The sequence below is a fragment of the Opisthocomus hoazin genome, chromosome 1 (assembly GCF_030867145.1).
Source record: "Opisthocomus hoazin isolate bOpiHoa1 chromosome 1, bOpiHoa1.hap1, whole genome shotgun sequence".
In the NCBI taxonomy this organism is placed as follows: Eukaryota; Metazoa; Chordata; class Aves; order Opisthocomiformes; family Opisthocomidae; genus Opisthocomus; species Opisthocomus hoazin.
The window spans coordinates 135,798,464-135,921,109 of NC_134414.1; the positions used below are offsets into that span (position 1 = coordinate 135,798,464).

The 122,646-nt window shown below is 49.1% G+C and overlaps 4 protein-coding genes across 7 annotated transcripts; 3 read left to right on the forward strand and 1 right to left on the reverse strand.

Moving 5' to 3' along the window:
- Positions 1-915: 915 nt before the first annotated feature.
- On the forward strand, positions 916-22,099 carry TMEM39A (transmembrane protein 39A). Its single transcript, XM_075437023.1, has 9 exons — positions 916-1,084; positions 13,191-13,384; positions 14,953-15,175; positions 16,592-16,675; positions 18,118-18,260; positions 18,725-19,073; positions 19,888-20,075; positions 20,621-20,741; positions 21,276-22,099. Exons 2-9 carry the CDS (start codon positions 13,272-13,274, stop codon positions 21,507-21,509), a joined length of 1,455 nt encoding a protein of 484 aa, XP_075293138.1. The 5' UTR covers positions 916-1,084; positions 13,191-13,271; the 3' UTR covers positions 21,510-22,099.
- Positions 22,100-24,174: 2,075 nt separating this feature from the next.
- LOC104328254 (uncharacterized) lies at positions 24,175-39,984 on the reverse strand. The gene is made up of 20 exons (XM_075437010.1): positions 39,793-39,984; positions 39,659-39,715; positions 38,103-38,140; positions 36,722-36,862; positions 35,067-35,129; positions 33,770-33,890; positions 33,250-33,342; positions 32,032-32,192; positions 30,806-30,891; positions 30,512-30,595; positions 29,237-29,299; positions 29,018-29,095; positions 28,837-28,925; positions 28,060-28,096; positions 26,686-26,834; positions 26,408-26,470; positions 26,012-26,087; positions 25,151-25,235; positions 24,888-24,975; positions 24,175-24,341 (listed from the first exon to the last, which is right to left on the reverse strand). Exons 1-20 carry the CDS (start codon positions 39,946-39,948, stop codon positions 24,231-24,233), a joined length of 1,839 nt encoding a protein of 612 aa, XP_075293125.1. The 5' UTR covers positions 39,949-39,984; the 3' UTR covers positions 24,175-24,230.
- A 73-nt stretch (positions 39,985-40,057) lies between these two features.
- On the forward strand, positions 40,058-78,334 carry CHD1L (chromodomain helicase DNA binding protein 1 like). Of its 3 annotated transcripts, XR_012765662.1 has the most exons (24): positions 40,058-40,212; positions 41,349-41,461; positions 42,242-42,348; positions 43,526-43,640; positions 44,526-44,557; positions 46,704-46,785; positions 48,021-48,183; positions 48,478-48,633; positions 49,797-49,889; positions 50,341-50,437; positions 51,878-51,951; positions 52,997-53,107; positions 54,720-54,834; positions 55,268-55,421; positions 56,504-56,669; positions 58,025-58,170; positions 58,526-58,689; positions 59,421-59,626; positions 60,701-60,799; positions 61,552-61,622; positions 61,888-62,002; positions 62,252-62,360; positions 63,041-64,360; positions 78,256-78,334. XR_012765662.1 is itself a non-coding variant. In XM_075437075.1 (23 exons), exons 1-23 carry the CDS (start codon positions 40,116-40,118, stop codon positions 63,081-63,083), a joined length of 2,628 nt encoding a protein of 875 aa, XP_075293190.1. In that variant the 5' UTR covers positions 40,058-40,115; the 3' UTR covers positions 63,084-66,147. The 3 variants fall into 3 exon arrangements, 2 of the variants coding, with proteins under 2 accessions (XP_075293190.1, XP_075293202.1); XM_075437075.1 differs by lacking the exon at positions 78,256-78,334 and having other exon boundaries at positions 63,041-66,147; XM_075437087.1 differs by lacking the exons at positions 52,997-53,107; positions 78,256-78,334 and having other exon boundaries at positions 63,041-66,147.
- A 132-nt stretch (positions 78,335-78,466) lies between these two features.
- VANGL1 (VANGL planar cell polarity protein 1) lies at positions 78,467-116,087 on the forward strand. 2 transcript variants are annotated; one of them, XM_075437110.1, is made up of 8 exons: positions 78,467-78,552; positions 80,340-80,466; positions 83,254-83,861; positions 102,765-102,898; positions 105,842-105,880; positions 106,183-106,315; positions 108,318-108,552; positions 109,794-116,087. In XM_075437110.1, the coding sequence occupies exons 1-8, from the start codon at positions 78,470-78,472 to the stop codon at positions 110,052-110,054; spliced, it is 1,620 nt and encodes a 539-aa protein (XP_075293225.1). In that variant the 5' UTR covers positions 78,467-78,469; the 3' UTR covers positions 110,055-116,087. The 2 variants fall into 2 exon arrangements, with proteins under 2 accessions (XP_075293225.1, XP_075293215.1); XM_075437100.1 differs by lacking the exon at positions 105,842-105,880.
- The last annotated feature ends 6,559 nt before the right edge of the window (positions 116,088-122,646 follow it).

A 122,646-nucleotide genomic window follows, 5' to 3' on the forward strand; every position in this document is an offset into this window, starting at 1 on the left:
AGAACGGGGGGAAGGGTTGTCCAGGCGAGCCCTACACCATTTATCTTCGGCTTGCTTGGCCCGAGTTACCAGGTTCTCAGGATGACATTCTCAAGTGGCACATCCCCAGATGGAACTGTCTGTTGCTCACACGGAAGGCTGTTTCTGTCCTCCAGTGTTTCCTCTCACTCCCTGGGAGAGCTTTCATAGAATCACAGAATGGTCGGGGTTGGAAGGGACCTCTGTGGGTCATCTGGTCCAACCCCCCTGCACAGGACCTTGTCCAGGCGGGTCTTGAATATCTCCAGAGAAGGAGACTCCACAGCCTCCCTGGACAGCCTGTTCCAGTGCTCCGTCACCCTCAGAGGGAAGAAGTTCTTCCTCATGTTCAGACATGTTCCTGTGCTGGCCGCGGAAGCTGTCCGTGCGGAGTCACCCCTCCCGCCCTGGTGCGGCTCCCCGGCCCGGCGCTCGCTGCCCCGCAGCAAGGCACGGAGCTGGCGCCGGCCCTCGGCTGCTCGCTGCCGCTCGGTGGCCGCGGCAGACACTGCAGGGCAGCGGCACCGGGGCTCGCTGCTCGGCCGCGGGATAACACCTTTGCCGGCCGTAATGAAGCAGTTAATTATGATCATAATTTTTTTTTTTTTTTTTTTCCTCTCAAGATGCAAACCGCGGAGCTTTCTGGATTTACCATCCCGGGAACGGCGCCGGGCGGCCCCGCTGCCACCACCAAGATGGCGGCGCGGCGCGGCCGCGCCCCGCCCCCGCGCGCCTTTCCCTCCCTGGGCCGGGCGCGGCCGCCGGCCGCCGCGGTGGCTGCTGCTGCCGCCCCGCCGCCGCCTGTCGCCCTGTGATGAGAGCATCAGCCCTCACTGCCACGTCTGCCGGGCAGCCGGCGGGGCGCAGGGCCCGCCCGCCGCCGCTTCCCTCCCTCGCCCTTCGCCCCCGCTCCTGCCCCGCCGCGGGGCGCCGGGCAGCGGCGAGGTGCGTCTGCCCGGAGGGAGCAGGGCACCCGCCGCCGCCTCGTCCCTCCCCGCCGGCGGTCCGAGAGGGGAGCCCGTTGCCGGCCGATGTCCGAGCCGCGCCGCCGCCCGCGCTTGGATGTGTGAGTACCGGCCCCGCCGCTGCCCCGAGGCGGCTCCGCGCCGGGAAGAGCCCGAGCGACCGGAGCGGGCGGCGGGCTCCCGCCGGGCCGGGCGGGACCGTGCCCCGGCGGTGCGGGGCCGGGCGGCGGGAGCTCGGTGTGTGCGTGCGTGAGGCGCGGAGGGCAGGGCAGCGAGGGCAGGGGAGGCTGCTGCGGGCTTTGTCTCGCCGCCCCGGTGAGTGGCGGCGCTCGGCCCCGGGCTCCCGGCGCTCGGCGTTGCCCGGGTTGCGGCGAGGGGTGCGGGAACGCCGCGGGGCGGTGGGCGCTGCCGCGGGGGAGGCGGTCTAGGGTCGCGGGCCGGTCTGCCCGGGGCTTGTAACACGCGGTGCCGGCGTCATCGGCCCCGCGGAGGAGCGGGGAGAGGGCTCCGTCCCGCGGGAGGCGAAGAGCGGCGGCCGTCCCCTGCGGGGACCTGACCCGCCGTGAGGGGCCGTCCCCAGCAGCGGTCTGGGTGCCCCCTCTGTGGCTTGGCTTTCTTGTGCCATAGAATGGCCTGGGTTGGAAGGGACCTTGAAGATCCTCTGGTTCCAGCCCCCTGCCGTGCGCAGGGACACCTTCCGCCAGACCGGGTTGCTCGGGGCCGCAGCCACCCTCCGTCACCCAGGGGAGCGGCTGGGCTGCCGTGAGGTCGCTCCTTCGCGGCTCCCGCGCCATCTGAGCGTGCAGCGGGAACAGAGGCGGCTTTGTCTGCGACGTGCGATCACGCTCCCGCCTGCTTTTTCTGTCGCGAACCACGGGCCCCTCATGCCACTGTGGAAAGGAGCGGGATGTCTGTATCCCAACGCGGTGAGTTGTAAAGTTCTTGGAGACGAGGCGTCCCTTCCGCAACCGCCTCGGGGGCCGTTGACTCGCTGTGATCAGAAGAGATTTCCCGGGAGAGTGATGCGGTCGTGCAGAGGTGGGGATGGGACTAGAACGGCTCGGCGCCGGGATGCCAAGAGCAGAGCAGGACCGCAGCCCATAAACCCGCAGTCTGCTCCTTTGCTTGCCTCCTGGCACCCCTGTTGTTGGCGTGGCTTTCTTTCTGACACTCGTTTCTCCTTCCAGCCGCTTCTCCGGAGCACCGGCTCCTCCAGCCGAGGCGCTTGGCGTGGTGCTGGGATGATGCTCTGCTGGTAAAACCTGGGCCCGCTGGCACCAAGGCAGTGGGCAGGCGATGCTGACCTCTCTGCGGGTTGTGCCGAAACTTCAGCTGCTCCTTGTTGTTCCTTACCAGGCTGGGAGTTTTCCAGGTGTAGATGCAGCTAGTTTTTGTTCCTGTTGTTGAGCGTCTTTGACTCGGGGTTTTGCGGTGCAAACCAGCACGTAGGGTGGCAATGCTGTCCAGGTCTGATTTATTTGGAAGGACAGAGGAGCTTGGGTGGTATGACTTACCCAATTAGCTGTGTCCAGTGTGACGTGTACTGTTAAACCCAAGACCACGGAGGTCTGCGTGCCTCCTGTACCACTCGTTCCTGGCCATCTCTTTGCGGACCTAGTGGCTTGCAGGCATTTGAGACGCAGTTCTCAGAAGGTCTGGGTATCCACACTCCTACTGATAGAGTTGTCTATATTGCCTCAACCTGAGCACTCAAAATCACTGATAAATTAGAAAAGGCGGGCCTCTTATTTTACCCTATTTTTTTACCTTCTATTTTTTACAGTCTTTCTGACTGTAAAACGGGGATAAAACATTTTGCTTCCTGCTTTTGCAGAGTATGTTTCTGTTCTGCTTGTAAGGAAACAAATTGTTTCCAAAACTTCCTGTGATGTACAGGTTAGCACCTTGCTGAAGCATTCTTTTTACAGAGACACTAATGGCATCCTGCGGTAGCTAGGAAAATAAAGCTGTTCTCATTTTATTGGCCTGCCTATATTGGCAATATTTGTGCTGATGTAACATCGCCAATATAGTTATTACTGTTACCTGTTACTCAAAAGCAGACAGGCTTAATCACTTTTCTGTCTACGCTTTCTGCAGACACTGCTTTTTGGTCTGAAATTTTAGAGAGAGAATCAATTAGGTATGTAGTATTCGAGGGGAAAACCCCCCACCTTCTGCTGTTTTTGGACTTGGGCAGCGCTGAACACGAATCTTCTTCTGAAAGTGTCTGTACTGCAAATTGGCTTGGGCAACTTAAGTCTGGATATCGTACAACTAACATTTTTTTTCTTCTGCAGGCACCAAGTCTGGATGTTTGACAGTAAAGCAAAAGCATTTATGCTAGAAATGTTTGTTCAGATGGCTTCCAGTTTCCATGAGCGTTCAGTTCAGAAGCCAGTCGGGAACCCAGTACAACTCTGTAGAGTTACAGCTCCTAAAGATGGATGTGGTGCAAAGCAACATGATAGTACTGATGCCGAGACTGTCCTGCTCCTCGGTCTCAGTGCTTTCTCTGTCCCTCAGCATCATGAAACCCTGTAAAAAAGTTTTCTCCTGGCAGTTACAAGCATGTGTTTCAGTTTTAGTTTCTGAACGTGAAACTCTTTAGTTGGAGGGGTTGGCTTCATACTCTGGCTCTAAAGAGGAGATATTTTATCAATACAAAGATGTGTGTGCTTTTTAGCACTGGTGGAAATCAACTAGAGATTTGGTTGACTTTGTTTACTATTAGAACATTTGATCTTAAAAGTGTTACCAATTTCCAACCACTCTTTTTTTTGTCTGTTGTGAAGTTTTATGTCCTGGCATGTTTATGGACTGAGAAATACAGAGGAGGGTTGAATTCGGCTTGCAGAATCTACTTAAATGCTTGGGATTTGATCTGTCATACTTAATTGTGCAGTATGATATTGTTACACATATTTTCCCTTTTGAGGTCCGATTTTTGTTCTCCTTATGCTGCCATTCAGTTGGAGAACGAATTCAGTTTGATGAATCTGCAGGGCTAGTTAGTGCACAAGAAACCGCAAGGAAGATACGAGGTTATGACAGTCGACCTTCCGCTTCTTTCGGTGATCCCTTCCCTCTGCCATCTCCTTAATCCACTCTCTGGGTGCAGAGTTTGGCCTGTCCTGGTAATGGATGTTGCCATGAAGTTAGCTCTCTCCTCTTCTTTGTTCACCGAACTACAGCAGGTCTCTTGTGCTAACGCAAACTTTAGTCCATTTATTTCTAACCATAGAATTATGGTTAGAATCCACCACAATTAGATAAGCTTTTAGCAGGTGGATTTTTAAAATCAGAGGTAGATCTCCAGTAGCTGTGTGACTTGGGCAAATAGCTCGTGAGCTATCGCAAACTCGCCTGAAAGATTTCCTGGCATTCTTCGTGGGGTGTAGTCATTTGAGAGTCATTTCCAACCTTTTTTGACTTTTTGGGCTGAACGTGTCGCAAGCGGAAAACGAGACTTCTGGTGGGAAGTGAGTATTATGCAAGCTGGTCAGAAAAGCTGCACTAGCTAACGTGGTGCAGCGGCATCCACGTATGCTGGGGGGTTTGAAAGGGTTGGTTTCAAGCAAAATTGTCAGTAGACATCTGTGGCCCAGCAATACTTACAAGGGAGCGTGTATGCAGATTCAGACAGCTGAATTAGTCTTGGCATAATTAATTATACCAGGGGTTAAAGTATCCTATTGCATTTTCCCAATCTGCTGGATTAGTTGCTCTGTAAATGGTCGTACGGAGTTCTGAGTGCCGCCCACCAGAGTAATGCAGGTTGAACTGAAGACCCTTACTGTTTTGTGGGAAACTTGTCTATTATCTGTACCTCTTATTTAAGAGGCAAGTAGATGTATTCTCATATGTGTGTTATATTTTCATGCAAATTTCTGATTTATGCAGATTACAATTTATTTAAATTCCCTGCAATAATTTTGCTTTTCCACGGTGTCAGGGATATGCAAATTGTTGTTGCACTGATACTTTCCGAGATGAATCCCTGTGCGATGACTCTGGGGTAAGGCTCAAGGAAGTGTTTTTTCCTTGTGTTCTACTCCAGGCCTTCGAACTCGTTGCTACAGATGGCAGATGCCTGCCTTATTTTTAGCTGTGAGGACAAAATAGAAAAATCCTAGTGACTGCTCATGATTTGTCATCATGGCTGATCTCCATTAAATTAAACACAGGGATTGGCAAAGGAGCAAAAATGGCAGGAAAGCTGCTTCTGTTTGTTTTTAAAAAAAGCTTGTCTAAAGCACTAAAATAATACTATAAAAAACATTCACTACTATGTACAGAGACCCCTGGGAGGAGAAATACTTGCTGAACAGTTTATCCTGTTTGGGGTAAGGAAATCAAGGTCTAAATCGGTAAACCAACTTCCCTGGAAGTCAGTTGAAGAGGAGAGACTAAAAAGCAAAAGAGTTCCTGGCTTGCAGTCGTGTACTCAGGCCATTAGACCATGTTCAAGGTTGGGAGGAGAATGCCTATTTTGGTGGCTTGCTTGGCTGAAAATTGTAAGATGGGCTCTTAAGGCAGGAGCATCTTTTCTTTCTTTTTTTCCTTCCCTTTTTTTTTTTTCCTCCCTCTAAGTACTGATCTGTTTTGCTGTGTGTTTGCCCTGATGAGTTGGAAGAGAAAATCTCAGTGGCCATAGCCAAAATTCCTCTCTTTTCCCAGTGGCTGTGCTTTGCGTGGTGTGATGGAGGACGATCGATCGGTGGCTGTGGTTTAGCAGTGCCGTGCCTGTGCACGGTGTTTACTGAAGACCTTTGGTGCAAGAGGTGCTTGGGAGTGCATGCTGATAAATTGTATTAAAGGCCAGCTCTGATAGCTTTGCCCATGTTGTGTCTGCTAATACATGGTCCTTGTGATTGAGCGTTGCTTCCCAGCCAGTGTCCTCCGCTGAACTTTTGTTTCTACCCACAACAGGCATGTGGAGTCGGAGCTTAAAACTTTTGTGTTGTTATATACTCAAATCCTGTTTTGGATCTGAAGCTGAGACTCTCCCGAGCTTTTAGATGGCAGCGCAGGTTGTCTTTGAGAACTGTATGTCTAGCTCAGTAATTCCCTCCAGATCATAGAATCATAGAATGGTTTGGGTTGGAAGGGACCTTAAAGATCATCTAGTTCCAACTCCCTGCCGTGAGCAGGGACATCTTCCACTAGACCAGGTTGCTCAGAGCTCCATCCAACCTGGCCTTGAACACTGCCAGGGAGGGGGCAGCCACAGCTTCTCTGGGCAAACTGTTCCAGTGCCTCACCACCCTCATGGTGAAGAATTTCTTCCTAATATCTAATCTAAATCTGCCCTCTTAGTTTAGAGCTGTTGACCCTTGTCCTATCACTACACACCCTTGTAAAAAGTCCCTCTCCATCCTTCTTGTAGGCCCCTTCAGGTACTGGAAGGCTGCTCTAAGGTCACCCCGGAGCCTTCTCTTCTCCAGGCTGAACAGCCTCAACTCTCTTAGCTTGTCCTCGTAGGAGAGGTACTCTCTATGATCTCTAAAGATCTCTAGGATCTTTAAAGATCTCTACCATCTCTAGGATCTCTAAAGATCTCTACGGAGATCTTTAGCTTGAGGGTCCTGCTCTGGGTGAGGCCAGGCTTGCTGTCCCTTTCCCCACATGGTTTAGAAGCATGGGAACTATAGGACCAAAATAGACCATGACCCAGCTGATCAGGCCTGCATTTCTCTCTGCCACTGGAAAAGCTCAGCTTTGCAGTTCTGCCTTGTTCTCACACAAGAACAAGCCAATGCTTTCTTTATTCCCAGATCCGGTGCTGGGCTGTGAGTGTTGCTGTAGACATCGGAAGAGGCCAAAAAAAATGTTAACGTCTTGCTAACGGTGCAATACTGCTGTTTTGGCGAGGAGTGTGTTATCAGGCACTTGTAGTTGCTGAGCCCTGAGGATCTTGTGTTGTGGGTTTTTTTAGTGTTTTTTTTTCCCACCTTTTTTAGAACATAATTCCTCTTGTCTTCATTCATAGAATTATTATAGTCATTCATTAAAGTCTTACTGAGCTGTTTGCTTTGACTTCCTGCAGCAGTTAGTTGCACAAGGTAATTACATGGTTATGAGGTATTATTTTATTACTCCAGGAATCGCGGCTTTGTTCTTGTACTCGCCAGAGGTTCATTAAGAGCGCTGAGTGTGTGTACCTTCTTTCCTCCAATTCACAAAGACTTGAATTCATCTGTATTCTGAAGAGGACCGTATCTCCTGCATACCTCTGGAAATCTCTTCCTCGCACCCCCTGAAGTAAGGTCTTTGAGGGGATTTTTAAGGAATGCGTAGGATTTGGGTTGGAAATACCTCTCTGTTCTTAAAAATTGCTTTTTTCAATCTCTTGGATAATTTTCTTGGTCTAGAGTATTAAGAACTTAAATCTGTGCCCCGTACTTAAAGAGCAAGTCTGCAAAATGAGCTGAACTGAAGTTACTGCACTTTAACCTGGAGAGGCTTTTCCTGGAAAACTTTTCTTTCCTGCTCCCATTTTTGTCGGTGGGTATTTGAAGTGCACTGGCAGCTACGAACGGCAAGCGCTGCCTTTACCTTGCCTTTAGCTAGAACTTGTATTTTCCCCACTTATCTGACTGCTCGGCTCTAGCCTTCCTCGCTGAAGATGCGTGAGATGAGTCACACGGTATATATGCTGTTCGTGAAATCTTGCCTTCTTGTTACTGCTTTCACCCTTCAGTTTAGGCACGTGTGTAGGGGACTGATAGATGAAGCCTTTTCGGCCAGAGTTGTGCCGTATCAGAAAAGCCTACGCTGACTTGGTCTTGCTGGGTTGGTTTTGTTATTACAGAGGAGGTTCTTGGTTCTTAGTCACTGAGCAAAAATTAGTCTTGCTGGTGCATCACCTGACGGCGGTGATTCACTGCCCAGCTCTCGTCCTCCTCGCCCAACCCTGGGCTGTGCTCCGAGGGGGTTTCTGCCTCTCTCCGCGCCAAATCTCGTCCTTAATCCATCGCTCCGTATGGCGTGAGGATGTGGGAAATGTGCTGACTTGGGAGACCTCCCTCCTAACCGGTTCTGCCTCCCAGGCCGGGGCCGGGCGGCGGGTGTGTGCCTCTGGAGCCCGCCCCGGTTGAAAGGTTGTGTTGACTTAGCGCCGGGGGAGCTGTGCGCAAGCTAAATATTTAGCTTTCCATCTGATAACCTGCCGTTTGTTTCCTACCTCGCAACAACCAAATGCTTTTTTTTTTTAATTCGAAGCCAAGCTGGGCCTTCCACAGAAGGTTTGCGGCTTCTCGGCGTGGCAGATGCGAGGGCGCTGACGAGCTGGCCTCCTGACCGAGGCACGGGTGCAGCCGTCGCTGTTCCTAGGCTCTCTTCTCAATTTTTTTTTTTTAGCATTGTGTTGGGCGAATCGCTTACTAGCTTTGTGTCTCAGTTTTTCCAGCTGTCAAAATGGTTTTATTTAAATAAATAAATAAAAGGCTCACACTAGAAGGAAGCAAAAATAAGCCATCGTAACTAGGGCTTAGAGCAGTTCAGAAGAAGACTTGACTATAAGGTGGATCCGCTGATAATTTGCAAAGACATCAGGACTGCCGGACAAATGCAAGTTTGGGATCAGGTCAACCAGCTACAGCAACTCAAAGTGAGGACGTTAGTAACCAAAAGACCTTCTACATTGCTTGTTTCAGTTTTGGAGACTGATGGGGGCGGGAGGGAGGAAGAGGAGAAAGAGCCGTTTGTCTGCCAGCTGTAAGTCACGACTGTTAGGGTATATATTTAATCCCAAAGGTTAGAGAATCCTGTCCTATTTTCCTCCACCCATCCTTCCAGAAACGGTTTCACCAGGGCCTAGCAACTGTCTTTTGCAGCCTCGCAAACAAGGCTTTGCAAATAAGCCACTACCTGGGAGGCAGTGAGTCGCTGTCAGCTGCGGGGCTGCGTATGGGCATTGCCCGTCGGCGTCCTCAGCAGCTGTGTGGGTGCTGGCTGTGCCGTCCCGTGGCAGCCCTGGGGACGGAGCCTTTCGCTCGGGCCAGGGTAAACCAGCACCTTGCCTTTGTGGTCTGGGAGCTCGCGCCTCGGAGCTTATCCAGACAGTCCGGTTCCAGGATACGTGTTCCTTTCCGAAGGAAAATGACCTAGAAGCCAGTGCTCCTGACGGCGGGGGACAGGCGGCGGCCGCAGCGGGGGGAGGAATTGCCAGATACCTGGATGCAGGAGTGCTCTGGCGGTGGGCGCTGCTGCCTGCCGTGGCACCGGTTCCTTCATCCTTCTGTCCCGCGCTTGGTGCTGGCTGTGGCTCAGGCTGTTGCCACGGGCACCCGGAGGGGCTGGAAGCGGCGGCGGCGTGTTGTCAGCGCGGGCAGTTCCCCGTGCTTCGTGTGAGCGCTCTGCAGGGGTGGCCTGCTGCGCTGCCCTGCGAGGGAGCACTGCGCCGGGGCAGGCGTCTTTCCGGGTGTTTCTGTGTTGCTGAGGAGGAGGAGGAGGAGGCAGGCAGAGCTTCCTCGCCAGCGGCCGCAGAGTTGCTTCACCCCTGGACATCATGTGCTTACTCAGCAGGAAGAAGGCTGCTTTGGTCAAGGTGGAGAGACCTGTGGTCTTCTCAAGCCACGTTGCTGCGAGTGAGGGTGGTCACATTTCTGTTTCTGCTCTTGAGAGCATCTGGTTATAGGACTTGTGGAGCCAAGGAGAGAGCCCCTTGAATGTTTTCCAAGCTCTGAGAGTTCTCACGCCTCGGTGCAGCGAGCATCCCCAGAGGACTGGAGGCTCGGAGTTCTCTCCAATTAAAAAACGTTAACGCCATCAGAATAACTGGCTAAGCATTGTAGCGTTTCCAGCAAAGAGATGGGGAACCAGGCAGACTTCTCATCCTGATGAGTCACTGACTCTCCCGATTCGCCTGTTTTAAGAGCTGTTGGGGCAGCTGCTGATGTGGGAACATGATTCTGAGAGGTGGTCCCCGGGGAGCAGGCCGGGGCTGCGCGCCACTTCGCCTCTGAACTGATGGATAGTTGGCCTGCCTAGCTCTGCTTCAGTAAAGCCTTGCTTACAGCTGTGGTTCTTGCCTGCCTTCATCCTGCCTCATCAGGATAGCTGGGGAGCTGATGGGGGGGTGTGGGGGGGGGGGCGTTGGTGCGGAGAAACAAAATGCCCAAGTGCTTTCTGTAGTCCTAAAAGCATGACTTGGAAGTCAGCAGGTCTGATGCCTTGCATGCCTGGATCTTCTGGTAACCATGTCGGAGCTGAAGGTTTTGTCTCTGTCCCGAGGCAAGAGCGTGGTCCGTCGCTAGGACCCAAGAGCTGTCCGTACCCGTTCCCTCGGCACAGACAGGACCGCTGTCGTCCACTGTTCAGTAGCTGGTCCACACTTCTTGTGTGTTTTTATGATGCCCATGTTTGCCTGAGAGAGGAGAGCTTGTAAACTAGGCAGTTTCTGTTCTAGGGATGCTGAGGACGAAGGAACTACAAATACGTGGCTTATTTTTGTGGGAAATTATAGGTGAAGTGGGAAGAACAATTCTGCATTAATGGACTAAAGAGTCTTGTCCGGAAAAGCTTTCATCTTCGATTACTCACTTTTTGCGCCTGTGACTCTATATAAAATAAGATTGCTGATGAGGTGGGGACTCTGCAAACAGAAAAGGGAGCCTGGTAGACTCCCAGCTCGCTCTGCAGGCTCTTTATTAATACTTCATGTGGTGTGGATGCACACAGGAATCTTATCTGTTGGAGTAAAGGGTCATGGACACTTTTTTTTTTCCCTTGTTGGCATATTTTTCACAGTAGAATCATGTCTTTGTTTATTAATGGAAGACTATAAAAAGGCTTTTTCCCATGTCTCCCTCCTCAGAAGGGAGGGCTGTTGACTGGTTCAAGGCCAAAAACAGCAGGCTTAGAGTCAGACTGATCTGTAATCTCACTGCTTTGTTTGACTTTATCTGGGGAGCTTCAGTTTTGTGTGGCTAGTTTTACAAAACAAAAGCAAACGAAAAAGGAATGGTTATTAGGCAGATTTTGCTCTAACAGATACCTACTTCATTTGATCAGGCTTCAGTGACATAAAGTGATTTAAAGCTTGGCTTGAGGAGCTGCCCAGTCTATATGCTCATGGATCACTGTGAAAGGGCTTATTCAAGTGTGGTTAAAATACGGTGCGCTGACATTAAGGAGGGCTCCTTTCCACATTCATTCTTTTTTACTGGTAGAAACCTGCATTTTACTGGTTTGCAAAACCAGAGTGTGGAAGTGCGATTACTCAGTGTCGAAGTGCCTACATTGGCGAGCATGTGAAGCATACTAATGGGATAATACTAGCAAAAGCTGTTAAATCATTTACATGAATTATTCAATGTGGCATAAAATACCTTCCACTCTTAATACCACTAATTAGACCACCAACGTATTGCATCCGTTATCATAAATATCCTGTAGGTTGAATCAGACCAATTGTTTTAGCTTCCGCAGTCTCTCTAATAGTTTAATTTGGCTTAAAGTGGCTTTCAAACTTGCTGCTTTTAGAGGTTTTTCTCATTTTTTTTCTTCACCTTAGCTGCTTCTGTGAAGTGTCTGGATGCCCTAAGTGAATTCTGCATTGTCTGTTGCTGCCCCTGCTCATCTTCTGCACGCAGAAGAATTTCGTTGTGTGTGTATTTATTTTCTGAAATAGAAATATTCCCAAATAAAAATCTAGAACATCCCAGAGAAAGTTCTCTGAAAGCTTTGAAGTCTTGACTAGAAAGGTAAAGAAGGCTTCAATTCTCTGTTATCACGTTGTCATTCAAATTATGAGAGTATTGAAGTATGCCCAAACCCATATTTCCCTCCAAACCCAAATTGTCCAATGCTTCCTCTCCCCTTTCAGCCAATTTCACAAATCCTTTTTTTTTTTTTTTTCCCTCTCCCTCCAGGATTTCTGGTTTACTTTGGTTTTTACTTTTTTTTTTTTTTTTTTTGCAAGGGACCTTCATGTGGGTGTGTGGAAAGCATTCATCTTTTGAAAAGTCTTGATCTTTGTTGAAATTTTAAGAATTGGTTATTGGAGTAGAGACAAAGGATGGGAAATTTTAATACAATGGACGATTCTTTGAGGGAGTTTTTTAGAATAGTTCTGCTGTACACTGTGTGCATGGTGACAGTGGTGTGACTCATTGAGCAAACTTTGTGGCATTTCTGCCAGCTGTGATTTCTCAGGATTTTAAAGGAGGTGATAACTGAATTATAAATAGATGATAGGTTCCATCTGTAAATTTCGAAGCTAGATCCAGAGTTTCCCAGAAGGTGAGAGTGCTTTTTTGGACCCTGGGTTGGTTCTGGCTATGATATTTCGCCAGAAGGGCAGCTGATTAGTCTCCAGACATGCAGGCATGTCAGAGCCCTCGTAGCAAGGTGCTCGCTCAGTGTCTTGATTTGGTACAGCTTGCGTGCTTGGAGTGACTTCCAGATTCGCACTTCAGTTCAACCCCTTGCTCTCTTGTGTCTGCTAGCTGTCAGAAACTTACCTGACTGCTGAAATCCTTGCAGTGTCATGTGGGAGACCAAATAAAAATAAATAAATATTGATAACCTTACTTTTACTTTTTTTTTTTTTTTCTTTTCTGAAGGCTGAGATATGCGATTGCCTAGCCATGCATCTGAAGGGCGTGGATACGTGTGTGTTTTGCTGCACTACTCTGCTAGCTAGAACCACTTTTAAATGGATGTCCTGCCATCGTGTCGGTCGGGCTCTCTTAGCACGGAAGGGAGCTGAACCATGCGGTGAACTTCATGGAGGCCGGTTCAGGCTGGCTGTTCGCAGCTCTGGCAGACGGGCTCCAGCATGAGAGCCTGTCAAGTGATGTGTTGGGTGGTTAAAAAGACCTGCGAAGCTCTAGTAGCTCCTTGCACCAGCACAGGGAGAGGGCTCTTTCCAGGCTTGCTTTTGAGAGGAGGCACGCAGCCGTGCGGTCTCCAGCACTGGAGATGCTCGGTGGTGCCTCCCAGCCAAGAGGAAGTGCTGCCAGTTGCTGATGGCTAATTTAAGCAGCCGCCTTTGAGAGACACGGTGGCGTCCGCTCTGTGTACGCAAGCAGGCGACAACCTGGCGCTGTTGAAATGGCGCAGTGTTTGAGGGTGGTCGTGGGTGTCACACAGGGCTCTGTGTATGTGAGAGTGGCTTCCTTTGGCATGAACTCGCTTGGCTGGGGTGTGAACTGGGTGACTGGGTTCGCAGTTTACGTGATGCTTCTGCCTCCTTCGTAGACCTGGGAAGGCTTCAGGATCGCTGTCGGGGTCTCGGGGCACAGCCTGCTGGAGGCACTGGAAGTGGATTTGTTCCTGGTCATGCCCGGTGGAAGGAGGGGACCCAGCCGGCAGCAGCTAAGCCGTTCAGCTTTGCCTTCTCTCCAGACGCTGGTTGGCGGGAGCTGCGGAAACGGTACCGGTTTGAGAAACAGGTGAGGGCAAAGGTGGGGTTGTTGAGACGCCTGCGGCTAGGCTGGCGCTGACAGCTCGGAGCCTCGGTCCCCTCCGAACTCTGCGTGGGAGCACAGCGTCGCGGTTACAGCGAAGAGCTTGGAACAGCCCTCTGCTGTGCCCTTAGGAGATGGGCCCTCCAAGAGGGAACGGGCCCTGCGTGACAAAACTCTTCCAGCTTCTCTTCCCGGCTCTGCTGTGGCACGTGCTTCCCTCTGCGCCCCTCTCTTGGCTTCATGCGTTAAAATCAGCCCCGTCGGGAGGACTGTGGAAGCAGTCTCTGCCACCCATCACTATGCACCGTGGTTGCAACGGCCGGGGTGGAAATCCCACAGTGCTCAGTTTGTCTTTCCCTGCAGCAGATCCCAGAGCAGTGAGTCGTAGCAGGTTGTAAGTCCTTGTCTCTCTTGCTCGCTTGCCTGCAGTACCACAGGGGGTTAGCGTGACGTGTCAGAGCTCAGCTGTGGGTCCCCCTGCTATGTGATAGAGAGGCAGGGCAGGAGGATGCCTATATTCTGTTTTAGCCCTGCTGGCTGCAAATGAAACCAATTCTCACAGTTGACAAAGCTCCTCTCCAATTTCTGGGGAAGTTGAGGCTGAAAAAGGAACACACGGTGACATTTAGATCTCTACATTTGGCACAAAGACTTAAAAGGGCCCAGTGTTACTTCTTCCACACTAAAGTTATCAGACTAGTGAAACTATTTGCTGCGTGTGGAGGCCCTGATCTGCTTGGTATAGGTTCATCCTTATGGAGTAGAGAGATCCAAGCCATTTAGCTTTGGCCTTTATAGACTTCTCTGGCTGGGACAGACAGATGGCAGAGTCTTAGATTCTTGAGGAAGAAGTGACTGTTGAGACCATGGAGTCAGTGCCCCAAGGTCCTGGCGGAGCGTCACTTCTCCTGGTGTCAGTCAGACACAGCATAGTTTATGTCCGAACTTCCTCCATCAGTCTAGACTGCTGGAGCTTTTAGTTGTCCTAGCCTCCTCTGAAGGCTAGGAGAGAACTAAGTGTGAGAACATTGAGATGTCAGCCTCTAGGAAGTGGCTGAACTCCTGCCTTGCATGTTCAGTTCCCTCTCTTCAAGAGAGGAACTGTGAGCAGAGAGACGATGGGCACTTTGCAATACTGGAGAAGGAGGCTGGGTGCTACTGTAATGTCCTAGTGATGGGTGCAAGGAGCCAACATTGAGTGCTCAGTCTGGCACAGAGTCCTCAATGATTTTTGCGTGGAGTCGCTTCCTCACTCTGTACCTCCGTTCCTCCATCTGCAAATTTTACTGAAACCCTGCCGGGCATGTCACGCAGACCAGTCTGGCAGACCAGTCTGTTGTCCAGAGAAAATGCTGGGTAGGGGTTTTGTCTGAAATAAGAAGAAGATGAAGCTTACTACCAGGCTTGCGCCAGAAATATGAATGCAAGACTGCTGCCGCCTCTCCTCTAGCAATGCCCAGTCCCAAATTCACAACCCCAAGGGCTCCCTGTCCTGGAAAATGGTAGAGATGATGTAGAATGTTTACCAAGTGAGTGATACCTGTCTGCTTTAGGAATGGTAGTGCCATCAGCCTCTCCGCGCCTCCGATCACAGCGCTGATTACTCCAGAGCCTGTACGTCACTGCCGGATCCCTGAACTGCCGTTGGATGGGAGCCTTCTCTTTGAATTCCTGTTCTTCATCTACCTGCTGGTAGCCCTCTTCATTCAGTACATCAACATCTACAAGACTGTCTGGTGGTACCCATACAATCACCCTGCTTCCTGCACCTCGCTGGTGAGTTCCCCAGCAAATCCCGTCACTCATGCGTTGTCATTACACAGCTTCTTTCCATGCTTATTCAGTCCAGGAATCACTGAGCACTTGACATTGAGGGGATGAAGGGGAGTTCACGTGCACCCCCATCTGCGAGGCCCATGTCATTCCCCATTTTGCAGGGGAGAAAATACACGGAAGGTGAGAGAGAGACACAGAGAGAGGTGTCAGCAGAGCCCCTTCAGTGGAAGTTTCTTCCAGATACTTGCATGGCCTAGCTAGCCCAGAGGGTTTGAAACGGAGTTGAGACTCCAGAAGCCTGCTGTGGGTGCCCCTTCCCAGTAGAAACAACGGAGCCTGAGAGAAGGGAGATGATGAAAGTTGTCATTAGGATCTCAGCAGGTGAGCCGCAGAGGAGTTGTGGGGGGCAGGTCAGATCCTCAGCTCATGTAAACCTGCTGGTCTCCTCGGTCTCAGTCTTCTTCCTGGCCCAGTAAGCCACGCATGGCAGTGACGTGTGCCTGAGTCAGCAAACCTCAGCAGAGTGAAGCTAGCATCTGAAGCGGTCCTTCAATTCGTGCTGTGTTATTGCTGCTTGGAAGCGTGAGGTGGTTCCTTGGTGAACTGTACCAACAGGTGGAGCTGGTGTTCCAGTGACGCAGACTTGGTTTGGGGTTCGGCTGTGTGGTGCTGGGTACAGCTTGCTTTGAGGAAAAAGCATTCTCGTTTAGGCTCCCTGCTCCAATGAATTTAACAGTCATATGTTTGTTCCCAACAGCAGTCAAGCATTCTCGTTTACACAAAATGTCACTGAAGTCCCAGAGAGCAGTAGTCAGAGTCTGCTAACTGTTTTAGCCTCAACACATTTGATGGCTTCACTGAAAAATCGTAAGGGATCCAAGAGCTTTATCTAGAGTAATGCAGCCAGAGCCAACATTAAATGTCTAATACAGATCTGTGGCCTGTGAAGATGATGTTTCTCAGATCAGCTTGATTGTCAGCGAGCACTGGTCACTACAGACCGTTTCTGAGACCAAGAGCTAAAGTGAGCTGGTGTGCTCGCTCTGGATTCCATTTCAGCTGCCCTTGCTCTGGTTGCTCAATGGCTTTTCCCGGGAGAACTTGCAAGATGTTCTTCATAGTAGGATCCCGGTCCTGGATGTCTCTTTGAACCCCAGAATACCTGCCTGAAGGGTAGGTTGTGGGTTTATTTTGTTTTTAGTGGAAATCTGTATGGGAAGGAACCTCCATGTGGGGAAGATCTTCTGGAGACATTCATATGTTATTCCCTTCTCCCTCATCCCTAATAGAGAGACATGAGGAATGCTTACACGAGGTAATAACGCTCTCTCAGCAGCCAGCTTTCCAGTCCCGCCCCAGCTGGGTGGTTTCAGAGCCCCTTTCCCTGGTGAAGACCTTTTCTTTTTCCTCCTTCAGAATTTTCACCTCATTGACTACCACCTGGCGGCGTTCATCACAGTGATGCTGGCGCGGAGGCTGGTGTGGGCCCTCATCTCTGAGGTAACATTCCCACTGTTCCCTCTCCTGCCTGTGGTACTGATTGCAGAGCATGACCATCCATGGCCTGAGAAATTCTGCAGGTTGGATAGCTGGAGGGTTTCTTCCCCCAGAACAAGTCTGAGTGTGAAGGACTAAGATTTTGGGGATGCCCTTCTGCCTTGGAGTTTTCTCCTTGAGCCCATTTGTGTCCTGCAATATGGGGTAGCTCTGTTGCCTCCGCAGCTAGAAGGAGATGAAATGGTCCCATGTGCTGCTTTATCCCTGCAGGCACAGTACTGTACCTCGCAAACTTGTGCCAGAGAAGTGGCTGAGAGAATTGCCAGTCAGGTAGCAGAAAGGCAAATAGAGAGGTTAGCCAAGACTGGAGGAATGAACAGGAGATTAGGGGGGAAAGATCAGGAGGAGGACGTCTGAGTACACTAAAGTGAAATAGGAATAGCTGGTAGAACTGCTTTTCCAGTCCTGATTACTCAGTAACTCTGAGACTCTGGTCATGTCACCTCAGATTTTGAGACCCTCTCTGTGTTTGTGAGAGCAGAACCAGGTCAAATACATGTTTGAGAAAGGTCATTTTGAGGAAAATTGAAGTTCTGTCCACTGAAACGGTTAATCCAGGCTAAGCAACAAGTTTAAGAATAAATAGGTAAAGGAACAGTTCTGTCCTGTTGAATAGGTGAGTGGAGAAGATGGGATCTCAGAAGTTCTTCATCTCCGATTCCTGCCATTTTCATTTACGTTCCCATCCTCTGTAAAAATTCCCATAGACTGAAATTTCTGCATTGAAACCTTCCATGCAAGTTCTTGCTACATCCCATCTATTGGCTCTAACCCCAAAGAATCTTTTCGTGGCTCAGTTGCCTTCTCCCCTCTGGAGACTGGAACAAGCTTTCTTGCTGCCCTTTTGAAGGTGGTGCCTCCCCACTAGACTGCAGTCTGTACATCCAGTGAGATGAGTGGTGGAAATCTAGTTTTGGGATTGCCGAGGTGCACTGTCTTCTCTTCCCTCAGCTGAGAAATGTGACGTTCCAGTTCTTTAGGAAAATGAATGCTAAGATCTGATCCTGCTAAAGGAAAGAGCAAGAGGAAATGTGTTTCAGGCTATGCTGGGCTATCATCAGAGCGACAGGGGACTTGAGCAAAAATACATTCTACTTTGTGGCTCTGATTTTTTTTTTTTTTTTTTTGAAGGCGCTATTTTAGTTGTGCCCTACAACTTGTACTCATTTGACTCTTTTGGATTCTTCCAATCATGAATAAAATCAAAGGCGTTCACCTTTGTAAAAGAGTCAGTCTCCTACTTCTGGGAGGAGGAGGACAGCCATCCCTCTCACAGTGCCTCCTGGCACCCCTATCCCCGCTTCTCCTCCACAGGCACCCCCCGTGCTCATGTTCCAGCACCAGTGTCGTTACAGGGCTGCTGAGCGTTTCTTCTCCATTTGCAGGCCTCTCAGGTGGGTGCGACATCAGTGGTTCACTACATGGTGCGCCTGGTGCTGCTCACCCTCTGTGGGTGGGTGCTCTGCTGGACTTTGGTCAACCTCTTCCGCAGCCACTCTGTTCTCAACCTGCTCTTCCTGGGCTATCCGTGAGTGACACCACCTTGTACCTTCGGGGCGGGGGTTAGCATAGCCGCTCGGTGGGTGGTGGCATGAGCCACCATGGGAAGTAGGACATGCAGCCAAAAGTCTCCTTGTCCTTTAATTAAAGGGGAAGTAGGAATGGCCAGGGGATGATGCGAGGTGGCGCTGAGCTGGTGATGCTAACTGCCTGCCATGTGCTGTTTGCGTGAGGGACCTTTGCTGTGACTGAAGACTGAGCCACTGGGATCACAAATGGGATTTAAAGAAAGTTCTCTGCACAGACATCTCACCAGAGTTGTCTCTTCTCCCCTAGCCTCGTAGTGGGGAGAAGAGTTGGCTACTAGCTTCCGGAGTGAGGGTTCCTATGTGGTGTCCCTCTCAGAAGGGTGAACTTCTGTTGAGAAGGTGCCCCTTGCTTCATGTTGGCATGGCTGTCATTTCAGCCCTTTTTTTCTTTCTTTCCCTGCAGGTTTGGTGTCTACGTTCCTCTGTGCTGCTTCCACCAGGACAGCAGAGCACAGCCCCTACCTACGGACTGTGGTTACTTGGTACAGGACCAGATGGTGGATGATGGGGCTTCAGCTGTCAGCAGCCTGGTCAAACCCAAAGATTTCCTCTCGCTTCTGTGGGAATCCCTGAGAGAACAGTTCAATAATCCTACATCTATCCCCACCCACAGCTGCCCCCTCTCCCCAGATCTCATCCGCAATGAGGTGGAGTGCCTAAAAGCCGATTTCAACCGCAGGATCAAGGAAGTTCTCTTCAACTCTCTCTTCAGTGCCTACTACGTGGCATTCCTGCCACTGTGTTTTGTGAAGGTAGCTCTTGTCTGGCGCTCTCTGTGCCCCTGCCCGCCGTTTCCTTCTGAATGTTGTGTGAATTGCTGCCAGGCCGGACTCCTGGTTAATTCCCCTTTTCTCTGTCTCCCCTTCGGCAGCCCGGATAGCGGAGCATGGCTGCATCCGGAGTGCACTAGTACTGCTCCTGGTTGGCGGATAGGTATTGCCATAAATGTGATGCACCTCTAGTCCCATCACCCCACTTACTAACTCCCCTTCTCCCAGCCCCTGTCCTAGGCAGGAGGATAGCTGTGCTTTTCCTAGGAAAGGGAACCTGTTGTTACCTGTCTCAGATCCAACGTCCTGGCGTTCGAGTGCTTGGATCAGAGGCTTTGGCGTTCAGGCTGTTAGAAAACAGAGCCAACTAGGAAGCTTGGCAGGCTAAATCCAAAAACCTCTTGTCAGTGTGGGGGCTGTATTTTTTAATCTGTCTTTTATCTAACTTGAACGAGCTCTAGTTGGTGTAGTTAAATGGGCAGGGCTCCATAATCTATGTCTTGGTGCAACTGGTGCTCCTGGGGCAGTTCTGTGGCAAGCAAACGCCCTTGTTACCTGCTGCTGGAGGAGGAGATGCAGCAGCTGCAGCATCATCCCCCTGCCCTTTCTCCTTCAGGTCAAGGAGAAGGGAGTCTTGAGTGTTTCCTAAGTTGTAACCCTCCGAAATCACCGGTCCAAAAGCGCATGCCTGTAATGTGTGGCGTGGGTCTGCTGGATGCACACGCAGTGTGTCCCTCGTCATGCCCTCCTCTGTTTTGTGACAGTGGTGCCAAGTTCTTGTCTGGTCTCTTTGCAGAGCACCCAGTACTACGACATGCGCTGGTCCTGTGAGCACCTCATCATGGTGTGGATTAATGCCTTTGTCATGCTCACCACTCAGCTGCTGCCTCCCAAGTACTGTGACCTGCTCCACAGATCAGCTGCCCACCTCGGCAAGTGGCAGAAACTAGAACATGGCTCCTACAGCAATGCTCCACAGCATATGTGAGTGTGGGGATGGGGAAGGGTTCGCATGCCCAGCAAGGGCCGAGAAGACAGTCGAGTAGATGAGCACTGCTGACTCTTGCTGCTCTGCTGGGGAAGCTTCCCCATTCATCACAGTGCCGGGGGTCACAGATGCAATGCTGTTGGTCTTTCTGTTCCCTATGAACAGAAGCACCTGCTCAGGAGAGCTGCCTGAGCTCCTCTGGTCACTGCTGGTTCGTTGCCAGAAACAAACCACCGAGATTCCTCTTGGCCACTGGAGATGGAGTTTGCACGGGGGCAGAGGGCGGCCTCCTCCGACGCAGTGGGCTGGGTTCTTGCACTGGGAGCCACTTGCTCACGTTACTCGGTGTCAGAGTCCTTCTGGTGAGCTTGTGATCACCTCTCTGTGCTTTTTCCAGTGGGAACTGGGACATGTCCTCGTGGCAGAGGCTGTGGTAGTTTTCAAGATGCATCTGTCCCGTGAACCCACATCCGTGGAGTTGGGAGCATCCTCCCGCTGGCGTTCCCTCAGATGCTAACGCTCTGGCATTCTTTCCCCGCAGCTGGTCAGAAAACACAATATGGCCACAAGGAGTTCTGGTGCGACGTAGCCGATGCCTGTATAAAGCAGTTGGGCCTTACAACGTAGCAGTGCCTTCAGATGTGTCCCATGCCCGCTTTTATGCAAGTATCTCTTCTCTTGCTTGATGTTCTGTGATGGTGGGAGGGAGGGGAGGCTCAAACCAAGCGGCAGCAGAGCAGACCGTGTGGAACAGAGCTCAGTGCTCTGTGGCACGCTGGTGCTGCTAAAGAAAATCCCTGTTTGCAGCAGAGGGGCTTTCCTGTTGCAGTACTACAGTGATGTCTGGGCGAGATGGAAGCCGCGGCTGCCTTGTCAGTCATGGTGACGTGGCACTCCCATCAGGCAGCGGCATATTCTTAGGAGGGTGCTAGTTAACAGGAAAGTACGTCAGCTGGCCAATAGGTTATTTCACCCATCCTCCTCTTCTCGAGCAAAATGACACTTCTGCATGCCTTGTTTCTCACGCTGCTGTCCTGAAGTGGCAGCTAGCGGTGGCCGGAGTACAAACACTTCTTCTGCCCAGCACAGTGGGCGCCAGCTCAGCGGTGCCTGACAGCGTTACGTACACACCCCTCCCCACTTCTAACACTGCAACAAATGACGGAAACCTGTCCTTTTTAACTGTCTCCCTGCAGTTCCTTTTCCACCGTCCGTTACGGCTGCTCAACCTGCTGATTCTCATCGAAGGCAGTGTGGTCTGCTACCAGCTCTACTCGCTGCTGCGCTCAGAGAAGTGGAACCACACCCTCTCCATGGCCCTCATCCTTTTCTGCAATTATTACGTCTTATTTAAGCTCCTCCGGGACCGGATAGTATTAGGCAGGGCATACTCGTATCCACTTAACAACTATGGACTCAAGGCACACTAGGCCGGCCAAACATGTACCCCTTCTCTTTCCTTTCCCACAGGGCAGGGAGGGAACCTCAGAAAAAAAAATATTTTCGTACAGTTCTATTTTTTTCTTGCGGCGTTTATAAATATTTAAAATATTTTATATTTTGTATACTATTGTTTTTGTGGGGTGGGAAGGGACCCAGTGGCAATTAAATGTCGCTTTATAAACAAGGTGTTATTTTATATATATAAAAAAAATCAATGTGTATATACCGTATATCTATACCCATACATATATCTATGTGAAGCAACAGGATTGTGTGTGTGGTCACTGTGTCTGCTTTGCTCACACAACTGCCTTGCTACTGTATACTGTGGGGATACGACTGCGGGTCATTAGCAACCAGTCTGCTGTAGAACTTGGATAAGCGAACAGCCAGGGGAAGAAAGGAAACACGGGGCCTTTCACCAGGATGAGTAAAGTTTATCTTTGTAACCTCAGTACCAGGGAAGTCTTGCACTGGAAGTGTGCACTGATGTGATACTGAGGAAGGGAGGAAGCAGTGTGTAGAAAGACAGACAAAGTTAGCCACTGGCTCTCAGTTCTTCTTCCCGCTATTAGCAGCATGCAAGTATTATTTTTAAAAAAATAACAAATTTTTACTTCAGCTTCTCTCTATCCTCCTAACAACCTGAGCTCCCTCACTCTGCCCAGAGAATGAAGCAAATATTGAAACTGTAATTTTAGGGTAGTATATCATTCAGGAGGGGATCTGAAAGAGCTAGCTTTAGCAGGATGGTAAGTGGATGTTTTAAACATCTATCTCTAATCCCTTGAGTAATAGCATTAAATTAGGGAATATACAGCCATTTCCTTCAAGCAGTAATGTTCCTGGCAGAAATTTATTCTTGTCAAATACTTATCCACTCCCTTATTGCTGTACAATGCACTCCAGCAGTGTTTCCCTCTAAGGTATGTTGGTAGTGTTTAATAACTTACCATTAATAATAGAGGAAATAATACTTTGCTTTTAAACTGTTCTTCATGAAGCTGAACTATACCAGAATCCAGTGAAAAAATAGTTGTGGCAGTCCCCACATAGAGGGACTGAAGATAAAAGACAGTATCAACCATATAATTAATTTAACTGTGGATGGTGGTGACAGCTGATGGTAGGAGTTGATGCTTTAACTCAGGGAACTGAGGAGGAGATGGCAATGCAATGTTCTTCCATTCAGATGCCACCTGACTTAACCATTAGTAAAGTGCTAGCTTTGTTTGAAGATGGGATATGTATGGGGAAAAAAACCCTGAAACTACTGAGTTTGGGAGAAACTGCAACTACTTTCTGCTCCTTCTTTCCTTCCATGCCAAGTAAGAATACCGTGATCTTCTCTGCTCCTCCAGCAGCCTGATCACAAGCCCAGGATCCCTGATGAGGTAGGTAGGCAACAGGAGATGCCTCTGACCATTAACCCTAAGCTACTCCAAAACAAACACAAATACTTAGTTACTCCTAGGCCTTTTCTTATCTTTCATGTGGCCCTAGTGCCTCTGGCGGGACACAGGTACTTTGGAGTTTACAGTCTGGGGCCTCTCGGTGAAACGCAGTACTGAGGCTTAGAGCCATGTCACGCTGTATGTAGTATAGCCTCATCTTTAATCCACGTCTTAATTCTACCTTGATTACTTCAGGAAGTACATTTCGGGTAAGAGCAGGTTGGCTTCTTATCTAGAGCAGGCTCTTTGCTGCACATGGCTTTGTGCAACACCTTTCTTGCACCCAGCTTCAGTTCTTGCAGTAGCTCAGTGGCATTTCCTACGAATTTCACCTGTTTTTAATAGCTGGCTCAGCACCCCTTAAACAGTATTTCACAGCATTACCAAGAAGTTTCTTCCATTTGGACACAAATGATAGCAGACTTATAAGAAACCAGTGGGAGAAAAGAGGCTCTCCAGGGCTTAGCCTGGGAAATAGAGATGTGCAACAGAAAGCCAGAACCCTGAACCAGGGCTTTGGGTCACAGAGCTGATGAGGGTTCATGCCCTGCTTTCTCCTCCCCTTGCACATAAGGCTGAAGAGAGGCAGGGCTGCTCAGGCAGTGAGCACACCCGTACTCTGTGCAACAGTTAGACTGACCTTACACTGTTTGCAGCAGACGGGACAGCAGCTCAGTGGCACCTCCATAGTTTTGCTCTGAGGCCCTATCTAAGTAAGGGGCCAAAACACAGGCTACCTAACTGCAGGTGTGGTACAATCCTCCTTGTTCCAAGGGAAGCCAGGCATTATTTGCAGCCTCTCCCCTCCAAAACAGTACTTTTGTTATATTCTGGAGCAGGAGGAGCTCTGTGAGAAGGTTTAAGGTCTAGAGATTGCACCTTTCTAAGCACAGTAGTATGAACTGCCTGCATGCAATCCTGTAGATGCAGTTGTCTTCCATCTTTACCTACGAGTCCTACATGGAAGGAAGTTGCAGAAGATAGTTGCAGCTTCCCCTGTTGGCAAAAACACAGCGAGGAACTAGCTAGCACAGTTGGTCTCCCCAGTATAAACTGGACTATCCAATAACAGAGGGAGCAGAAATGACGTCTGCTCAGCATCAGTGCCTGCTTAGATCGGTGTTCCTCCCCATTCCTCAAATGCACCTGCTACTAAGGCTTACTCAGATGAACATTGAAAACAAGTCCACTCTAATACTTGTTCAGGTCAGACTAGGGAAAAAAAGAGATTTATTCCCCATCCTCGTCACTCCTTCATGCAAGGATGTCGTAATAAATGTATGGTTTTTTGGTCTGGCAACGGAACTGCTCCAGTTTCAGGCCAATCCTCAGAAGAACAGCTTCATCCCACCATTTTGCCATGACCTGGGAGAAGATGAGAGAGGCAGAGAAGGGGGGCGGAAGTAGCATGATCGCATAGAGACACTCTTGAAAGCCCTGGAAAACATAATTTTTCCCCCCCCAACAGCACCTAAAGGACACATACTTTTCCCTTTTACTCCAATAAGCATGGCATCGCTGCATTTGGGATAAAGGCAGCTGTGGGACAATTACAAGACATGGACCTTTCATTTACACGAGACCCTTTTCAAGAGGGAAGGACTTAAAGAAGTTACAGAAATGAGAAATAAGAAAAAGAGAGGAAAGAGTAGTGACAAATATAGGGTACTGATGCACGTAGACAGGGAGACAGACAAATCTATCTCCCAGACACCTGAAGAGTCCCTCTGCCACTCAGGAGTGAGTTACTCTGAGGCAAATCTCCACCCACAAGTTAAAATCTGTATTACCAGTACCTGCCAACTCGCTCAGGTGTGCTGTGTGGAACAGCAAGAGCCCGGTTATAGTGTTACCTGGTTAAAGCCAGCTGGGGATTTTGTGCCCCAGCATTCACAAAGAGCGAGTACTCACCTGGAAGCTGATGGGAAGCCCAGCAGTAGAGTATCCAATGGGGACCACAAGGCCTGGAATCCCAGTGAAGTTACCCAGCTGCATGAACCTGGGGGAAAAGCTATCATCAGCCTTCCTGCCTTGGGACAGCAAAGTCATCCCTTCTGGGGAGAGGCAGCTAGGATCAATCTCTCCTGCTCTAGAGACTGAGCTCCTTCAGTTAGCGCAGCTGGTCTCCAGCTGTTCCCAAACTTTTGCTTCCATAGTGCAAGCAGCACTCTTACCTCATGGACCGGACTGCGAAGGACATATCGCTGCTCCCAGTCGAGAGGTCAGATTCATAGATTCTTGGGGCAGTGCAAGCAACAGCTGTGGAGGAATCACAAAATGACTGCCATTGAAAGGGACCTCAGGAGGTCATCTTGTCTAACGTTCTGTCTCAGGGACGGTCAGCTAGAGCAGGTTGCCCAGGACCATGTCCAAAAGGCACTTGAATATCCGCAGGGATGGAGATTCCACAGCCTCTCCAGGCAACCTGATCCAGTGCTTAAAGAGCAAAGGAAGAGTCAGGCAGTAGGTACCCTTCAAGGAACAGCTCACTTCATTAAAGCCACGTGTTTGATACACATTGGTGATGCAAACTCACGGCCCTGGAACTCAAGTCGCTGGGATTTATGAATTAAACAGTTTCTATTTAGAGCAAAAACATCTACGTAAGTTCAAGGCCAGGCTGGACAGCGCTCTGAGCATCCTGGTCTAGTGGAAGGTGTCCCTGCGCACGGCAGGGGCATTGGAACTAGATGATGTTTAAGGTCCCTTCCAACCCAAACCATTCTATGGTAAGTAGATGTCCAGTCCCCTCCATGTAAATGTGCTGGCTCTGCAGCTCCTGTTTCAAGTACCAGGAAAGAGCTTTTCACTGCCATGGGTATAGGCAGTAAGTCTAGAAGTACACAGCAAATCTAGAATTACACAGCAGTCTTTCTAACCAGGCTGCATTCTCTTCTAAAGGCTCAAGGCACAGCAAAGTATTTACACAGAAGTCATGGTCTTAGAATTAGGGAGGGAAAGTTAATGGAGTGACTGTTCTTGAAATGCACCACACAGCTATCAAGGACCGTATCTTTGGCCAAGACTGCCAATACCTGGTGTAAGGATACAGTTCACAGTGGTGAAGATCTCTCGCAAAAATCTCATGCTCCGAGTTCTCTGTCGATTTGCCTGCAAGCAGAGAGACTACTGTCTGACCAGGCCCTCTTGGTTCATGAGGCTCGTTTGATGTTCACAGGCTCTGCCCATCAGAGTCTGTGCCTTTGCAAAAGAAGACACCATTCCTGCAGTTTGGAACCCAGAGGCAGGACACCAGTGCAGGTGGCATGTCCTCTGTGGTGCCCCACCATTCAGCATGCTTTCACAGCAGAAGGCAGTACAGCCAGGTGGTATCTTTCCACGTGTACACGGAGGTTAAGAGAATCCTCTACCCCACCTTCAGAATATCACTAGGTGCCTCCCTTCAGCCTTCACCACAGTATGTGCCTTACCGTAATATAATCCAGAGCTGTGAACTGGGAAGCCAAGGCCAGGTTAGCCCGAGTATCCAAATTCTGAAAGAGGAAACATCAATCACGGCTCTGCTGGCAAAAAAATGAATGTGGCAGCCCAGGAGTTCTCTTCCAGGTCTGCTCTCCTGTATCAGTAGTCATCCAACAGATGGCTTGTCATAGAAAATCAGGAGAGCCTCAGGTTTCTCACTGACTTGACACTTGTTCTATGTCAGCCGGGACAACTACTGGCACTGATCCAAGCTGCTGCTACTTACCATTTCCTGGAAATGTTTATTGAAGTCAGGTTGCAGGAAGTCCCTCATCTCACTGAGAATGCAGATTACATGCGCTACTCGCACTTCCTCCATCTCTGGAAGAGACACTTCAACCACGCTGGCTCCCAAACTCTGCAGGTGCTCCACAGCTGCATATAGAACAGGTAAAGCACAGACAGCAGCCCTGAGTTCACCAAACTTCACAGAAGGGCTGCGAATCCCCCCCCCACTTGAGAAGTTAAGAGACCCCACAGGCCATCATAAGGCCAGCATCCTCAGTACATTCTGTGGCATGCAGACTGCTGCTTCTCGTAGGTAAAAGCCTTCAGCCTAACTAGATCTCAGTACTCCAAGAGGGCGGGGATAGGGGCTTGCAGGCAGGTTCCTAAATTACCTGCTACATTTCAGGCAAGTTCATCTCCTCCCTGTAGCCCCCCAGTTAACCCAAAGAGTAAAGGTGGACTGACAATGCTTCCATGAGCACTTGACATGACCACATGAAGTGATTATTCAGCATCATGACATTCCCATTCAAAGCCTCTTCTGAACCATAATGGTAGAGGAACCCGGGGGATACTCAAGAGACCACATCAACAGTACAGGTTTACTAAATCCTGATGCACTGTAGCAAGGCTGAACACTAAGACTTCGGGAAAAGTGAATCTCTGGCCATCTAAAAAAGTCCCCTTCTTTTTTGGACCTCAACTTCTTCATAAATACCCAAGCTTGTCTATTCCTCTGGCATATGGTGCATCTTTCTTAAGAAAACACTACACAAATAGAAGCCTGAGTGTCTACAGAAATATTGTGAACTATCTCAGCTCCAATGCACAGGAGGCCAACTACTATACCAGGCATTGTAGAGTCTTTCTTCCCCACCCCCAAGTATTCACCAGAGTCAATTCTGCTTAGTCTAAAATCTGTTGCATCTAAAAAGCCACCCTAAAGGCATCATTTGGCTGATTTCAAGCAAATACCAGAGGACTGGACATATCACAAAGACCTAGCCATGTCTTTCCTACTGAATATTATGTTGTGAAACAATTCCCTCCCTTAAAAGTCTTCTACTATTAAAGCCTGCAGAGTAAGTATTACTGAGCACAGATCTGTCTTTATACAAGACAGAGGCTTAGCACACTGGACTGCATTCTTCCATTGTAACCTGACAAGCCTGCAACTGCTGAGCTTTTTAACCCTCAACAGTCAGGAAGACTTCCCTAATACAAAACTACTGCTGTTTGTTCAGCCAGACTTCTTCAAGCATCTGCCTTTAAGGACTTTAGGTGAGATCTTTCTAATGCATACAGAAGAGCAGCACAAAGTCATACCAAGACATCAGGCAAAATAAGAGACTTACAAACTTTTCCTCTTTACCTTTCTCACAGACGGACAGAACTTCAGCATCACATGCCTAGAGAAAAAGAGGAAAGAACTAAGCAAACTTTAGTAACTGCCCTCCTCCTCTTGGTGAGCACACTCACCAGGACTTGGGTCCTCATGGAGCTTTTCTTGTTCCTGTCCCTAACTGCAGTGAAACACAGCCCTCCAGGACTGCCTTAGGCCACCTGCTTTAAGAGAACAGCTTGCAGGTCATACCCTTATGGAAAAGGAAAGGTCATCTTTTCCAGAGGAGAGGATATTCCTCCTCTGCACTGGGGCAGAGCCAGAAATGGTCCTTGTTTTTCACCAGGGAAGAAATCCTGAGTACATCTGTGGTGTTGCATTACAACTGCCAAGTGGTACTAGCTTGCAAGCCCAGTTTCTACACTGGAATGATGAAATACCACTCAGCAGCTACGGCATTGTCACCAAATGGATACACTAATTTTCCTCGTTTGATTTTAAACTGATTGCCTTTTGTAATGAGTTCAGAAGCATCGCTTCCAACGGAAACAGCAGTATGAGGAAGCATACTGCCATCAACTGTGCAGTCGTTACCTTTCCTCATGCCTCCAATAGACTTTTACTGAAAAGACTGCCTTAGGAAAAAAATCTATCCCTGTTGAGGTTTTCATCCAGGCTATATTCTCTTCTAATTATAGGACTAAATATGAGAAGCTGTAATGATGGCAGGCAAGAGAACAATGAATGCACTGAATTCCTTCAAAATCTCATTTTGCAAAGCAGCAGAAAGAGAGACAGAACAGGCACCTTAAAAAATGTCCAGTCCACTCCCAGTTTTAAGCCTTTCAGGTCAGGAGCACACATATCAGAGAGGGTTGCTTTGGGCTGTTTCAGTCCTGCAGGGAACAAACAAAGATTCCTCCTTTTGTCTAGGGTGCCTCTAGGAAGGCAGAGCACCTGGGCTCGGGGAGGGAGAGGGCTCACCTACCATACGGATAGAGCGGATCCGGCTCAGCAAGGATGCTGTAAACAATGGCTGCATCTGCCACCGAGGTACAGATAGGGCCTGTAAAAGAGAGCTCAGTTATAAAAATGTGACGAGGGGTAAACAGTACCTTCCTCCCAAGGTCTTCTGTAGGCACAGATTTCCGCCCCTGTGAGAACACCACACAGCAAGGTCCCTGAAGTGGAGCACAAGTCCTCTTACCTACGCTGACTGTGGAGTAGGAGAGTGGCAAGCTGCCGTGGCAACTGATGCGCCCAAACGTACCTAGAGAAAAAGAAAGGGGCAGTTAGCTGGATATCGGCAGTCGCTGGTACGATCTGACCTACCTGGCTCTGGTGCACCCAGTCAGTAAGCAACACACCCCTGCCTGTCACTTCTATGTCTGCTGTTTCAGAGCCCAGCCACTCCTCTTTCAATACCCTGTTCTGCTGACCACGACCTGTCTCATCAGTGAAACAGATATGTTCAACACATACGTTCAACAAATAGTGAAACTGTTTTCCCCCATAAGAAATTATTTAGTTGAGGGGAAATACGTGCATGGACATTTTGAAATACATGCATTTAAATATGCTCAGGAGCAGCATCTATGGTATGGAGGATGGAGAGGCAGTAGCAGGACTATCAACAGCAGGAGATACCACCCCCGGGAGATATCACCCACTTCACCAGTGACACTTCACGCCTAACACCAGCTGTCTTCTGCGAGTACTCACATCACCTTTCTGACCAGTTACATTTTTGTCATCGTCATCATTATCCTTCTCAGGTGAATCAAGATTAATCAAGCTGATCACATGTAAAGGATGGAAAAACAGAGTAACAGCTGAGTATCTGGTCCCAGATGAAGCTTCCGAGATCCTCTGAAATGATAAACCATTCCCAAAAGCCAGCACCTCTTCCAAGTGACAATCCTGCCTCACCACCTTCCATGCTGTAGACAGTCCTCTGCATTTCTTATGTCCTCTGCACATTCCCCTTGATTACATTAATTCTTACTGCAAAAACTACATTGCTACTTCTTGTAATACTGAGATAAGAGGGAATGGCTACATCCTGGTTTCATACATGCCTTTTACCAGGTTTAACTTAGCAGATACAAATTTGAGCAGCATCAGCCTCTCCATATAATTGGGGTGATGGGAAACCATTGTGGGTTGAGATGCTTTCCACCAGCTCACTACAGATACCCAGCTATGTTTTTTTTAAACATCTGTTCAATAGCCAGTACTGAGTTTTTTTAAACATCTAAACCCAGCTAAGTTTTTTTAAACATCTGTTCAATAGCCAGTACCAAGAATACTTCCACTCTGCCAGTCCAGCCCACATGACTCTCAGGGTGTCACACTCCAGAGTTTCTCTGGTCAAGTTTTGCTTGACAGGAATTAATGGACTGTGCCCGACTTGTTTGTGGCATTCTCTCTGATACAGCAAACAAGACACACAACCCCTTTAACAACAATTACAGGGCTCTACCTTTCAGCCCCACCACACCACAGAACGAAGCAGGAATCCTCACAGAGCCGCCTCCATCTGTGCCAATAGCCACCGGGCAGAGACCTAAAAAAACCCACACATTAGCCTGTGATCAGACAGAGTGTTGCCCTGTCCATTCTACCAGCAGCTGTAGCCAAGACAGCACACAGAGCTCTCTGTTCAGCTAGTAGTTCCCTCCAGCTTCTAAGCCCCCTCATAAAAACTAAATGCCTGAGGAACTTTGGCTCAGGACCTTCCTCCCACCCCCCCTGAACTCTCTCTTGCAACACCTACCTGCTGCTACAGCTGCTGCTGACCCACTGGAGCTCCCACCCGTGAAGTGGTTAGGCTTGTAGGGATTCCTAGGGATCTTGTGGTACCTGAAGCAGACAAATAGTGTTGAATCTTTTCCTAGGAAGGACCACATGCACTACAGGGCAGGTAAAGATCCAGAAACACAGCTCAGGGATTCTGATCTCTTAGTAAAAAGATACCATTTCATCCCAGATAATGCCACGTCCCTAGAAAACAAGATGCAAAAGAGACTTCTGCCTCAGAGTCCCATCTCGTTACCGTAAGCAGCCTGTCCAAAGGAGATAGACTCAAAGCAAGAGAAAGGATGCCGCTCCAGCTCTCCGGTCTGCTACTGCACTGTGCCATTCCTGCATGCCACAGTGTATTACGCAATTCCAAAAGGTGGTCCCAGAAGGTGGTCTCAAAAGGTGGAGCAGTTGGTGGCCAGCAATTCTTACATACAAGCAAGTCAGCATCCCCAGCTCTGCCCTTTATCCCAGAGCAGCAGCTCCCCAAGTCCCCAGTCTGACCACAGTCCTCAGACACCAAAGAGACCTGCCAGGCAGCAGGGTATCCAGCCGACCTCACACAGTGAGGAAATGCCCTGGCACGTCATCTGCCGTAGCTCAGTGGGAGCCCCAGTTCCATCCAGCTGCATGTGCACAAAGCGTGGCTCTGCACGTGGCTTATCGAGGTCGTGAGGACCATTGCTTTGGAACAGCAGTTCTCAGCTTGGCTACAGCTGGAGAATTCACAACAGTAAAGCAAACACCAGTGAACCTGTTTTAGCTAGGAAATAAAACCGCTACGTTCTCCTGAGATGACTGTACCTTTTCTCGCCGTTCTGGGCCTTGAGTCATTACTGTAACTGCGCATTAGCTTACTGCTTTATTTGTTTTCCGTAACTGCTTTTGTCTACCACTCATCCTGTAAACATTCACACCTCCAGGCTTGTAAGGTCTGGCAAACCAGGTTCCTTACTCAGCAGACATCACCACCTGGATCCTCTCCTTCGGTTTCAGGAGCCTTGAGGCTTCCAAGGCTACTCTGACCCTCAAACCTACAATGCTGGGTTTTCATACCCCCAGGGTTCTCCCTGCACAGGGTGCTTGCGTCAAGTTTTATTCTCACATGCTTGCCCTACTTTTGTACCCTTCCCTGTCAGTTCTGGACAGACTTTTAGGTCTTTCTAGACCGGAGGGGAGAGAGGGGAAAGGGATTTTTACCTATTAGGGTTGCATCCGGTTGTTCCAGTCCCTAGTTCATGCATGTTTGAGACCCCAATAATGATAGCTCCAGCCTCTCGCAGCTTCTTGGCCACAGTAGCATCTTCTGTTTCAGGCTCTGTCCCAAGATATACTGTTCCCACTCGGTGATGGTAAGGTACCTTAGTAAGAAGATACCTTATTATTCATCCTAAAACCCTGGCAAGGTAGGCAGGCACATGTGCATGTGTCACAGGCACAATTCAACTCCACAACAGATGCCAGACATGAGGACCCACAGAGGTAAGTCAGGGTTAGGAAGCTGCACTCCTGAACTTGTCCTGTGTTGGTTTCTGTCAGGAGGGACACTAAACCCTTCAATATTTGGTCCTTCTCCCATGCAGAGGAGTCCTTTCAATACCATGACACAGAAGAGGAGAAACATGTAGATGGTCAAAAAGTCCGCCTCCCTGCAGCAATACAACGGCTATGCCCAGAGGCTGCAGAGCAGTCACCCTGGCCCCACAGCACACAGGAGCTCTATTTTCCATTCTTCTATGGACAGAGCTGCAGCATTTCAGATCTGCAGTGCTCTGAAGCAAGGCACCAAGATTAGATGAATGCCAAAATACCAGGTGGACTCATTTTCAGGGCATGCCAAGTATTCTTCACTTCTAGGCAGCAATGGAAGAATCTGTACATAAACAGGACTCCCACCCTATGGGTAGGTCTCTGCGGAGCCTACGACAGCTTGATGGCACCGCCAAGAGTATTTAATGGTAACTGTTATTAGGCCACAGGCAAAACTCCTTGTGAGCGGGGATTTTCAAAGTAACTTGCATATTTCTGACACGTGTTCTTTAAGGTAAGGAGAGAGGGATGCTTTGCCAGCGGAGCAGAGTCAGTGCCTGAGAAGTACAGACAGTTACACCCACCGCTGCAGATGCTTTTTTTATACATTCTCATTTCATCATAAGAGGGACTTTTTCCCACCCCCACCCTCTACTCCCCACGGATTAAAGAGATCAGTACAAGATACAGAACACGTCTGCTGTACCCAAGATCTGTCCTGGCCTGGCAACACTTGTTAATCCTACTCATTACAAACCCACATACCATCCCTTTTTACAGATAAATTCTCAGGCTTCTGCTGAGGAGTTGGCCTTAAAACCTTGTCGCAGTGAGTTGTCCACGTTGACCACCTGCAGCATGAACTGAGAGCTAGACAAGGGAACTCACCACTTTGAATTCTTCTTTCAGACACACTGGGATGCCATCCAGATAAGAGAGGGTACACTTATTCCTGTAACGAGCAGTGGAGGCCTCAGCCATCTGCATAGAGAAAAAAAGAGTGTATGTTATATATATTTAGATGAGCTCAAGGTCATTACCAGTATCTCAACGGATAGCAAAAATGGTTTCTCAGGCTGCTACTAAGCCAAACTATAAAAGTTTCTTTGTTCTCCCACCATATGCCAATGGGAAACTACTAATTGGAAGCATCTATGCTAATGGATGCCACATAAGCACAGAAGTCCCATTTTAAATATAGCTGTCCAGCAGGAAACAGATTGCTTTAATGCTACCTCTCTTTGCAGGAAGGAAAGGAAACTTGTTTGTAGTCCTCTACACACGGAGGGAGGAAAAATGTACATATTTTTCTGTGCAATGTATCAGTAGAAGAGCCTCTGCCCCTTCTAATGGATGCTACTGCTCTTAGGGTGGCAGAGGCCTCTCTCCTACCAGAGGCAGACATTACCAGCATTATTTGCTCCTGGTCCCATTGCACTATCGCTCTGAGTGGGGGCGTGGATTTGTCGCAGTCCTCCAGCATGGCAATGATGTTCTTTGCTACCTGAGATGGCGTCAGCTTCCCACTCCTACAGGACAGGAGAAGTTGGGACCTTGTTACAAGACCCCACACCGCACCCACACACAGGGTTTGTCTCTCATGTAGCAAGATGGCAGCTGTCACAGCTGTCAGCCAAGAACTAGATAAGAATCTGTGTGTGGTGATGATTTCAACACAGTTGACACCATTAAGACAAGAGGCTCCTTTCCTTAAGAGGAAAATTTGCCTACACAGCATGCCCCCAACCCTTAGAACAGGGGCAGGAGCTAGGAGAGTTACCCAGATATTCCTGAACCACCAGATAAACAGGGAAGGACAGCTGACAGCTTTACAGAGAGTCCTCAAGCTCCTGCAAGCCTGAAGCTAGGAAACTCCCAGTATCATGAGCTAAGTCCAAGAGGCCACCCTCACTTTTATACAGGCCTCCCATTACAGAGAATGGGCTCCCAGCAGTGCTGTCATAGCCCACCTTCAACAAAGAGGCCTTCCCTCCCTCCTGGCAAAGGGCTGCGTTACACCACAAACACATCTACCTCTGGCCAACACGACAGCCTCACAGTCAGGATGCACCTGCAACACCAGACTGCAGTATCAGCCTTTTGCTCCAAGGCTGCAGCCTAGAGGTGGCCCTTGAGGAACATGTGCCGGGAGCGCAAGAGGATTTATCTGAGTGCTCCACACGTGGCACATGTCCCAGAGGCTACCAGGGGTTACGGGGCAGCCAATAGCTTGCAGAACCTCAGAGTCAGGGATGTGCTTCCAGCTGTTCCTGAGCTGGACACATTTACTTGGTGAAAGCAGTCGAGCTGCTCACGGGAGCACAAACAGCTGGGGAGCAAAGGGATGCTCCAGAGACCCACAGTATATGCAACCTGCATCACCCAGATGAACCTTCCTCTCCTTCTCACTCACATATGTGTTTGGGCAAACAAGGTATGTAGAAATCTCTCCCAGAGAAGACAGAATAAGCCATGGAAAACAGCATTTAAATATCTTTGCAGGGCTTGTAAAAGTTGTGCCCGCTCTTCTAGTTGGCCTTCCTTCGTTATTCTATTAGAGGGAAAGGACTGCAGGGGGTGATGCCAAACAGTAGTACCTCAAGGACAATCCTACCAAAGAGATGCCCCAGAGCTTGTGGAACAGTAGCAGCCCACAGCAGGGGAACATGTGGGACAGGTCGTTCCCAGACCACAACTTCACCTACCGGTAGCAGTCCAGGTAGTCTTTGATCCCTTTGAAGCTAAACCCATTGCTAGCAGAATCAGACCTGCAAAGAAACGGTTAAAGGGGCAAATGTGAACCATCAAAGCTACCTCTGAGCAAACCTGTAGACTTCAGTATCACAGTCTAACACAGGTTTGGGCATCACTCACCCACAGTAAATCTGCTGGTCACCATCTGGACCGCTAGCCTACGCATTTCAGCTCACACTCTGTCAGACTCCTTGCACACATGCAAGACACCAACTACACTGCAGGTGCCACAGAAATACGGGGTCAGTGTTGCTGACACCTTCTAGTTGCTTTGTATTTCTACTGCAATACAGCAGTCACTAAACTGGTCAAAATGTATTCCAGGTTTACATTTGCTACTCACCACTAGAGCACTACAGAACAACTAGAATATACCGGTGAACCTACTCCCAGGATCTCTGTCACAAGTTCGATCCTGAGGTAGCCAGCAGCACATACAGTGTGTGGTGCGGGAGGGGGAAGAGACATTATACAGCACACACAAGGATTCACATCAGCAAACTGCTTAAAAACTAAATTGATGGCTCTAGCACATAAGAAATAGACGATTTCTCACCACAACAGGACGAGCATAAGATCATCCAAAGAGCTAGCTACAATTACTACTCCTGTGATGTCTCCGCATCACCACTCAATCCAAAAGCCATATCCTGGAACAGGACAGCATACGGCACCGTAATGTGCTATGCAGGGAAGAGGCAAGGCTCCAGTAACCTGCCCTGTAATACTCAATATATCACTGGTGGAGCTGGGGACACAAGAACCATGAGGCTGCACTCACCCTGACCAATGCCTGCAGAAAATGCATCCCTTCCTCTAAAGTGAAGGAGCTGAAAAGCTTTTCCTTGCCCTACCTTAAGAACTCAAGCAGGGAGTAAGTTTAGTCTTGTTAAAAGCAGAGATATATACAGAGCACCCACTCTCCGAGACGCTGATGAAGTGCAGTTCATAGACATCTTCAGTAACTACTGGATAGGCCCACAACTAAGAACCAGACCAGATGGGGAGAGCATTCACAGCAGCCCAGCTGCTCCCAACTCAGCATCAGACCTCAGCAAGACACGCGGAGCCTGAGCAACGTTTCACCAGGAATCTGGTGGGATTTAATCAAGTACAGACTGCAGTCCAAGAAACTGAACAGCCTTTTCTCCAAGCACCCTAACTGGCAATGCCTAATTTCTTGTAGACTGTTATTTCTCTACACCCTGTGTTCCTTCAGTCCTCCCAGCAACCCGTGTTCTTTTTGAGATTCAAGAGGCAAGAAAGAGCATACCTCCAAACTCACTTTAAGGGATGTGTGCGCTGACCAGCCAACCACTAAATGTATCTGCCCTAATTGTGCAATCAGAGCCCTGGCAAGAGCAGAATTTGGTCCCTGCCCAATAAGCAGACTCCCTGAAGCTTGCAGAAACTTCACATTGCTTGTAACTACTCATGATTTATAAGTTACAAAAGGAAAGATGACTGACAGCACAGCTTGTTTTGTAAAGTAGCCGGGCGTGGAAAAAGATTTTAATCCAGATTACTGACAATGACAGCTTCCCACTGATATAACAGTGCCGCCATGTGCGTTCTGGCACTCCACTCTTACACATCACACACTGACCTTGCATCCAGCAGCTGCTCGATAATATCTGAAGTGCTTTTAGCCTCAGACTGGTCTTCCGTCACCTCCGCAGCAACCTCCGGGATAAACGTGGGATCTTCATGAATGTCAAGAGAACGCATGAGCGAGAAGTTGTTCAGCCTGAAAGAGAGAGTCACTGCTGGAGTTTGCAAGCTCTACCATGACTAATTTTTCAGAGTGTTGAGACCAAACCTCACCCAAGAACATTTTGTCTTGGCAGCCTGCTCTCACAGCAGGGAGTTGCAACAGTTACAAGATAATCTCTCACACCTCTCCTGAAGGCCGCAGAATAGATTTGATGCTTGCTTAACAAAACCTCCTACCCCTTGACATAAGGCCAGCCAGCCCCCATAAACCCAAGCTGGGAAAGAAATGGTGAAAGTTTTTGATTCACTTTAATTAGACACACCACCCACAGACCAGTAGAGACAGGAACGGGGAGGAAAAGAAAAGGAGAAAGTAGTGTGAGCCATACATTCAAGTACCAGTCCTCTCAAAACAAGCACCTCTTCAGACTTTTCCATGACATGCTTCTGCACAGCTCGTTTGCAACCAAATATGACAGGGACTGCAACACAAGTCCAGGGCTTGAAACACACGAAGCAAGGAACTCAAGACCCTGTCACAGGTGTCAAGGAATGAACCACTGTATAACACCAGAGACACTTGTCCGGGTTTGATTCACTGAAAAAGTCCATGCCCCAAGTAAAAATTCAGGGGTACCAATTGTGTGTAATACATTTCTCAGTGTCCTGGGATCCGCACAGATGATCCATCGAATGACGGGCAACCTACGTGAGCCAAGCACGAACCTGAGGTTCCTGACATCCCTCACCCAAGTGGCCCTTAGCGCAACGTACGCTTGAAAGCACAGTTCCTTGACGAAAATGTAAGTGAGAGAGGAGAAAAGGTTGACCTGAAACAGTGACTATCTTCATAAAGAACATACCAAAACCTCTGAACTTCGTGTCTGGCCTCATTTCCCCACTACCACTATTCTTTTACCACTACTGGTGATAAACACAGCAGATTTGCGCACCCACAAGCTTTGAAAGGAAGACTGCTCTTTAGCAAAAGAACAGAAAAGCAAAGAGGCAAGATGGCGAATCCGGTTCCTATGCACCTGCCTGAGTGTGAAAAAAGGTTAATTTCTTCTGATAGAAATGCACTCAAACCAGAGTTCTTAAAAAAAAAAATTAGTAAACAACATCTACGAAATAATCCTGCTCACTCTCCAATCAAGTTACGCAGCTTCGCTCCTGGAAAAGGTCATTTCAGATAACCTGTAAGTGGTGTGCAATGCAAGCACCTTTAAAAAAAAAAAAGAAACTCGGAAGGGGAGAAAACTCCCCACTCTTACCTTATTAAGAATGGCAGTAAGCAGATTTGTCCAAAAGCCTAAAAGAAAGTAAGCAGAAACACTGGTTTGCAGTAACTTTGACCTGAACACCTCCCTCACCAGACAAGGAATGCTCCATGTGCTCACAATTGCTGCAGTCTCAGAGCACCCTAGAGAGCATGCAACGCTATGCAATAAAAAAACAGCGCGATACTTGTATTTCAGGCCACAAAATTGGCCCAAAATGCTCTCCCCCCCATACTTATATAAACAGCGTATTCTTCTGGCTCTGTCCCGCCTTTGTCCTACCCTGACTCAGCCCGGGAAGCCTGCAGCTGCAGGCTGCAACACTGTTAAGAGGCATCTCTATAGTGCCCATTTGGTACTTTCTTCCCGTTTGGCAGGTTACGCAAACACTGGATAATAATAAGCTTCTGCTGTATCTTGTTTATCCCATTGTCAGGATCTTTCCTGTTGCTAAACTAGCTCCTGCAGTAAACCAAGTGAACTTGGAAACGCGTGACAAATTCAAAGTCTCCACGGTACCAGGCAGCTGACAACACTCTTGGATTGCCTTGGTTCCCAGTGTAGCAATACCAGTGGTCCCAAAGAGACCAGCCTTGTTCTAGCCTGTCTTCATAGCTCAACAACGGACTTCAAAAACCTGCTGAGGGATGCACAAATACAGTGCAAGTCTGAGGCAAGGCTCACGCTCCTAGATCCACGAAGTGATATGCTACCTCACACATTACATAAGAATTACTGTCTCTTTTCGAAAACGCATTGCTGCTCATCGACATCCAATCCAGGACAGCACAACCCCGTAAGAGATCGAGAATCTCAGGGGGACGTCAGGAAGGGAAACAAGCCCAGGGCCACGCACCAGAAGCGGCCGCAAAGCAAAGGACAGAAAGGCAGCCTGGTTACGATGCCCTGGCGGACAGCCCCTCGCAAGGTGTTCTCCCAAAGCACGGCACAGCCCGTCACCAGCCCGCGCTCCAGGCCCAGCAGCCGCCGAGCCCTGCGACAGCTCGCGCTGCCGAAACGAGACTTCTGTGCTTAACTTTGACCCCGGCTCAGAAGCGAAGGCCGAGCAGCAGCAGCCAAACCCCCCCGCTTCCGGGCGGGCGATGCCGCCGGGCTTCCACTGCCACGGGGGGCCGGGCTTTGCTCCCCCCAGCGCCCCGCCAGGCCCCTCCACACCGGCCTCGGCCGGAACCAGCCCCCAGGCTCCCAGGCACGCCGAAGCCCACCCGAGGAGAGAGCCGCGGGGGGACGGCTGCCCTCAGGGCCTCCCTGAAAACCCCACTCCGAGGGCAGACGGGCCCGGGTCCCCTCGGGTCCCAGGCAAGCTGGCGGCGGCCATGTTCAGCGTCCCGTGGCAGTCCCGTCGCCCTCGCCCAGCTCTCTCCCCCCGCGGCATCCCACCCGCGGGACGGGCTGAACCCGAAACCCCGCAGAGAGCCGCAGCTGCCCCCCCGTTTCCCTAAAACCGCGGGTTTCACCTTCCCTCCGAGACCCCCCTCCCCTCCCGCCACCGAACCCCCCGGCAGTCCCGCACCCCGGCCCCCGCTCACCGTGTTGGCCGCACGGACGAAGAGCCGCAGCGCGGAGCCGCTCAGCCGCGGGGCCCACTGCGGAGAGGAGGCGAGAGGTGAGCTCCGGGGCCCCGCTCCCCGCCGCCCCCCGCCCGCTCCCTCCCGGCGCTCACCGGGTCCCGCGGCGGGCGGCGGCCCCGCGCCTCGGCCCGGCCCGGCTCCCGGCGGCGCAGCACGGCCCCCGCGCTGCCCGTGTGCCGCCGGACGCAGCACAGGTAGGCGGCGGCGGCCGGCAGCAGCGAGAGGAGCAGCAGCAGCACCGGCGCCATCGCCCTCCTGCCGCCGAGCCCGGGCGCCGGCACCCCGGTCTCCCGTGCCGGGGCGGTGCTCGGGCCTCGCCCCGCCTGCGGGCCGGCCCCGGGGGAGGGGCGGCGAGCTCGGCGGGAGCAGCGCGGCGGCCGCCGGTACCTCCCCCCCCGCCATCCCGGCGCCCGCCATGTCCCGCTTCTACCGGGCGCTTCGCCGCCGCGGCAGCGCCCGGGCGGGCGGTCTGGTCGCGAAGGAGGAGGACGTTTACCGGTGGGGTCTGACAGGTCAGCGGGCCGCCAGCAGCCGGCCGGGCTGCCCGGGGGTGCTGGGGGAGCGGTAACGCGCGTCGGGGGCCCGGTTCCCGGGAGAGGACCGGCGGTGGAGCGGCCCTGCGGCTGCCGGGTGGGCTCTGCGTGAACAACCCTGAAATAAGCGCAGGCGTAGGGGAAGGCGGCGCCGGGCAGAGCGCGGCGTGGCCGCGGGTGGTCAGGCCGAGGCCCTGGCTCCCTGGGCCCGGCTCCCGCGACACAGCCTGGGGCAGCCTCGGGCCCGGACCCACCCGGCGGCGTCCGCCGGCCTCGGAGCGGGTCGGTGTTGGGCGTCGATGCTTCGAAGCGGTTCCCAGTCCCTGGAGGTCGTCAGGGGAGCGCCCGGGCCGGCCGTCCCGCTTCGCCGAGCGGAGGGCAGCGCCGGTGCCAGTCCCCGCGCCGGGTTTGGGGGTCTCTGGGGCCGGTTGGGGTGCTGCGCGCCCTCGGCGGGCGCCTTCCCCCGGGAGAAAAGCAGAAGCCTGGTGGGCGATGCGCAGCCCTCGGGTCCGGCGAGGGGCCCTGAGAGCTGCTGCGCGGCTTGGCTCCTGGCTGCTTGGGCGTGTTCTGCCCCATCGCCAGGATAACGGTGGGAGCAGTAGCTACAGCGACCTGCGCCTGAGCTCTGCCCTCGCTGGAGCGCGGGGAAGCTGGAAAGCATCTTGCTGAGGAGTGATTATTATACAGCAGAAGGATGTTACAAATGTTTCTGGTAGCCTAAAGCGTGTCCCTGGTTACTTACATATTTAAAAAAGTACTTACATATTTAAAAAAGTGGCTGGAGCTGAAAATCAAGCTGGCCATTAGGAATGCAAAGCAGCGGCTTAATTATCGGATTAGGTTCCTTGTACAGGCCCTCGTAGTGACCTGGGGCATTTTTGTGTGTGCAAGTTCCTGGATATGGTTGAGTTTAACGGATTTTCTGTAACACCGGTGTTTCCGCTCTCCAGTGGCATAAACCAGCTGCTGCTGGAAACTGGTGTGCTTTTCCCGAGAGGCAGATGTTTGGAAAGGCCTGTTCTGGGTGGGACCTGTTTCTGGTGGCTTCCAGGTGTAGCTGTGTATAGAGCGTATTGGATGGCTGTGCAAATGTAACAAATTGCTTTTATTCCCAGGCATTAAGCTTCGCCCATATCAAATAGAAGGTGTAAACTGGCTGGTGCAATGCTACGAAGCCCAGCATGGCTGTATCCTGGGTGATGAGATGGGTCTTGGGAAGACTTGTCAGGTGTGTCTTCTTGTTTTTCTTCTGGAAAATGGTCTTTGCCTTATCTTTTTTTTTTTAGCCCAATGTTTCTGCAGAATTAAGAAGTACCCTAATGGTTGGTTAGATAAGCAGCCCCATCCTGAAGTCCATGCTGAAAAGAGAGAGATTATTGTTTCTTTCATTTCTTAATCATTTAAACCAACTGTTAAGTCCTCAGTAACACTAAAAATGCTTTAAGGTTTTGTAAAACCCGAAGTGGTCATTTAATGCAGACACCTTAATGCAAAATTCAGAGTGCAGAGTTGAAGGCACAGTACACAGACAGTGCAGAGAGGATGATGTCGTTTGCACCTGCAGCAACATGATTTTTGAGTCTGTCAATACATGGATTAAAGGTTACAGGTGTAAATTTTTCAGAGCTTGTTGTTTTTTGGTAAATTTTTCAGTGAGTTTCAGTTTTGTTGGAAAACGACTGTGCTTTGGTTCAGCTGGTTGTATTCAGTGGGTCTTAAATAACAGACTGGTAGTTTTAGAAGGTGATGTATGGTAGATCATCTTATTTGTGACTGTAGGAGAAGGGTCTTTGGAAAGGGGTTCGGGATATTGAGATGATGTTTTGGGATCCAAGCTTTTTTGTCATTGATGGTGGATCTCATTTGATAGTCTATTAGCTCTGCTTTGTGCTAGAGAAGCTGCGGGAACTAGCTGCAAAGCTCAACAAGGACACAGTTTATGTAGGTTCAGGCTATTGGGTTGAACCCTTTCCTTGTTATAAAAAAAAATATTTTCCTTGCTTTCTAGACTATTTCTCTACTTCTTTATTTGACAAAAAAATTAACAAACAAACAGAGATTTCTGATACTCTGTCCTCTGTCCGTGCTGAGCAACTGGAAGGAGGAACTGGAGAGGTAAGTTTCAACAGTTGTCTGGCTTATCATGTTCTTGCACAGTGAGTTACAAAGATTCTCTTCAACTGTGCTCGGTCCAACAGTCTTCTTCCTTTTAAAAGAAAAAAAAAACCAGTAAAAAGGGAAGCTACTAAACCAACAAATCAATGCAAGCTATGCAGTTAATGCATAGTCTTTACAATGCTGTGGTATACGTGAATTCATCCGACTTACAGTATTGGCTGACTTTCAGTCCAAATGCCCCCACTAGCTCCTTGCTTTTTATTGATTTGTAACCCTTCATGCTCAGCCTCTCTTAGGCAAAATCTGCTGAAGACAGCCAGGATTCTGTATGATGAAAGGTAAGATCCAAGTTGAATAGTATCTTTCTTGGCATGCTCACGTGTGCATGCAAAATACATCTGTGCATGCCACCCGTCTTCACCGGCATGCAGTGACTGTGCTGATGGCACACCTGCTACGCCCAGAATTTATACATTTTTAAGCTGGAGCCCAAAGATTCCTTCTAAGAGGAAGGGCAGAAAGTTAAAGCTTAGAACAGAGGTCTGTCTGTGTGGCTGTCGGGCAATGCTGTCTCTCAGCATTTGAAGTCATCCCGGTTACATCCTGAAGTGAGCTGGCCTGATTTGGATAGGCTGCAGTTGGAATAATTGGAGGAAAGTGCATCCCTTCATAGATCAGCAGTAAACAGCTGTCTGGGAGGAACGTGAGGCAAATATCAGTGATGGGATTAAATGAGGAAGATTTCTATGATCCCAGCTCTTCATCCACTGGTTTTAGCTGCTTTTTGACTAAGAGGATAGATTTTTGAGGCCGTGACTTGGACTTGTTTGCTACAGACATTGTTTGCCTTTATTTTAACATGATTTAGGCCAGTTCTTTGGTCTGGGCAAACTGTGTCCATTCACCTGCTCCTCATGAGCTTTTTCAGTTCAGAAGAACAGATGAGCCATGAGAACCAGCAGCTGAGGTGCCAACCTGAGCTGCAAATTAATCAGAAAGGGGTTAGATTCAGAAGCTGAGGTCCAGCCACATCTCACAGGAGGGTAGGGTGTTTGGATAGTAGGTTCTCATTATCCGTGTAGTAGCTATGTTTGATAATGGGGTCCAGGGTCATAAACACCTGAGAGACTTAGCTTGGCTCACTGTTTTTTCTCTGTCTTTCTCTTGACAACAGGTTTGCTCCAGGTCTTTCCTTTTTGACATATGTAGGGAGCAAGGAGGAACGACCCAAACTGCAGCAGAACCTGAAAGAGCAACCTCACTTCCATGCGCTTTTGACGACATATGAGGTACATGGTGTCTCTGTCACTTGAAGGCAGGGCTCAATTTTTTCCTCGCCTTTTCCATTCCTCTGTACCACCCAGCTCATGCCTTGTCCTCTGTACTCACCTCTGACCTTCCTCTGTGATTTTCTACTCTGTAACCCACTTTACCAGCTGATCTAAGTTGCTGCACTTTTTATGTCCCTAAATTAATCTGTTTTAACCCCAGATTTACCACATAGCTGTATCACACCTTGAGTGATGAAAACAGACACATGTCCATCCTTAACTAACCTTAAATGGTATCTCCGTGGTCTTTGAATGGTGCCTTACAGACCTTTAACATTCAATAGAAGTGTACACGTGCGATGTTTATCAAGGTTCTATTAATCAGGCAATGCAAGAACACTTACAAAGAGGTTGCCTTTTCTGTGCTCTCTTCAGCATGCCCTCCTCAGACAAAACTTTCATTCCTGGACTGCAAAATGGTGAGGCTCCTGTTACAACTGGTAGGACTTTGGGCTGAATCTGATCAGACCTCCCCTACCGGCTGTAAGCTATGTTTGGTTAGAGTGAAAATGGTTGTGATGCTGAAGGTGCATGGTTTTTCTTACTGAGTGAGAAAGATACATAAAACTTTACAGAGGTTAAGAGCCTTTATGGTGTGTGTGTAAATTTCCATTAGTTCTCTGAAGTTCTACTGTTTGTGTGCTCTTAGACAAGAGTCAAAACTTCAGATCACAACAGCTTGTGCTTACAATAGCTGTCATATTACCTTCCTTAGGTGATAAGTGGCTTCATTCCACTCTCCTCCATTCCACCGTAGTTTGGAAACAGACAAAAAGGTGCTCTGTTTCTTGACTGATGTATTAACTGAAGTCATAAATCATGGTTCATTTCCTTTCATTGCAGATTTGTCTGAAAGATGCAGCATTTCTAAAATCGTGAGTCTGGTTTTAATTTTTTCAAATTTAGTTCTGCACATCTGTCAGCAATTTCTTAAATGTGTGTTTGCATGTGTGGGAGATCCCGTGCTTCTTTCACAAGAGCCAAGGATGTTCTTTGCTTTTGATTAGAGCTTTGCCTTTACCAGCTTTCAGGGAAGACTCTTTAATGTCAGTTAAGATGTATGTGGACAAGGACAGTTTTCAAGACAGTTAACTCAAAATAATATGACGCATACTGGCTTATAGTGGTACACTAAATATCAGTCCAGAAAAGTGATATATAGAACGGAGGAGATCTTTAAGAGCTTCAGATTAGAAAGGTATAAGATGCAAAATTTGCTGAAATTGACCTGCATTGTACTATGATGATCATGTGCTAATACCATACCCTGAAATGTAGTGCCTCTTGCCACCAGTCAGAACTGTGCAGGGTTTATGGAGCATTTACGCTTTCTAGCAAGACCAATTATACAGCTGAAGTTCAGCCTGTAGGAAGCATTGTCGTGGTCATGCAGGATTTTACAGAAGCCTAAACTTGAAATGGGGAGGAATTTTCCTATTTTTTTTAGTAATAGCACCAGTGCCTTGAGATAGTGATAAGTGGTGTGACAATGCTGGGGGCAGCCAGATATCAGGAATGGCTCAGGATCTTTGTAGGACCGGAAAGCCAGTGGGCCCCCACTGACACAATTTATGGTCTCCCATAACTAGCCAGGCACGCTATGGGTGCCCTGTTGTCTTTCTGCAAAGCACCTGCCTTTGGCCACTGCTGGAAAGAGCAGATTGTGATGAACACAGCATGTTTCGAAACCAGGCTGTATGAAACGTAGCCATGGCCATACTGTCCTTACAGTTTCATATCATGTCCTGTGCTGCTGTGTATGATTTTGCTTATTTTCCAGCTTAGCCCTGGTATGTAGTACCCAAGGAGAGCAAGTAACTAGCCCTAGTACCACGAAAACGTCAGCTCCAGTGCGATTTCCTACTTCTAAGGCTAGCGCATAATCTCAAAGCCATGTCAGTCAAGTTTGGGGTGTTTTTGCACTCTGGTATTCCTTCTGAAAAAAGTGGTTGCATTTATACCTTGTCCTGTGTAAGAGCACTTGGAGCACTTTGTAAAGGTGGTTCAAAGTTGTCAGATGTCCCATAACCACCACTACTTACAAGCGGTGTAACAGCACAAATGAGCTGAGCAAGAGCCCTGCTCTAATGTAACTCCTGAGAGATCAGACTCTGCTCTGTACATGAGCTTCTGCAATGCTTCCCACTGAAGTGTCCCCTCTGCAACTCAGTTGCTGTGCCTGTAGAATAAGAACAATGACATTTGACTGTTCTGGCGATGGACAACCACTCTTAAATGGGAAAGAGGGGAATTAAAGGAAGCAGAACAGCTGTGAGGAGAACATAAGTCACTGTGATTTCAGCCTTTGTGTTCCACTGGGAAGTGAGGCGTGTGAGTAAGAAGAGCTGGAGGGTTGTGCTATCCCTTCCCTGTCTACCTATCAACCGGACTTGACTGTGTGGAGATCATTCCGTGATGTGGGAGTTGAAACCCTAGTGATAAGCAGGCATAGGCACTGGGGACTGAAAAGATCAGGAGTTTGTATTAAGCCTAGTGCATCTACTAGGTCACCAGTGATTCTGCAGCCTATTTGACGAGACACTGCATACAGCTCTATCAAGCCTAGAATAAATTGAAGTTCCTGTCTCGGGTCACTTGCAAAAGGGTAATGGTTCTGCCACCCCTACTTCATAGTTGTTGGGTTTTTGCACAGGTGCTAGGGCCTAGCTTCGTGTCTTTTTTTTTTCCAAATCATAGACCTCCTTGAATGTTTGACTAACTTGTGCTTATGTCATTTCCTCATAGAAACAGGAGTGGAGAGAGAAGCAAGAAATTCAAGTAAATTTACTTAGTTTTGATTTCAGAAAAACTATCCAGGCTATAGTTATGAAGCTGTGCTGGCTCTTGAAAACGAGCACTTGTGAATTCCTCCCACCCCACTTGTGGTGTTTGCTTGTTATTCATGGGGTGGGACCATCTCAAGTTCAACCAAGCAGAGCCACCACTTTTTTTCAGTCTTTTTGTACTTACAAGAATGAGTTGTCAGCCCTGAACTGAATATGCTGTTTTGTGTTTGTTCAGCTTTATCTGGGCTGCCTTGGTTGTAGATGAAGCTCACAGACTGAAAAATCAAAGTTCTCTGCTTTACAAGACGCTTTCTGAGGTAAAATATCTCATCTGTCTTTTAGTGTCTAAAGACTTTTTCCTCTTCAATATAGTGTACAGATTCTCTGTTTGTTCTTCTGAGTATTAATCTCTGGGCCACAACCGATTTCCATTTGAGTTGGTGAACAGGCAGACAGAGAAAGGCCGATCTTGTTGGCTTTGCATGGAGGTGGGCAGTATTTGGAGCTTATCTCTCATTCTGACTCGTGTTTGGGCTTGGCACGTTGGAGCAATTTGAGACACTTAAAAGTGTAAAGTAGCCAGACATAGCGCTGAACCACAGCTGTGCTACTGAAGTGGTAGAAGTCTGGCTGACCTAAGACAAGATAAAGCAACAAGAGGCTATCTCCAGCTCTGGAAGGGTGAAGGAACCCTTGCCTAGTTCATGGGACTGTTGACTTCTATTGTCCCATTTAAAGGAGCCACCGTTGTATATTGAAATTAGTAGAATTGCTTGAGCTTCCAAAGCACCCTGCCAAAGTAAATTGAATGCCTGAGTGAAGGCTACTCGTCTTGGCAGTGAAACATGGGCATTAGGTCTGGGCTGGCATCAGCAACAATGAGCCACAGTACCTTTAAAAATATTTTTTTTATTAAATTCTCAGAAGTCTTGTATCTTCTGAACATACCGTCCATGATGTCTGTATTTTAGGAGCTTTGGCTGTAGTCACAAAGAAATAGGCATGATTCACCTTAGGTCTCCTCCTAATGCATCGTATTTTACCAAACTTGAGAGAAGACTTACATTTTTTCAAAGGTAGCCACGTTCCCCAGGTCTCTTTACAGGAATTACTGTAAGCAACATGGACCAGATAATGTTGCTGTGTTTGTCAGTTAGCCAGCAAATCGAAATGGAGCATAGTCTCTTGCAGTTTCATTTCACTGTCCTATTCCGACAGCGTTTTCCAGTCATGCCCATGCAATATTGGACTGTAGAGAGCACGGATCTGAGAACTTTAATGGTGTTGGTTTTGAACTTTGTTCTTATTTTGCTTGCAATGTCTTCCTTGTGTTGGTGCCATCCTAGTCAGTTTGATGCAGCTGTCTGACTGTCACACTATGCCTTATGTTGGATGGTTTTGGCAGACCTTTGCAGCATTCTGCAGGCAGTTCTGTGCCACCTGTCATCTTTAAGTTAAGCTTAAGAGTGGCGTGGGTGGAGCTGTATATTAAGCAAACTTTCATTCCAGATATTTTCTCCTAATTATTTTGTTTTGTTGCTGGTCCTTTCAGTTCTCAGTAGGCTTCAGCCTGCTACTCACAGGCACTCCAATCCAGAACAGCCTCCAGGAACTGTACTCCTTACTCAGCCTTATTGAGCCTGACATCTTTCCTAGGGAGCAAGTGCAGGAGTTTTTTGAGTATTACCAAGCAATTGAAAAGGAGAGTGAGCCAGGTCAGTAATAAGCAATGTTGTACTTCAATCAGAACAAGCTATTATCTTGACTAGGAAACAGGCATATTGTGTCCTTTTTATCTGCTTTTTTTTAATGCTGACTAGCCTTAAAACAAAGCCACTAAAAGTAATAATTATATCTTGATTTCTCTGTAAAATTTGGCTTGAATAATTTCACTTACAGATGTAAGGTTCCTTATACATTTATTTTGAAAGGATAATTGTGAAGGTACTGTAAAAATTGCTTACATTTAATGCAATAATCTCTTTTTTTTTTCCCCTGCCTCTGCATAGCCAAAGAATTGCACAATCTTCTGCAGCCGTTTTTGCTTCGAAGAGTCAAATCTGAGGTGGCTGCAGAGCTGCCAAAGAAGGTGGAAGTGGTTCTGTACCATGGAATGTCAGCTCTGCAGAAGAAGTACTACAAGGCCATTTTGATGAAAGATCTAGGTAACTGAGGGTTTTGAATCCTACCAGTTAATTTTAAAACCAAAATTAATTCCTTTTGTAAATCTGTGCTCTGTTGTTGTGAAGCAGAAGATGCTTTGGCCTGCAGAATACGCGTAGAATAACATGCCAAATTCAATGCTTTGGGCTGCTTAATTTGTTGTATTAGCTTGTGATAAAATAAGAGACTTACGGATCTAGAGCTGAGCTGTTGCAGAGCTAGGGAGGGTCAGCTTCAGGATTCTGCTTGGGGCCAGCCTGTAGTTAAAAACAGTCATCACGAGGTAAGCCTGCTCCTATTGCATGTTTTTGTGTTCTGACAAAAGGGTGGTACAAGAAATTTTGGATCTGTGGGTGTCTACAAATTTTCCAACAGTAGCACAGATGCCATGAAGCAAATCTAAACCTACTGGATGTGGATATGAGGTTCTTAGGAAACCACAGGGCCATATAGACAATGCAGCCATAGACTCTTACTGTAATAGCTTGATCCTTGTCACTCTGCATGTAAACTAACTGTAGCAAAGCATCCTGAGGTAGGAGAGAGAAAGTATGTGCTTCTCTCTGAATTCCTCCTCTGTAATCTATGCATACCACGTCATACGGCTTGCCAGTGCTTATGTGTTGTAGGAAAAGTAAAACTGGAGGGGGGGGAGACCCTTTGTTCTTCTAGCTCTAGCACTTTGTGTGAACATCACCAGGCAATCTGAACCTCCTTCTAAAGTCAGCATATGTGCACATATTTTGTTTTTTTCATCATGAAAATGCAACCCTTCTTAACTTCCTGGTTGCCTAGGAGACATTGACTGTTCTGCATTACTTTTTGTTGGAAAATTCAAATGAACTGCATCAAATTTCTTTCACTGTTTTTGATGATTTCTAGGTCTATAATTCGCTCTTAGAAAAATGACAATGACCCTTTCCAGGGAGTTGACAAGGCAGAGTAGTTTTCATCAGGGTCTTATTTCAAAAGGTTTGTCCAAAAAATGTGAGGGAAATTTTGTTTGGTCCATAAAAACAGATGTATTAGTCTTGACCTGGGAAATTCAAATGCAAATATGATACGCAGAGAGATACTCCAGTGCTGATGCAGACGTTCTCAGTCACACCCACTGATGGAGCATGGGCTTTCCTGCTCAGTTCCTTTTCTGTGCTGTTTGTTCCAGATGCATTTGAAAATGAAACAGGAAGGAAGGTTACACTTCAGAATGTCTTAATTCAACTTCGGAAGTGTGTTGCCCACCCGTACCTTTTCAATGGTAAGAAAGCACTGTTGTCTCTCTTGAAACAGAAAAAAATAAGTATCTTGATTTACACAGTGGTTTTCTATTATTGCTTGGCAGTGTAATGCTTAGAAGCAGCAAGTAATAAACAAGGTTTTACTTGAATCAGTAGCAGCTTTGAATTTGTGTCCCATTCCAACACCTGGCAGTTCATCAGCAATGAGGAATCAAGTAGGGGACTGTGAAGTCTGAGTTTGTTGCTGCAGCTCTCCACTTGTGCGTCTTCTCTCGCCTAAACAATGAAATCACAATGCTTTGTTGAACTACTGAATGTCTTCCTTAGAGACAGAGAAGGACCATCACTTCTCAAGCATGTATCATGGGGGTCTGCTTGGCAAGAGCTGGCAGTGCAGACTCACTGAGGTTGACCACAGAGTTGTTACTTGCAGAGTATTAGGTCTACTTCTGAACCTCTTTTCTGTTCCAGGTGTTGAGCCAGAACCCTTTGAGATTGGAGACCATATTGTTGAAGCCAGTGGCAAGCTGTGTTTGTTGGATAAACTCCTTTCGTTCTTGTATGCTGGGTATGTCATGTTGGGGTGAGGAAGACAGGGTGGAGTTGACATAGGGAGAAGAGGTAAACTGGGAAGGCAGACTGTCTTTTTTAGCCATAGACTGAGCAGATATTCATCACAACACAAGCACTGCCCTATTTATTGCACGTTACTGATGACCTTAAAGAAGTCATTTCAGTATAAGGAGCTGCATCAGAGATGGTAGAGGAACCTCAAAAATTTTTGTAGCTTCCTTTTAAATATTTCTCAAAACACTTGATGAATGCTCTCATATTTTCATATTTGAGAACGTGGGACAATAACTATCTGACATGGTATTCAGCATATCTGGTTTAACTGTGGGTTTCCTGAGAGTAGCTTCCAGTGCGTCAGTTGAGTTCCTTTGTACTACTATGCCTGTGTTAGCCTGGGAGGCAGAATGCATAGCAGATGTGAAAAATAATTTTGACTGGACCAAAAACCAAGAATAGGCTTTGGGAATGGCATTCAGAACTCCTTGTGTTGAGCTCTGGTGACTTCAGAACCTGGAACCCAAGGACCTTGGATATTTACCTCCAGCTCTCAGACAAGAGGCAAATCAAACTGCAGTTTGCCTTCTTGTGCAGTCTGTGAAGCAGTGCATCCTGCATGATATGGATTCTACCTTCTCTCTTAATTGGGCTACAATTTCCCTTTGACTACTTCCAAAGGACAGAGGTTCAACAGACCTTGGGAAGTTCTGATGTTGTGGAGGTCTTTGTCCTTCTGCTGTGTAGCACCTGTGAGTGGGTGCCTCTCCCTTGAATGTCTTTGCCACACAACCAGCCCTGTGCAAATTCTGAACTTGAAAACGCCTGTGTTCTCTACAGTAAAGTCTGATTTATACAGAGCACTGTCTGAGGCCTAGAGCTGCGAGGGAGGAGAGTTGATTTCTCACTTCTACATAACTGTTTGCAGAGTTTGGTCTTTCAGGGTCATTTGCTAGAGCAGGAAATGCTTTACTGTCACAGAGATGCTGATATTAAATTTTCCCAGCATTTAAACTGCTTTGTAGTGTGTGATTTGAGAGCAGTCTGGTGTGGCAGGTCATCTGCTGAGAAAGACCACAAGACGTTATGTTGAAGCTGAGGATCCTTTTAGACAAGGCTCCTTTGGATCCTCACCAGGCTGCATCCAGCCAGCAGCAGAGCTGTGCCAGAGCCTTGTTACCTCTCTCTGACTCTGCACTCTAGCCACAGCAACTGATGATGGCAAGTGAAGCTAACTGGTTGCATTTGGATGTGGGGCTGAAAATGTGGTGAGGGAATGGGCCATGACTCTGTGAGGCTTAGTGTACAGCGGTGATGAGGCCTTGCTATGTAACAGTGACTAATGGTGACTGGTTAAGCTATTGTGACCTCTCTCTACACTACTCTGTGAAATGCTGTCACAGTATGTTGAGGCTCATGGTGTCTCATGCTCTTCTTCCAGTGGCCACCGTGTCTTGCTCTTTTCTCAGATGACTCAGCTGCTTGATATCCTGCAAGACTACATGGACTATAGAGGTATGTTCTGCACACTTTCGCGGGATAGGGCTTATTCTAATGATCTCTGCCATATATTGTTCCTCTGATTTTGGTTGGTCTGCCTGTGATGAGGATTTATTGCTGCTTAGTAGATAGAAACCATATTCTTGCAGTGGCACTGTGAATTGGAGGGTCTTAAGTTCAGCTCTTTGCTGTGTTACCACCTTCATGAAATGAGCTGACATTTCAGTGTTGTTCTTCAAAGTAGTTACAGCTTTGGTTCCTCAATAAAATGGAGCTAACAGGTGGCAGGGGAGCAATGTTTCATCATATACCTATGCTCAGTTATGTACCTGAGTCGTGAAGTAATTGCACTGAAGGCTATTGCTCTAGATTCAGTTTGTCTAGCACAAAACACAAATTGGGCCACATTCATACCAGGAAATTAATTTTTGATTAAAACAGTTGTTGGCAGTGGGGCCCCAACTTGTCTGCAAGGGCTGGTTGGATCAGACCGTTTTTGGCAAGGTTAGCAAAGTGTTCTTGGGACATTTTCTTTTGTTTCAATCCACATGGCTCCATGCCTACTTAGGATTTCCCGTGAAAGAGGCTTTTGTTTGGTGTTTATGGTTTTGGGCAACTAATAATGCAGGATAAAGCCAAATGTAGGGCTATATCCCATACTGCTTGCTCACAGGAAAGCACACGTTCAGGGCCATGGGAGTTTGCATAAGGAGAATCCAATGGTTGTTGGCCTGTTTCAGCATAGTCTGAAATGGGACTGTGTGCTAATGTTTGACTCTGATTTTTCCTGTTGTGTTTCCAAGCAGTAAATTAAATGCTAAGAGTCTGCTTCAGACTCAGCTAAATTACCCTTTGCCGACAATCAACCTGGAAGTCACGGTCACTACTTCAGTTTATATGAGGTTTAACTGGGAAAGAATGAAGGAGTTGAAGGCAATAAAATGAGAATCAAGGCAGGAGAATTTGACATGAAAAGGTTCAGGACAGCAGTGAGACAGCAGAGAATGAGGTAAGAGCATAGACAGAATTTCAGAAACATACGTGTTACTTGTTTGAAAAGGCTACAGCTACGAGCGGCTGGACGGTTCTGTTAGGGGAGAAGAGAGACACCTTGCCATTAAGAACTTTGGTCAACAGCCTATCTTTATCTTCCTGCTGAGCACCCGAGCAGGTAAGTAAGGAAAAGAGAGACAAGCAACCCATCTTGCTTCTGCACTCTTCTTTCATTCTCTCTGGCAAGTTTTCAGGGAGTTCTGAATCCTGTAGAGACTGTTCATGTGGGGGATTTTTGAGGGAGACAAGACACATCCTGAACTTGGGTCTCTCAGCTAGGACATCTGGTTTCTGTGCTTTCCTTTCAGCAGCTGATGCCAAGATGCTTTCATATTGCAGCCACTTGAGTTACTTTTTTTGATTCCAAGTCCCATAATGCCTGTCCCCGTGCCAGGTTGAGCTTAAGGAATCTCACTAGCATTTTATTTCTGCGAGCACTAGACTTTAGGCAGGAACATGCTTTCTTTACTTAAGCTGGTGGAATTTCTTCTTGAGTTTGCTGAACACGGACACGCTCTCTAGCTGGCAGACAGACTCAAACGAGAGCCTTCTACCGTCCTGAGAATGCAAAGAACACCATGGGACCACCATCTGTGCTTCTTCCCCTCTTATCTCCTCAGGCATATCTGTCTCTTCTACACAGTTTCAAACCTCCCTGTCTCTCTATTCAAGCAAGCGCAGAGGCAGGCTTCTGCCTTTCTCCAGAAGAGGGATCCACACTGCTTGATCTCAAGGATCAAACTTGAACTAAGTCTTGCTTTGGGCTTCTGGTCAGACTTTCTGGATGAGCCTGGCTCCAATGATCCTGCAGTGTGTTGAGGGGAGTATGTAGAGAGACTGAAGAGAAGCATCTAACGTAGATGGCAGGAAGAAGTGTGTCTCGCACCACAGTGCTGAACCCTCCCTGCCCATGTCAGCCAGACTTGGAGTTGTTTTTTACTGCACATTGCTATGTCTGGCCGAAGCATCTTGTATTCAGCTGGGAATGCGTGTGCTAACAGTATTTTTCCATCCCTGTTATGTTATGGACAGAGATTTTCAGGCGTATGACTGTCTCCTCTTGCAGGAATGTTCTGATTATGGTGAAGAGGTGCTTGGCATGAGCTGGAAGAAAAGCTAAGGCAGCAGGCTCCCCCTTCTTTAACTACAGTATGTAGTCACAATAGTGGGTATTAAAAAAAATATAATTAGGTTTTTTTTCCTTTCATTCCATGAGAGCCTATACTCTAACATTCAGAAACTTTAAATTAAATAAATACCTACACTCTGGTTGTTGTATAGTTGGGCCTGGTTTTCCACTGTTTCAGCAGTGTATTTACCAGCTGCTTTTGTGCTGCAGCCAAGTCATGACTTGGGCAGTCCCTTGTAGCCTCAGTGAAGACAGTGCTTGCTGGGTTAATCTGCCTGCCAGCTGAGGAACATGTCTGTGCTCATCAGTCTTGACAACCAGTCCCCTTCGGATTGGTTCACTTGCACGCTGTGTTTTTTTACTACAGTGCTCAGTACAGCTTGTTTTTGGGCTGTTGCAGGAACCTGGAAGCACAGAGAAGTGCAGAAATGGGCAGCTTTCTCATCTTTTTAGGTCCTTGTGAGACTCAGATTTGGGATTGAGAGATGGCTCTAATTAGATATAGTTGATCAGACCTGACCGAACCTTGCATGGCATAAATTCCCCAGCTGCGCCTTTATTTTCTGCTGGTGACATATTTTGTGATCTTCTGTGTTCATAGGTGGAGTTGGCATGAACCTGACAGCAGCAGATACAGTTATTTTTACCGATAGCGATTTTAACCCACAAAATGACTTGCAAGCAATAGCACGAGCTCACCGGATTGGGCAGCACAAGTGAGAAATGTTACTGCTTCTGGTTTGGTTGCTGACTCTCTTGGTCTCTCAGTATTGCTTTCCCTGTCCACAGGCAATGGAGGGTTGAAGGACAATAGGCTGAAGATCAAAGAGGGAGAACAAAGAGGATTTCACAGCTGTTGCAGCCTCATGTGGTCTTGGCCTTGTCATGTGTCTAGGGTGGGAGATTTGTAGGTTTGGAGGAGGAGAGGGAATCTGGAGGTTTGCTTGCACTTTTGCAGCGAGCATTTCTCCTGTGTCAAGAAGCAATGTATCAGCATTACATTTCTGCTGATTATTTTTGTTGATTTTGTTCTTGCCGTTTTTTCCCCTACCAAAGGAGTGGGTGAGGGGATAGCGCTCCATGCAAGGAAATAGCATTAGTGCACCTCAAGAAAAGGAAAATAATAAGATTTTTCTTAAACTTTTCAAGGCCTGTGAAAATTATCCGCTTGATTGGGCGAGATACAATTGAAGAAATAATCTACCGAAGAGCTGCTTCTAAGCTCCGGCTGACAAATGCTATTGTAGAAGGGGGTCAGTTTGCTCTGGGAGCGCCCAAGCCTCAGGGAGCAGCAGAATTACAGGTAAAATACAGCTATATCCTCAATTTGACTCCAGTAACGTTTTTAGCAATGTCCCAGAGTGTTTCTGTATTTATGTCTGATACGAACCTAGCCAAACACTTATGTTGTGGGGTAGATGTGCCTTGACATGTCAGCTTCTGGATGTCTTAGGAACCAAAATGGCATCCCAGGTCCAGGCAAGATCTGACATTTGAAGACAGTTTTTACAATTTTGAGGCGCATCCATTGTTGATAAAGGGTGTGTTTTCTTGGAGAAGAGGGGAAGGCAGAACCTCTCCTTGGTTTGTTTATTTTTAATTGTAACATGTCTAAAGTGGAAGCTGACCCATTGCTTCTAGAACTTATCTGTCTCTGGTGCTTTTCTCTCACAAACAGAGCCGGTGATAAGCTTTTGATTGCTCGTCTGAAACTAAGTCAACCTTCTGTTGACCTCTTGGCAAATATAGTGCCTCAGGAGTTGGGACATGATTTATAATTCTGACCTGAAAGCTGAGGCTTGTGCTGGGAACTTGGGTTGAAAACCTCAAGCAAAGTGACATTTAGGGGAATGTATCCCGTGTGCAGCTAAACCTGGGAGAGGTTTGGAATTAGTGTATCTTTTCCCCTGCTGCCTCCCCTCCCCACGCTATCAGCATGTATCTCAGCAATTATAGTTTCCATGGGAGAAGTGGAACTGAGCCCATAGGAAATTCCATGCTGCTATTTTTCTCCCCATGGATTTTGTGGTATTTATGCTTTTGTTTTAAAGGAGTTGGGGGCAAAAACAAGCCTGGTCTTTCTGGCTATGAAGAAAGCTGCTTGAATGCAGTCAGTACAATGCTGTTTTGTCATTTAGCCCTGAAGAAAAATGACTGTTCAAGTCTGGATGAGTTATTTTTGAGGCAGATATGTTGTAGGGGTCTGTCCCATCAGGTGTTGGGAGAACTAAGCATGTTAAAGCCTAAGTGTTTTCACAGGTAACATTAAGGCTTAGATTTCTCCACTCTTACATCCTTTGCACTTAAGCCTGAGAAGCTCGAGACACTCGATTGGTATGGAATTAGGAGATGTTAATACTGAACTTCCCCTTCTCTTTATTAAAGCTGAGTGAAATCTTGAAATTTGGCTTGGATAAACTGCTCTCCTCTGAGGGGAGCACTGTACAGGATGTGGAGCTTGAAAACATCCTTGGAGAGACAAAAGGAGGGAAGTGGGTAATGGATGTTGTGCTGCCGCGCGAAGAAGAGAGTGAAGAGGAGGATCCAGAGAGTAAGTTAAAAATCTGAATACCTATGAAACACATGGCACTTGGGTGTCCTTAGAGAAAGCTTCCCAGCAGGGGTGGCATTTTTCAGGCAACAGTAAGAAAAGTGGACTTGTAATTGAGTGAGTGGCTTGGATTTTGTTTATGGCCTATCCACAAACTTTATTTCCAACCCTTTATTGGCCTTTTTCTTCTTTTTGTGTCCTTATTTTACAAATACTGTAAGAAAATAGTAACAATACTTTCCTAGTTTGTGGTTATGGCTGGGGGGCTGAATTCCTTCATGTGCTTCAAATATTTTGAGACCTCGGATGAAATGAATGAGAAAAGGGGAATTATTCAAATTGCAGATGGTATTTTACCCACAGAGAACCATTAAGATAGATCTACAGTTTTAGAGCTGTAACAGTAACTTCAGGAAAGACTATATAGCAGGTGTTTTGTACTTATCTCTAACAAAAGATTATTGGCCATGAAAATCACAAGTTAAAATCACCTTAAAAAATTCCGAAATGTGAGATAAGAAATGTGGAGTCATGAAGTCTAGACAACTAGAATAAACCTACTCTGTCTTCAGTGCTCTACCTGGCAGTCCAAATGACACACAATTGTGGTTAGTTTTTCATAGCCCCATACTCTAAGAGAATAAAAGGATGCTTTCCCTCTTGTGTTGTTCCTAGTGTGAAAGACTGAGTTTCTGTTTTGCGTACACAGTAGCACTTAAGTATAGATCTGTGACTGAAGCAGAAATATGTCCCTGCAGGTTAGATATTGTCCGTCCTGCAACAGTTGCCAGCAACAAGTAATTATTTGCTGAGAGTTAGCAGAGAGTGATATTTTCTTTCTGTTGGTAACTGAAAGAGGAGCAGTGATACCATGCTGTGTAATAGTTATGGGGAAAATAGCTCACCTGATGAGCAGTAACTCTGGGCTGCCGGAGTGCTGTGCTTTTATTTTGCTTAGGATCTCAAAAGCAAAAGTTTGCTGTCGCTTTACAAGTGTTGCCTGGAACTAGATAGCAAAGCTAAATGGATTTGCTACTGGCAGAGATGGAATGACCAAAGAGAACACCGATGGACCCACAACTTAGAATAGTTAATTGACCAAGATAGGAAGAAGGGTTCTTTGCCAGTATAAATGACTTAAATGAAAAGCTTTTGCCTGAGGAAGAAAATCTTAATTCTCTTGATTCTAGGTGATGCTGACACTGGTCATACAGAAAAATGATGCGAGTGAAAGTCTTTTTCTGCTGAGGGTAGAACAGTGTCACAGAGAAGCCAAATTTCATTTGATCTCACCGTACACTTTAGGTGTTAGTGGCTTTCAGTTCCTTTTTACACTTTTTAATTATGTTTTAAAGATCACATGTACGTGTACGAAGGCAAAGATTATTCAAAAGAACCCAGCAGAGAAGACAAAAAAGCATTTGATCAGCTTTTGGATCTTCAGAAAGCTTTGACTGAAGAGACCAGTAAGGAAGGGAGAGCTCTGCGGAACAAAGCAAACGTAAGACAAAAGACATGACAAGGCACAGGATGCTCTTTCTTTTGCTTGTGGAAAATGAAGTTGACAGTTTTCTGTCTCTACCTGCAGCTTGCAGAAGGCATGTTAAAAGATTTGGATGCTAATGTAGTAAAGTTGGCTCTTGAATCTGAGGGCTTGACAATTCAGCAGTTCTTATAACGGATCAGAGATATGATGTGCAGGGCACTCATAAACTTAGGTCACAAAACCACATACTATGTGACTGTTGGGATCTGATGATCAAGACCTGTGGACAAGTAGGCAGATGGGAAAGGAGTGTAGGTTAATGTGGGCACCAGACATGGCTTGTTTTCATGATATTTCTTTCTTTCTCCAGGCCCTTCTCACAGGCCTCAGGGAACAGTCAGTTAGGAGGAAGCACTTGTTAAGCGCAGAGGAGCTGGAGGCTAGGAGGAAGAAGCTCCAAGAAGCAGCAGCAAAGAGAGCAAGACTCATGGAAGAAAAGAAGAAGGCAAAAGTAGAGGCAGAACACAAGAAAAAGTATGGTTTGTACTGCATCTACTGCTTGTAAGCTGATGTCTGTTACACTGTGCCCTAGAAACGTGTGTCTGACAAAAACAAGTTGTGCTCTGTATCCACTCTGGCAGATGGAGCTGGGGATAAGGGGAGGAGAATATGACAAAATGGCTGCAGGCCACCCTCATGAAAGAGTTAACTTCATATATCAGGATGTTTCTGTGTGTGTGCTCAAACTGCGTAATGTAAGATGTGAAGGTGGAAAAGTAGTTTGAGCCCCAAGGAAGAGTGCTTTTCCCCTGAATACACTGCCTGACTTCACATCTAATTTAATTCTTAGAGAGTGGCCTGAATAAGAACCTCATATCTGAATGTACAGTGAGCTTTTGGGAGAAGCTTTCTGAAATGTCACAGTTGGCCCCTATGTATCGGTCTGACATCTGTGACTCTCTGGCATGTGTCTTAACTTTCTCCTTATTTGCTAGATGTTCTTCCTTTTCACCACTCTAAGTAGCTCCTTGCCCTTTGTCATGAGCTCACTTTTCCCATGCCTGCAACTGGCTCGTAACACTGGCATGTGACTCTTAATATCACAGATAACAACTGCGGTAAACTTTGTTCTCATCTAAAATGGGAGGGAAGCAGAGGGAATGCAGGTCTGAGTCTCCTGTGTTTCACTGCAATGATTTAAAACAAGATGCGTGACCCCCACCTTTGATTTTCATTGAATGTAATTTTGTCTTGTTTTGCTTCAGGATGGCCTGGTGGGAGGCAAATCATTACACATCTACCTGCCTTCCTTCAGAGGAAAGTGACTCTGAGGAGGAGTTTGAGGATGAGGCTGGACTGAATGTGGATTTAGATTATGAAGATGCAGACCTGAAGTATATCAAGTACGTCATGGGAGATGTCACCCACCCCAAAGCAGAAGAGGAGGATGCCATCATTGTCCACTGCCTAGGTGGGGACCTACAACAACAGGAATGTTGTTGGGTGAGGTGGACAAGGGGGCTGGATTGTCCCTACTAGCTCAATAGGTTCTAATTCCCATCCAGACTGAACTAATTTGGATTTGAGTCTGAGTTAATCTTCAGTGGTGCAGTGGCAATGCAGCCTCTACTCCACCGTGTATACCTACACAAGTACTAGCAAGGTGTACTTCGGTCTTTTCATGCCCTCTCTGGATTTATAGGTGAGCGTCTTGAAAGGTGCCTGTATGGCTTGAAATTTTATGTCTGTGGCCAAGTGGGGACAGTTCCTCCTGAGCCCAGGGCCTTTTGTTCTTCCCATGGAAGCTGCAGGGATTGAACTGAGATATTGAAAACCATCTCCCTTATGCAGTTAGCAGAGGGACACAGACGCTTTCAGAGGCTGAGGTCAGAGTTTGTCTATGTCAGTGCTTGTCTCTCAACACTGACAGTACAGGGGCTCTAGGCTAGTCTCCTGATTAAAGGACCTCTATTAAGACACTAAGCTGAGGGAGAGAAATTAACATTACAGAGTTCCTCCTGAATCAGTGTTGGAGCTACTCGCTGTCCAGGGCTATAGCAGAATATTATCATCTGCTTTGGCTTATGTTAAACTCAGCACGGAACCTCATGTTTAAAGTGGAAAAGCCAATTAAAAGTGAAAGCCTGCAAATAACAAACATCTAATTCTGGGAAGCCCAAGGCACCAATCTAGGGACATACTAATTGCATGCTCTATGCACCTATATGCATATATGTGAGGATACCAACTGATTTATACTCTCAATGCCATGGTTAGTGCTTGTTTGAGCATCCTCTGTGCACAGTAAGAAGGAATTCTTCCTGCAGAGTTTCTCCGGGAACTGTGACCAGTTTGTTTTTCTCAAGGGCTGAGATTTATCCTCTAGGATTGTCCCTTGAGTACTGGTTGACTTCAGTTTGCGTGTGGTTACCATATCTGGTTTTGATAATCATTCGTTGTGTTTGTACAGAGTAGGTCCCTTTCCTGCAGCGGTGGTCTTCAACCTGGCTTTCTGAAAGGAGTCTGACTTGTCATTTCATTCTAGATGACTCCGGCCGCTGGGGAAGGGGTGGTTTATTTACCGCTCTGGAGGCTCGTTCTGATCAGCCAAGGAAAATATATGAGATGGCGGGAAAGATGAAAGGTAAGAGATTAAAACATGACCTTGGACCAAGACACTTGAAAGAGCTTAAATCCCACTGATGTTCCAAGAGTCAGGTGCCTGGATACCTTGATAGTCATGTTTTTTCCTCTTTCTCTAGATACGTGCATCCCTAACTCAGAAAGTAGCAGTAGAGTGGGTGCTTTGACTTGACTTATTTGGAGTGTGAGAACTCTGCATAGACGTTGGTCATTCCAATCCATGCTGCAAGTCGTATAAAAAGAAAACCACCAAACTTTTTCATTATTCACAGTCTGTTTTTAACTATATAAGACAGAGCACTGCATCTTCTGTCAAAGGGCTTTTAAGAAGGATGAAAGGTAGTACTCAGGTAGTAGTCAGTTGAGCCTTTGGTTCCCTCCAAGCACTAATCTTCTCGTGAGCATGTATTAGCAGTTTTGAGCTACCTGCAGCTGGTGAGGAATGCACATCTTGCTGTAAGGTGGACCTGTTGTTTTTTCTAATTTGCTAGGAGATGCTTTCTTCTCGTTCCTGTGTCTCTCTTTCCATTTGTGGTCTTTAACTGGGATCTGATTGTGTCTCTAGGAGCACAACATCTGTCTTGCTTCCCTGGGCAAAGGGTCTGACCCTGCTGAAGCCATCCTGAGGAGATAAAGGAATCCAAGGAAAATAATAGAGAACGTGACAGTGAAATCAGTGCTGCATTGACTGCGCATTGACTGTTCGGGACTGATTTTTTTGTTGTTGTTGTTCTGTTCTTGCTTTCTGCACAGACCTGGAGTTAGGAGGAACCCTGTTATTCCCCATTGATGATAAAAACCCCAGGAAAAGAGGACAAGACTTGGTGAGAATGAGAAGCTCCTTTTTGTGTTGCTCTGTCCACAGGTTTTTGAAGCTGTGTGAAATGAACATTATGTCTTTTCCCCGATAATAATAGCACTGAATGCTGAACATTGCTAAGTTGCAGTTAAACATTAGAGAAGATGAGATCTTAGATTTCTCATTTATTAAAGCTAATAGTTAGCAATGCAGATTTCCAGCAGCTATCACTGTGTCTCTCAGTGCTGTATATAGACTCCATTTCATTTTTTTGTGTGTTTTCTCCTTAGCTGGCCTTGATTGTAGCTCAGCACCGGGATCGGTCCAACAACTTGTCTGGCATTAAGCTGTCTGCTTTGGAAAAAGGCCTGAAGAAGATTTATTTAGTAGCCAAGAAAAGGAATGGTAAGTGTCTGTGCAGTAGAACGGTGAATCTTCACGTGTGTCATTGCACCTAAAGATGATGACCAGTTTCCACCTCTCCCGTAGTATTTTTTCTGAAGTGAAGTAAGAGTGAGGTCTCCATGGCAGATATGTTGTGTTCCAAAACATTTCTTCTGTTCTTGTTGGGTAGCTTGTAGTCCTTGTCTAGATTGCTCTCTATGTGTGTATCTTGTCCTAAAGAGTGTGCACTCTTTGTTCCCTCCTCCTCAGCAACAGTGCATCTTCCACGTATCGGGTACGCGACAAAAGGTTTCAACTGGTATGGTACCGAGCGGCTCATCCGAAAATATTTGGCAGCACGGGGTATCCCCACTCTTATGTATCCTTTTGGAGTATGTCTTATTTTGTTCACAATCTAATACTGAAATGATCCCCTAAATATCTTGGTGAATGCAAAGCAAGCAAGCAAGGCAAGGCACAAGTGCCACAGTCCAGCTAAAAGCTTGTTTTCTCTGACTTTGCTGTCATCCAGGGTCTGATTCCACAGTGAGGACCTACCATTTTAGGTAATAATGACAGATCAGTGTGATTTAGTATGCCTGTCAGAATTTGTTAGAACTAGGTACTAGTCTTCTGTTGACAGCTATCAGCTTACCTGTATATGCCACGTCTGTGGGGGAGATGACTGGAATTTCAGGATAATGGAAGTGACTCAGAAAGTAGTGAAAGCGAGAACGTGAAAAAGACCACTACAATGTTCCAAGCAAGTGATAACCTGCCTCCTTGGCTGAACATGGTGGAGTTGGTGTGGGTTAGGACAGGCTCTCATAACAGAACAGCTCAATGCTTTCACCTTCCAGGAAAGGAAATGGAAGTTTACAAGGAGGCTTTGTTTTCTCACTTCTCTAGGAAGACAGGCATTTGCTATACTGCCACTGTCAGCAGTTCTGTGAAACTGAAAGCCTGAAACAGACAACAGTATTCAGAGCATTCTGCCTCCTTCCTTGGTGAATCTCGTAGTGGACATGTTGTCTGGCATTCCTTGACACTTTTTACTAGATACTACTTCCCTAGGAATAAAGGCTCTTCCTCTGCTTCATAACCATATTGACCTTCAATGACAGTCTCAAAGCCATGAAGATGCAGTACTTTTATTGAGAAACATGCACAAAAAGCCAAGGATCTTTTCAACGTCAGGCAGAAAGTCTGTAGGCATCTGCTTCAGAAACATGGCCAACACAGCTATTACTCGCCCCTGTATCTCTCTGCCTTTATTTGCTATAACATTTACATATTGTCAGTGGCTCTGGAGAGGAATGAGACTGGAGTTCAAAGAGTCTTTGGACAAGAATGCTGGCTCAATCCCAGATCTATTCTGGAGATGGAAAATTAAACTTTCACTGATACTCAGTTGTTATCCCTTACATTAAGTTATTGCTAGAGCAATACAGTATTGTTTGGCCATATTTCCACCCCTCCCTTCAAATATCATCCCTTGTCTCACTATACCTCTTTAATCAGCTTTTTAATGGTTACCTGTGACTCTGTGCACATGCCCACATAGACGTCTCAGTGGAAAGGAAGCTGTCTGCATTAATAACACCACATGACAACCACATAGTATAAACTGTTTATACTGTTCCAGTTCCACAGAAGTCCATTTGACTTGCATTTCTGCTAGTATAAAATTTATCCACATAATCACATGCTTACAATCTAGCAAAATCCTGACCAGTATTCTCGGCAAAGGCATGCAAGGCTGCCAAAATTTGAGACTGGCTTTATAAATTACACCTTCTCCCACAACTGCTTTTTCATGACACAGTTCTTTGTTGCAGCTGTTGGGCAAGACCAGTTCCTTGCTGCTGTCCAAAAAGCTGTGTGAAAGGTTCCATAACTCTTTGATTCACTGTAAGGAAATCTTAATGCAGGGTTTTTGATGTTGGCTTTACTGTATTGCAACAGAACTTTCCTGTTCTTTGCATTGTTGGCACTGTTGGCTTTAGCATATTTTTTAGTATGACCAGGCGATAGTAGCTCTCCTAATAAGTGTTTTGACCAGGGAGACTGTCAGGTGCCAAACTGAATTCAGTATAAAGTTCAGCTTCCAATAGGAAATCCCCCCACAAGCAGTGGAAAGTGTGTCTTTAAATATCTAACTGCCAACACACATCTCATTGGCTGCATTTACACTGCCTCTGTAGCACCATCTGGTTACTGAATAATTTGAGGCCTGATTCTGACACGGCTCATCACGCTGACTGGCGTGCTCCACACTAGAGAAGGCTTCCCGAGTCGGATACGCTGTCATTCACTCTTCGCTCTACCCAAAAAAGCCCCGAGTGATTCGTTCTTTCCTGCGACCCCGCTGAAGCTCAGGTAAGCCAGCGCTGCGTAGCACCTCTGTGGGTAAGACCTGTCTTGCAGCTGCTCACAGGAGCAGCCCCTACGTAGTTGGCAAAGAGCTTGCAGGATCAGAGTCTGACTGTGAAGATTTTCTGGGGTGAAAGGTGGTGAGTAGATGTGCATTTACCTTGTTTTCCCCGTCCTGTGAACTGGCACTCTTCCAGCGGGCCAGCTGATGGCACTGTTAATCAGCTGCAGCAGCACATGCTGCTCTGTGGCCTCATTTGAGAGAGCAGGGCAGTCATCTCCAGTCTGGAAAAACACTCCCTCTTTGCCAGAATTAACCACCAGTTATGCTTTTCTCTTTGCCGGCTTGACTGAACACGTAATTTCAGTCTGCAGACTCCAGGCTCTGTTCCTCTGCCTGTTCTTTCCCTGTATATTCATTGCCCTTCATGAAGAGGTTTCATTCCCAAGCGTTTCAGTGCGTGCAGTCTTGTTCCTCAGCTTCACACACACGTATGGCCAAATCCCAGCCCACCTACGGGTTCTCTGGCCACCAGGCAGTCACACATGGACAGGATTTGTCTTGTGGCTGAGTCCCCCAAAATAGGTTGAAGTACTGCGTCTGCCACAACTATGGCCAGGTATTCCTGCCTGAGGCCTCATGCTTTCCTTTGTTTCTACAGGGAAATGGGGCTCTGCTTCTGTCCTGTGTCCCTCACCCTGCTGTAACTCTAAAGTTACAAAGGAGAGGAAGGCATGACTACTTGCCTGTTAATGTCCCTTACCCTCTAAGACACGGTCCACAGGGGGCTGCAATGTTCCGGGCACGCACAGAGAAAAGGTCATGGTATGCAATGGATTCCAGCCCTCTAACTTAGGGGCGAGTCAGACAAAAGATGTCCTTTTTTCGCCCTCTAGTCCTCGTGGTCTATGCAGATGAAATCTACCTGATTTTTTTCCCTTTAAATTTACTTAGGAAATTATTCTGGAGTGTGGGCGTTTTGTTGTGGTTGTTTTTTTTTTCTTTTTTAACCAGAGAAAGGTTCTACCTCTATCTGCTTTGAAATGGAGGTGGAATTTCAGCTGAATCCTGAACTGGGTTTTGCAGAATCTCAGCCAAGTGAAGTTTTTCTAGTTGCTACCCACCACTATTTCTTTTTGTTTGGGCAGAAATTCTGTATTTTGGATAATTAATTCCATAAAGGGCTCAGTAGCTTTTATGCAAGTTGCTGGGCAAGATAAATGTGTCATGCTGTTTCTTCAGCTGTGCAGTACTACGCATTTTCCCTTTGTAAACAGCAACCACCCCAAAAGGGAAGGAAGGTGTTCTTTTGTAGTCGTGTCGCTCTGGCCTCGCTCTTCCTCTAAACAAGATTTTTCTGCAGCGTAAGAGCTGAAATGTGGCTCCTCGTGCATATCTGTCATCGCACATTTAATTAAACTTTAGATGTTTGCTGCTAGATTGAGGTCAGCGGCACAGAGCAAGATCATGCACAGTTCAGATTGGCTGTACAAGCAGTTTCATCAGATAGGACCTACGAAGCGGCATCCAGTCTCAGGGAAAAACTTTCCACCCCATGCTGGAGGCTCCAGCTGATGCCATGTAAGAGTGGGCAGTAATTCAGAACGATGTTTGTACTTGTGCTGGCTCAGCTCATGCTTATGTTTCTTACATGACATGGCACGGCCTCAGATTCTCAAAGCGTTGTGCAGACAGAATTTGTCTTTGGTGAGGAATCTCTGTGGCCTGTAACTTAAAAATGATCTTTTCATTCTACTTGGGAAACAGTAAAAAAATGGAGAAATCAATCAGTGTTTATGGACGTGTATAGATACGTGATTTTGTTACTGAAGTTTGTCACAGACAAAAATTATCTGGCTATGCCACTGTGTGTTTGGGAAGGTGGAGTCTGGATTTTGGGGAAAGAAAGAGGAAGAGTGGTTTCCAAGGTGATGGAGAAAATCTGCAGCAAATTCAACCTCAGTATCGCAACAAAAATATTGTATGTGTCTCCAAACAAGGCAGAATCTGGCCCACAAAAATAATCAGTAGAAAAATACAAGGATAAGTAGATGGATTTATTTAGAAATATGTGAGTCTCATAGTCCTGGAGGAAAAAAAGAAAGCAAACCTTTGAGCAAAGAGAATACTTAAAAGTGTAACCTACACGTCAAGTTATGTGAAAACTCCCACCGCTTTACAATAGGTCATGCTAGAGGAGAGAGCGTAGGCCTCTATTTAGCTAATTTGACTGGATAGCAGGTTGTTCATGCACTGTGATCAGCAAATCAAAGTGTAAGACAGAGTGCTTCAAAATGCTAAGGGATTTGTTGTAAGAAGGGATAATGTCCACATTCCGGAAAGGACCTCTTCTCGTACATCCAAGATCACTTGTGTTGCACACAACTGAGACCGAAAATCCATCTCTCCCTGATTTTCTGTCCAACTCATGCTTTTCAGAGTGAAAAACACAAGCCTGAGGAATGCTGTAGCAGGATTAGTAGAGTTACAGATGAGTGTTTCCTCTAAAAAAGCACATGTCTATAATTTTGAATTCCCTACATGAATGAGTCGGTGTGTGCTTTCCATGCTGGACTCTACCATCCGCCTATCTTGGCCTTGGTCAGATGGTATTGCAGCTGGGGGTCCGACACCTAGAACCTTCTGAAAATGTGATGAGCACAAAAATTGTCTGGATCCTCATGTTTCAAGCAGGAATAGAATGTTCCTGCTCGCATTCTTTAGCATTTTTCTGAGTATTTCTTCCAAGTTAAGTATAGAAACAGTCCCCTCAGGGAGCTGCATGAAATGAGAAAGTTAGTTGTGTTTCTGTTGGAAAAAAACAAGCCAAAGGAGAGCTAAGGGAAGCCTGAAGTTGCTTCTTGTAATATCTGAAAAAGTCTCAGTTTTTGCTGGCTTGAGAATTATTTTATTAACTTGTTGAAGTAAGTGCAGGGCATCTACTAGCTTTCCTCTGTTACTTCCAGTGAACTTGAGGTTGTAGCATTGGCATTCACATGACAAGGATTTTTTTTTTTTTTTTTTTTAATAGAAGAGAGACAAATTAGGACCAAATCAAAGGCAGTTATGGTCTCATGCAAGTCCACTGCAGAAAGGGATGAAGAATCTGAGATCACATCCCTTTTCTGTGTCCCACATCCTGAAACAGGCCAAGTGTGGGCCTGGCTTCATATGAGTGTCCTACCTCTTCATCTGTCTGTGTGTGCATCTAAGAGCGTGCCATAAAGCAGTGCTGGTGCACGTACTTGACCCCTTGCAGATCCTTCCTAAAACATCCCCTGGCCACTATGCCAGTAGGAGCGGGAAGAGATCAAAGCAGAAGGGAACTGAGCAATGAAGCTGTCTTGCATTACGTGCAGCGGTCGAGAGACCGTCTTTGTTTGACGTGGGCATGCTGGAGTGAGTCCAGCATAGGTCCACTAAAATGATTCAGGGACTGGAGCATCTGACGTACCAGGAAAGGCTGGGAGAGCTGGGATTCTTTTAGCCTTGAGACGTTTCAGAGGGGAGTCCGTGTATGTAAATGCGTATCGATGTGTATAAATACCCGATGGAAGGGAGTGAAAAAATGGAGGCAGACTCTTCCTAGTGGTCTCCAGTGAAAGGAGAAGAGGGAACAGGCGCAAACTGAAGTACATGGAAATTTCATTTTAATGTGAGAAAAAACATTTTTATTGTGAGGATGTTCAAACACTATGACAGGTTGTGGAGGGAGGTTGTGAACTCTCCGTCCTTTGAGATGCTAAAAACCCAGCTTGGCACAGCCCTGAGCGACCTGCTCTGGTTGACCCTGTTCGGAGTGGGGAGAGTGGACTAGGTGATCTCCAGAAGTCCATTCCAACTAAAGCGATGCTCCTGTGAATCTGAGATCTGTTCTGGATAATCGAAAAAACCCTCTACCCTTACCTGTTCAGTAGTGTACAGGAGCATAGCACTTTACAAATTTATGAACTATGACCCTACCACACAAGCAGCTGGACTCAGGCGAAACTTTTCCTCGTGTCTGAGTGGTTTAGACAGATGATGAAGGGTAAGCATCTAGCAGTGTCTCAGGACCTGCCCCTGAGCCCCTCTTCAGCTTGTTCCTCCTTTGCTGATATTCTACGTAACGGCTTGACCTAGCTGGGTGCAAGGGGACCTCCCTGCTGGGTCCAACAGGTATCTGTGCCATCTGGGCCTGGACGGGGCGTAGGGGCTGGTCCTCTCTGAGGTTTGTGCACATCCCCAGCTTAGATCTCTTGGCAGTCTCCTTTCCGTGGGGCACTGCAACAAGTCCTGCTGCTCTAGATGATGAAGCTAGTGTTTAGAAGTTCTCTGAATCTTCCTGGGCAGCTGCTGGGGCAGCATAGTAGTAGAAGACATACAGACTTAGCAGAGGAGTTTCTTGGTTGCTTTCAAAGATGTCCAGTTAAAGACCTTTGAAGAAGTCCCCTTTCCCTTGTTGAAGTTTCCCCCTGAGTTTCCGTAGCCTTTCAGGCAGGGCAGCGTCTCCCCTTGTCCTCTTCCCGCTCGGCACAGGTAAAACCTTGCTCCTTGCACCGAGCCTCTCCCCTGTGCCAGATGCACGGCCTGCGTAAGCCCCGGCCTGCTGCCCTTTGTCGCGTTTCCCCCACCTCCGAGCGGGGAGGAACCAAACCCCGTTGTGGTCGTCGAGCCATGGGGAGCCATTGGCAGCCAGGGGGGCTGCGTTGGCCGGCTTTCAGCAGGGTGTCGAACGCTTTCCAGGGCAGGGCCATTGCCTGGAACGCAGCAGAGGACTCGGGTCCAGGGCAGGGCCATTGCCTGGAACGCAGCAGAGGACTCGGGCCTTGGGCAGGTTTAGGCACATGTTGATGCATACTACAAGATGGAGCCGATCACTTGATATCGGCGTCTTCCAGTCTGCCACGGGCTTGGGTAAGCATGTACACCACGCAGAGCAGGAGGTGATGTAACCACCAAACCGGAGTGGTATGGAAACGTTTCTTCTAACTCCCGGATGACTGTTCCGTTGTGGAGTCATCCCGGGTTGTACGGGTGTTGAGTAGGCGGCAAGTGCTACAAATAAACCCGTGGCTTTATTTTGGAAAAAGGGACTGAGGGCAATACGAGGGGAGACATAAAAGATGCAATCTAGAGAAGCCGCAATAACCCAGCGCAGAAACTGATAGGAAGAACTTTGGTGTCTTCTGCGTTTGTCCCCTTTGGGGACTGGGTTGTTCCTGAGTAGTTGAGAGCGCAGGGCTGGAACCTGGGAGGTGTGGATTTCTTCATGCGTTCCCAGCTGCAGGTTTGTTGTACGCCGTGAAAACAACGATTTTTAAAGAGTAAGACAACCCAGAAATGAAAAAGGAGCAACACTGGAACAGAGGAGAGGTGACCTGCACGGCATGCAGAACTCTGCCCGTCCCTCCCCAGCTGCCCAGAGCAAGCGGTGTGAGGAGCCTGGAGCCCACGGCAGACCTCGGGCAGCCCGGTCTGCCCGTCAGAGGCATGGGGCGAGCCAGGCCCTTCTCCCTGCGGGGCAGGAGGTCCTACCTCTCCGCAGACCTCTGGTGACCAGGGGCCAAGCGTGCGGGTGGAGGAGCGGACCGAGCAGCCCGAAGGCTGAGCGTTACAGCCCCCAGCGATGCGTTTGGCCTTGGAGAGGACCCAGGCGCCTGGCTGCCAGGCATGGGCGAGCTCGGAGGGACTGGGCAGAGTCTGCCGGAGGAGAGGGGCGAGGCCGGGTGGGCGAGAGCCGAAGCGCCGAGCCTCGGAGGGGCTGCGGGGCTCCGGAGCGGGGCAGGGAGAGGTGCGAAGGGGGACACCGCGCCGCGGAGGGGTGAGGGGTGAGCCCCCACCGGGCACGGCTGCAGCCAAGGCGCCGGCGGTGAGGTGCCGGGGCGGGCAGCACCGTGCTGCGGCGGGGCTGGGGTCGGCGGCCCCGGCGGGGCAGGCGAGGGCGGCCGCTCCCCGGGAGGGGAGGGGCCTGCCCGGGGCGGGGCGGGGCCGGGCACAGGAAGCGGAAAGCGGCGGCAGCAGCGACGGCGGCCGCCGCCGGGGGAAGGTGGCGGGGCACGGAGCGGCGGGTCGGTGCCGGGAGCGGCTATGGGGTGGCCGCGGGAGGGAGGTGAGTCCGTCCGTCCGGAGTCGGGTGCGGGTGCGGTGCGGGGGGCGGTGGCGGGGCCGCCCTCCCCCACGCCCTCCCGCCGCCGGGACCCCGCCGCCGCCGCTCTGCCCCGGGGCTCCCCGGGCCGGGGCGGCGGGAGCAGCGCTGGGGCAGCCCCCGCGGCTCCGCGCCCGGCGGCGGGCTCCGTGTGTCCCTTCCACCCGGCCGGGGCTGCGGAGAGCCCGGCTGCGCTCTGGTGGTGCCGGCTGCGGGGAGCCCGGGGCGGCTGGGCGCCGGTTCCCGCGGCGAGGCCGCCGGGCCTCCCTCCGTCCCTCCCTCCCGCCGGCCGGGGCTCTGCCGGGCAGCCTCGGCGCTGCCCTCGCCCGCGGCGAGCCCGCTGGGGCGGGCTCGTCCCCGGCCGCTCTGGGCATAGCAGCCGGGAGCCGCCCGCCCCAAGGCCGACCGGGGAGGGGGGTCCCCGCTGCGCCTCGGGAGTGCGGGGCTGAGGGGTCCCCCCCTGTTTCTCGGCTCCGGTGACGGCACGCTGGGGAACAGCACTGCTTTCGTGTCGTGGGGGCTGTCGGGGCTGTGGAGGAGCTCCCTTGTGCCGAGGGCTGAGCTCCTTGGCTGCGGGGTCTGTGGAGCAGAGCGGGCTGGCGGCGGGGTGCTTGCTCGGGGGAGGCAGGCTCGGCCGTTCTGTCGCGCTCGGAAGCCGTGCGGGTTGTCTGGCCCTGGGTTTGCCAATAGCGACCTGCCCACGGGAGCTTTGCAGCTACAAAGAGTTAAGAAATGAAACCACGCTGCCTGGAAGAGCAAGTTAAGATGTTGCAGCAGTATATTCCGTGGTATCGTTGCCTTTGAGCCCGTCACCGGGGCGTCCTGACTTCGAGGAGAGGAGCTGTGGAGAAGGGAGCTTCAGCAGTGCTCTGCCGTCTTTGAAGAGCTTTGTTCTGACCATGCTTGGCTCCTCTCCTCTGCTGGGGTTTGGCTGTATAGCTGGCTGCAAGTATGGGACCAGTGTTGGCTCTGTGATCCTCTCGCTTGTTTAATTTTGAAATATAAATGGTGAGTAGAGCCTTGCAGAAAGCATCCCGTAAGAATGCTCCCTGTCAGCTGAAATTTTGGGAGGATTCCAGCCCGTGTTGGAACCACCCAGGCAAGTGTCGAACTGTCCACTGTCATCAGCCTGCAGCAGCTCCCTGTGGTTTTGGTTAGTGGTGGCAGTGTCTTCGTGGCCCTTGTCTTGTGGATATGTGCACCTGGGGAGGGCTGACTGTCGCTGGGAGACCAGGATATCGTGCTAGGAAAATGCCATCAAGATGCCTGCAGTTGTCCTAGCAGAACTGCGTGTTGTGCTGTTGTGGTAGCCTGCCCTCCATCCACCCCCACCTCTGACAGCCGAAGCAAAGAACCATGTCAGAAATGTGGCTTTGCTGCGGTGGGGCGCGTTCTGCTGCGTAGGGGCTGGAGAGGCCGGCGCGAGTGGAGAACTGGTGATGTCCAGTTCTGCTGGTGGGAAACGACAATTGTAATGGGCACAAGCAGTGTCGTGCTCCTCCGTATCTGGTACTGTCACTGGGGAATTTGGGGGAAGGAGAAAATGAACCCTTCTGAAAGCTATCTTACGACTTCTTTTAATTTCTCGTTAGCCTTTACTTCGGAACTATCTGATTTGGGTCAAATTAAAAAGCAGCAGTTATTTCCTCAGAGGTCAACACCCTTGCCCTTTCCCCTTGCAAGGTCAGAATGGCGTTGTACAGGGTTAAGCAGGAGGAGGGAGGCTTTATAATGTGGAGTCCCACTGTATTGTGTACTGGGGATTTGATCAGGGTTTGTAGACTTTTTGCCCTTTAAATTCAGATAGAAAATGCAGGAAGACATGCAGTATCCTAAAGGAGGGGGTGCACTTTCAGTAGAGAACCTTTTTACAGTTTATAGCCTGTGACGCTATCGCAGTATCTAAGTGTTATGGCTAGAAGTAAACTTTGAAAAGGAGGTACGAGTGCTCTCTGCTTGGATAGGTAGAGTCTGAAGAGTCTTGCAAAAGTATTTCCCCCTGTCCGTTTCAGTAAGGCTGTAGGGCTTCATAGGTCTGTGTGGAAAAACTGTGTTCCTGTGCACAATCCCAGGTGCTCTGATATCACGAGGATGAGGCCACAACACCTTTGACCATGTTGTGTGCCTCTGGGGTTGAGAGGTGCTCTTGAAGGTCTGGTGACACAGGAGAGACAGCAAGGAGCACAAGCTTTCACCGGTCTGAGGTGTAATTTGCATGGCAGACTTGAATGCTGGTGGTGCTCCAGAGACTTGGACAGTGCAGGTTCTTGAGGTGGGCAAAGGACATCCTCCAGGGAGGTACTTGACCGATGGGTCGCACGCAGAGAATTTCCCAGCTTCCAGCTGCGTGACAGGGAGGCAAGAGGCTGGGGCTTACTGCTTGGGAACGCTGCTTGCTTGGGTGGTGGCTTTGGCTGGGCATTTCTGCTGTCCGTTGAGACAGCCCTGCTGTGTCTTCAGACCTGTGTTGTTGCATGTTCTGATTAAACATGTAGGTGGATTGCTTCGATAAACCAGGTGACTTTTCTTTTTGACATATCCGTGTCGTGGACTAATGTTTTTCAGCCTAGGGGCTGAAAATTCCTGGGGGCCTATGAAATCTTTCTAAGAAGCCTCTGAGAAGCAAAAGATATGAGAACCTATTGCTAGAGGGCTTGAGTTTGCTGACTACTAAAAATTTTTTTAGGATGAGGGGCTTGCAAATCAAGAGCCGTCGCCACAGAGTAAAATCCCTGGTTTATATATACATTGAAAGCCAATATTAACCTTATTAAATGACATGCAAAAATAAGTAGAAAGCTTTTGGAAAAACCTTGTTTCCCAAAGCTCGTTGGCTGTTAAAACTGAAAGCCTTGGCTCCGCGAGTAGATTAGCATGAGTGGACTTCTGTGCTTACAGATCACATTGCTGGATTGGGGCCTGCTCAGGAAATTCAAAAGCAAAGGGTTCCTGTGGCATTGCTCATAGGTCTTACTATATATGCAGTTCAACGTAGCAAGTTACGTAACTTGTCTCGTTTTTCTGAGGTGAATAATAGGAATACGTTGCAGCCGTAGCGTGCAGCCGAGTTGGAAGGCTTCCTCGCTGCTTGGCCACCTTTTAATTATTTTTGCCCTCGAACCCTAAGACTATCCCCTTGCTTAGCTCTTGGGGTTCTGTGTGTTTAATTTGTAAAGCTCTTCGTTTCACTAAACGAAGAGAAAAAGATTTCTCGGCGCGATAGCTCGTGGGCATCCGTTACCCTATAGACAGCTGGTGCAGTTTAACAAGCGAGGCCGACAACGCACAGAGCCGAGTGCGCGCGCGTCCTCGCGGACGCTTGTGGCTGCTTGTGCTCCAGATGGCACTTCCAAATATATGTAACTTCATGAACCGACTGGTAAATCAACTCTAATTGATTGCAAGCTTTAAATGGGGTAAGACTGAAACCGTACAGACAAGGATTTCAAAGCTGAGCAGCCTGGGAGTTATTTGCCTCGACTTCACAGGGGAAAATTCTTCGGGAAAGCATGGGATGTAAAAGAGCGCTCTTGTTTGCGTTTTCCCTCTTTGATTTAAAGATGTAACTTGCTCTTTTAAATTCCCCTTGGGCTGGGAGCCAAATTGTGCTCCCTTGAAGACGATCACAAAGCGAACTTCATTGGAAACGGGATTGGGCTTCCAGCATGGAAAATAGCGATTCAAAAGAGCTCTTTTTGGAGATTTATGTTTGTATGAAAAGAGGGAGTTACAACGAGTTGTGTAGCTGCGTAGAAACTGTAATTACAGTGATCTCTGCGGTATTCTGGGGTTAACTGCGTTTCTCTGCTGTCATGCAGGACGCAGACATCCTGCTTGCTGGAATATGGTCCCAAAATTTCCTTCGGGGCGTCCTTAGCATTGTTTTCCATCTGGTACTTGGCATCCTTCTGTGTTGGTGAGCACAGGAAAGGCGAAGTGGGAGTGCCAGCCCCGCCGGGAGCGAAGTGCTGGGCGTGCGGCTCCGCAGCGTGTCGGTGTCAGCGGGGGAGGCCATCCCGTCTCCCCTCTCGCTGGTCGCTCGTGCTGCTGTTCACACTGGTCTTGGTTTTGCTCCTTGGGGCTGTGCCGTGAACTAGGTCACGGAAAGGATCCAAGACAAAAGCGTGGCGAGAGGGGGGGAAAAGGGATTTTTCTGTTGCTTTGTTTTCCCGACGGTGCTGTTTGCTCGCCGAGACGTGTGTTGACACAACCGAGAGTGGTGAACCGTGGTGGGGAGGTGGAAGCTACTTACACCAGCTTTCTTGTCAGTGCTGAAATACAGTGCAACTCTACCCTCAGGCCGAAGGAGCTTGCTTTCACACAGGGCCAGAAGCTCTGCAAACAGACCGTGCCTTCAGCAGCGTCCTGCGAGATGTAATGATCTTTTGTGAAGCCGTTTCAGTTGGCTAAATTTGGCTCTCAATTCCCACTTGTTTGTGGAGGGATGAGGCTTCAGATGATGGGACTGCTTCTTCAGGCAGCGCAGTTGTCCTTGCCCAGAGGGGTGGGGTAAGAATCATCATTAATAGTGGTTTAGTAGTGGAGGTCTTTAAAGGCTGTGCTTATTAGTCTGGGTATGGCTGTGCTATGTAGGATACACTTACAGCTTCTCTTCTCTAACTTTGCTCAGGCTCTAGTGGTGGGCACTGTTGGGGTGGTGGCTGATCCGTGGTTGACTTCTGCCTATGCCACTGAAAGAGCTGCAACCCGGAGACGTAGTTTAGCATGTTATTTGTCTTTTGGTTCCCTCTCTGCCTCCTCCCCAGTAGCTCCAGAAGCTTTTCTGGGTTAAGGCTGGTCTCCTTCCTGCTGTAAAATAGACTGGGGGGTAGGTAACCTGCTTGGCTTGGCTATGAGGAGTGTGTGTGTGGACTGTGCTCCTCCTTCCTCAGTTTCTCCATCTCTGCTCGGACTGGGAGTGGTGTCTAGCTAGCAGCCCAGGCTATCCTTTGCTGGCCAAATCAAGGAAGCCTTGCTGAAGATCAGCCTCAGTTGGGCTGGTGGTCTTGTGCATTTTCCAGTTGGAGTTGGGCAGAAATAATTTGTTCCCAGAAGCCCTGTAGCCACCTTGGTGGGAAGGTCAGTTTAGCCACCAGTGTATCCTGCAGCTAGGGCCAGGAGGTGGTGCAGGGTCCCAGGTTCATCGTGTTGCTTTTGACAACAATCCAGGAAGCTTAACGTTTTTTGGGGCCCTTCATGTTGACTTTTCACAGAGCTGTGTCAAAACTGTTGGTCGTGTTTACACAGAAAATGAAAGTTGGCATGATCCAGCCTGCCTAATGTTCTTGTGTTGGTCTTCCCATGAGTCTGCTTTCTGTGCCTGGTGCCCAGCGCTGCCTGGCCTCGCCCACCATCAGATGGGCACTGCTTGTTTGCGGTTCCTGCATTTCCACAGCAGCCTCTACCTGCTGAAATGTTCTCCGACATCTCCAAGGAAGTGTGACCATGCTACTGGGAGTGAGAGAGGTCAGAACAGGAGCTCTGTTCCCAGTCCCTGTCTTGGCTCTCATTCTTCTGTCTGGGAGTTGGGGGGAAATTCTGTTATGTGGTTAGAGGAAAAGGCTGGGAGTTGATACTTTCCTAAAAGCCTAGGAAAAATGTGTAACTCTTTCTTACTGAGGTATGCCGACAGCTCTCCTTCCTTTCACTATTCCTGTAATGGGGTGGTATGTGTTTCTGAAGTTAGTAGTTTTTCTCCAGGGGACTCCAGTAACATCACAAACAGTCAGTGGTTTAAGTCTATAATATTTGTTACCACCTTTTGTACAGCTGAGGGTGTTCCTGGTTTGTAAGGTCCTGGGTAGCCATCTCTTATATTGGTATCAGTGCTTTTTGAAGGCAAGGGGGGTGGTGGCCTCACCTCCATTTATTGGAGAAGGACAGACACAGAATAGGGATTTTTCCAAGGCTGCCTGGCAGGACAGAGGTAAAAATCGGGTTTAATGAGTCCCAGCCTGTTGCTGGAGCCATAAGCGCAGGCTGCGTGCAAGTCTAGGGAGTTAACGAGTGTTAACATCATGTGTCCCAGGCTGGGGGATTTTTATTCCTGCTACAGTAATGATGCCATTTTCCAAACTGTGCCGTGCCTTGGCTTTGTGTCTTGCTGTGTTTAAATTCATCCTCATTCCTCCCCTCCCCAAACCAGGCCTTTCATTCCCAGTTGTTTGTCCTCCATAGATTCTGGGCTGCCTTTAAGGAGCTTTCTCAGGGCACAATGTGCCCTTAGTGCTTGGGAATTCCAGTACACAAAAGGTCGCCCCCGTCCCGCCTTCTCCTTTCCAAGAGTCCTGGCAAGCCCAAGCGTTGTGCAAATACCTGCAGCTCCTGATGCACTAGCGGGAACGCTGCTTTACGTCCTCCGCGGAGATTGCGCCGCCAGCCAAGGAACCCTGTGGAGAGAAGACTTGGTTCTCTGGCACTGCTTGCGTGTGGTAGAGCTCTCTGCTCGCTTGCAGGCTTTTCTGGAGGTGTTAGTGGAGGAATCTGATGGCTGGCAAGAAAAGCTGGCCAAGTGTAAAGCCCGACTTCTGTTGTTGTCCCTCTGTGTTTGGGGAGGGAGAGGGTGGAAAGCAGTGGTTTATTGCCAACAGCTTTGAAAACTGCTGTGAGCAGGAAATAATGGAGGGATCTAATTTAATTTCAGAGCGGTCTTTTGCCCACTTTGAAAGTGCAGCGTGGCTGCAGCCCTCCGTTGCACCAGTGCTGGCTGGAGGCAGCGATCGGCTGGGCAGGAGGCACGTGAGCAGTCTCTGCGTGCCGGACGCTGGGCTGTGCCCGGGTGCCTCCGCCTGCACCGCGTCGCCGTTCGCACGCGTTCCTCAAACGGGTGACCGACTCCCCGCCTTTCCGTCTGTCCGCTCGCCTCGCGCGGGGTGTGGGTTTGGAAAGCGGCTTGGCTTCTGCCTTTCTTCCCCGCAAGGTTCAGAGTTTTTGAGGTGTCGCTGTCAGGAATTGCTCTGATGTCACCCTGCTCCTGTCCCAAAAAACATGGCCCTCTTCTGCCCGTTGTGGATGGGCCTTCAGCTGCTGTTCCAAATGGAAGTACGCTGCAAGAAGTGTTGGCCTGTGTAAGCTAGACGTGATCTCTCATCAGCTCTCCCCAGTGTTGTTAGTATGTGTATATATAGATACAATTTTTAATAAAATTTAATTCTTCAAGGCCCAAATTAGCTTCTGGAGGCAAAGGTTACGAAGAGACGCAGGTGCTTTTAGTGCGATTGGTTGTGCAGCAACTAGTGCTTGTAAAATGGGCACACCTTGCACTTGTGGAAACAAAGCAGCTTCAGACGTGGTGGTCTGATCCTCTCCTGCATTTCTCCTGAGCAAGTCGCCCTCACCCCCCACCCCTTCCCCCTATATATGCTGTAATGCTGCCGATTTGGATGCGGAGGGGTGTGGGCTGTGCGTCACACAGGTGAAGAGGTGGGGGTGTGGAAGTGGAGTCCGGTGCTGTTTCTGGGGGCGAATTTCTGTGTCTACACTGTGGAGCCTTCTCCAAGTCACTGTCTTTTCCAGGTCACACCATTTCGTCTGGATTTTGAGATGAATTGGGCTAGACTTTGCAAAACAGAGATATATTATCAGCTTATTTAAAGCTCTACAAGTGCACGTATTTCTCTAGACTGGAAAGTGAGATATTGGCCAGGACAAGCTTGCAAATCGGGCACAACGTGAGGAGTGGTGACGTGTGGCCAGGATGAGGGAATCGCCGCAGTAGGAATGCTGTTTTGCTTTGCTTAGAGTGCACTTGCATGCCCATTTCTCTTTCCATAGGTCGAGTATGAGGAGCTGAGCACAGTTCCTTCCCTCCCCTCTGACGGGATTCCTTGTAAATGAAGCTCACTCGCTCCCTGTGGACCAGACCTCACGGATGACTGAGAGGCAAAGAAAAGAGAACCCAGAAAAGCACTTTCACCACGGACTCCACCTCAGGAGCACCAGGAACTCATCTTCTAAGTAAAATCTTCGCCCCTTCCGTGTAGATCCGATGTCTGCTGCAATGGATACGGAATCAACATATTCGGGGTACTCCCACTACTCAGGTCACTCCAAAAAAGCCCACAGACAAGGGTAAGGAAATGTGTATTTTTAGTTACTTGCTTCTCTAAGCTAGGACGTGTCCTGTAGAAAAAAAAAATAAAATTTGTAAGCTAGGATGAAATCAGTGGGGCCACAGCTCTGGAGGAAATAGATGTGGAGAGTTCTCGTAAGGAACTCTGTGAGGAGACTGGAAGCAATAATGCTGCTAATTTAATGATACTCAAGCTGCTGGATGAGCGCTGGGGTCATGTGTGGCCAGAAAGATTGGGAGAGCGCCGGCAGAAGGAAAAGATTGCTTAACTCTGCTGTTAAAGTAGGAGGGTTGAATAGAGTCTCTGGGGAGAAGATGTGTCAGACTTCCTAAACTGAAATTTGCCGATTGTTTTCTCTTCTAATGCCATTTCTTTACTGTATAACAATAACACTTCCTATCTCTCCCCACCTCCTCCTGGCTACCCTGGTGTCCTGGGTTTTTTAATAGAATTTGAGTGGTACTTGAGTCCACAACAAGTCCTTTATCAGCATTGATTGGATTAGAAGCCAGACTTTTCTGAACTTGAATAGCAAGTCCTCTCTGTTGTGGTAGTTCAGCAGCTTCAAAAACCATCTTGCTCTAAAACTTCTGATTACTTGGCAACATTATCCTTTTTTCCCTTCCATCATCATTGTTTTACATGCAAAATGTGTGCCACTTACAGTCTTTGCAACTTAGAACTGAGCTTGTCCCAAATAACTTTGCATTTCAGAAGCCATTATCCTGTGTGGCTGGAAACATAATTCTTCCATGAAATTTAAGTCTTTTTGCTCACAGTCCAGTTACTGAGTTACAAACATCTCTTGTTTGCCTTTTCTCCTTTTCTTTTTTAACACCCCTGCCCCCAATATGGATTGCCCTTTGAAGCTTATAACGCTGTGTGGAAAGATGCATTCGAAGTTCCCAAAACAACATACAAAATCCTAGAGCCTCTTACTGTGAATGGGAAAAAGTCTCATCCCATGAAACCTTTAGGCTTTGGTAATTCCAAGAGACATGCAACGGAGAGAGCAGAGCTGGGACAGGGGAAGCTCCCGAGCTTTAGGCTGGTCCCTGAGCGCAGTGAGGGTCTCTGGTGCAAAGGTTGCTTGCCTGTCCTGGTAGGAAGGGGGAGGGAAATATTGGTGAGCAGATTAGTGGGGCTTAACTCATCTTGAGACATTCCCAGGTGAGAAGCTGTGAGGTCTACAAGGGTACTCTGGAAGTAAGCACTACCCTGATACCCTTGATGTTCTTGCTGCGTTTGTAAGAGGTTAACTGGGGGTTATTAATCAGTGGAAATAAACTTCACCAATTGTCCTACAACATTAAGGTCCTAGTTGACAAGACTCTACTTTGCAGGAACTAAAGCAGTCTTGATCAATTTTAACTGAACATCTTCCTGTGAGACGCTTTATTGCAGGTGGAAGGCTGCGTAGACCGATTAATCCCAGATGGAGTTACCAGTTGTTGGGAGACCGCAAGCTTCCCTTTCAAGTGCAGCACTGGCAGAAGCTGTTTTAAGAGCAGATGAGGTGGTGGGGATGTACGCCTGTCTCCTTTGCTCCCCTCTTCAGTTACTGAGAGGGTAGGCTGTCCCAGCCACCAGGCTGTAGGCTGCTCTGGGCAAGGTTGCTTGCTACCTCTTTCAAAGCTTGTTTTGTCACAGACTGAGTCAGCGTCGATCGAGAGGTGGGCAAGCATGGCTATGACCTAATGCTTGGAGTGGAAATGTAGCAGGTTCCAGGCCCTGCTCCAGAAACTAGCTGGTAACGCTATTCTCCTCTTGCTCTGTTTGGAAAAGGAGTCGGGACAGGCACAAATCGCCGCGCAGCAAAGATGGCAGTCGGTCTGAGAAGTCGGTCACCATCCAGACGCCTCCTGCAGAGCCGCTGCTTGGGAACGATGCCTCTCGGGCAGAGGAGGGCCAGGTAAGGAGGGAGCGAAAGCAAACGTGGAGTGTGGTTTCTGGAGCAGAGCATATGACTTACCGGCACACGGGTAGGAAATAAGTGTTGCTCACATGCCGTTAGTGCAGAGTTATTACTTACAGGCACCCTTTATTCATGCACAAAGCCAAGGTCTCGATCAGTTCCGTCATCTTCTGAGAGCGTTATTTTTGACAGAACCAGTGACTACTCCTGGGGCACTAATTTGCCTCTGTCTCCAGAGCGTCATCTGCCAAGCTCTATAGAAACATCTGATGTCATCATCTCACTGTGTATTATTCAGGTCAACCCTTACACCTGTATGTGCACTTCTGTTTTTAAGCAGGATTTGCTTTAGATAATTGCGTAGAGCACATTAGGATCAGTATCCCAGTAGGGAAGGGAGGCAAGAAATCTAAAACTAGTGCAAAATAACTGGGAAAGAGGGTGAACTCAGTGAAAGCTGGTGTATTAACATTGGGTTAAATAAATAATGAAATAACGCTGGGTGTAGGTTGCACCTAGGATGGATCCAGCACTCTCCCTGCTCTAGCAGTTGATGTGAAGGTGCATATTCATTTTGAAAGAACGGCTGATGCTGCAAGACATAGAGTGCAGGGTGTTTCAGTGCCTCCTGGGCTGGATTTGGGGTGTATTAATCCTCGGATGTGGGGCTCTACTTCTGCCCTTTGAGAAAGAAATCAGTGCCCAGTTTCCACCCAAACTGTGTGTGGTAGTACTTCGTATTCTTGTAGCTACAGGTGGGCCCACTTCATGTACTGCCATTTGGTATTTTGTATTCAGGTGCTTGTTTTCTTGAGTCGCAGCTATTACTTCAAATAGATCTAAAGGTATTGGTGAATTTTTAAGCCCTTTTTTTTTTATGCAGACCTCCTCAATGTGAACTAAAGCCAAAGCAACATAAGTTGATGCACGAGCAAGACTTTTCCCCTAGGGAGCAGGGTGCTGTGGGTTGTGTCCAGCAACTTTGTACCTCTAGAGATTTAGACTTGTATTTGCATATAACTGCACATTTTTTTTTTGTTTGTTTCTGCCACTTCAAGTGGGAAGAACTGTTACAAGGGGTAGACTGAGACTAGGGTTGCCTGTTGTCTTCAGGGCTGTAGCCTTAAGCTGCTGTGCTGTTTCTGTCCCTTCTCTCTTCTGCACAGTTTCTCAGCTCATCAAATGGAAGAAGCTATGCAGAGCTATTTCATGCATAAACATCAAATAGTTGAAATGCTTAGATTGCTTTACTGGAAACACTGGCAAAGAGAGAAATGTGATAGGACTATTCTGCCTTTTAGGATATACTACAATGCAGATATCTCTTCTGGGGCCTCTGTTTTGGTGAGAAGTGACTCAAAAAACCCTCATTAATTCAAGATGCTGACTGTGGTTGGTCTGTCTCAAAACCCTACTGCTCTAGGCATGGGAGGTATCCATGTCTTGGAGTGCAGTAGAAGTTAAATCACTGTTCAAAGCAGTCGTGCTGCCCCTGTCTACTCCCTTCACAAAGATTCTGGAAGACTCTTTCCTCTAACTCTTTTAAAGAAGTGAATAAAGGTTTAAAATTATGCCTGTTTCTTTAAAACAAAATGCTTTGATCAGCATGTGTAGCTGCAGAAGTCTGGAGAAAGGCATAAATCCTAGTAGTGACACAGGCTGCAGGAAGATACACTCGGGAGGGTAGGAGGAAGAGCAAAAGGCTCGCTTCTGAATGAGTGTTACAGCTACAAAGGTGCTAGGTGCCAAGCAACAAAGCTCGTGCATCGCTGCTGTTTGGTGTGTCTTTGTGGGAAGCATCAGGAGTCTTCATGTGCATGAGTCACGCCAGCAGCAGCTGTGAGTCAAATCCATACATGTCAGCGTAAGTCTTTGGCTGTGCCAGCACCAGGAACCAGCAATTGGAGGCATCGTGGGGTGGGAAAACTAGCTTGCAGAAGTCCTCTGATATTAGCTAGGGAAGAAATGAGACTTTCAGAAACATAATGTAATCTGAACCTTGACTATATGGCATCTATATTTCAGGTAAGCTTCTTTGTGGCTCTGACAATGTCCTGGATTCTAATACCAGAGCTGCTTGGTAGTCCAGCTTCCTTTAAACTTAAAGTCCCATACCTGAAAATATCCTCTGTGCCTACCTGTGATTTGTTGGGTTAACTAAACTTTTATTAGAATGTCAGCTATTGAGGGCAGCTCTGCTGTAGAGGAGAAGAAAAGAAAACACAGTGGAGGAACTTGCTGGAAGTGCGGTTGCTTCTGTTACAGCTGGGAAAATAATGTGTGAACATGTTTTTGATTGTGTAACAACAACAACTGGCTTGAAACACTGAAAGGAAAGTTCCCCTTCCAGGTGATTCTGTGGTGCGCTTGCACTGCGGAGTTTGTGGGCTGGAGGAGTGCTAGCCCTTGCCCTGCACATGGGAACTGACGATTACTGCAGTTTCCAAGAGTTATGTGATATTACTCGTTAAGTGTGCTGGAAGAGGAACCTCTGGGGTACAATGAGCAGCGTAGCAAGTTGAGCCACATGCTCTACGGTTACAGGTTTTTAACACCTCATGTTTATAGTCACTGGTTTGGGCAAGTTGCTGTTGTTTCCAAACCTTTGCTTGTTTTCAGGGTTGATTATTAAATATATTGACAGCGTTGATTTTGCTATTTTGTTTTTTTTTCTGGGACTGAAGTCAGTCGTAGCAATCTCTTTTCAGGCAAGATAAGTAGAAGACCTGGAAGGAATAACCTGATTGTTTCAGTATTATTTTTGTTTATCTCTTCCTCCCTCAGGACGACAACTGGGGTGAGACCACAACAGCAATCACAGGCACCTCTGAGCACAGCATTTCCCAGGAGGACATTGCCCGGATCAGTAAGGATCTGGAGGACAGCGTTGGGTTGGACTGCAAACGTTACCTGGGCTTAACAGTGGCAGCTGTTCTTGGACTCCTTGTCTTCCTTACCCCCATCGCCTTCATTCTGCTACCCCAGATCCTGTGGCGGGATGATCTGGAGCCTTGTGGTACTGTCTGTGAGGGACTGTTCATCTCTGTGGCGTTTAAACTCCTCATTCTTCTGATTGGGACCTGGGCTCTGTTTTTCCGCCAGCCCAAGGCAGATGTACCGAGGGTGTTTGTGTTTCGGGCCCTTCTGTTGGTCCTCATATTCCTGTTTGTGTTTTCCTACTGGCTCTTTTATGGCGTTCGCATCTTGGACTCGAAGGACACGAACTACCAAGGAATAGTGCAGTACGCGGTGTCTCTGGTGGATGCCCTGCTCTTCATTCACTACCTGGCCATCGTGCTGCTGGAGCTGCGGCAGCTGCAGCCCATGTTCACTGTCAAGGTAGTTCGGTCAACGGATGGAGAGTCGCGGTACTACAGCTTGGGGCACCTGAGGTAGGTACAAGCCCTTGAAGTCCAGTGGTGTTGAGAAATGGGGCTGCGCTGTAGTGCAGAGCGTCAGCTGGTTTTGTACGTGTGGTTTCACTGGTTTCTGAATCCTTCATCAGAGGAGTCCTGTGGTCTCTCCAAAGCTACCAAACCGAACCTCCCTTCCCCTCTGTGAGCGTGTGAGGGGTCATCCGTGCTTCAGAGGAGTCCTGTACGTTCCTGTAAAAGAAAAGAGCTGATGGCACAACTTCAGGCTGGTTGTCGGGCTAAGCCTGACAAGATCTGTGTTTGAGATCCTGGGCTTCTTGCTCTGTCTCCTTACAGAGAGCAATGAAGGAGGAAAGGGGAGAGGCCTCCTTCCGTGGCTGGGGCTCGCTGGTGCTCTTCGGCTGCGTGGGCTGGGCACCCCGATGAGAGCAGCCCTTTAGGGCGGTCTGCATGGCAGCGGCTGGAGGAAGAAGTTGGTGGCCCCATGTGAGAAAACATTCAGCAACCTAACGTGCTGGTGAAAAAATGCATTCGTCCTCATTGCCCTGTGCAGCCAAGAGTTGTGCAGGTAACCTGGCTAAACGTCCCTGGGGTCGGATCGAGCACTGTCCGTTGGGTCCTGGGTGCGCCTGTTGCCGCCGGTTGAAATGCTTGTGCTCTGAAGCCTGCTGCTGTGGCAGGCTGGGGCTGCCTGGAAGGACTTGGCCAGATAGCTGCACCGTGGCATCTGAAGGCAGCTTCTAGTGACTGGGGGCTCCTTCCTTCTCTCTAAGATCAGCAGTTTTCCGTAGTTTTGTGCTGGCTTGAGGGAAATAGCGTTTAGTCCTGCTGAAGCAGTTGCCTTGATGCAGCCAAAGTCTCCCAGCAGTTCAGGCATTTGTGAATAATATTTTTAACGAGTACTGGGGCACGTGTAGGTGCTTTTTTGGCAGTTGCAGCATGATGTTTTTGGTTGTGCAGCATGATGCTTTTTTTGTCATAGGTATGGATCAGTTTGATGGGACAGATGTGTCTGGGAGTGTTTGGGAGCTGTGCAATATCTATAGACATGATGCATGCATGCCTGCTTGCTCCTTCCTTCTGGGTTTAATGCTTCCCTCAGCAAAGGTACAAGAAAGGACGAGTGTCTCAGTCTCCTTGGTTCCCATGTCCTGTGAAGCTCTTCAGCAATCTCTTAGTTCCTGTACCCTGTGAAGCAGCAGCTGAGCTCTGAAGATGATTCTTGTATGTGCACTTAAACATCTGTTCTGCTTATCCTGTCCAGACCCCTGTGGCATGCCTATCTATTGCAGATAGAGAGATTAGTGTCTGCTGGTTTAAGTGGGTGTAGGAACAGTCTCCTGCAGCTATTAGCTTAGCAATGGAATTGCTTTGAAGTAGATTTAGTGGTTGAAGCTCAAGTCTGGATGTTGTTCTGGCTTAATGGAAGAATTCAAGGCCTTTTAGGTGAGCTAGGTCTGGACTCTATTATCTTCCTTCTCTGTAAAATGTGAAGGAGAGCCCCTCTTCTGTAATGGAAGTGCTCCCATTGACTTAGTGAAAGGTCACATTCAGGGTTTAAAATAATGAACTAATCTCTGCTGGTTTGCTTGTGAAACCAGTATCTATGTATTTTTTTAACTTAAAAATTCCTCTGTGATACATGATGGATCCAGCGTAGCCTTTAAGACTAGGGAGATGAAGACATGACTACCAAAGAGTTCCCCTGTGCCACAGCTTTGTGCCTTGGTGTGCTGGGGCAGTTGTCTCTGAAGTGAATTCTGCACAGACAATTCAGTACATGTATGTATATGCCTGTATACACACGCAGAGTGTGCAGGTTTGGTTTGAGAGCGTTTGCCGGTTGCTTGGTGGTAGATTGTGGGTTTGTGTTCAGAGAAGTTAAGATCATACGCCTGCCAAAGTCTGCATGCCTGGCTTTAACCATATAGGTAACCTTGCCATTGGAGGCAAAGAATTTGGTCAAGAATCAAGGCCTAAATATTTAATAACACACGTGTTAGAAATGGTGTTCTTTCCAATTTTCTCTTTGCAGCAAGGTTTTGAAATGCCTTGGGTGATGCGAGGGCAGCAAAGAGTTGTAAAACCTAGGGTAAAATCTGAGTGTATGAAAAATTAACAACTTCTCATTTGTTGGCAAGCTGATTGCAATTTTCTGTGGCATATTGAATCCAAACCATGTCGCATGTAGATGCTTCAGTCACTTGTGTTAAAGGAGAGTCTTGTCAAGTGTGTCTAATAATGGTAAACTAGTGTGGCTTTTTTCTTAGTTTCTGACAGGTGAGTATAACGTGTATTGGCGCATGTTCTGAAGCCTGTGTGTCTTTCCATCTTTACCAATGTAAAGGTAGAACTGTGTAGGTGTGATCAGTGGCCACGTGCCTCCCAACTAGCAGAGGGTTCATTCTCTCTCTACAAGCAACAGGGAGATTTACTTGTGTGTAAATGGTAAGAGCTGCTGGTCTTGATACAGAGTGGCCCCAATAAGAAGTGAGTGCTGCTGGCATCTCCTTCAACTTTGAAAGGCTTAGGATTGCGAGATGTTTATGCAAAACATGAGAAATCTGGGAACTCTTTCACACTTTTTGCAGCATAATTTTGCAAAGTTGCACCGACAAGCATGTCAAGACCTTTACGGAAATGTCGGTCAGGGTCACAGGGGGCTGCCTTCTGCCTCTGGAGGGCTCTCTGGCTGAGGCAAAGGGCTGGAATGGGAGGTCTGTTGATGGGAGAATGTGGAGACATGCAAGGACAGTCAAAATCTTGCTACCTCGGTCCAGCCTTTTGTCTTCTTCATGCTCCCAAATATCTTAAAAGTTTTGCTCCCAAGCTGTCCATGGAGTCTGTCTTCCTCAACAGTCCAGTGTGCTCCTGAGGAGCTGGTGGCGAGAAGGCTCTTGAGACATCTTAGCTTGTTCAGTGTTGCTTCTTGGAGTAGCTCTGAATTTTCCGCAGGAAAGTTGTTATCAACCTTTTTAATCCAAGGTGGAAGCTTTCAAATTCTAGGTCTTGTCTGATGTGTCAGAGGGAGCTGCTATGTAAGTGTGAGGAAAACGGGCTTTCTGGGGGGGAAGGGAAGAAAACAATAGTTCAGCCACCCTTCTGGAAAACCGTGTTTTTGCCAGGCAGGGTACAGACAGGATTTTCCACCCTCCCTGGCTCCAAACATAGTAAAGCAGCTGAAAGTGCTGAGTTAGGTATTCCACTCCACCCCTGAGGGCCCTAGGTCCAGGAGGGTAAGCATATTTGGGAGTAGTTCCCCAAATTCATATTATAATCAACCTATTAATAGGCTGGCTTGGCCCCGCCCCCAGCACTTTGGCTGTAACTTTTCTTCTGGGAGACTTGACTGCCAGAAGGAGCGTTCCCTTTGGCATCGATTCAGGGGCTTGGGAGGGAGGTAGAAACTGAATTGGAGTACCAAGGAATGTGGTGCCAAGTCTCAGCTCACTGACTGCTCTGCTGCTCCTGGTAGTAAGGGTTGCCACGTAGGGGGAATGCTTTGTGGTGGCACGTATGGGTAAAGAGCAGGGAATGGTGCAGATGCAGGAAAGGTCAAGCCTGGGAAAATGTGAGAGAGGTTGGGTGGGGATGCTGGTGAGACTTGAAAGCAACAACAAAAGGAAGCAAAGGTGGGGGAGAGTGACAGTAGGTAACTTGTCTGTTGAAAGGCTGATAGTTTTGTGAGCTGAGGCTTGGATTTGCAGCTGAGTCTTTGGTTTGTCCTTACTGATAGGGATACCGATGGCACTTGTCATCCACAGTTCAGTTACTTCTGGATGGCTCAGAAAGTATGTAGGAAGGGTGCTGCTGGAGAAAACCCTCCTTTCCTGTAGCTAGGGTGCTAAACATATTCCCTTCCTCTCCAGTGAATACTTTTTCCCACCCTAGAGCTTTGCTAGTCTAGACAGCTCAAGAAAATGAATGGCTTCAAACACGATGTGGTAATTACTCATGTTGCACATCGACTGAATGTTGGGCTCCAGTGTAGTGTTGGTTTTCTGAGGTTAGAAATGTCTGAGAGTGGGTCTTGCTCATCCCTGCAGGAGGGATATGAGGAGCAGGGCCGTGATGGTTCATCATGTGTCAGGCTGTATGAAGTACTGAGAGCTTCAGTCTGCTTTTCTGTCCTTCCTGGCATGGGCTTGCCTGTGTGAACCAGCTGGCTGGGAAGCTAGTGGGGAGGCCTTTGGAGTCGAGGTACAGCTTTTGCAGATGGCTGTGAGCTGGTGGTTGTTCTCTGTCTATCTAATCAAGAGAAGTTTAATACTCGGGAATAGCGACTTGGTATGGAGAAAGTCTGTTAGAGCATTGCCTGTACCCGTGTTACCCACCTGCGTTTGGATGGATGTTTGCTGAACTGTGGCTGAAAAATCTGGGAAGGGAGCTGCTGCTTTCTCGAAACAGGTACCTGCCTCTGAAGAGCCTGTCCTTCCCTGCAGGAGCTATCAATATCTGACTGAGAAATCTCATGGTTTGCAGCTGCTCACAAAACCAAGTGGATGCATGCATGCTTTGTGGGAGGGGGAAGCATTCAGCCTGTCTCCCAGCTGAGCTGCAGGCAGTGGGGTAGCTGTTTCTTGGGTGGTGTGTGAGCCCTTACCTGAATACAAACCAGAGCTGAAACAGAATTGTGGTGGAAGCTGATGCTGCTTTTGACCCAGCTGCTTTGGATTGGCAGTCTTCTATCTGTTGAACCTACTGCTTATAAAACTGATCTCTAGGCTGTCAGTATTTACTGGTCTGATCTGATGAGCACTCTCTTGTCTGTGTCCCTTGGCGCCATTGGGGCAGTGAGGGAGTGCATAGAGGGCTAAGGAGTGGGAATAAGCTTCTTCATGTTCCAGTCTGCATTTGTAAGCCTTGCATATCTGATCTTGCAACAAGATGTTGCTCAAAATATGCCTCCCCTTATCAAGGGTGAAATTTTTCTAATGGAGATCAGCTGGTCAGCAATTGAACTGTAGAGTGCTATTGCCTGGAGGTGTGCCAACACTTCTCTCTAGGTTATGCTGTCCTAAAATCTCCCTACCTCCAGAAGGAAAGCTTCCGTGGCATATAGACCCCTTTCTTCCTGTTTCTAGCGTGGTGAAGTATATTGGCTTAACCGTGGGTTTAGGAAGCTGGATCTCTTGCCTGAGGCAAGAGCTGCTGAAAGCTCCGTGGTTTCTGGTGAAGGAGCTTCATAATGTGTGTCTAATTGCATTGGTCATTTGTAGTGTGACTGATCGCCGTACACTTGAGGGCTATTTCTGTTTCCAGTCGAGTGATCAGAAGCGGGACTGCAGAACAAGCGCTGATGCGATGCTGTGCCTGCTCCGTGAAGCCCTGCTGGAGGAGGCACTCAGCTTGGGCGCTCTTCCTTCTACCCGGTACGCGGTTTCTTTGGTCTGCGTTCCGGGGGACTGGAGGGATTACACTCCTTTCTCCTCGGCGTTTCTTCAGCCCTCACCAGCTTCCATAGTGACAAACACTGTGATGAGATTGTGCTGAAGAGTTTTTAGCTTGTTCTGTAGCAAAAGATCTTGTGAACTCTCCTGCTGCCTTGATTAGGGGAGCTTCCTGGAACAGCACGTTCCACGGACTGGCAACTTTGCAGAGCAGCTCTGTCGCCAGACCCTCGAGCCTGTGTGAAGGTAGCCTCATTCCTGAACACATTTTTTCTGTCCTGAAACCTTAGAATCATAGGTTGGAAAAGACCTCTGAGATCAAGTCCAACCATCCACCCAACACTACCATTCCTACTGAACCATGTCCTGAAGTGCCATATCTACTCGTTTTTTGAACACCCCCAGGGATGAGGACTCAATCACCTCCCTGGGCAGCCTGTTCCAATGCCTGACCATTCAGTAAAGAAATTTTTCCTAATATCTGATCTAAACCTCCCCGATGCAACTTGAGGCCATTTCCTCTCGTCCTATCGCTAGTTACTTTGGAGAAGAGACCAACACCCACCTCACTGCAGCCTCCTTTCAGGCAGTTGTAGAGAGTGATAAGTGCTCCCCTCAGCCTCCTCTTCTCCAGACTAAACAGCCCCAGTTCCTTCAGTGCTCCTCCTAAGACTTGTATGTGTACAAGGCACCCTGATGTGCATTTGTGTGACTGCCTACCCTCCCCCCCCCCCCCAACTGCTCATCACCAAACCTGAAGAGCAGCAGCATTAAATAGTCTCCCTCCTGGGAGGTTCTACGGTAGCTGGCTAAATGGGTGCTAATTGCATCTGCAAGTGTGAAGCTCCTGAAGAAGCTGAGCTGTCTGCTCCAAAGCAGCTGCTTTAGCACTAACTGAGAGGTGTCAGACTTGTGACCTCCAAGGCAGTGTCTTCCCAGGAGCACTGCACATAACTAGGTGTTTACAACCACATTTTTGCAACTTACCATCTCCACAGCTGGGTTGCTGCCCCATACTCCCATTCCTGAGCTTGCCAGGACTGTGTTCACAGTTGTGTGGCATGGGCAGTTGGGCAGGAACACCCTTCAAACACCCCGTACTGTGGAGTAGCCATGGAGCAAGGAAGGAAGCCCTGACTTGGGGCTGAACTTGTAATGACTTAATGGGAAAAGATTTCCAACTGCATTCTTAGTCACAAGCCATAGCTTTGCCCCTCCTGCCTGTGTCTGCTGCCTCGGCTCCAGGAGGATGGTGCCTCATAGAGGGGTTCACCTGATTGCTCTTGCCATGAGGGTGCCCTTGGAATTGGAGAAGGGAATTGTCCAGTAGCCTCTGAAAAAATGCGTGCCATTGTCTGCTGAGCAGGGAGCGGTCTCCTTCGATGCTCCAGATGAGCTATGGGAACGATGCCTTGTTCTGTTTTACGAGGGTCTGTCTGATGGTGCTGGGGGTGTGTTTGTCAGCAAAGACCAGATAGGACATCTTACTTGGGTCAGAGCAACACCTCGCTAAGAGGGTGGTTGGTTGTGACAGCAGTGAACAGCAGGCTCCAGGAGTGCCAGATGCTTCTCATTAGAGGGGAAGGGAAAATCTGGGATGGACCGTCCAGTCCGGTATCTGACTGCATGCACAACTCATCTGGGAGTTTCTGATGTGGTAAAGCCTGTCTCCAAAGCCTGGGAGGGCTCTGCTTTTCTGAAAGGAGCGCGTTTTCCCAGCCTCTTTCCTTTCTGCTTATGCTTTCCTCATCTTTGATCAGCCCCGCTGCCCCTTGTGCAGACCCCACCTCTCCCCTTCACCAGGAGGAGTGTGGAGCTGAGCGTGTTCAGACCGCAGCCCAGGTGCCCGTCCTGCTGCGCTCCTGCAGATGCACCGGGCAGCAGCGGTGAGTGGGGCAGGGTGATTGTTACACCCTGGAGCGGTCTCACATTTTTCAAATACTTAATACTTTAAAAATTTACAAGCCTACTTGTAAGTGAAGGGCTGGCTGTCAATTATTAATCCCGCTGGCTAGTATGGTATGACTTGCTCCCCAACGGGGAGCTGCTAGGCTTCGTCCTTCTGAAAAAGATGGTGTGGAGGAAATGCCATTGGTTTCATCTTCAGGGATTTCCCTTCTTGTTGGTTTGTCTTTCAGGATCAACCCTGCCCAGAAGCACAAGAACAGCATGCACTCCAGCCTACCCTGTACTTAAGGGGTTTGTCGTGTAATTTCTTTTCCCCTGCTGTCAGTGCCCTCCAAATCGCCTGTGTGTACCACCCACAGAGACAGATGGTCTCCCTAAGCTGCTGAACAAATTTCGTGGCTGTGAAGATACTTTTATCTTCAAATGCTGCGAGAAAAATCCACGCCCTCAACCTTTGACATCCATTTCTCGTGGTGAATAATGAAATACAAATGTCCTGAAAAGGAGTGAGCTGTGTGCCCTTTAGGGGAAAGGAGGAGGCTCACTTGTTGTTAAAAGTGAAAGAAATTGTGAATTTACAGTTCTCATATAGCACAATCAAGTAATATGTCCAAGAAAACTGGAAGCTAATTCTTGACCCTACCCTGAAGGAATAAGGAGGAGTTAACAGGGAGCTGGGTGGTAGTGATTTTTTCTTTTCCCCCACAAAACCAAGGGCAATGTTTTCACTTATCGCTTGATTCCGCTTCCAGCACTCGCTCCTGTTAAGTGAACGTCTGTGCTTAAATTCCCCTTGTGCAGTGTAGGTCAAGGGGGGACCTCAGCTGACAGTTTGGGGAGAGCAATTTCCCAGCTGACAGCAAAGCAGGCTCCCAGCACAGCAGCAAGGACCTTAGCTGCGCTCTGGGGGCTGACGACTCTGGTGCAGGGTCGCCTGCATCCTTGTTGGGGCTGGATTTCTGATGCTCGGCTCGGAACTGCGAGCCATGTCCCTGCGGCCCCAGTGTTGCTTGTAGGGTGGCTGGGTGCTGGCTTTAAAAGGAGGTGGCTCTTGCTTGTGTAAAGCCTGCTGGGGGATGCCATGGGGTGGAGGGATGCTGTGTGGGGAGGGCTGGGCTGTAGTTTGAGAGCTGATATTCCTCTGTGTGCAAGGGTCTGCTGGCTGGTAGCATCGATGCTGCCTCTTCAGGCCTTTCCACGTAGGCTTGCAGGGAAATAACGCTCCAGGGTGCTGTGCGAGAAATCCTAGAAAAAGTTGAAGCTGTGGTATGGACTCAAATGGCAAACTTCGCTCAAAGTCTGGCCGTGTTAATCCCGTCCCCTGATGGGGGTCAAGTAGGAGGTGGTCCTCTTTCCCGAGAGAGCACCCTGCCAGGCTGCGGATGGAACAAGAGCTGAACACTGATGTTTCATGGCAGCCATAGCTAAGTGTAAAGTCCTATTACAGCACTGAAGTTTTGCTGTCAGCAGCTTTGAACGCTTGCTTTCTCTTGTTTCCTTGGAATTAAAGTTGCATTTCTTAGCTTTCACTTCAAAAAAAAACAACCAACACCCTTTTGCCTCCCCCTTCCCAAAAAAGAAACAAAAAAAGCCCCACCCCACCCTGAGTTACTTCATAACTATTAATGTAACTTGAAGAATTCCTTGTCTGAAGACTCTGGCCTTATTAGATGCATGATCAGGCTTTAAATTATCTTTTGAAAATGCAGACTTACAAATTTCTTGCCATACCTGCCAGTTCCTGCATATTTTTTTTTCTTTGAGGCTCAGACTAATCAGAGGCATAGCATATACGTGTGTTGGGAAGAGGAAATGCATTGCTGTCGTGGATTATGCTACTCCCAGGGACTGGAAGGGGTGGTGCAGGGTACCGCGTGTTGTCGGCTGCTGCAGGGTTCCGAGGCGCTTGAGCGGAGCTGGAGGCTGATGGGTGCTCGGGGGAGCCTGGCGTTCCATCCCTTACGCGTCTGCACCAAGTGCCTGTCTCTTGCATGAAGGGCAGGCTCTTGGGCTTGCTCCCAGCTCCTGTGTTCAGAAGGTGAAGCACACCTTGGTGTCGTCCTGTCCCCCCGACTTGTTTGAAACTCCGTAAATCTGAAGTGTAACCTCAAGTGTGTAGAAACTTTTGAAAGAGGTTAGGCCTCCCTTGTGAATACTCTGTACACCCCTCAATTACATAAAGGTTTGATCATAGCTTCACATCACTTCTTAAACTAATGCTGCTGCAAAAAAATATCCTGTCAACTGTCTGATCCTTCCTCACCCCTCCCAAAGAAGTCCTGTCTGCTTGCAAGGGATCTGAATGGTGAAGCTGGTAATTTATAGCTAGCTTTATAGTCTCTGCGTGTGTCTGTCTTCCCGGATTATTTAGCCCAGGTCAATTTCTGCAGTCTTTTTAACTGCCCGTCTGTTCTTAAGGCTGTCCTTCTTTAACTGCCCTTCTGTTCAAAGGCTTCTGGTGGCAGAAGAAAGGTGTGATAGGGCAGAGGGAAAGAGGCAGGACAGCATCCTCTCATGGCGGTGGTGGTTTCACTGGACGCAGTCCTGCTGCCTGCCTGAGGAGGTGGGTTGTGCATATGCATTGGGACCATCTGCCTGCAGAGCAGGAGCAGTCCTTGGTGGTACGTGGCTATGACTGAAAAGGTGTGCTCCTCTGCTGAGCTTGGGGAAAGGAAACCATCAAGTCCTTGCTTCTCTTCCCCTGCCCAGCAGGCCTACAGAGACCAGCTGTGGCCCAAACGTGCGGGACAGGTCTCATGTCCCAGGCCACATCCCTGAAGGTGCAGAGCCAGACACTATGTACCCCATGGCAGCTTGTTGTTGTGGGCTGGCTGTAGAGTCAGATTGCCAGCTGTGAGATGGGACTCTAAATTATTGCCTTGAGTAGTGCAGGTCTCCTTCCACGGGGCCCACTGGCCTCAATGGTCTGCTCAGCTATGGAGATGTTAGCTGTAAGATCGGCTTCGGCAGTGTCCCCAGTGCTCTCAGATTGGCCATGGGTCTGTGTGGAGTTGGGTGTGGACAAGTGGAGCCTGCTTGGGCTGCTGGCAGCGGGGCGCAACACCCGCAGGTGAAGCCGGCTTGCCCCTGCGCCTGTCTGCTGTGCCTGTATCTGCCGTGCTGTGCAGGTTGGTGGGGACAGCTCGGCAGCAGCTTTCTCCCATCATCTTTTCACTGAAGTTGTCCCCGTTGTGCTCTTCTCTCACTGCCGTCCTCCCCAACCAGCCAATTTGCTCAATAGATAAAGGAAGCCTTTCACAGCTTTGGTTTTGCTGCAGTGCAAGCAGACGGTTAGTTGGGGTATTTTTTTATTCCTCCTAAATAAGCAAGTTAGTATTCTCACTAGCTCCCTTGAGGACACCCAACAACTTTGCAAAACCGTGGTGTAGAGGCAGACTGCTTGTTGTGCTGGCAGTGTGCTTGGAAACCCCCTTTCTGAGCTCTAGCACATGGATCCAGTAACTGCTGCTCTCCAGATCCAGTTCAACTCCTGCTGGCTCCTGAGGGTGCAGGGCTGAGCTTGTGGTGTGGAAGTCTGGCCAGGCGTTGGTTCAGTTCACTGTGGGTGTCTGGGACATGGTGAATACGTGGCCAGGCACGGGCAGTGCCTTTGCTCTCATCTTTTCTTTCTGTGTTGCAGCAGGCCCTGGGGCAATGAGGTGCTGGTAGCAAGAGCTCACGCTCTGCTTGATGAGAAAGTAGCACCTTCACCTGTTTGAATGTGTTTCTGGGTGATCAAAGGGAAGTGGATGTCCCTAGTCTGAGAGCTGTTGGGGTATCTGCATGTGGTTGTTGGTGTCTGAGGAACTGGTTGAAATCCAGCCCAAGCTGTTCGTGCCTGAAAGCTGCTGTTGTCCACTGGCTGATCGGTGAGCTATACCATTTTAGATTTAGTGGTTCTGTTAGGTATCTGCATGGTGAGTAAGTGCTTGAAAACAACCCCGCCGCACATGCTGCTCGTCTTGGAGAGAGGCGGTCCTGGCGTAGGAGGATGCGAGTGGTTTGCTGTGGAGCCTGCTCTTCTGCCAGCTGGCTACCCCAGCCTTCTGGGGGAGAGGTTTGTCGCGCCGCCTGCTCGGGCTTCCACAAGCTGCTCTTTCAGACGCAGCCCCTGAAGCTGCTCTTGTTGTACACTCACGCGCCCGTCCCGATGGATGGGCTGAGGTAATCGGTGCAGCGTACCTCTGCCGCACGCTAACAAGCTGCCCTTTGCTCTGCTGTGAGGGGGCTGGAAGACAGCCTTGCTGCTTACCTAGGCTGACCCCTTGCAATAAGACATCCTAGAATTCCGTATGGTGAACCGGGGAAGAAGCTTAGGCTCAGCGAGGGCTTGAGTCTTTCCTTTGTTGGGAAAAGTCCCCTGCCTCCCATAGGAAGCTCTTCGGGTGCTCCGGGACCTCTGTTGCTTCTAAAACTCCCATCAGGCTTTTGCGGCTTATTTCTTACTGCATTTTCTGTCTGTTGAATATGATGTCGGGGGTAACAAGTGGCCCTACGATCTTTGCCTCCTTTGGCACTGTATACCGTGAAAGATGATGTTCACTGTGTTGCTGAGGAAGAGAGGTGTGGTGCTGTGTCTAACCTCGACACAGTGACCATCTTTTCCTGGTAAATGGTATTACTGGATGTTTTGGACCACTCTGGGAGGATTGTGCTCTGCTCCTCCTCCTCACTGTATATGGCCACTAGTGACGTGAGGTTTTGTCCTAGCCGGTTATACTAGCTGCTACCTTCAGCTGTTAGAAGTGGAAGTGAGGGTAGCGTGGCTGTTGGGAAAGCATTCATTGAAGTTTGAAGTTCTACCAATAAAGGTGACTGGGGAAAAAACATTCAGCCTGTGTGCTGGTACCCTGAAGACCCGTTAAGTTCCTCAGCTGTCAGGCTGGAAAGTTTCTCAGAAAGAGGATTGCAATGGGAGCATGCCTAGGGGTTTGCTGGGGTTTTATAGCTGCCTGCTAAAACTCGGCACTCTGTACTTCTGTAGCTGCACCTTCTTAGTACTCTCCTGGGAATACTTTTATAGGGTTCTTCAGGGAGGCTTAAATAAGTAGCTTGTTTCGGTCCAATGACGTAAAGGAGTAGATTTTTTTTTTTTCCAAAGTTTGGTCATACCCTCCTGTAAAATCCTCTGTTTTAAAAGCTCTCGTTTCCACACTCGCAGTGTCTCTTCCAAATGAAAAGATCAGAACATAATAGCGATGTCAGGAGTAGACTTGCAGGGGTCCATCCCTTTTTTGTCCATACTGGAGGGTTTGGGCTAGGCTGCTATTGAGGAAGACAAACAAAAAAACCCCAACCTTAAAATTAATCCTACTCTCCCCTTCTCATTCAGAAAACCCATACATTGAAATCCCTTCTGCATCAGCAGTGAGTTACTGTATTGCTCAGCTGGTGTGTGGATTCTGGTTTTTGTCTCGTTTTTGCGAAACGTGAGACTTGGCATAGAGTCTGTGTGTTGGAGAGCTCTGTGTCTTGGACCCTGCAGGGCAGAACAGGGCAGATCTGCGGCTAGAAACCGGGCTGGTGCTCTCCTTAAACTTATGACATTCGTGTGACTGTTGTTCAGATGTCCAGTGTTTGGGGGGGTATGGACACATGCTTAAATTCATGGCTTTTTATTTTTATTATAAAAAGGCTGGGAGGGGAGAGAACAGATGGGGACTGGTTGCTGCAAAACTGGGACAAACCCTGTGAGTGTGCTTGGGTTCTATATAAATTGCACCATAAATGGATGGATGTTGGCTTCCCTGGGGACAGCAGCCGTGCTGCCATCACAGTGACAACCTGTTACTACGCTGAGGTTCCCTTTCCTACTCCGATAAAGGTTTGACCCTGCCAATGCTCTGCCCTGCCTGACCAAATGCCAGAAGTTGGGTATCTAAAACAAACTCGCTGTGTCTCTGTCGCCTGGTGCCGGTTCCAGGCAGGGAGAGGATTGCTCTTGCCTGCCTTAGCCGAGTGGAGACTTCAGTTGTGGCTGTCTGACAAGAAAAAGTGTCCTATTCCTCGGGGCTGCGGTCTTGTTCTCTTGACTCTACCAAATCGAAATGCCGTTGTAGTTACAACGATCAAAAGGCATTTTTCTGCTCTGCTGGTTTGGCCACAGCTGCAGAAGTTCCTTGTCTTGGCATCTCTGCCAAGATCCGACTCTGGCTCTGTTTACTGGAGAGGACAAACCGTAGCTAAGGCACTGGTGCTGCTGCCAGCGCTGCGAAGCATTGCTGCGTGACCTCGGCCCTCTCAGGAGCCTTGCTTCGAGGTGCTGCTTGGGAAGAACAGGGAGCACCGCGTCCTTGGTGCTCCTCAGGCTCTCAGGAGATGGGTCCTCGGATGGCAGCGCTGTCCGGGGAGCATCGCTCTGGACAGCTGTGCTGGCCTCTACCCCAGCTGGGGTAGGCAGAGCCAGGTAGCGAGTCTGTGTAGAGGGTGGTGGAGATACCTTCTGTAACCGCTTTCAGTAGGGATGTTGGTGTGGGAATCATTTTAATTTCACTTGTCTGTTTGCAGTTTTATTTCCAAGACTTCGGTCCTGGTGACTTTGCGTTGGAAGAGCAGTCAAGTGTGGTGAAGGACCAGGAGATCAAGCCCCAGCTCTGCGCCTAGCAAGAGTGTGTTGAAGGAAGGGGTTTGCTGGAAGGGAGATGTGATTGTAGGCTGCATCTGGGAAGGTGCAGAAGTTTACCAAGCCTGTTAGGTGTGAGCTGACAGCGCTGCTAGAAAGGAAGAAGTGCTGTGGATGAGAGGCTCACCACTCCAGGAGACCTCAGCATCTCCTGCAGTAGACAAGCTTGACGCAGTTGTAGGCTGGAGACAGCCAGTGAGGCAAAGCCGGCTCTGCATGGAAGGTTGCTTCGTGCAGTCCTTGCTCAGCTTCATTCTGAGGTGCCACAGCTTCCCAGCATATATTGTGGCATATATTTCGTGTGCCCAGAGACCTTGACTTGTTTTGATGCTGTGTCTGTTTTGGAGAATGTACAAAAAAAAAAAGTTGTTTGGAGGAGAGGAGTCTGTGTTGGGAACTGTTTGATTAAATAACCCTAGGCTTCGTCTGCCCTCAGCCCTCAATTAGCGCAGCAGTCATCAGGCCTCTCCGAGTGCCTCTGTGGATTGTAGGTGTGCGGCTCACCCTGAACTCTGCTACAGGGTCTGCATCCATAGCAAGGTAGGAAGTGGGTGCTCTGGGAGCAAGCAGCTCCTCCTGAGTGTGTGTTTATATCTGTATCTGTTGCAAAAGCAGGAGGCACTCCTCTGCCTTCGATGATTAGCAGTGTCAAGGTGATGGTTGGTACAGTACTGATGGGCTATGTTTCTAGCTGAGCAGGAAAGTGTGAAACTGCTGCAACCACGTGAATGATGGCTGCTGCAGCCTGCTGGGTTTGACCCTCATGTGCCCAATGGTGACTCTGAACATAGGGGTTTGGCTTCAGTCTTTTTTTTTTTTTTTCCTTTCCTAATTCTCTTCTTCGATAATGCTTTCCCACCACTTCAGGAAACTCAAAACCATTTTTCTATAAACCAGCAGGGCCCAAAGCCAGTATTTTGATTATTTAAACAGGGTTCTCTGCTTATTCTTTGCTTCAGTATAACACTGGCTTGTTTTCCTGGAAATCCTCTAAAAAAAAAAAAAAGCCAGTTTCAGTATTGGTGTAGCTATGTCGCAGATACAAAGCCAGAATGGTCTCCGAGCTACAGACCATGGCAAGATGTCCAATATCAAAATCCCAGCTAGAATTCAGGCAAAACTGTTGCTGACTTACCTTTGGAGAGGAAAAAGAAATTAGCAATATTTGCTGCCTTTGTGACATAGTCCCCTCCTCAGCTTCCTTGGCTGCCCTGTAAAAGTTAATTCATTACTGTTTGTAAAGGACTGCATTTCTCTGCTGCCAAATGCCACGGAGGTACCCTCTGCTTCTGTTGGATTTGCTTGTTTGCTTTCCTGGTTGGCAGCGTGCTGTGACATGGCCTTCCTCAGGGTAGTAATAATAATAATTAGGAAAAAAGAAAAAACAAACAAAGCAACCCTCCAACCACATAAAATGCAAAGCAACAAAGTGTAGAGCCTTACCGATGTTGCCTACAAGGAAAACTGGGTTTCTGTGAGGTCACTGGCCTGTGCAAGAGTTGGCTTGGGTTTTTTTTTCCCCCTTATGTCATAGGTTTTTGGAGTCTGAACTGATGCATGAAAATGCTTGTCATGTCCTTATCCGCTTTTCTGCGTTCTGGTAGTTTGTTACAATGCCTGAAATACATTTGGCTGCCAGATCTACTGCGTAGGACATGAGGAGGATCCTGCTCTGACCCTCTCCCAGCAGGCAGTGAAGTATGGAAACTCTGTTCGTTTTATTCCTGCCCCTCCCCATTCTTTTAAAACGGTGAAGGCGAGGACAGCCCCAGTTCGCTGGAGCGCGGGGTGAGCGAATGCGGTGACCGGCGTGGTGCTGAGCTCCTCCAAGGCACCGCCGCAAGGCAGCGGGCTCCCAGCGAATGCGGGCTCCGGGAAGACCGCCAGTTTCCATTCCCGTCGGAGCCGGCGTGTGGGTGGAGAGGCGGCTTGCTGCGGCCCCTTCGGCTTCCTCGCAAGGCAGCAGAGGGTCTGCCCTGCAGCGGAAAGTCCCGGAAAAATGATTTTCTGCTGGGAGGCTACAGGCTTCCTTAGCCTTTTGCTTTGCTCCTGCTCGCCCCTCAGGGCTGCCCTGGGTGCTTGTTTGCTTGCAGTTACCTGCCTCCCTGCCCGCGGTGCTGCACAAGTGCGTTGGATCCCTTTCTGCTGGGCTTGAGGTGGCTGTGCCTGGTCGGGGGGGTCCTTGTTGCTTTGCAGCTCCGGCGCGGGGCAGGGCCGGCTGCCCTGCGCTGTGCAGGGTGAGGCTTCCCCTTGATGTGGGCGAAGAGGATGAGCAACACAGCCCAGAAGGCTCCGATTCAGCCTTGTCCTCCCTCTTGCTAATCATTGTGACCCTTCTCATTTTCTTGTCCGCAGCATCTTCTCTTTAATCCTGGTTTGTTGGGTTTTTTTTCTTTAAAAAAGAATTTGAAGAGTTGCATTCCAGCTGTCTTCCTAACCTGCTGTGCTTAGGATGGACTGCATGGGAGACACAAATGGGCTGGTAGAATTTAGGAAACCGATATTTGATTGCAATTCTCTGCTGAAAGAGCAGACCCTCTGTGTGGTTGGGGTATCTCATATGCAGAACTGAGCCTGTACTGGATTTGCATCAGCAAAAAATAGCTGGACTTCAAGTTTCAGAGCAGCGATGGTTGCTTATTGCAGCGTAAAAGCTTTATTGTGTTTGGAGTTTGGGTGCGTGTGCCGATGAATTGGTGGGGTCGGTTGTTTAGTGAGGGGGTGGAAGGGGTAGTGGGTGGGGAAAGCTGGCATCCTGATGATAACATTCTCTGTGGGGTCCAGGGAAAATGTGTAGGTATTAAAATAAATTATTCTCTCCTGTGATGCATTGTGCTTTGTCCTAATAGAGCTAGCTGGTCAATGGAGCACCTCCCAAACACTTCCCACTGCTGGGTTCGAAGTCCCAGTGCTGCCTGAAATGAGCACAGTGTATTGGCAGAGTATAACTCTGTTCATTTTTATCCTCTTGTTTTCAGTTGATCCTAGTTTTCCAAATGTTGCATTTTGAGATGAAACTCTGTGGAGTTTTACCTTTCTGGGAAGCAGACATGGAAAAATTTGGTCATGTTTGAATGCAGTCAGAAAGGGGAATACGTGCTGCTGCTGGATGACTTCTGATTTCTACTGTGACTTTGCTGCAGCTTAAAAACAGAATTTCATAAAAGAAGTTTGGCAGGGAGAAATAAACTGGCTTTCACTTGTTCTGTCTCAGTGCCTACATGTGTGTGGCAGTGGGTCAGTCTGTACTACTTCATTAAAGGAAGATTATTTCCTTGATTAAATAGTGGCTTTTTATTCCGTATCAGTAGCCGAGTGCTGAAGTGGAGTTGCTTTTAACAGACCTGATATGAGGAAATATGAAGGACTGGCACTTGAAAAGTACGACCGGCACCTGAAAAGTACGGCTTCTGTAAGATACTCTGGCTGGGTGCAGAAGACCCCATCAAACAGTCCTAAAGATGGAATTTGCTTCAAAAGCTAAATTCATCATCTTAAAGATACACAGCTAATGAAATATATGGCGCTGTACCATAATACTGACTGGTGAAGATACACAGTGGACAAGTCTGGGTTTGTTCTTCTTTCTCAGAATCTCATGAATGGGCTGGCATCTATGCTTAATTCGCTGATCGGTGGGAGGGGGGCAGCTGGAGAATGAGGGTGGCAGAAGGTGTGTGCCGGTTTAAATTACTGGGCTGCGATGCAGAAGTTTAATATTAGCACAAGGCACAGGAAAATTTAAATTGTTCCTCTGGGAGCACACGTTGAGTTGGTGAGATTCAGTTGCTGAGAACTGAATTTAGGTCTTAATTTGTTCGTGTCTTATTTTCCCACGCTACCGTCCTCGTAATGTTTTCTTCCTATGTTGTAACATGTGTGAGAATGCTTGGTTGCTTTCCTCAGGAGAGGCTACGTTGGTAAGTGTGAACTTTGCAATTAACTGGCAACAAATGTGTTGGCAGTTCCTTCATAATTTTTGTGGGTTCAAAATGAAATTAAACGTGGGTTCCTGGCAAACTCCAGCTGGCTGAATCGGTGATCTTGGTGATTTGCAGAGAACGCTACTGCCAGCCAGACGCCGTGCTGGGGCGTGGAGCCAGAGCAGGGCGGAGAGAGCTGCATCCTAGATCCTGTGTGTGTGTTGGCTTTTTCTAAGCACCATACTTCTGGCTTGTTTTGAAATACTGTCCTGTTTGTTAGTAGCAGTGCCTACAGACATATCTCTCCGTTGTCGAAATGATTGCAGAGGAAGATACCTCTGGGTTGAGCCTTTCCTGCTGCTGGCGCTTGTGCTGTTTTGCTGTTTTGCTCCCGTGTGTCATCATTTTATGTAGAGGCATCCCTTCAAAGGGAGGGAGGGAGCATCGCTGCTCCTTACTCTGTCCCTTGCCTGGGATTTAACAAGCAGTACTTTGGTAATCCCTTCTCCGGCAGCCAGCCGTACTCCTCGGGCAGCGATCTTATCTTGCTGTGAAAGCTGAAGAGGTTGGGCTTCTGTCAGCGCTGGGATGGAGGAGATCTGAGGAGCTGCAAGGTGCGGCTGAAAATGACTCAAAGGGGAAAGCATCCATCCTGAGCTGGTCCCTGCATCTGGGCTGGCCAGTTGCAGCAAAACCAGCGCGGTGCTCTGATCTGCAGCCTGGGCCGGGTCTCTGCGCCGCAGCCGCCCCGCTGCTGAGGCCGGCTGAGCTCCTCTGCTGTGTTTTCCCACACTGCAGGCAGCTTAGTGCTTCGGTTGACGTGCTGCCCTTGTGCAGGGATTTCCTGTCATCCTCCTGTTGAGGTGAGGGCAGGGACTTCTATCTGGCATCTCAAATGAAATTTCAGGTCCGAGAGAGAGTAATTAATATTCTGTGCATTGCACAATTCAGTGGGCGTCACAACCCTGTTTCAAATGATGTGGCTATTTCTTCTGTTTTTTCTGTTATAAGGAAACAAAATAACTTGTTGCATTTTGGGGGGTTTTGTCTTGTGTTTTTTTTTCTTTTTTTTGCCTAGCATCCAGCGAGCTGCACTGGTGGTTCTGGAAAATTACTACAAAGATTTCACAGTCTACAACCCAGCCTTGTTAACAGCCTCCAAATCCCGTGCAGCCAAGCACATGGCTGGCCTGAAAGTCTACAACGTTGATGGTAGGTGAGGTGAAATGCAGGCTCTGAGACTGGGTGGGATGGGGAAGGGCTGGGTTGGCTTTATGCTTTGTTATGCACACATTCTCACCTTTTTGCTTTGCCAAATGCTTGTCTCTTGCTGGAAATCTTTCTAACAGTGCTGAGTTTGCCGGTTCCAGATGACTTTACAGATGTGCTTAGCCCACAATAAGGCTTTTGTCTTTGCCAGGTGAAACGGCCAAGTTTTGGGCCAGGCTTAAATATTACGTGGCTTGACAAGCACTTTTCGGCACCACTGCTTATTCTAGGCAGCCTCGACTTTTGGTCACCCTTGGGTCATCTCCCTGGTTCTGCTGGTACAATAAACACAACTTTTAATCTAAACGAGTTCCCCAGTCATTTACCGTGCCGCTTCCCCAGGCAGCCTTCAGGAGAGTGAAGGAGGTTGATACCGGTGTGGGAAGAAGCAGCAGCCTGAGCAGTAAATTAGCTGTGCCTGGCTTATGCGTGGCCATGCTCCCAGGTCATCCCGATGCTAAGCAGTTCAAGGAAATTCAGAGATGGATAACTACCCCCCTTGAGCTTTGCCATTCTACAAACCTGTTTCAAACATTTGGGTTCGAAAGAAGCCTGTGGGAGGATGGACGGGTGGATCCCTGCAGACACTGAGAGCAGTGAAAACTAGGCTTAATCATTTGGCATTCTTAGACCCTATCAGTGAAAGCTAGGCTGGGTAAGCAGGGTGTGCCCAGCCATCACAGCCCGCATGAAGTGCGCATTCCTTTGATGGAAGAGCTGAAGTGGTGGAGGGAAGCTTGTGTGGTGAAGGATGGCTGAAGTCTTGTGACAAGATGCGGTAAGGCACGTCTCGCCCATGGATAGGTTAGTACTGAAAGGCTTTGAGAGCTGGAAGGGAGAAGGGACTGCAGGGACTTAGCTGGGCAAGGTGGCTCTGCATGCAGGGTGTGGAGACCAAAATATGAAGAATATCTGTCACATGGGAAAACATGAGACGTGATTGTTTTGCCTTCAACAAAGCTTCAGTGCCTTAAGGGTTTGTTTTTATTTGATTTTTTTGCATTTTTGGTGACTTCAGAAGTTTTAAAGACTGTATTCTATGTATTTCCCCAGATCCGATGCAGCACTGGCAAGTCCATAAAATTAATTAGAGGTTTGGATCCTCACAGTGAGGTGTCCCCGTCCTGACAGAGGAAGGGCGAAGGGAAGCAGGGGGGAGGGAAAGGGTCAGGCTTTTGCTCATCCTGTGTCCCCTGCTGCCTGGGGAGAAGAAGCTCTCGGATGGGAAAGCATGAGTTGAGTTGGAGAGGGGAAGCAGACGGATTTGGTCTGCACTTCTCTAGAGGTGAGATCTTTCATTCCAGCTGCCCACTCTCCATGAGGCCTGATGTGTGGAAAGGGAGGGCTTCCCGATCCCGCCAGGCTGGCGGCAGGACGTGCCGTTCTGGTTGCTGGCTGGCTGGTCTTCTCCTGCGCTGCAGCATCTCTGCAGGAGGCGGCAGGGTCTGCTGGGACGATGGCACTCCCGAGCTCAGAGGAAAAACTGCCCGGCTGGTAGTGGTAGTGGCTTAGGAGCTGCTAGCTCACAAAACTTTGTTTGGTGGAAGAGAAGGAACCAGAAGCAAGCTCCAGATGTGGCTGGCAGGCCTTTCCAAGCGTGAAGCTCGTGAGCCTGCCAGGGCCTGAGAACTCGTGCCTTCCCTTCCGGGGCCGTACTGGTTCCCTGGGCTGTTCCTTGTGCAATGCCGCTGCCTTTGTGGACGTGGAAATCTCAGGCTTAGAGGCATGTCCTTAAGAAGATTCCCATCCATTTTACAAAGCAGAGCGTAGTTCTGGCTGCAGCTTACCTTGGCATCCTGACAGTCTCTTACGCCCAACATGTGAAAAGACAGTAATGCTATTAAGGCAGCCTAATTTGTTGGCAGCTTTTGTATTTGATATGGGAGCAGCCAGCAAGGAAGAGCATGTTGCTGTAATCTCTCTCATACAGAGTGGGGAGGCTTACCTTCGAAACCAGGATTTTCATCGCCAGGCCTAGTCAAGGAGGCAAATTACAGTTCTAACCCAAATTTGGGAGCTAGTGCCTCCCTTGAGTCATATCTTCCATTTCAGGGCTGTCAAACAAAGCCTGAAGTGTTTAGACTCTTAAGAAGCTGTCCATGTGAATACTTGTCCTTCCTACTGCTGAGCTTCAGGCTTCTGTCTTGGAATCCATTTTGTGCTTTTTAGGAAAAAATTAAAAAGTTGCCCTTGCATGAGCAGAACAATTTTAAGCATGTCTGTGCAATTGATTGGCCGTAACCACTGCCAGTTGAGAGTGTGGGCTTTCAGAGCAGTTAGTCAGGAAGGCGGCTCTTGGTGGTTTGGACACAGTCCTAGACTCTTCCTTTTTCCCTCTGGGTAGACCCCCCTCTGTCCTCTGTCTGGATAGAAGAGTTAGTAGACTCTTCAGGAGCAATATTTTTTCCCCTCTTTGCCCAAACAGCCAGAGCTGTGAGCTTCGTGGGGGAGCCGCAGAACCGACTACTGCATCTTAAGGTCCTGTAGAAGACAGCTCTGTCGCTCAACCGGGTGTTACAGAGCAGATTGCAGCTTCCCTGTTCCTGTAGCTGTGTAGGATCTGTTAACAGCCACAGAAGCACTAATGACAGGTGCTGCTCTGAGAGCCTTGAGGAGCTACTACGCATATAGACCCCAGTCTGCCCTCTTGCAGGACTGCTGCTCTGATGGCATCTGTCCTTCTGGAAAAACCTGTGCTTTGTCTAGAGGTGACGCTGCTGCCTCTGCATCCTGCGTTTCCTCCCTGCGTGTAACTGTCTGGAGTTTGGCTTTCGTTCATTCATCTCCATGTCTCATGATGTTCTTGTGTTTGTCTTTCTCCTCTTTCCAACTCCTCACTTCTTGTGCTCTCACACTGTCTTGTTGCTGAAACGTGGTGTGTTCCAGCTGCCTTTGCCTTCAAACTGAAAACATATATAATGGGCGGTAAGTTGCATCCTTGGCATGTGCACCTCACTCTGCCTTTGTGTGTGTTGTGTGAGATCCTTCATCCCGACTAACTTCCCTCAACCGCAAGCCAAAGCCCCCTCTGCAAGCCTGTGCTGTCTAGCGGGGTTTCTGTCGGAGCTCCTGAGGACCAGGGAAGGGTTTACGGCCTTGGCTGGGAAGGCTGGAGCCACAGAGCACTTGTGACGGATGCTGTGGGGTGCTGGTCTGTCCCAGCCCCAGTCCTGTGGCAGTAACACCATGTTTCTTGTCTCCTTTTCACTCGTCCTCGCCTCCCAAAGGCCCAGGTAACAATGCTTCGGGGCAGTCCCGCGCCATGATTGCAGCCGCGGCCCGTCGCAGGGACTCCAGTCACAACGAGCTCTACTACGAAGAGGCTGACCACGAGCGCCGGGTGAAAAAACGCCGTGCGAGGTAAAGCTGTCCCTTCCCGGGTGCCGCTCTGTCGCGGGGGTCTTGCCGAGCCTGACGAGCGGGAGGACCCGTGACTGAGGGCTGGGGGCTGGCTGTAAATCCGTCACAGTCAAGAAGCGTATGAAACCCAGATGCACAAGGGACAGTGACAGCGTGCAACTGGAATTATCTGAAGAACATGCATGAAGCAGAGCTCACATATTATTCCACATCAGCTAAGGCAGTGTCACAGATTAGGGAACAGTCAGTTCTCAACAAATGTGTAGTTACTTGCTGTAGGAAATCGCTTTGTTTCCCCCATGCCCAGGCTTGTCGTACCAGCTCAAGTAACCTAGGGACAGGATCGGTGAAGCACTTGGTGTTGCCTGTTCGTGGGCAAGGGGAATATTTATGTTTGCAGTCAACTGAAAGGAGCAGTTTGACTGCCCTTTTCAATGAGTCGGGGAGGAAAGACGCGGTTGCATTTTGTTTGGAACACAGCGATGTTTTCTGCCAGTCACGCTTAGGCTGCAGAGTTGATGCTTTGTTGAAGTGACCCAAGGTAGTGCCTTTGTTTGCTCCGGAGCCTAATTACAGTTTGTAGCTAACATACCTAACAGTGTGAGGCAAGTTGCTTATGGCCAGGCACCCCTGAGCTGAGCTGTGTTTGGAAGGAATGTGCCGTAACTGGAAGGAGCTGGCTTGTTTTGTGTTTTCTTTTGGCAGTTTATATTTCATTGGGAAAGTGCTGGCACAGTGTCCCCCCATAGCCTGCTTCGGTCTGACCTGTGCTCCATAGCCGCTGTCTTTTGGGCTCTTTTCCAGCCTCGGAGCAATAGGAACTTAAACTTCCCTTTCCGTGCAGTGTAGGATCCTAACTTGGCCACATCTCGCTTGCTGAGTTGGTTGGAACAGCTGCTTAGTCAGAGGAAAACCATCAGTCACTAGAAGACCAGGCCAGATGTTTCAAAGGAGAAAGGTCAGAGCTCTAACAAAAAGACACGAGGAGATTAGAAACTGATTTCCTCCCCCCACCTCCCCCAAGTCAAATTAAAAAAAATGGGCAGGGGTCAGGGCTTCTCGTGCTGTTCCTCATGTGTAGCCTGAATGCCGTACGCTATGGCTCTGCTTGTTGTGAGGCAGCTTCCCCTGGCTTTAAGGTGCTTCGGGTGTGAGGGCAGTGTGGACGGTAGTTGGTGACTCGAGTGGAAATCTGGTGTGAAAAGTCCTCGCTGGAGGGGCAGAAGAGTTCTGCTGGGTGACTCTTCCATTATCGTTGCTTTTTGCTCACTCACTGCAGCGTAGCCCCTCACTTGTTAGCACTGGGCTAACTTGCAAGTGTCGTTTGGCATCTGTTTGCCTTTTTGTGGTGCGGTCTCGGTGTTTGCTCACCTGTGCCCACACAGGAATGTTTCGCAGAGGGTGTCTCTGGCTGCAGCGCTGGGAGCGAAGGCGGGAGCCCCGGCGCTGGTCAGTGGAGGGGCGCAGAGCAGTCGTCCAGCAGCACGAGGTCCGTGCCCGGTTGGTGTAAATCGGAGCAGGCTGCAGCCTGTGAGCACAGAGTCACGGAGCAGTCGGTGTCCCGGGTCGTGCTGGTTTATAGCCAGCCGCTTCCTGACCCCTTCCCCGTCCTCGTGCTTCACGCTGCGGTACTGTGTGCTGGAACTGTTGTTTTCAGAGATGTGTGTTAAACGCAAGGGCAGCTGTGTCTTGTTTGGGTCGTGTCGCTGGTGTTTATGCTGTGTTGGCAGAACTAAGCATGATGCTCAGGCTTATAAAGTCTTAATCCTGGTTTACGACCCTCAGCTGCTGAATGGCTTGGGCAAGGAAAGAAAAGCTGCTGTGTGCCCCTCACGCTGTCAGTGGAGAAGATTTTAGGTAAATTGTCTGATGGCAGGCAGTGAGTCAGTGGCAGAGATGGGAATAGGAGCTTGTAAATCCTGACTCCCAGGCTCTGCCTTAACTACAGACCCTTGCTACCTCTCCTGTTGTGACTCTTGCTGTTCTGATTTCTCTTCTGCAGGCTTGTGGTTGCAGTAGAGGAGGCTTTCACTCACATCAAACGCCTCCAGGTAGAGGAACAGCAGAAAGCTCCAGGAGAGATGATGGACCCCCGAGAAGCAGCCCAGGCAATCTTCCCTTCCATGGCAAGAGCTCTGCAGAAGTACCTTCGCACCACCCGCCAGCAGCAGTACCACAGCATGGAGAGCATCTTGCAACATTTGGCCTTCTGCATCACCAATAACATGACACCAAAGGTAATGCTTTCTCTGACGTTGGTGCAGGAAGGAAGGAGAAAGGGATGGCACGTCTGCGTGTGCACGCATTGTCGGGGGAGCTGAGCAGAGGTTTCCATAGTTGCTGTCTGTGATACAATCAGTGCGTTGTAGGCTGCATCAGGTCGTGAAGTAACGTTTCCTCTACAGCATCTTCTGTCTCTCTTTATCTAAAAGTTCCTGTGAGATGATTGTGCTCCCATCTTGTTCAGCAAAGGGAGTCCCAGAGAAGTGTCCAAGACGGTGGCCTTGAGTCACAGGGAATTCCTCCAGCTGGCTCACAGTAGCAGCACGATGCAGGTGGCAGCCTGCAAAGGACCATTATTGGGTTTTTTTTTTTTTGTCCTTTCTGCAGTGCTGCATTTTGGACTTCTTCTAATTATCACCTAAATCCCTGTCTGTCTGAGAGTGTTTCTAATTTGTGAGCCGCTTGGTCAAAAGTCAGTTTGCTGCTTCGCGCCCTGGCTGTGACTGTTGATTTGCAGACGTGGGGAGGGACTGAATGGTGGGGGAAACGGGTCACACGGTCCCCTTCCCACTCTCCCCCTACCCTTCTAAAAATACCCCACAATACCAGAGGAGGGTTAGAAATGGAAAACTTACTCCTGGGCATTTACCCAGGACTTACTACGCTAAGAGCAGAAATGCTGTCAAAAGATGGGACCTAGCACCCTCTCACTGGGGTCCACCTGGTACCTCGCCCAGGTGTGCAAGGGGGGTTCTGCTGCTGCTGAGGTTGCAAAGGAGGCTTTAAACACAAGCGACATCAAACAGCGTTCCCAGTTCTGCTTTCAGTTTTGCAGCCTCAGTCAGCCTGCAGACGTGGAAACCTCTGCTTTCCACCTTAACTTGGCCTGAAGAAGGCAGGGCCAGCTGCCTCATCTGCCTGTCTGGGACTGCCATTTTGGGGTGGGTTATGGGGATGGTAGAGGACAAATGACCTCTGCTCTACTGAGCAGTGGCTGGACGGCAGTGCCGACTGCAGGAGTCGGGGCTATAACTTTGAAACCTTGCTGGGATGGACTGGAAGAGGATCTCCTGGTGGTTGTGTCTGCTCCTGGCCTGTGAAGAGCTGGGAGGGACTGGGGAGAGGATGTCTCCTGAAGCATGGCAGCTGAAACAGTTCGCAGCGTGGCAAGCCTGTGCTCGCGGAGCTGTGTCTGGGGATGGGAAGAGAGCGTCGACGTGGGGCTGGCGCTGACAATGTGTCCATCTCTCGGCAGGCATTCCTGGAGCGTTACCTCAACTCAGGCCCGACCCTCCAGTACGACAGGGATCGCTGGTTCTCCAAGCAGTGGACGCTTGTCAGCGAGGAGGCGGTTACAAGCGGGTTACAAGACGGCGTTGTTTTTGTCCTCAAGTGCTTGGACTTCAGCCTTGTTGTTAATGTGAAGAAAATCCCCTTCATCAAACTCTCTGAAGAGTTCATAGACCCTAAATCTCATAAATTTGTCCTCCGCTTACAGTCTGAGACTTCAGTCTAAGGGATTTCGAGGGTGGGTTGTTTGGGGATTTTTTTTTTTTTTTTTAATATTGTGCTTTCGGGTTTAATTTCCCCAATGCTGACTGAAACTGGCAGATGATGGACCAGTAATATTTGACCATCTGCACTTTATTTGGAAAGGGGAGGGGGGGAGTTTGGATATCTTATCTAGAAAGAAATATCTTAAGAGGCGACAGGGTGACTTGGCTCGGTTAGCTCAGCCTTGGAGACAGAACAGATTTTTTTTTTTCTCTCGTTCCCCCACCCCCATTTCCAGGCATACTGTAAATCTCACGCGCGCTCTTTTCTCCGCACGATTGCAACGTCGGTATTTCTGTTGGAGCGCTGCCTTACGCTGTGCGCGCGCCTGCGCTTTTGCCTCTCCGCTTTTGCCACCTGTAGCTGTTTGTGAGAGCGCGCTGCTCGCCTCCCCGCTACAGAAACCCGCTTGCGCGGGGCCGGGGGGTTGCAGTCCCCCCTCACTCGGCGAGGAGAGGGTATCGAAGGACGGGTGTGAGAGGGCTGCTTCTGTGAGCCGCCTAACCTGCAGACTGAGGACTTACTCTTCTCCTCCCATCCTTCTGCCCTCTCCTGTCAGTGCTGGACCTGTGCGAGCGTAGTTCTATGGTTTTGCTCCCCGTGCCTCTGAAGTTGCCTGTCTTCAGCTGGATCAGCCCATCTTGCAGCTCTCCAGTTGTTGGTTTTGTTTTGTTTCTTTTCTTTTGAACAGTGCTTGTTCATGAAACTGTTCTGCGTGACGCAGCTCCCTGTTACCTCTCACCTGCTGCCCTCTCTGCTGCTTGCCTGCATCAGCCGGGCACTCCCGGGGCTCCCCGTCTCTGTCCCATTCTGTCCGGCTTGCTGAATGTGTTTCGTCCGGCCGCGGTCCCCTCGGGGTCTGCCTTACTGCCGCTGCCTTTGGCACCTGCAGGGGCTGCGTATTCGCGCTGGGACGGGGTAGGTAAGCAGCTGGCTCCTCCTCAGATAAATCACAGAGCCTCCCTGTGTCTGACAGCCTCTTTGGTGGGGAGGGGGGTGCAGGCAGAAATGCACCCCTCCCTCTCCAGCCGGCCTCAGGAGCGTCTGGAGGAAGGGTGGGCAAAAGCACTTCCCTCCTTGAGGAGAGGAGCCAGGGAAGGGCTGACCGCTGCCGTGTGCACTTGCTTTGGAGAGCTGCTGCGCTCTGGAAACACTGCAGTGTGTCCTTCCCCACCGTACGCCTTCAGCTATAGCTAAGAAATGCCAAACTATGTCTGAATGTGGAAAATCTGCCTGCCTTTCTTGGCCTTCCTGTACTGTGGGAGTTTCTGCTCAGTGCCAGGGTGTGCTCCCGCGAGAGATGCGTGGCCCTTAAATTGCTGTTTGGTTTGTAAGGCCGCCTTTGTCCATCAGTGCAGCTTTCGTGTGTGACTTCTGTTGTCTGAGATCTGCAGAGTTTGAAAGGTTTGCTGTTAACGGTGAGCCGGGACTGGTGTCTGAAGCCTGGTTGCCGGCACAGGGCATCGCGTGGCTCTGGAGCCATCTCCGAGGCTGGCAGTGACCTGCCTTCAGTCAGGTCCCTCCCGGACACCCCGGCTCTGTGGCGGTGGGTTTGCGTGTGTGAATGCAAACACTCGATTCGTTCTGCCACACAAGTATCTCTGTCGGGCAGGATCTGACCTGCCTTCCATATGGATGTCTTAACGCAGAGGCCCCAGTTCAGTGAGGTGTGTAAGCCAGTGCCTTTTGCTGGCAGGGTGCGTCGTCTTCCAAGCGGGGCTGTGACAGCCCCTCCTGCTCCCTTTGGACTTCCCCAGGCCTTCCCTGGGCTCCTCCAGCAGCTTGTGGGGTTGCCTCCATGCTCCCACCAGCATAAGGTGGCCGAGCTAAGAGTGGGGCTCTGGTAGTCCTGCACGGCACGGCTGGTGTGGGCTGGCTGGTGCCCACCACACGCTGGTGGGGGGGGTTAGTCACCTTCAGCAGGGAGGCTGGGGACAGCGTGGGGGGGTCCAGCCTCTTCCAGCTTCAGCAGCAGTGGAGCCGCATGTCCAGCAGCACCTGCAGATAGTCCTCTTGGGATCGAGGGAGCACCCCGGTGAGCGAGGATCCGAAGTGGTGATTCCCCATCCAAGTGACCCCTGCAGTCTCCTGTACCGTTCTCACAAGTGCGTGGTAGTCACCTGCATCCTGTCTTCTCCATGTGATGTGCCAGATATGGTTGTGAAGAAACTAGGTGGCACGGCACACGATGGGATCGTGCCCATGTCCCTTAAAGGATGGGAAGTAGGTAGAGTTTTCCCTTCTCTAAACTTAGTGTTTGGGTGTCTTTCTAGGTCAGGCTTGCTGGTAGTCTGTATGGGGACTCCTTTATTTACTGTGGCCTTCACAGTGTTTTGTTTTGAAGAAGATAGGTTGTTTTATTCCTTTTTTAAAAACAAGAAAAAGAAGGGAGGGGGGCATATAGTATCCTCACGTTTGGCTCTCCTGAAGATGCCTGTATCTGGCTTTTGTGATGTGCATAACCAGCAAGGTGGGAGAGACCGGGAGTAGCTTGGGAGACTGTGGAGCACTTGGGCCTGTGTGGAGGCTGCTGCCTGTGGCTGATCTGGCTCGTTTCTGTGAAGCCAGAACAAGAACCACCTTGCCGGAGGCTTGGGTGTGCCGTGTGCATGAGAGCACCTTCTCACAGGCACCTCTGCAAAACTTTCTTACTTTCCCAGGATTTTCTTCCCCTTTCCTTTTCCATCCCCATCAAGGGGTGTTGTCGGACAGTATCTGCTCAGGAAACTCATGTCTTAATTGTGTTAAATCCTTGAACACATGGAGAACCAGCCGGAAGCGGCGCGTGCTCGCTCTGGGTCTGCCAACGGGAGCCAACTCCTGCATTAAACGCTCTTCCCTCATTCAGCAGCGTGAATGCTTTGCCTGATGAAGTCTGATGGAGCGGACTTGGCCTCGCAGATGGTCTCTTCAGAGATGCAACCTGCTTAGGGGTGAGGGCAGACTGCAAGAGGAATCGGGACCCCTGAGTATTCCCTGGGTTTTTGGGGTGTGTGGGGGGGTGTATGACATTTTGTTTTTCAGGATCTCCCTTGTTTCCCCTCTCCATGCAAAATCGGGACCACTGTCATACCTACCTCAGTGGGGTGTTGTGAGGCTGAACTCAACTTGTCATCAAGTGCTTTGAGATGCACAGATGAATCTGTGGCATCTGTAAGAATTCATATTCTGTATAAAAATACTGAGTGGTGAGAGCAGACTGGTTTGTTTAACTCTGTTTATAGCCAGCTAATGAGTAAGAATCTAGTTACAGGGAATGAAGCTCTGATCCAAATCCTCCAGTCCTTTCTGCTGCAGAGTTTTCCAAGAGCGGAGCATAAATAAGGCTTGTAGGGTTTGCCAGCCAAGCGCAGGCTGTTTTCCTCCAAGTGCCTCTCCTGTCCTGCGCTGTCACCTTGCACATATTCTCCCTCCTTTCTCCCAGCCTGGATGCTTGTACCTGGCTGGGAATTGGGGTTTTTCTTAGCATTCAAGTGGTTTATAAGACAGCCCTGTTTGTCATGAAGTTGACCGTGTTCCTTGGACTGGGCATCTTCACTAAAGGCTGAACCATTCGACAGGGTGCTGTGTTGCCTGGCCAGGAGAGGTGTTGCCTCACTTTTCTCTTCCATGTTGATGTTTTTCCTGTGATTGTCAAGTATGCTTCTCAGACTTTAAAGGCTTTGGTTTTGCTCTCAGACTCATTACAGCCTAAATCCAAAGCTGTGCTGAGATTTTTCCAAAACAAGATGCAGCTAAGACTTTCAACTGTTGCAGAGCAGATGGAAATGGCTGTGGGTTTCAACAAGGGCTGGCTTTCTCTGTCATAGCTAAAGAGTGAAAGATTCATATTTCTGGCAGCTTCTAGGGGTGTAGGGGCAGATACTAGACCCTTGATACCTTGCCAGCCCTGTAACTAAGGCTGGGCAAAGGTTGTCACTACATCTGTTGGCTCCTTATTGCCATGGGCTGGAGCCGTCCTTGAGCAGGCTCTGCGGGGCTGCCCCAGGTCTCAGGCTCCTTTCCCGCTCACGGCAGGGGAGCAGGCAGCGCGCTCTGAAGCGTGAGCATTGTAGCACTGCCCTCCATGGCGTACCAGTCCTTCTCCGGGCCCCTGTGGTCAGCCTGGGGAGGGGGCTGCTTGCAGCTACCGGTTCTCACCCTGCAGAGGGGAGACATTCCACCCACAGACCCCGGTAGGCGGCACGGGAGCTGGGGGGGATGCACCCTGCATCGACGTGTGGTGGGGTGCAGCTTGCTCCCCGAGTAAGGTCAGCTCCTGCTTCTGGGGTTGTCCTGAGTGCCTTCAAGAGCAATCCCCACTGAAGGGGGATATTGGAGAGAAAGGCAGATCTCATCGCAGCCTCTGCCAGCTGTTCCTCTGGCTTCTGCCTCCAGAAACCTTCCTGCCAGCAACTTCAGTCACTCCACCTATGGCTCTCGTCCTCCCTGCCCTCTGTTTTTCCCGAAGTTCCCTAGTGAAGCAGAACAAGCATCCACTGGGAAGGGAGGTGCTGGGGCTGCAGCTTGGGGATAGCTCATGACAAGGTGCAAGTTTGGGGAGGCCTGAACAATCCCAGCCCTCACGGAGCCTCTGAGCCTTTCCCTTTGGGATGGGAACCTCCACGCAAAGCCTTGGGAATCTGCTGTTGCCAAGTATGCCGAAAGCTGTGGGGAAGCAGTTTCTGAAGTTGGCCCTGCATAAGGATCTCTTCGAAGTCTTGTTTGAGATGTGCTCGTTTCCAGCACTTGCTGCTGAGGAAACTGGAAAGATCCATGCCGTGCTAAACGTGGAAACCTATTCAAGCCAATTTCATCTTGCTTACCAAAACTTGTAAATCTGCCCTTTTCGAAGGTAAAACAGAATTTTTGCAGTCTCTTGCAAAAATGCTGTAGTCTGGTCCCGGATTCCGCTCTTCAGTTGCGCTTGGTTCCGCCCCGTCGTGCGAGAGCTGATGGCGAGAGGTGTGAGCAGGTGTCCGCGTTCTCATGTGGCTGGTTTGTCCGTGCGCCTTTCCCTGATGGGTGTGCGTGCGTTACACGTGTCTGAGGCCTCAAGCCAGGCTTGGTGGTTCAGTCTTTAAGACTTACCACCTTAACACACCAGGCTGTGTTAAGAAGGGAGCGCTCTTGGGATTGAGCTGTTTGGGGGGTTTTTTGTGTTTTAATTTAAAAAAATAAAAATAAACCTCTCAAATTTCTGTTCTCGTAAAAGAGATGGCTTTGGGCCATGTAGTCTCCCACGGGAATATGCATCCTCCTGCGCTCAGGCTGCTGCCTCCGATAAATGATGACCAAAAGTTGCCGTTTCCGACAGCCGCTCTGTGACCGGTGCGCATGGCTTTGGGATACCCCCGAGCCCGGTCCCCGCAGCCCCAGCGGCACAGCCCTCTGCATCCCTCCCAGGGACTGCGGTTTTACCCCTGTACCACGCCGAAGCCCCCTGGGCAGCCGTCCCTGCCCTGCGGGAGAGGGAATCCTTCCCTCCGGCTGCTTCCCGGGCACCTCTCGCCAGCGCTGGCGAAGCCTGGGGGTGCCTCCTGCGTGCCGGGGGGATGCTGTGGCTCGCTGCCCGCGCGGGCGGAACTGTGAAGGAATCCTACACTCTGCTGTGCCTGTTTCTTTGATTCAGCGTTATCGTGTCTTGGGGAAGGGAGTGGGAGAGATCACCCTTCCCTCGCCCTCCTTTGATCACTGTGTAATACTCTTTTTTTCTACACACTGTGTATAGTAAGATGGGTTTTGCCAGGGTTTTCTAATTAATAGACACTAACCAGCATTTCTTTTTTTTTTTTTTTGCCCCCTTCTCTTTGCACATGTGACTTTAACTGCGGTGGTACCTGGTCTTTCTGTTCGTTTCTAATGGTGAACTTAAGTAAGCAAATTCCTGGTGTCTGTGACATTAATGCACTGTGGGTCTAGCCTAGTAAATTGTTCTGTTCCAAGCTGGGTTCTCTTAAGTTATAGCCGGATGGGGTTTTGTTGTTTTTAAACTGAAACGTAAAACCGTTTTACACTTTGCATATTTTGTACAGTAAAATTCTGGAAATAAACTGAAACCAGATTTGATTGTCCCCCTCCTCCTTATCCTTTCAGACAAAAAAAAAAAAAGCTTTTCTGGCCTTCAAGCATTCCATAGCTGTGACTGGGAGGGGCCCTGCAAACATGCGGTTTAACCTTTTTGAGGCTGTCTTTTTGTCACCTTCCTTCTAGACCTCTCAGATCCGCCCTGCCACAGTAAAATGTAAACTCATTTATCACTCCTGAAGAAAGACTGGTAGGTGACTGCTTTGAACACCTGAAATCTCAAATGATGGGGAGCAAATTCACCTGGGGGGGGCATGGATGCATGACTGGAGTGGGAACAGGTTTTTCTGCCTCTTCTCTCCTAGTTTGCACACGAATTATGAAGTGCAGGACTCATCGTCGAGTTCCTTATTTGGATCTGGTGGGGAGGAGGAGTGGCGAGAGGAGGAGAAGCCAGCGCTCCTCACTTGTGTGTTTGCGAGCCTGGGCTCTGCTAAAACAAGGTGCCGGGATCTCGCCTCAGCAGCCCCTGTGCATGTGGCTCTCCCCACCTCCCGTTCCCATCGCCGGCGTGCCGAGAGCTCGGAAAGACTGAGCAGCTGTGCCCGAGGAAGCAGGGGAGCAGCCTTCTTACCTAGACAGCCTTTGGTACCTGCTCTTCAGGAAAGCCCCTTTTCAGCGGGGATTACCTGGGCTCGCGGCTGCGCCCTGCCCAGCAGGCCGCCTCGGTGGCTTCGGCTGCTGGAAAAATCCACAGGATGCTGCTCTGCCGTGAGAAAAATAGAGTGCAACAGTGGTGGAGATAAGCAGCTCGTGTATAAATGCTGGCGGAGAGAAACATGCAAATGGGTGATTCTCTGCGTGGGGGCAGATGGGTGTGTTTAGGCTACAGAGTGCTGAACTGAAGCCCTCAGAGGAAGCAGGAAGGGTGGGATGGGTTGGGATGGGTCCTGCCTCCTGCCCTCCCTTGATCTCTCCGCTTATGATCTGTCCCCATCATCCTGCTGGTGCTTTGGCACTGCCCAGCCCTGGGCTGTTTGCGGTGCAGCTCCTGGGGGTGGGCAGGAAGGAGAGGAAACACGGCTGCTGCCGCCCTGCCGAGCCCGCGATGGGTGTGCAGCCATCGCCGGTGCCCTCCTGCCCTGCGGAGGAAGACCTGACTTGGCGGATGGGAGATGTGTAGGTGAATACATGGTGGGAGCCGGCCACAGGTTTGTGAGAAGGAGGAATTTGGCAGGAAGAAGACAAGGGACTCATCAGCCTTGTCCTAAGGTTGAGGGTTGTGTCACTACATAGGAGTTCAGCATGCCCTGTTTCATTTGTGGCTTAATGCCGATGCCGAATCAACACCCGCTCGCTGCCATCCGTGGCACTTTCTCTCCTGCCGTGGGTTGTGGGAGCTGATGGAAGGAACAGGCTTTGCCAGAGGGACCAGTTCCCCTGGCCTTCGCCCCGAGCTCAGCTGTCTGAATCATAAGGGGCTGTGGTGCATAGCTCAGCAGCAACAGAGCTGAGGGTGCTGTTCTGGCTTGGCCAAGTCTTCCACTGAAGTTGCAGGGGTCCCTGGGGTGTGAGGGACCCTCAGGTGCCACGTTGGGTTAAGTATCACTGACCTGAACCTCCGACAGAAAGGGGATGGAGCCTTTCGCTAGCAAGCAACGCTTGGAGGGAGCTGGCATGTTGAGCAAGAGGTAAGAACCTTCTGGCTGAGGGAGACACCAGCCTGGGATTGCTTGGGAAGGAGATGGCTGTCCTGCAGTGCCCTTCCCGGCCATGAGGGCTTGAGGCTGTGTCTACGCTGAGGCAGCACAGCAGCACCCTCTGAGGCAGGGTATTTGGTGGCTGAAGGGGTGGTTCAATACATAAGAAGATCAATTGACTGCAGTAGGTGATGGGACCTGGCCTCACAGTTACGGACGTTTGGGAAACATCAGCTTTGGGGAATTCAGTGGGGAGCTGTGGGGCAAAGGGGCTGCATGCAGTCGGGGTGTAAAAAATGGGTTAAGAAAGGGATTTGTCACTGTAGGCAACTGGCTCCAGAACCTTCTGTGAAGCACTAGCAACACCTCACCATACAATATTGTTAGCTAAATTAATAGTTTAATGAAACATCTGGCTGCGGAGGTGGGCAGGGCTTCAAACCCCAGAACAGCTTCTCCTGCTGCTACATTCTGGCTCCGCTGTCGCAGCCCCAGATCTGAACTCCAGGGAGGGACTGAACTCAAGGGCTTCCAGGGAAGGTGTGTGCGGCGAGCTAAGGCCCCGGAGCTCAGGGCGGGTGGGGTGGGTGCGAGGGGAAGGGGATCTCTCAGCGGGACGTGGTGTCTCAAAGCAGCATGCAGGAAGGGCAGACACGCCGGGAGCTGGCCAAGCGGAGCACTTTGTCTTTCAGCACCAGTCTTGAGTTTGTGTTGGACTGGGAAGGTGGTGGGTTTAGGTTACGGTCCCTTCCGGCACTGACAGATAATCCACTGGGGCAGGGTGTCCGCTCCCTTTTCATGGCTGCATCCACGCACTGCTGGGTCAGGAGGTGCTGAGAGAGGAGCGAGCACTGAGCGTAACATCTCTGCAGATGCAGGTAGGGGTGGTGGTACTGGGGTGACTGCATATGCATGCATCGCTACCTATGAACAAGGTCACCTGAGCTGCTTTGAAATGCTGTAACAAGTTTTACAGCCCTGCTGTGAGCGTGTGTGCTGGTTTATCCTGGCACATTGCTCATAAAATGGAGAATACCTCAAGTGGGAAGAAAGTGGTTTTCCTGTTTCTTCCCATCTGCCTGTTCCCCTCCATAATGAGCTTGGAAAAGGTTTGGGTTTCTCCCCACGCCCCCGGTCTACTGCTTATACTGTGGCCTGTGATCAGGTTGGGGGCCACTGGAAGGCTGCCAGCCGACTCCAGAGCCCTGAGCTGACCTTCCTTCCCCCAAAATCCAGGGAGCTCAATGGGATGAAGATGGCTACTTCTGTATGTGACCTGGGGCTTGCTCTGGTTCCAGCTCAGCTAATGCAAATAACCCAGGGAAGCCAAGAGCCCTCACGCCGCGGTGCTGCTGCTTGCCGGCCTCCCAAAGCCCGCGGGTCCTGCCCACGGCAGGAGCAGGACAGTTGGTTGCTGGTGGGGCCACGGCCAAGACGAAGGGAGCAAGCAGTCTTTGGGGTCCGTGTGCGCAGCACTAAATACAGTTTAGAAGAGAAAGAAGGGAGAAAACTTTTACTTTGTGGATGTGCGTTTGGGAGAGCTCAGTGCATCCACCTTGCTTATGTCTCAAAGTACAGAGGAAGCAGCAAAACCTCGCGAGAGGCAGTGAGACGAGGAGGAGGCAATGTGAAGTCAGTGGAAGAGACCTTGGAGAACAGGTGTGGTTTTTCCCTCCGGCATCCTTAGAAACATGAAGGTACAAAGATTTTAAAAACAGACGCACCACAAATTGCTCTAGGCATGAAGTTATTTGGTAAATTGAAACATTTTAAATCTCTTCCAAAGGCAAAAATCAGGCTTCCAAATGCTTAGACATCTACAGTCTTGGCTGTCTTTTTTTGTTTTGTACTGTTTTAACTTATTTTTTTCTTACTACTTGAAAAGGTAGCAAGAATGAGAAGTGGATTCACGGGGAGAAAGGGTGTACTTGATAAAACACATTTGATTCAGCCTCTCTGGAAGGTTTAAGAGATGCTCGGAACTTTTTAGCTCTTTAGACCTCTCCAGCACAAGTCAGATGCTGTGAGCATGCTTTAAAAGGGGGAAGGAGGAGGAGCTGATTATATCTGGGCCACAGATGTGAAACAGATCTTTTAGCTTCTATTTTGTAAAAGCTCATTCTCAAGTACTCATAATACCAGATCCTACAGTTGATTATAATTTTGCTTTGTAAGTGGCTGGGAGAAACTGGTTTAGTAATTTAGTAACTAGGCTGTGGGAAGCTGTGCAAATTCCTTCAGCGATTTTGAGGGGACTAAAATGTTCTTCAAACATTTAGTTACTTCTGTCATTCAGTCGCCGGTTTCTTTGTCACTAGCAGGAGCAGGGCTTTGACACGTTGGATGGAATTTTAAAGCAAAAAACCTAGTGCAAGGCAAATTTCAGGGCTGCTCTCTGGTCGAACATCGTTTTATTTTTACCTGTGTTACTGAGGGAGGCACCTGATTCAAGCTAGGCTTCCTCCAAATGTGAAAGTGGAGGATGAGGTTGCCCAGGGCTGTTGAAGTCATTTGCCACCCACCACTGAAGGAGGACTCAGTCAGGACAACTACTGGTCTTCTTGGACAGGTAGTTGGCTTTCTGGCTGCTGTTGAAGTATGGGATAACCCCTGCAGCAAAATCGGTTCATTTAACCCCTGAGCCTCATTTCTCATGTGTGAAGTCGTGCCACTTGTCTTCTGCTGAGGCAGCGTAGTGGTGTGATTGCCAGTGGCACTGGGGGTTACCGATCTCTTCCAGCAGCGGCAGCCAAGATGGCCCAACCTCTCCCTGGGGCTTGGTCGAATGGTGAGGGTTCCTCATCTGGATTTTGGGACAATGGGAAAACGTACCTATCCTCAAAAAATCCTGGTATTTCCACAGTGCCCAGGCTGGTGAAACAGCTTCGCCTTGAGTGTGTCCCACCTCTCCCCCCAAAAGCAAAACCAGTCTCAGCCTTGTCTGGTTGGCTTTCTCCTTGGGAAGGTACTGTTGTCCCTCCCCGTGTTCACAGCCACAGCTCGTGGCATGGGGGCCACCACAGCTGGTTCCTGGCCGTGGCGTGAGGGAGGCTGCTGTCTCCCTGGGCTGGGGACGAGCTCAAGGGGCAGGGCAGGGCCTTGTCCTTCAGCAACTCTCGCTACCACGTGCTGTGTGGGGTGGGTTGAGGAGAAGAAGACGACAGGCTAGATAGAAATGGAGAGAGCAAAACAAGTAGGGGAGCCAGTGAAGACTAGAAGAGTAGTAAGTAAAGAGGGATGAAAAGAAGGTGAAAAATCTGTGTTTTCTTCTCTTCTCATTGTCCATATCATTAGGGACAGTACCAGAAGCCCTGTGCGTGCTTTGCTGATGTCCTTCATCACAGGAGCTCAGCAAGAGAAGGTGCGAGGGGGAAGCAGAAAGGGGGGGACAGGGACACCGGAAGGATCTTTGCTTCCATCCCAAAAGCTGCTTGCAATGTGACTCCAGAAACGGGTCTTCAAGCTGCAAGGAAACTCTGTAGCTTCCCCCCCGCCCCTTTAAATAGTTTAGCACCTTTTAAACCCACCAGGGAGCATTCTGGGAGCAGAGCCAAGAGGGCTGGCTCTGCCCTGGACCCTGCCGCATGGTCCGCATCGTCATGAGACATCTTCCTCTGCCAAGCGGGTGTGAGAGCCACCCCACCGCTGGCCCCAAGGGGTGCTGGTGGTGGGAGGGCTGCTTTTTGCCCGGATCTTGGTGGTACAAGGGAGCAGGGCAAAGGCAGGGGATGCTGCAGCGCAGTGGGGTGCTGCAGAGAACCTCGGGTCTCGGGTAGGACACGGTCCTGCTGGTGCAGTCTCCTTACTGGGGTTAATTATCCTTCCTGCTGTGCTCTGCTGCTTCCAGCTTCTAGTGGACGGCGCTGCACTGCACAGCATAGATGTGCCTGGGGTGTAAAAGTAGCCAGCAGGCAGTCTGCTTTGCCCTGGGGAGCCTTGGCACGTGTCGCCTGTTGAGCTGTTCTCCCTCTTCAGCTCCCTAAGCCCAGGCCTTGGTACGTGTGGGGCTTTCCCAAAGCCAAAGCTTTGCTGGGGCAGAGAGGAATCCAGACGCAATCCTGGCCTATTTTCACAGGACTGCAAGTCAGCGGCAGCTGGGAAGAGGCATGTTCCTGTCTAATTAATTATTTCCCTGGGAATAAAAGGCAATGTTTTTTGTTTGGTCTCGGTAACGAATCAATTGTTTCTGAGCTGTGCTGTGCAGACAGACATGAAGAAGCAGCCGATGTCCTCGGCTGTGCATGCGTGTTGGTGTCTGGCTGAGCAGCTTCATTCTGGGAGGGGAAGCAGCCAAGATCTCTGGTTTCACTACGGGGCCGTTCCTCTCCTAAGAGCAGCATGGGACACTCTCACCAGTCCTCAGAAACATCACAAAAACAGCTGACCCTGAAAATACAGAGTAATCTGTGACTTCCAGAGTGCCTCCCTTGTCCTGTCCTTCTGGAGCTGTTTCCCAAAGGGTTGGTGTTGGCTCAGAGCAGTTTCTGGTTCACAGAGCCTCTCCCTCAGTGTCCTTGGGTCCACTGTAAAGGCAGAAGCTTTCTCCTCCATGCTTCTGTGTGACAGCTGTAGTATATGGCTCTTGATGGGTTTCCCTCTCCCTTGATCGTTGCTCGTGAGCAGCACGGGGTGGCCTGTGGTACAGCACGCCGAACAAACCCACCTTCTGTGGCCCTGTCCTGGGATGGGGAGGAGGTGGTGTGTCAGTTTGTGTTCTTGCCACGGGTTGCGTGGGAGGGGGATCCTCACCGTCACTGGGGGCTGATAAGACTAAGTTTTGAAGCACTTTGAAGTGACTGATCAGCTGGAAGCAGTTGCAGTTGGGTAAAGGCAAAATACGATTCCTTG

Excerpts from the sequence above, each read along its gene's own strand:
- TMEM39A (XM_075437023.1), top strand. The coding sequence starts at position 13,272 with ATGCCCGGTGGAAGGAGGGGACCCAGCCGGCAGCAGCTAAGCCGTTCA. Across the intron at positions 13,385-14,952 it reads GGTACCGGTTTGAGAAACAG|GAATGGTAGTGCCATCAGCC; the intron begins GTGAGGGCAAAG and ends TGTCTGCTTTAG. Across the intron at positions 15,176-16,591 it reads CTGCTTCCTGCACCTCGCTG|AATTTTCACCTCATTGACTA; the intron begins GTGAGTTCCCCA and ends TTCCTCCTTCAG.
- LOC104328254 (XM_075437010.1), bottom strand. The coding sequence starts at position 39,948 with ATGGCGCCGGTGCTGCTGCTGCTCCTCTCGCTGCTGCCGGCCGCCGCC. Across the intron at positions 39,716-39,792 it reads GCCGCCCGCCGCGGGACCCG|TGGGCCCCGCGGCTGAGCGG; the intron begins GTGAGCGCCGGG and ends TCCTCTCCGCAG. Across the intron at positions 30,596-30,805 it reads AGCAGCAGCTGTAGCAGCAG|GTCTCTGCCCGGTGGCTATT; the intron begins GTAGGTGTTGCA and ends GGGTTTTTTTAG.
- CHD1L (XM_075437075.1), top strand. The coding sequence starts at position 40,116 with ATGTCCCGCTTCTACCGGGCGCTTCGCCGCCGCGGCAGCGCCCGGGCG. Across the intron at positions 48,634-49,796 it reads CATTTTGATGAAAGATCTAG|ATGCATTTGAAAATGAAACA; the intron begins GTAACTGAGGGT and ends TGTTTGTTCCAG. Across the intron at positions 61,623-61,887 it reads GGAAAAGAGGACAAGACTTG|CTGGCCTTGATTGTAGCTCA; the intron begins GTGAGAATGAGA and ends TTTTCTCCTTAG.
- VANGL1 (XM_075437110.1), top strand. The coding sequence starts at position 78,470 with ATGTCTGCTGCAATGGATACGGAATCAACATATTCGGGGTACTCCCAC. Across the intron at positions 83,862-102,764 it reads TACAGCTTGGGGCACCTGAG|CATCCAGCGAGCTGCACTGG; the intron begins GTAGGTACAAGC and ends TTTTTTGCCTAG. Across the intron at positions 106,316-108,317 it reads GTGAAAAAACGCCGTGCGAG|GCTTGTGGTTGCAGTAGAGG; the intron begins GTAAAGCTGTCC and ends TCTCTTCTGCAG.